The 119,449-nt window shown below is 26.9% G+C and overlaps 5 protein-coding genes across 7 annotated transcripts; 2 read left to right on the top strand and 3 right to left on the bottom strand.

The window, feature by feature from the left end:
* Positions 1-1,502: 1,502 nt before the first annotated feature.
* LOC112592820 (phosphatidylinositol 4,5-bisphosphate 3-kinase catalytic subunit delta isoform) lies at positions 1,503-7,572 on the top strand. Its single transcript, XM_025336966.1, has 16 exons — positions 1,503-1,740; positions 1,845-2,072; positions 2,140-2,368; positions 2,432-2,673; positions 2,738-2,984; positions 3,051-3,451; positions 3,516-3,715; positions 3,777-3,917; positions 3,982-4,260; positions 4,324-4,467; positions 4,533-4,802; positions 4,879-5,067; positions 6,459-6,601; positions 6,669-6,820; positions 6,895-7,065; positions 7,156-7,572. The coding sequence occupies exons 2-16, from the start codon at positions 1,923-1,925 to the stop codon at positions 7,402-7,404; spliced, it is 3,207 nt and encodes a 1,068-aa protein (XP_025192751.1). The 5' UTR covers positions 1,503-1,740; positions 1,845-1,922; the 3' UTR covers positions 7,405-7,572.
* A 1,293-nt stretch (positions 7,573-8,865) lies between these two features.
* On the top strand, positions 8,866-13,311 carry LOC112592755 (vacuolar protein-sorting-associated protein 25). Its single transcript, XM_025336908.1, has 5 exons — positions 8,866-9,016; positions 9,116-9,261; positions 11,778-11,865; positions 12,465-12,583; positions 12,942-13,311. The coding sequence occupies exons 1-5, from the start codon at positions 8,967-8,969 to the stop codon at positions 13,055-13,057; spliced, it is 519 nt and encodes a 172-aa protein (XP_025192693.1). The 5' UTR covers positions 8,866-8,966; the 3' UTR covers positions 13,058-13,311.
* A 1,162-nt stretch (positions 13,312-14,473) lies between these two features.
* Positions 14,474-92,334, bottom strand: LOC112592714 (very low-density lipoprotein receptor-like). Of its 3 annotated transcripts, XM_025336870.1 has the most exons (15): positions 91,834-92,334; positions 70,205-70,378; positions 32,149-32,277; positions 28,559-28,681; positions 27,949-28,175; positions 26,134-26,395; positions 25,024-25,287; positions 23,072-23,372; positions 22,635-22,853; positions 22,146-22,500; positions 20,301-20,499; positions 19,829-19,900; positions 15,365-15,483; positions 15,065-15,220; positions 14,474-14,618 (listed from the first exon to the last, which is right to left on the bottom strand). In XM_025336870.1, the coding sequence occupies exons 1-15, from the start codon at positions 91,901-91,903 to the stop codon at positions 14,574-14,576; spliced, it is 2,715 nt and encodes a 904-aa protein (XP_025192655.1). In that variant the 5' UTR covers positions 91,904-92,334; the 3' UTR covers positions 14,474-14,573. The 3 variants fall into 3 exon arrangements, with proteins under 3 accessions (XP_025192655.1, XP_025192663.1, XP_025192670.1); XM_025336878.1 differs by lacking the exon at positions 19,829-19,900; XM_025336885.1 differs by lacking the exon at positions 28,559-28,681.
* On the bottom strand, positions 37,483-37,952 carry LOC112592736 (mitochondrial import inner membrane translocase subunit Tim10). Its single transcript, XM_025336892.1, has one exon. The coding sequence runs from the start codon at positions 37,926-37,928 to the stop codon at positions 37,680-37,682; it is 249 nt and encodes an 82-aa protein (XP_025192677.1). The 5' UTR covers positions 37,929-37,952; the 3' UTR covers positions 37,483-37,679.
* On the bottom strand, positions 37,942-39,495 carry LOC112592746. The gene is made up of 2 exons (XM_025336900.1): positions 39,302-39,495; positions 37,942-38,105 (listed from the first exon to the last, which is right to left on the bottom strand). The coding sequence occupies exons 1-2, from the start codon at positions 39,337-39,339 to the stop codon at positions 37,961-37,963; spliced, it is 183 nt and encodes a 60-aa protein (XP_025192685.1). The 5' UTR covers positions 39,340-39,495; the 3' UTR covers positions 37,942-37,960.
* Positions 92,335-119,449: the final 27,115 nt, after the last annotated feature.

The raw sequence follows: 119,449 nt of genomic DNA, 5'->3' as shown, positions 1-119,449 counted from the left end.
AAGCATTTCGGTAAACTGTATTCCGCTGTAAAGCATTGGTCACGAACGTTTTATGGAAATTAAATTAATGAATGTAATCTCACGCTCGATTATGATTAAAAGAAATATTGATATAGATATAGTCGTTGATTAAATATAATACATTTAATTGATGGTTCAATATTAAATTCATGTCCTATTTTATGTTCAGCTTCCGCTTGGATTACTGACTGAGAAATGAGAAACTGAGAAGCACCGTCACGATTTAAGATAAACAGGCACATACTACATCGTGAATCGTGAGTAACTGAGTGGTGACTGGTGAGTATTGACTAGTATTGAGTAAGGCTTTAGAAAGTCTAGAACATAGTCAATATATATATAATATATAAATAATATAATATCAAATATGGTTGCAAGCTTGCGTGACGGCACATAATTGGCCAGCTGATGCCGTCAGCAGGGAACGTGTTGTGAAAAGGGTAGGGTACAGTTGTCCGAAAAATGATAAGGATAATATGATAAGCACAAAATGTATTGCCAACATACAATTTTCAAAGGTAACTAGGGGTCATTTTTGCTTCTCGCTCACTCAAACTTTCAAAACGAAAATATCCTTCGATTTGCTATGAAACTCCATCTAAATAAGGTAGGTCATATGGTTCAAAAAAAATTCCCATAATTTTGTCAACAACGGTTGATAATAGTTTTCGATTATCATATCTTGGGTCCTTATCATTTTTTGGCAAATGCTTATCACTTGGAAACAACAATATAAAATACGCTGGTACTTATCGAATTCGATAAAAACCCGCTCAATGCTAGCGCTATCAACGGAAGATGTAGTGTACTATAGTTGTAATCATGTCACACACATCGTCATTGATTATACATTTATAAAAACTTGAAAAACTGGAATTTTTCAAAAATAAGCGAACAGAAGGCTAGTATTTAGTAATCCGTACAGTAAATTTAACAAATAAAACTACAGAAAGTAAAATTATAAAAACAAAATAACTTAAAATTAACATTTTAGAATTGTTTTCATATCGAACATAAAATTACATAATGAATTTATATATAAGCAGAATTTAAATATCAATGAGTTGAAATATTGAAATAAATAAACAAAATTAATGATATTTAACCAAGCGTGGTAAAAACAATTATTATTATTTGACTTTTTTGTAGTTTTGAACTTTCCGCCATATAATTATTAAGGGCTATTTAGAGCAATTTTATTCGCAACTCACTTTTATAATTTTTGAAATTATCAATGGGAGTTATGCAATGAGAATCGTCGCACATAGATGGCACTTGAGGTTAAATCAGTGTGACCATATACACCGTCAACTGCCTTTTTGTTTCCTCCTCTAATACAGGCGCAGTAAGGCAGTATTATAGTAGTTTTTTTCGAAATTATGGGTAAGAAAAAAAACCAGAATGAACAATAAATAATAATCAAATAGCCAAAATATTTTAATACAATAATGCAGTGATAAATGATAATTCCGCGATGATAATAATGATACCTTTATTTTATTTTTAATGTTTTTGTAATTCAGAATTCTATTTAATAGTTATTATTTATTACTTAGTATTCACTATTCAGCACTTTGTGCTCCTCTGGCGATTCGAAAGAAATAGCCTGCCTATATTTAATCGCGTTGATTGACACCCTTTGAATTTGAATTCCTATCATATTAAGGAATAATAATGGACTAATTCATGCAAAAATGAATTATTATTTTAGTAACTAAGGTGAGTTACATACATCTCATACTGGTTAGTTATTGATTGTCAGCTATAATAAAAAATTATTATTGTTTGTTTTGTTTCTAATTTTATTTCATTACTTTATAAAGTCTTTTAGACTCATATTGAGAAGTATGGGATATTTAATAATTAGCATTATGGTGTGAACTGTCTTTACATAACGATTCATGATGGTGTGTGAAAATCCAGCTTTCCATTTTGATTTTTGGAACGACATCAACCATGATTCTGTCGTGGAAGTCACTTGTTTAATGCCCAATAGTATTTCAATACCCTTAACAGTTTCTACAAGCACATCATTGCACGAATTAAAAGAGGTGTGTAACTGTGTATACTTTGAAGTAATTTTGGTGTCACAATATACAATATAATGTTATTTAATAGGAATTATGGGAGGAGGCAGTCAAATATCCCTTGCATGGTATGTTGCACGACTCAAGCAGTTACAGCATATCTTATGTCAATGCAATGGCCCAACGTGAAATGCTTGTAGACGAGAATAAGAGATTATGTGATGTACGCCCATTTTTAGCAGTCCTGAATATTGTTGAACGTCAAGAAGATAAAGCAGATAATGTACTTAATGCCCAAATAAGTAATCTCATTGGTAAAGGTATGTATAACTATTATTGTATCATGATATAAAAAAATGTATTATATTGTATTATTTATTTAGGTTTAATGGAATTTGATTCATTGAAAAGTTCAGAAGTTAATCAGTTTCGTGGTAAAATGAAAGCATTAGCTGATCAAATGCAAGCTAATCGAAGACGACAAAGTTGGTTAGAACGACTTTTGTATCAATTTGCACCACGCTTAGCTGCATCTACTTTGTCATCAAATGTCTTGCCTACTACAGTAACCAGGAGGCTAAGAGATGATAATTTTTCAGTTGTAATAAAATTTGATAACACAGAGGTATATTTTAAAATTAAATGTGTTTTAATATCACATAAATCAAAATATTTATGTAATTTTTTAGACTACGTTTACATTTAATGTGGGTCTTACAACAACGCCTGATCAATTGATGTTACAAATACTAAATAAACGTGCAATGACATTAAAAACTAGAAATGAAAAGTGTTCAGATTTTACTCTAAAGGTTTGTGGCCGAGAAGAATTCATTGTTGGTCAACATCCATTAATAGATTTTGCATATATACAAGATAGTTTGTCTCAAGATCTCAACCCCATTTTGATTGCTGTTTCCAAGTTTAATGTTCCAGGTAATTTATTATTATTGTTGTTGCTTTTATTATTAATCAAAAATTCATAACAAATAAATGTTTTAGTTCCGGAAGAATTAAATAAAGATCAGATTGATTACATTGAGCAAAATAAAACTCGTACTACATTGACATTACGTAAAAAAACTAAACACAAATTGTCATTTGATATTGATGAACAATTTAAATTTAAAGTGAATTATATTAGTAAATTAAACTGTGATGAAACTAGAACTGTTGAAGTTGGAATTGAAGCGGCTTTGTTCCATGGGGGTAAAGCATTGTGTGAGTGTGTTAGGACATCTGAAAAAATAGTTAACAACGGTGACTGTACCTGGGATGAAGAACTAGCATTTGACATGAGTATAGCTGACATACCACGGATGGCTCGTTTATGTTTAGTTGTGTATGAAGTCTCCAAAACATCAAAAGGACTAAGAACTAGGCGTATAAAAGAATCTAAACAAGTATATTTAAATCATAATAAATACATTGTCTCCTAGAAATTTTAATTATAATTGTAATTTGTAGGAGATGTTTGTTACACCTATGGACTGGGTTAACACAACTGTGTATGACTTTAAAAATCAGTTGAAAAGTGGATCAATTACGCTTTATATGTGGACATATGCTGATGATTTGCAAAATGAAGATTTGTTACATCCACTTGGTACTGTTGTATCTAATCCAAATGTTGAACAAACAACAGCTTTAACTATAACATTTCATAGGTTTAAAATTTTATTTTATTTTTACTATTTCAAGAACTAATATAGGTTTAATTACTTATAGTTACCAACCAGCTGAGCACGTAATTGTATATCCAAGTTTGGATAAATTGCGAGAGTATGCTGATAAAAAAGGGAAAGAAGACTTAAAAGATCAAGCAGTTGGAGATTCACAATCATTAAAAACTTACTTAGATCAAATAAAGTATGATAGAACTTATAAATTTTATTAAAATAATAATTTTCATTATGGCGTTGGTAATTTATAGGACAATGGCTGAGCGCGGAGAACCTTTAGACGAAATGCATGAACAAGATCGAAAGAAATTGTGGCGTCATAGATATCATATACTGCAATCAGTACCTGGACTTTTAGCTAAGCTTTTAGACTGTGTGGAATGGGGTATACGGTGGGAAGTCGCAGAAGCCACCTCATTGGTCTCTAGATGGCCTCTATTAGGACCACAGCAAGCTTTGGAATTGTTAGACTATGCTTATGCTGATCAAGTAGTTCGAAGTTTTGCTGTTAAATGCTTACAAAAACTAAGGTAAGTAGATGTTCTCTAAACATTATTAGTTAATCAATAATAACTAAAACTGTGTTGTTTTAGTGATGAAGATCTTTCATTATTTCTCTTACAACTAGTCCAAGCTTTGAAACATGAATCTTATTTATGTTGTGACCTTGTTGAATTTTTACTTACAAGAGCATTACAAAATCAAAAAATTGGTCATTATTTATTTTGGCATCTCAGGTATTTTAAAATTGTGTTTATTTTTGTTGATAGTTTATCATCAGCATTATTGTCATGTTTATTAGATCAGAAATGCAAGTTGCGTCTGTATCTGTACGCTTTGGTTTGATGTTGGAAGCATATTGTCGAGGGTCTATTGAACACATGAAAACATTAATAAAACAAATGGATTTTTTGGAAAAACTGAAAAAGACCACTGATTTAGTTAGACAGCGTCGTGACAAAGAAAAAGCACGGTCTTTTTTACAAGAATATTTTCAAGAAGGACATTGCATTGAAGCTATGTCATCTGTGCATAGTCCTTTAGATCCAAGTTATAAGTGCAAAAGAATTAGGTATGTTGAATTTCTTCAGCCAATAGTTATAATATTATAGTATAAAATAATGTCCTTATCAAAATATATATTACAGGACTGAAAAATGTCGCGTGATGGATAGCAAAATGAAACCTTTATGGATAGTTTTTGAAAATGTTGATTCACATGGCGATGACATTTACGTTATATTTAAAAATGGTGATGATTTGAGGCAGGATATGCTTGCTTTACAGATGATACGTATTATGGACAAATTATGGAAAAATGAAGGTTTGGATTTGAGGTAAGTTCTAAGCCATTTAAATATTATTATAGGTTAAAATATTTAAAAAAGTTTTATGAAAGTTGAAAATAACTCTAATACCATTATTGTACTCTTTAGACAGATGTTTATTAATTTTGATTTGTCTATTTCATAAATATATATATGTTACGGTGAAAGACAAAAATTGGTGAATGATGACATTTACCTAAATGATTCGATTATGTAAGTAAATAATGTAAAAACTAAATTTTTAATTCAAATGTACATCTTTTATCAGCCATTGACGTAATTTACGATAGATGATGATAAAGCTCAAATAATTCACTAATTGTTTTATTTTAAGTTTTGGTACTATTTATAATAATGATTGTTTGCTGTTAAATGATTCATTATTTATTGTAGGTACACCTTAATTTATTTCAGGTAAACCTATATTTAACTTAAAATATATTGTCACCTCTCTTTTTATTGTTTATAATTTCATTGATTATTGTTTTAAATTTATTCTGGTTTTCCATACCTAATTAAATAAAACTATAATGCTATAATTTAGTTTAACTTTTATTATATTTAGTTTACAAGTAACACAAATCATTACAAATAATTATAAAACACACGCTCGTTGCATATACAACTTGCTAGAATATGCACATAGACTAAAAAACTAATAGACCATCTCATTATTATTTGGGTTATTGATGTTATTGCTAGTCGGAGTTTTTGTTAATATAATATCTACTTCTGACATGATATTTTTAACTAATGAAAATTATTTGCATACCTTCAAACTTATCACTGATCATTCACACAGACATAAATGTATTTATCATCATTCTCCAACTAAACTGGAGATTGACAGAAATAATTGGGGAATGTCTAAATTTACAAAATTTACCAATTTTTAGTTAAATTATGTCATTTACTGCAAAATGACGTAATTTACCATATTTACATCATTCACCGTAACATTTATAAATACTGCCAGTTATATTACAGCAATAAATTAATATGAAAAATGTGATTTTTCCATTTTATTTGTTATTTATATAAAAATAAAAAACTACAAATAATTATTAAATATATTTGTAAAACTAGTTTTAAATTTTAAATATACTTATTTCTTATAAATATTAGTCACATAGTTTCTAGTTTATATTGTATTACATAACAGTACACTTTTATTTAATACTTTGTGAACTTGATGAACTTAATTATATTAATAATTTACAACTTTAATATAATATTATGTAATATTATTATTTATTGTTATTAACTTATAAATTAATACCGATCTAAAAATTGTTAAAGGAAAAACATTTATATTAGTGTAGGTAATATTTATTCATAAATTTTTTGATCAATTCCAGACATTAATTTAGTTATTTACTTGTAATTTAATTGTATTCTAGGATGAATCCATACCAATGTATATCGACAGATAACCGTGTGGGTATGATTGAAGTAGTGTTAAATGCAGAAACCATAGCTAATATTCAAAAAGAAAAAGGAATGTTTTCAGCAACATCTGCTTTTAAAAAGGGATCATTATTAGGTAAGATTATATTGCAAAATGTAAATACTAAAAATATAAATAATTTTTTCAATGATAAAATTATTAGCATGGTTGAAAGACTACAATCAAACAGAACAGTCATTGCAAAAGGCAATCGAAGAATTTACTTTTTCATGTGCTGGCTATTGTGTGGCAACTTATGTACTGGGTGTTGCTGATCGCCATTCCGATAATATAATGGTCAAAAAAACAGGACAAGTGTGTATATTTAAATATCATAATTTAACAGTTATTTTTATTTTATTTTTTTTTTTAATTTTGTTTATTTCCAGCTGTTTCATATTGATTTTGGTCATATTCTTGGTCATTTTAAAGAGAAATTTGGTTTCCGCCGTGAACGTGTACCATTTGTTTTGACTCATGACTTTGTGCATGTTATTAATAAAGGTCAGACTAGAAAAGAGGCCCTCGAATTCCAAATGTTCCAGAATTACTGTGAAAAGGTATTTAAGTAGTTACTATTTTTCAAACAATATGAGTATTAAATAATGTTTTATTTGTTAAAAATTGTTATATAACTGTTTTTATTTCAGGCCTTTTTAATATTAAGGCGGCATGGCTCATTAATACTTTCTCTTTTTGCAATGATGATTTCAACTGGACTGCCTGAATTGGGTTCCGAAAAAGATCTTAACTATTTACGTGAGACACTTGTTATGGACCTATCAGAAAATGATGCTAAACTACATTTTAGATCCAAGTTTGAAGAAGCATTAGGCAATTCATGGAAGACTTCACTTAATTGGGCATCTCATAATTTAGCAAAAAATAACAAGCAATGACAAAAGTTTCTAATTGGCTTGGAGCTGGCCATACTGTCGTGATTTCAGTTTGAGCTTATTAATACTGTGTTTTCCTATATAATAGTAGACAAATTGTATTGAAATTTTTTAACAAATGTTTAATTTGTAAATGGGAGAGAAAGACGTAATTCATATTATTATGGTTACCTCGGTATGATTTTTTTTTCTAAGTATATAAGTGTATAAATTATTTTTAATACATTTAAAAACATGCAATATTAATATATTATATAAATTAATAATTTATATTTATTATTATCGACTATTATAGTAGAACTATACCAATAAAGTTAAACATGATTTATTTTATTTGTGTAAAATATTCAAGATTATGTAGGATATTTATGATGGAGTTGGAATAGTTTATTAAAATTAAATATAACTGCTATGATTGTTCATTGAACTGTTTTTCATAATAATATTACATATATGACCATTAGTTACAGGTTAGATAGATCTGTTAGTTTTCATGCATAATGCAACACAGATTTTCCTAACATAATTAAATAATACTATAAATGATAAATCTAAATATTTTAGTTGTTAAATAAAACTTTTATTTTCTATTTATATTTAACCTCTATGGAAGTTTAATTTTGTTTTTAGAGTGTAGGTTGAATTTTATCAGAATTTTAATTTTTTTTTTAAAACATTTTATTTTAATTGTATCAATAGATAGATAACTCCATCATATTTCCCTACTGATACAATAACCAGACCATTAGAATATTTCCTATTATCCTTTTCATTTATAACATAAACAGTTTTATTTTTAGGCTTATTTAAAATAAAGTTGTCAAATAAATGTCTTGATTTTTAATTTTATTTTTTAGAATATGGTTGTAGAACTAATATTCAGGAATTAGGAATAGTAAAAATGATAAGGTAGTAAAAAGCGTCTGACATTATTCTGTAAATGGGTAGCTAGTGAATGGAATAAATTATCAAGTGAAATTTGTTATGACAACCGATAACATACTATTTGAAAATCAAAAATCAAAATACACATTTTCGTTTGCATATCTGTAAAATTGTATAGGTACTTTATTGGAGTTATATTGTTTATTTCCTTTATAATAAAAAAATATTTTTTTTTTTTACTTAAAACTGTAAACTGTAAATATGCATAAATTAACAAAATAATATTTCTTATATCTATACGACATCATTATTTGTATCTTACTTTATTCTTACTTTCTGTATTTGCTAGAACTTCCAAGCCCTGTTCATAATATATGAGTCAAGAACTATAATATAACTATATCTATAACTATAATATATAAATACCGTATATGGCATTTAAATCATAGAATGTTCTATGGTTGCACTGTATTCTTATCAGAGTGATTTGTACTTACTTTGTTTGATAACGATAACAAATACAACGATATAGAAAATTTGAATTTTTATTATTTTGAATTTTGCAAATAAAAATCTAATTCTTAAAATTTTTCGTTTTTTGGCTTACTAATTTTTTTTTTCGTTTATAATTTAAAATTTCCAAATAACGAGAATTGCCTTTATGTTTATGTAACACCGACATGGGTGACATCCAGTGGCCGTGGCAATACAGTTTTCCACCGTTTTTTACGTAAGTTTGGAAGGTGTCTGAAATCGACGTTTTTAACATTATTATAACGTTGAGATGTATTTGTAATTACTATTACTATCGATTGATTACGATTAACAGGATACAGCCAAACGCGGAGACAAGACAGAAGCAATTAGACGCTTGGAGAACATTGGTGTTGGATTACTGTCGCACCCAGAAAGTGTCTGTTATCGATGTCCGCGAAGGAGACTTATTGCCGGTTTTCAACAATACTGCCATATCCAGTAAGTGTATAAGTTAATTCTATAGAATCTCATAAACAGAGTGGATAGGCTTTAATCACTATAGTATTTTCAAATACAGGCTCATAGGTACTAGAATTGATATCATCTTTTTTTTTTTTTACAGTTAGTATTTATTGTTATATTAATATACGGTTATAAATTTGTGTTTCATACTTTTAAAAAACTGATAAAAAAAAAAATTGAAAAATAAGTAATTTAAATGGTTTTTATTACCACAATTTTAAAGTTGTCTGATAAAATAATAGCAAATTATGTAAATTTTTAACCTTCTTGTTTGTTAGTTGTAACTTGCAAGTATTATTATAGTTTTAACAAATAATTTTGTTGTTGGTATATTTGATACCATACAACATCCAGGGTTAAAATGTTTTGATTAAACGTTTATAAAATGTGAAAATAGTCTATCAGTATCAGTGGCATAATGATAGATTGGATTCATTCATATTGTGCTGGTTGTGGGTGACTTAGTCAATAATTTTTAATTTCTCAATAATGTTACTTTGGTGAAATAATTCTAGTAAAAATAAAATTGTAGTAGTAGATTTGGTAATGATGCATTGGATGTTATTGAGTAGTTTTTTGATTATCTAGAATTTAGTACTAAAATAATATGTGCTTTAATAGGCGAATTGGTTGATAGTATAATAATAGTTATAATGATAGTATTTTTAACGAGTATTAATTTCCACAAATATAAAAATACATCGACAATTATATAATTCAACCAAGTTAAATGACAAAAATTTCAGGCATAGTAATTTCTAAAATATAATTGGTTTTAATTAAAACAATAGAACAAATTTGACTACATTTTATGCAATCGATTTCATCTAAAGTTTAAAAATAAACTTGATTTGTGTTTATGTTTACACATTAATTAATAACAAAACAATAAATTTTTTATGATTAAAAAACTTAGGTATTATATTTGTAAGGTAGAAAAGTTAACTGTATTTTTAAATAAATAATAATATGTTTATAAGTTATAATGTTGCAAGTCAAATACCAATTTTATGTTTATTGTAAATATATGAGTTTATGGGCTATAAATCTATAATATTAACATATTATTATAAACATCATAGCCCATAGGTATTATCATTGATTAATCAATGGTATCATGTAATATGTATATTTTATAATTTTAACTTTATTTTTTAATTGCCAACAATAATAGTTTAGCCAGTAAGTAATAAGTAAAATTTTAATATGAAACAAAACATTTATTTATTTTTTTTATGTTTAAAATTATTTACTTTAAAGCTGTTTGTAATAATACCAATGCCCTTTTTCAATGAAATTTATATGAAATGCGGAAATAGTTGGGATTGAAATGTTATTATATTATTACAAACAAGTTTTGAGCGTCGTATACTGGCGATGATCAACTAAAATAATTATATCTAGACATAAATTAGCTTGTTAAGAGCAAGTTGCTCTTATAATATGTAGGTATATAATACATTAAAATATAAATCACATTTATTTGTAGTGTATAATATTTTGTCATTAGTTTTACAACATTTTTAAATGTTTTAACTTTTAGCTAATTCTGTTTCAACAGTTCGCTTTTAACTGTAAACAGCAGTGTGTTCTAAAAGCATTGTACTAAAAAAAAAAAAAAATATTAAGTATTAATAATTAATTAATTAATTTATAATTAATATATGTTAATATGTCAGACACAGTTATTAAGAAATATAATTAAATTAAATACACATTATATTTTTTATCATTCTGGATACTTCTGAAAAACAGACTGAACAATACTGATAAACATGGAAAAAATTGAATATCTATTAAACAATTAAGTCCATCTTCCAACAAAAATCCAATAACATAATATACGTTTGTCATTTTCTAAAACAGATAACGTGTAATGACTAGAGAGAAATGTACAAATAGTTAAAATAAACTAGTTGAACAATTATACATTTATACATAAATACGTGTGTAGTTAGTTTTTGTTGTATTATAAATATTTATCTACTTTAAAAATTTCGAGGGGGGTTAAACCCCTAAATTCCCTCTTGTATACGGCCTGATACTCACATAACCTATCTAAGTTAAAGGCTTATGATGTAATATAATATAATATTATTATATAATTTCATATCTTTTTATATTTACGACAAAAAAGTAGAATTTATTGGAAATATTTTCGAATCGCCTCTTATTGTGTAGTATTTGTAACCACTACTTGTTCAAATGAGTTGTATTAAACACTAACAAACCTTGATCGTATACGATGCGTAGGTACCTCGTTAAAATGTGACAAAAGTAATATTATACGTCAGTAACGCCTATAATATTCTTCGAGATAAATTACAGGTCTTTTATTTTTTCTTCGCTGGTTATTATAATGCATTTCTCATTTGAAAAATGTTTTCTTTTTTATCTTTAATACTTAACAGTTATAACAGATTATAATGAGTAATGGCGTATGTACATGGTTAAATAAATAAATATTAATAAAAAGTATTTTTCATTTTCAGGAAAACTGTCATCCGAAGCGATCATGACTGTTTTAGAAGTTTTACAGAAGACGGGAAATGCCGAACCGCTCGATAAAACAAGAACAAGGTACACTGACACCAATTTTTATATTATACAGCGTGATGATACACTAGTATCTAAAAAACATTTAGAAATAGATTTTGGTTTTTTTCAACTACGAATTAGTATACGCGAACAACTTAATATTCATTCCGGGCCCGTATTAGCATATATTAATTCGCTGTTTTGCTTACTTTTTATTGCTATGCATACTCACATTTGGTAGAGAATTTCTGTAGATATTTTTTTATGATAGATACTTATACTACACGCTGTACGTCGAGAAAGTTCGATGAAAATAAAATACGAAATTATATTTTCGAGAATTCGAATGTCACACGTTAGAATGTTTTGACTGGTCTCTAGATATTGACTCGGGTAGTCGCATGAAATTCTTTTAAATTCCAAATTATCGTGACATGATAACACGTGTTGGAATTTTGCTCACACAGTAACATAAATACTTGCTGTTTAGACTTTTAGAGTTGAAAGTCATTACCGCGGACAAGTTTTGTTTTATATAAATAACGAGAAAATGTACTCATTTATTAAATTATACTTCTGATGTTCTGGAGTGTAAACAAGTAAATACGTCGTTTGTTTAAAATAAAATATGTCATATTTAGGTGGAATATTTATTGGCACACGTTAGACGAATGGGCGTCGATAGTGTACAAATGGGCTCAGGACAACGCTATGCTCAATACGGTGTGTACGTTTTACGAGATAGCCAGCGACAGTGGAGGTAATATAATTGAAAAATCTGTTTTATTTGAGTAAGGGTAGGGGTCAGGTTAAGTTTTAAATTTAAACATGTTATTTTATAAATAATATACGGGATATACTTTTAAGTTTAAAAATCCTGTACCTAAATTATTCAACATATTATGAAAATTTATATTATACAGTGGCAAAACGATCTTGAAATATTTCATAAGCAAACCTCATGTTTACTCACATAAATAATGACCTTAGAAATCACAGGAAGCAATCTATAACCTGATCATAATTATCCTTTTTTTTATGCCACTGAATGTAGTGTTGTATAACTTGTATTCCTGGTTATCAAAGTATTATTTATTTATTTTTTGTTTTGAGTATAGATTTGAATGGTATTGATGACGGTGTACTGACCAAAGCATTGCGGGTGTTGGAACGACGTCAACAGGCGGAAATACTTACGCTGGACGGAGGATCTGGTGTGAAATTTTTCTCGTAGACGCGGAACTCTTATACAAGCTACTCTTGTTTATAGCTCGTATATAATATCTAAAAATTTGATGTATCTGTGTATGCAACGATATTATTCGTATAACGCATGAGGTGAAACATTTTATGCTATATACATATAAATATATAATATAATATGTACGATATTAATAAGATATAAGACCATTGTGTATAATGATCGATCACATTTATTTATTTATTTTTTGTTTATCCATCGATTAAAAAAAAAAAAAATTTACAAACCACTTTTCACTATATGTTTGAGTTTACAAAATGGGACTCACTAATATTTATATTATATAATTGTATAATAATTAATAATTAATTAAATTTAAATATAATTAAAAACAAAAATAATCACAGTTAAATAATATAAACTATATATTTATCTAACGAAATGTTACACATACATTTATATGTTTTATCATATTTTTACAACCTCAATAACTAATAAATGGCAATGGGTCTTCCTTCACAACTTCGTTTTGTAAACCGAGACATGAGTGTGTGTTTGTGTACACGTTCGTTAAAAGAATGTGCGTTATATTTTAGCGAAAAACAATAAACCGTTTTCGAATGAAACAAATTCAAAACGCTTATCACTATCTGCTAAGCTTATAACTGGTTCCTTTATATGTACATTTATAATAAATTATTTTTATATAATATCCAATTAAAAACACGATTTGTTTGATATATAATATAAGACGTTAAGCTTAAAAAATATGTTCAATATATAACGGAACTATAATATAATATAATATATATAATTAAATATAATTAGCTGCTAAATTGACTACTCAACAGTAATGGCGCTAAAATACACATATATATATATAGATATACGAGTATATACATACATATATTGTAAATTCCTTGTAATTACAATAATTATTTCATATAACTTTTCCAAACAAACCAGAAGGGACCACAAATTTACCGATTAAAATAATTGAACAACGAGCAAACTGATGCAGATCAAAGGATTTCTACTTTTGAGCAACAAACAATAATAAATTAAAAAAAAAAAAACTCAATTCATAATTTTTGGCACTTAAACCTCAGTCGTTAAAGGCAAACCGCATAGCTTAAATAAAATATTCTTTTTTTCTTTTTTTTTTATACAAACATTAATAACATAATCTAAAAAAAAAAATATACAATAGGAACTGTTTCGTTTAAATATTGGCGTGAGGAATAATTATATTATTACATGTATACGAAAAACGCTGGGAAGACTTTGAACAAAGTTACACAACATGAAATTAATAATAATAGTAATAATATTAATATTAAAAGAAAAAATACGGAAAAGATAAAAGTCGTTTGGTAAGTTGAACACTATTTGAGCGCATTTGCGCGTGAAATTGGTAACTCGCCAGATATTTCGTTGTGGGCTGGTCACAAATTGCGCTCCGTTGTGAACAACGCGATTTGTAATTTGTTTATTTTTATTTTTTCATTGACTAGTGTTGTGTGCAGAGAAACTAAAAACGGTCTATACTTTAGACGTACTCGTTCGTGCCAGGACGAGTCAACGGCTCTTCGGCCTGAAAAAAAAAATTAAATCAAATAAACAACGTATATAAAAAAACACTATCCCACGCGTGTCGCTTATATTATGTAAATATAAAATTGCACGTGTGAAACGTATTACTACTACTACTACTACTACTACTACTACTACTACTACTACTACTACTACTACTACTATAATATGAATGAATATGACGTCGTGTACATTTATAACATCATATTTTAATATAATAATTATTGTTCGGTGAACTTACCGAAATGTCGTTAAAGAACTAACACGCAGCGTGTAAAAATGCAAAAAAATTAAGAGCAGAAAAAATCGAATATAGCTTAACGGTGTTGCATCGACGATAAGTAGGTATATATGACTGTGGTTTTTCGGGCGGGGAATGTGTCACGGGGGGGGGAGAGGTGGGAGACGGTGTTTTCAGGGTCTTTAAATGATAACGTTGAAGTTTACCTCCTCGCCGACAGACGTTGGGTACACCCTTGCCGGTTGATACTGACTCTTCTCCAGCGTGAACTGGTCTTCGGTTGTTTTCCTGTAAATCGGGTTGTCGAAATTCATGCTGGTCACGTTGCGGTGCAAGTAGTGTCGGTACAACAGGAAAGCGCCCTGCAATATACAAAATGATCGGATATTAGAGGCGCTCATCGCGTGATGACAGTGTAACGCGTATACCACGGTATCCGTACAGTCGGATTACCGCGATATACCTGACGGTCCGAGGGGGGTTGGGTGGGATGCGGGTTCACTCACCAAGGCTGCGAGAGTGATCAATAGCGAACCGGAGAATATTATTATGGCGGCTATGAGTCCACTGTCTTCTGATTCGGTGTGGTCGTTGACGTTTACTTCTGTCATCGTTCTGTTCGTATCTGCAACGAGAGCGAATGGGTGTTATAAAGTATGGCCAATGGTAATGTGGATAATCGCAAACAACATGATCATATTATAATATGTATATATGTATACAACTATATATAGAATAAAATCGGTCAATATATCGTACAATATAATATTATGATCAGCGCCGCCACCAAAAGAAAAACATATACAGTATTAGAAATATTATCATATAATATTAGATAGTGAACTGAAGCAGCCGACGACGACGGACACGCAGGTACGTAAAATTAACAGCAGACCTAAGTGGTAAAATAAAATATATTTGTATGTAATATAGCTCGCCGGCAGTCGTATATTATGAATGGTAGGAATTGTAAAACATTTATCCTATAGATAATTGGTGTATAAAAATACAATAACACAATTTTATTATAATAAGACGGTGTAACAATAATATACATATAACATGATGATACGTATAGAATAGGTACAACGAACGAATTGACAAGCGAGAATCTCATCTAGTCACCATAGAAGTCAGAAGATATCTTGTGTTAACTGGTTGCGCGTTTTTTAGACTAGATAGAAAAAAAAAATGTGCAAAAAACGTCTTTCCAGAGAACACGCGGGCCAAGCGTCTCTTATTATAGGTATAATACACAATAATATGCTTATACATATTACAATATACGACGTACGTACAGCCGACGATGACGAAAAGCCGTCCATAGAGGATTTCGAGACTCGTTGCGTATCATACAAAGCACTTACCTTTTTTTTTCTGGCCGCAAACAACGGAAACAAACAGTACAACTTTAATATAAAACTATATTTCTATACTACACCTAATACACACTACCACAGTAGAATATATTTAATAGAAGTTATAAATTATTATTAATATTGTTGTTGCAGTCGTAAACGACGTGTATCACTCAAGAACCAAAAAAAAAAAAAAAATAAATAAATATGTAGATGTCCCGACAGATGTATAATATTATACAGTTACGATAACTTTGTTATATGCACACACCGCGACTCGGACGGAAAGAATACACAGACTGCGGGCGAGGCGCGCGTATATAATATGATGCGTAGGTATATGCACAATAATATTAATAATATCATAATATTATACTGTACACGAGAGCGCAACGTCGGTTCCGTCAAGGACTCCTGTGCGAGCGATTCGATTTTATTATTTTACTTCCCGATGCGGATTCCAAGGGCATCTCATACAGTACGCGATAATATATAATATCATAATATTATGTAGTCTCTCTCACTGGTCTCCGTTGTAGGTCTTTTCGAATAGGTAACCTATATACCTATTATACCTATACCTATGCGAACAAATTATACAGTCGCGATCGTTACGCGCACAAATATACAATAAATATTAAGTACCTACATAGTTGTTATAACATTTTATACGACTGTGGTAATGCTATACGTACCTACGAAATTTTTTATCACATAATATATTATACGCGTATATTATTATTGTTATTAGCTCTGTAATGATGAACCGCCACCTGCACAAGATATACGCGTATATTATATAACACAATGATATATCTACAGAGAGCGCACATCGATTTAGCACATCGATGGAGATTATAAAAGCCATAATAATATTATAATTATGTCACATAAACTACAGATATATTGGTGCCTATAAAGTGTCTCTTGGATCGTTTCGGGAGCGGCGGAGTGCGCAACGTGCGGAGAAACGACGTAGCGCCCGATCCATTGGGTTTCTATTTCGGTACAATGTGTGCGGTGTGTATATATATATTATTTATAATTATATAGGTACTGTGTGTGCTCGTGCATTTTCAGAGTGCGTGCTAGTCTATGATGTATATAACTATGTTATTGTTATTTTTAAAAGTGTAAATGATTTTTATGTATAATATACAGGACGGATGCCAAACGCCGCCAGATTCGATACCTACTCAAGATTTTCACTGAATATATAATTACTATAATATAGGTAAAATCTTATTTGAACCGTAACAAATTTACTGTAATGGTAAGGTATATAATTTATGTGTTTACATAGTGGATTGAGTTACTTGCAATGTCTGTTATTAACTCATTATTAAGTAGGTATTATTAAAGTTTGACTGTATACCGCACTGTCAATAGTACTGTATACTGTATAGTATATCGCGTGTTCGATTCTAATGGTTATTATACAATAATATAATATTTTAATTATTGTGTGACTTAAGAATTACAACGTGTGCACGGTAAATACATATAATCAAATACACGTATTAAAATAGCGTGTAAGCCGTGAGTTTATTAATTTCGTTCTTGCTGTTGCTGGTTTAATAGTATGCATTACACGCCACAGAGTTTATAAATTAGTATAATATAATATCATATTAAAATATGTGCGTGGAACTGAGTGATATTTTGTGATCCATGCATATTAAACTGTTGTACGTATTATAGTGCATACAATCCGCGAAATTTTTTTCTCAACAGAATTTCATTAATAACTAGTGTCTTAAACACTATTTCCCAACAACCATATAACCATATATGACACTCGATCCTAAATGGTTTTTGTTTTTACCGATCACCGAGTTGACGAAACCTGTACGGTACGATCTAATTTGAAGTTTGAGTCATGAAAAAATATTGCAAACGAGTTCTTTATGACTTATAGTCGATATTTTATCTTATCCCATATATATATTTAAATGAATACAAATACATTTATATTTGGGCATCATTGAGTTCTTGATTTAAAAGTTGAAATACATTATTTCTGAATAGTGGCAAGTCATATTATCATAATAGTATAGGTACGTGATTTCTAGTTTAAAAACTAGTCAGTCACAAAGAAAAAAATTTCTATGCTAATAATATGTAAATTATTGAACTATAAATCATTCCGATGAAATTCACTTATTTGACGTCCTAAATTATAATATATTACTGCATAATAAGTATACTTTTTAAATATTTCAAAGTTATTTTTTCTAAAGCTCAAAGTTTTAAGTGAATTCTTTAAATATAAAAAGAATATAGTGTCTCTTTTATTTTAAAGGGAAAATAAAATGACCCTCGAAGTGATGAAAATAAATAAAATTTAACGGTGAGAGAGATCACGAGATCTTAACACGCATTTATTACTTTCTCGTGACCCCGGGAAGTTTTCTGATTGTTCGGGATGGTGTGAACTGAATGAGAGCTAAATAGGTATATATATATATATATATATATATCTTTTGAAACTCATAAAACAAAATCCACAGTGATATTGCCGCATATTGATCAGTATAATAATATAATATAGTAGTCTGCAGTTATTACTGTCACGTACTTGGTTTGAAGGAAAATATAAAGTTTTTTTTTAAAATTGCATTGGTGTGGCAAACTTTTAAGCAGCTGCAAAAAAGCGTACACAAAACATTGTCGGCTGTTCGATTTTCGACTTAAAATATGCTGAAACAATCCAAACCCATCGACACGGTATGTCAGTATAATTATAATGTATACATTATACACGAATTTAATTCGATTCATGGTCTTCCTCAATGCCATCGATTTAGTTTTAACCAGATAGTAAACACATTATAGGTAATAAAAATGTAATATTTTTAATTGGTTAACGAGAAAAACGACATTATAACCGCATATTAAAATATATAGAGACAGGCGAAGAGAACACAAAAATGTACAAGGTATGACCAACCACCGCAAGCGTGTGTATAATAATTATAACGTATAACGTGAATATATAAATTATTTAGGAATGGGCGATTAAAGTATTTTGAAGTATATATTGCATTTTGTACTTAATATGCATATTTAATATACTTGAAATATTTAAGATATATTTTTGAAACTAAAAACGTAAATTTTTCATTTTTTTAAAAATAGTTTACATTGCACGATATGAGCTATTATGAACTGAGCTATATTATTATTTATTTTTAAGTCTATCACGGTATAGCATTTAAATAAATACAATTTTTTTTTAATTAATTTTTTAATTACGTATGTTAATAAGTGATATATTTCATGTGCGACTGCAACAATGAAATTTAATTTTTTTTATATTATCATTTAAATACAAGTACCTACTTAATGAAAACCTATATGATTTTTTATGATATTCAGAGATTCAAGATATTTTTTAAATATATGGTATAATTAGTACTTCAGACAAATAGAACGTATTTATTTTGTATTTTGGGTATGAGTAGTAAAATACTTTGCCCATTCCTTTAGAATAATATATATATACACACATATTACATTATAATATGTAGAAGTTTTGCACAGAAGAAAGAAGAAGATATACATTAATATGTACACAGGTTTTCGTCCACGGATATTGATATATGTACTCACTTAACAGCGTAATATTGACTTTTTTAAAATGTCTGTGTTTGATGTGTTTTGATATAACCGTTTTGTTCTTAACTGTAAAATTATTCAACCAAAAAACAAAAGACGATGAAAAACAAAAACAAAAAAAAAAAAAAAAATTAAAAAAACTAACAAAAACAAAAAAAAAGTTATTATAACTAATAGTAAATAATTATCATCACAACAATGTCCACTCGGAAGAAAAATCAATCAATCAATCAAATACTAAAATATTAGTGTAACAAAAAGTTATGTAAAAAAAAAAAATATATATATATATATTATGTATGGTTGAAAAAACAATATTACCGTTAGCGCGCTCTTGGCGGGCGCATAACTGCGTGTACCGAGCGACGAATAATACGAGTGTCGCGACAGTAGTACAAATTTTAATACCTATTATATTATATGTGTATATTGAAGAAAATTACGTAACGGAAGTTACGGCTCTTACCTTCTTCGGCGCACATCAGACCGTCGGACATCAGCATCAAACCGTTGGGACAAGCGCACGAGATTTTCGGCGACTTGCTGTTGATTTGCGGTGCTGGCAGGCACAGATGGGAACAGTGACCGTTGACCGCGGCGCAGTGGTTTACGCCGTCCGGTTGCCTATACGGGTGGTAAACGTGCACCACCATTGGGTTCTGAGTCTGAAACACGGCAAAGTGACGTCGTTATAATATGTGTGTGTGTGTGTGTGTGTGTGTGCACAAATATTGACATCGTTTTTGACAAAAGTCGTCGCGATCGTATGAGATGCAAAGAATTTGAGGTCGGCATTTGCAGGAGAGGAGTACCCCAAGGCTTTTGAGCGGTCGTCGTGACACATATTATAAAATATATAACCGATACGAAAAAGGAATTGAGTTCATGAACTCAAAAAGTCAAAACTGTTTTGAGCTCATCACGTCACCGAGTAAAAGCTCAGATTTTGTGGAGACTCAAAAAGTTGCACATGATTTACTGTAATAAATACGTAGTCGGCTGCTGTGTAGATCGAAGAAAACAATAATAATTAACACAGACTCTATTATTCAATTGTGTCGTATATCGGTTTTAATTGTTTTCGTTGTTGTTTTTAATAATAATTTTAAAACGAATGTATATATAATATTAGCGTCTCTGAGTAGTTTGTTGCTCGTCAAAATGCATCCATATTAAATTTGGTTGTCTAATGCTGACATTTAACGTGACGAACGAATGTGTATAAAAAATATTTTTAATTTTCTTATTTAGTGTATAGATGATATTTCCGACATATAAACTTTATATAGTTTTCTCGTTTGTCGTTTTCCGTGCAATTTTTTTCGATGACTTTAAAGTAGCAATTTAAATAAAATATTTTTCGCTTATACAACCAGTATCAGATTAAATACTTTTTTATTTTTCAAAGTTTTTATCGGTTTTCTGATATTTTTTTGTAAACTATATAATTCGTTTTAATGATCAGGGGTATATATGTATAAATATTTTCTGAGCTTATACAGGAGCAAGTATCATAGCAGTTATCCTCGTGAACTTCGTTACCAATTAAAATTACACCTTTTATGTAGTTTAAACTTTGTTCAATTCGTTATTTACAGACGATATAGCGTTCCTTCTGTACCTTTATGTGCATATTTACAGATTATTTTAAAAATTAATAACTTGGTAGTTAATTAACTTACAGAATCGGAAATAAAATTAAAGGTTTCTCCACCCGAACAAACGCTACATCGTTGTATCTCGATTTAATTGTACGTACCGGTTCACTGACAAAATATTCATTTTATTGTTTTAATACATGTCTATAATCATTATTTAAGTTGATACAATATTAATAATTCTCTCAGCTGTATTAAACTCGACTTAGCCAAGGAAAAGTTTTACCATTTTTTGTATTTAATTAAAATTTTTATTTTCCTGGTAAGATGGAGTTACTAATATATTCATATTTTAACGCTCAATATTTCGTGGACGTAGGAGTTGGATCATAAAACTATGCTTAAAACCTGTTTCATAGTATGATATTTCATTTAAATAAAATCGCACAATGAGTGGTTCCCGAGATCATTGGAATTTAAGGTTCATGGATGTATTATTATTTAAGACATATATGTATACCAACATTTCCTCGAACCCAATTTCCTCACACCACCTACCAGATTCAATTGTGAATCTAAGCCATTCAAGGACTCACTCAAACATACATAAACAATTTCATTAAAATCGGTTCAGCTGTTTAGGAGAAGTTCAGTGACACATACTGTATACACGTACAGGAGAATAATTATATATAATACAAATATATACATACCATGTGCAGGGCGGTAACCGCGGTTATGTTGGAACCGTTGAACTTGTTAGCCTTGATTATCGCCTTTTGGTTCCAGTCGGACCAATACAGCGAGTCCTCGAACGTGGATATGCTGAACGGATGAGGTAGCCAGGTAGTGCTGAACAGGACCAGGCGCCTTTGACTGCCGTCGAAGTTGCACGACGATATGGTATGCAGTTTAGCGTCCACCCAGTACAACCGACCGGACACCAAGTCTAGGGTGATGCCGTTAGGCCATTTCACGTCAAACGAAGCGATCACCTCACGGTGCGTGCCATCCATGCCGGCCCGTTCAATCTTTGCGTTGCTGCCCCAATCGCTCCAGTAAAGCCACCTGCAAACAAATGTATTTTTTGTGTATTAATAATAATATATTAATAGCTGTTATGGTATGACAGGAAAACGGGAGCGGCGTTAGCGTTTAATTTTTGTGTAGATGGGGTAGATGGTGTTGCTGATGTGAATTACCCGTTGAGAGGATCCACGGCTATAGATCTGGGTTCCTTCAGCTCCGATCTAATAAGTGTCTTTTGCATGTTGCCCTCGAAATTTGCCAATTCGATCGAGTCTCTGTCCGCGTTCGTCCAGTAAATGTGCCCGTAAATCCAGTCCACGGCCAGACCGTCGGCCGACGACAAGCCGCTTTCAACTACGATCGATCGTTCTCGACCTTCATCAATCGGTGCTCTGGGAAAAACAGTAAAAATTAAATCCACCCGCAGACAACCGAAACAGAACAATAACTTATCATACTATACACTGTCGATTTTGAAGTGATACCCACCGGCTAATCGAAACACCAAAAACGGTAGACTATTTTATTTATACCGGTGTTTATAATTATTGACATTTTGAAAATAGGCGAAAGAATATTGAGATTCGTATGCCTATATTTTATCACTTACTTGTAAATTTTCTTTTCGGATACATCTCCCCAGAATATCATTCCGGTGCGGAATACAAAATCGATGGCAGTGGCTGATTTCGTGCTGTTGATGATGGCCGACATTTCGTGATGGTCCAATGATATTTTGCGTATGTTGTGTTGCATGGAGAATAAGAGGGACGCGTGTCCTTCCATAGCCTTACATCTAGTGTGATCTTGTGGGTCCCGTAAGTATCCTGGCTCACATTCACATTTGTACGTGCCTTTTTCGTTGATACATATTTGTGAACAGCTGCCTTCGATTTCGCATTCATTCACGTCTAAAAATTTTAATATTGCACGATTAATAATTATAATTATGTCGGTGACACTCCAGTAAGTAGATTTATTGGGTCGATATAAAAATATTTAGTGTTACATACACTACAGTTTAAAAATATGTTCATGTAAACTAATAAATTATGGTATAGGTTCAACTTAACCGTCCTGGTATTATAAATATTTTATCGGATCTATAAACCCAGGTAAAATCATAATATTGCAGGTGGTTATTATTTTTGCTTTAATATTATGAAATCGTGAGATAAAAATTAAATTTATTATAATGAATTCCGATTTTTCAATTTTTTTTTTGTGTATTCGAGACAAGAATTAATGATTAATAATATGAATATAAATTATTTGATGTCACGCAAATGGATTTGCAAAAATAGAGATAACCCAGTTTCCCTTGATGTTTAAATAAATATCTCGGACATGTAAAAAAAAGTAGAATCGTTTAAAATCCAACTAGCATTTAACGAGTTGTCATTTTTATCATTGTTAACACATAACGTGTTTGGACGAAATCAGAAATTATGTATATATTAGATAGGCACTTATAGTGTTTTGTTATGTTATTCCTTACCTTATCAATTGGTAATAATTATTTTATTGACACGAATCTATTATATATGGAGGTCCTATACAGCATTATCGACTCTCAGTGCCGCCATAAAATAATATTAAGGTCTCAGCGTATAAATACTTTAATATTATAAATTATATTTATCTGTTTAAATTTATATACAATTTTATTTTTATCAGACTACTTTTTTCGTACGAATGTACAATACGTAAATTCAATATAGATTCATAATATTAAATAGATAATCATGTAACAGGAATTATTGTGAACTATTTAGTTTTAAAATATAGAATTTTTTAAAGCGTCTTAGTTTTAAAATGTTATACTTGAAAAAAAGTATATGATAAATCATCATCCACTTAATCAAACCACGGCAAAAATAAATGTAATCGTGACCTATTTATTTGATAAATATTAAATATGTAAGTGCACGATTATATTATTATCATAGTATTTACATTGATAATCATTCTGATTGCTATTTTGTTTTCATTGGGCATAATTGTACTAAAATTATAAAATGTATATTGTTAATAATGAGTTTTCATTGTTTGTTTTCGACGTGAGATTATATTTTAGAACACCATACGTGAGAGAGAAACGGCTTGCAGGTTCCCGGAATCTTGAAATATATTTTAAAAGAATGTAACAGTTTAAAATCGAAATCAATTTAAACAGCATCACTTTTGTACGATAAACTTTGACACATTTAATGTCGCTAGTAAAGGCCAGCAGCTATAGTCAACAGTACATGGCTATTATTGCGTATATAGTAGGTTTCTGATCGTAAGAAATTGACGTTTAATACCGAATAATCACGTATTTAGAGGTGGTCACTTGTCGATTAGTTAGCTTTATATTCCTGGTCGAGAGGGGTAAATAAATAGGTAGGGAAGTACTGGGGAAAATATCAGATGAACATTTATAATTTAATTATACCCCACTTGAGGTATACATAAGCCGACGATTAGACCCGAGGGTTGAATTTCTTGTACATTATACTATAGGACGACGTCGCGACAATGATGATATTAATAATAATTTGAAGAAATTACGATACAGACCGTCACATGTGTTGTTGTTGATGAGCTTGTAGCCGGGCTTGCAGGCGCAGCGGAATGTGTGCGGCAAATCGACACAGATCTGCGAACAGCCTCCATTATTAATCAAACATTCGTTCACGTTACACGCTTCCTGTTGCTCGTCCTCGAAACCGGGGCAGTCCATGTTCTTGTCGCAAACTTTCTCCAAGGGTATGCATATTCCGCCTGTCTCGTCGTTGCCACAGTCGAACTCAGTGAACGGGTCGCATTTGTGCACTGGTTCTTCTGATAACAAAGACAATTTTGTAAACTAAGTTTTTCGCGACGAATAATTATACATCGCGATTTACTGTTTTAAGTTTTTCAAGCGTATTACGCATGTTAAAAATCATAATAATTATGATACCGCACAAGGCTTGAAATCAGTGTGATTCAAAGTGATTGAACTGATGTTTGAATAATTTAATTTTAATCAAGAATTGTTTCCAAAACTATTTTGTATGAAGAAATAATATTTCAAATTAGTTTTGTGAATCAATTTCAGGAAAAGTGATTACAAAGAAATTAATTTCCACGTATATAAATTTCAAAAAATACTTTTATTGGAAAACTGAGTTTTCAAATTATTTTTAAAATTGAATATGTTAAATCAGTTTTTAAAATTAGTTTGTTTAAAGTATTCTCTAAAATAGGTTTCAATTAATTGTTTAAACTAATTTTAACACTTGTTATGAATAAGTTTTTTCGTCCAACTCGAGGGTGTTTACATTAACATATTTGTATGGAATAGGATATCATTTTTAAAGCGAACGTAACGTTTCATTTATCTAATGCGTACCCACCAAATCTCGAGATCTATAAATGATATGGTATAATAAATAATAATACGCATACCTACGCAGTGGTTTTTTAAATATTTTATTGTTGTTGATATTCACTTATTTCGTTTTTTTCGGTCAGAAATACAACTAATAAATGAATAATGCTCATCATATCGTCATGCGAGTATTACCGTACAAGTTCAGCGAAAAAATGCTTTTACCGACAGTCGTCAGCGCGCTAAACACCGGTCAAACTAAGAGCAGCGATCCGATTTAAATGTAAACGTTATAAAGCGCGGCGGATACTCACTGCAGTTTTCTTCGTCGCTTCCGTCGGCGCAATCAGGCGTACCGGAACAGTGGAGAAATCCGGGAATGCAGGTGTTGTCTCGGCAACGGAACTGGTCGGACCGACACGTGGTGTTGTGGCATCGGTGCGGCGCTTCGTCGGATCCGTCGGCGCAGTCAACGCTGCCGTCGCACACCCACGACTGTATGACGCAATGACTGTGGTCGTCGCACTCAAACTCGGAAGAACGGCACTGCGAAACTCTGGTAGTTTCGGCGCAACCCTATAAGTGTTATACAATAAATGAATCAGAACTGATCGTGTAAAAGACGTACATCGTGAACAACTACGGTATATACCGTCAGTACGCACGCGATGCACTAGTCGATTTAACTCGACGAGGGTGTGTGTGTTGGAAGAAGAGGATGAGACAGTTCACGAGTAAAACAAATTCGGGTCAATCTCGAGAGGGCACGTGAAACAAAAAATTTGGTCTGAAAACATTTCGAAGTGGTTGTATACGTAGAATCCGGATCGGGTCGGCAAACATAATAATGTATGTTGTTTACTGTTTAAACATTACTCCCAGAGATTACAGAAATCAACCCCAACGCTGAAGCTTACGTTTAATAAATATTTTTCGGTTTGGTGGTTGTTAACTTATAAGTACTGAATAAAATAGCGATTAATTTGTTCAAAACTTTTAACTTACCGACATTCCTAAATAAAAAATTGAAAATCACAATTAATTAAAAGTTGTTATAATTTGTATACAAATGTACGATACATTTAAGTTATTATAAAAATTATTTATACATAAATACGTGCATTTCTGAAGTTTCACATTATTTATTTTAGAGATGAAGATAAAAAAACAGGAAAATCCTGGGAAACTCATATCATGTTTTTTCAAACCATTAAAATTTGTGAGATATCGCGAATTTTATAAATAAAAATAATATAATTTATGATAAATATATAACATTACGATAATATTCTGTAGTTAAAATAATCTAGTTTCATTTCTTGTAGTCTGTATCTATACGGTGGTCAAGAGAAAAAACTTATCGATACCTGTTTAATAATTTATTATGAGATTTTAGTATCATTATTATTATTATATTTATTATTTATTGTAGGATACCGAATGACGTTCTCATAGCATTGATGTAGTGAATTAGCCTACCCGGAACACCGTTTTATCCTAATGTAACATATTTTTGAAATGCATATACATTCACGTTATTTCAACATTATTTCATATTATTATATCATCAAACGTTTTGTAAACCGGAATTGTTGTTTTTGCAATTGGTGTAAATTATTTTGTAGTGTAACAATGAAGAGATACACAAATACTTGGCATTCTGTTTATCAGGTATAAAATTCAACATTTCTTTATTAATAGGAATGATTTTCGAAATTATTGTAAAATTTTTGAAATTTGATCTTTCGAATTTACGCTCATTAAAACTTATATACACATCAAAAGAAAAGCATCAACTTCAAAACATAATGGTTAAAAATATGATGAAGTTGAGCGCTAAATTCTTTGAACTTGTAATCGGAAATCATTGTAAAGAAAATTTAAAAATCCTAAATGTATACGTAGAATTTTCATGATATTAATAAACACTCAAATACCCACAAAAATTTGTGTTCACTCTTGCTAATATAGTATATATATACATGGCTGATCGTAAAACTTTACAAAATTATTTTTAGGTTTTAAAATTACAATGAATACAGATTATTAATTTCGTTTTATCATAATAATTGTTGTTTTTAGGCAATTATTTTATAAATGTAACTCTACAATCATCAGTCATCACTTACAATTTCATCAGTCTGGTCGGTACAATCGAAGTCACCATCGCAACGCCAGTTCAACGTTATGCAAGTATTGTCTTTGACGCACGCGAATTCGGACTCGGAGCATGTGATGTTAGGACAGTTGAGTTCATCCGTGCCATCTTGACAATCATCATCTCTGTCACACACCCATATCTTTTGAATACACTTTCCGTTACCACAAGTAAACTCGTCGTCTCTACATGTTTCATCTGCAATGGACGGAAGTATAATGAAAAAAAAAAAAAAACAAGTAATTAGCTACGGAAATTATAATATACACTTGAAATATATTCTAGTATACACATTTAAAGGCGTATAAATAATTCATTATTAGATTAATAGGTAGCGGATATAAAAGTTAAAGATATTAAGAAGAACGTTTTATTCAACCGACACCGAGAAAAACTGATAATGATGAAACTACTGGATATTATCAAATATACTTAAGAATAATAATAAAATAAAATATAAATATAATGATAATATATATTAAATAGGCAATGATGGATGTGATGGTATGTATAAACCAATCATCATATAGGAAAGGAGAAGAACGGTAAAAAAATCAAAAAGTTATCGTGTCGTCGCTTACTACACTCCTTCTCATCTGAGCCGTCCGAACAGTCGGGATTACCGTCACACATCCATGTCAGTGGAATGCACTCGCCTTTGGCTTTACGACAAGTGAATTCATCCGTATTGCATACACGTTTTTCTGAAATCATAACATAACAAGACTTTTGTACGAATTCATGCAAATAATGATGTTAAATGATGGACTCGAATAATGATTCGATGACTACTATATTATGTGATATTATTTTCAAATGATATATACACCTATAATGCATTAATACATGTGTCATGCTTGTGTGTGTTATTGTGTTATTTTGCTTTAGTATATATATATATATATATATTATTGTGTATAAGTGTTTATATACCTATGAATTACATTACATATCATATTATTAATTGGTAAATACATGTGATGACATAATTCATTCATATTGGCTATATTTATTTAGTATAATGTTCAAAACCTATGTAATCTCATTTTATAAAATGATCAAACAATTATATATTTATAAATATAATAATAAAATGTAAACATTATACGATTGTGTATATTAACAATTTCTACATAAGCTACTGTATACACAGCAGCCGACCTATCTAATTGGCTCGTCTTAAATCCCAGTTTTGAAACCTAGGACTTTTTTACCATGTATATACTTTGTTTGTTATGTACTTGATGGTTTTCAGTATTTGTTTGACGTTATTACGTTGTAAAATTGTTTCCCCAGCAACCCACGTCAAAAATAAAAAATCGAGATTGTAATTTGTTTTATGTTATTATTTAGAACGCTATTTATTTTAATTTGGTTCATAGTTTGTAGAATTTATTTGACTTATGGAAGTAGGGCATAGCCATTAGACCAAATCGAAGTGTTTTAGTTATGATTATATCACCATAATATTATAAGTTGGGTATTTTCGAGAATTTTTTTATGTAATATATGTTCATGCATTAAACTTTTTTTTTATTGAAAAAATTAGTTAAAACATAATTTATATTATATTTCGACATTTCAACCAAAATATTTTTTGAGATAAATAAACTGTACATAATTTATCATCTGATTATAGCGTTTAAAGAATCACCCGTACCTATATTGTATCTACAAAGCAAGAACAAAGATTAAAAAAAGTTAATCGTCAACATAATTATTCCTACATTTTATGCTTAAAAGATATAATAATAACATTTTTAAATATTAAATTAATGAATTTAAGGCATAATAATATAATAGTGCTTTTTTTAAACTTAAGCTTTGTTAGATAATAAAATCTAACAGGAATGATATATACGAAAAATAATATGAGACTTATCTGTGGATTTGTATGAACGGGAAACATCGTAAAAAATTTAATTTGAAAAAGAAAAAAATGACGAGAAAGTCGTGTAATAAATTATACGTTTTTTGAGAAAAGGAGAATGGTTTATTGTCGTGTTGATCAGTACATGGATGTATTTTTTACATAATTTCAAAGTTAGTGAATATATTTATATTCCATTTGCTGTGATATTATGGTTACTTCGTGCATACAACTGCGGTAGAGGAATAGAGAGGTAGGTTGTTGCGCCAGGGACGCCGACATTCTACCGGCAAATAGAATAGAGGTACGAAAAATAAAATAGTAATATTTTAGCATTATTTAGTTCCTGCTAACAAATATTATACGTAAATAAGTAATACATTTTTTTCCGAATATATAAATTTCATAAAATATTATTTTTATGTTGTTATTAAGTTTAATAGTATTTTTATTATTATACTGTTTCTAAAATTATTAGATGATAATTTTTTTAGATGAAATATAGGTGTCTACGCATAATAATTAATAAGCTACTGCGACCAGCTTTATGAAAATATTTGAAATAGTTACTCATACAAGGGAAAAATACATTTGTTATAAATTTAAATAATTAATAAAACTCATTTAACTAAGTATATTTTGATATTTATCTCGTATGGTTTAGTAAAATATAACTTGATACTTAAGTGGTAGAATGAAATTGAATAATAATAAAATTTTCTGTAATCAATATAAAAATTTCACGCTAGGTGAAAAATTGAGTAAAAATAAATATTATTCATAACTTATCCGTCAAAAGAAAATGTTTTATTTTTTTAAAGGCTTTTGATTTGAAATAATTACATTGTTGTCATTATTGTTGAGAACAACAATTGGAAATTGTCGTATTAAGTTTCAGTTAGAAAATAAAGCAACTTATAAGCACAATAAAAAAAAGTAACTTAATATTTTCAAGTAGTTAAGCCCTCTTCAAAACATTCGATTCTTTCTAATATAGTTGTTATACGGTCACGAACACAGTGAAGGATGCTTCGAAAATAACATATAAAAATAACAGTAAATAAAACCTGTCATTATTTCATCAACAACCGTGATGAAAATCAAAACGTGCTTGGATTGACAATCTATAATAGTTTTAAGTCATAAAAATGTTTTTGAGAAAATATGAAAATACTTCTTGTTTTTCTAAATTTTCGAACATTTATAAACGGTTAGAGAAAAATATAGTTAAAATAAACAATTAAGACAAATATAATATAATATTATAATGTTTTAAATATAAATATAAAAGGAACAACAATATATTACATTTTTACTGATGGTATGAAAATTTTATAGCCCATGTAAATATCGTATTTTTCAATTTTATGTAAGATGCTAAAAGTGTATAAGAGTAAAATTTATACTTTTTTTACCAAAACTGTTATTACTTTTTTTTACCAATATTATGGCAATTATAAATTTACGAGTAGACTGACATTTCAATTAAATGCGTTGTATATATTATATTAGATATTTGTTTGGGTTCTATATGGCGTTGAAATAGAATATATTATTTATAAATAGATTTATTTGCATTTAAAATAATTTATTTACCTAATTTTATTTATTTATAAATACATCATTTCATTTGAAATGCAAACTTTACATTTTCACAATTATATAATTTACTATATTATACAAGATTCATGTCGTTTTGAGATTTCTTAATTTATTATTCGTTGAATAATTTATTTCAAAAATACTTTTTAGGGCATCACAAATTTAAGTACAGAAATTTAAGATTTAAATGTTAATTGACAAGAAAATAACTCTGATTCAAATATAAAAATGAGATTTAGATAAAAAATGCCAGAATACACAATCATTGTTTGTGCTGGGGTGAACGAACTTAAGAAAAGAGTGCAACCCAGCATAGAAATAGTTGTCTATACATTTAAAAGTTTAATTGGTTTTATGTATATTTGGACGATATATTTAATAATTTAATTTATATACAGAAGCGTTGATTATAAAATAAATTGTTATATGATCAATGATGATACTATAGAAAATTAAACGATAGAACTGCCTAGATAATTGTCAGAAAAAAAATTTACATTTTTATAGAATATAATAATTGGAATGAGTTTTTTTTTTTTTGTTCGCAAAGATAGTATTTTAGTATTTTTATTGTCTAAACATTAAATTCATAGTACTTATAGTCATCGATAAATTATCGTCATTTGTTTTGTATAATATTATTTAAATAAACTCAATACAATATATTATTTAATTATTGGCTATTTAGTGGGCACTTACGGCATATTTTTGGATCTTCGTCGCTACCGTCTTTGCAATCTTCTTCGTTATCACATTGCCAGTGAAGCGCTATACAGTGTCCATTTCTACATTGAAATTCGTTTTCGGCACATGTGACATTTGCTATTCCTGCGAAAAATATAAACCATTAATATCTACACTATGTAATAACGCAAACGGCAATAAATTTGAACCGACATTTGACCGGGTGCGCTCCTGGGGAAACATAAAGCGCGTGCGATTTGATCTATCATAACTATATAATGTTATGTCGTTCTATAATACACGTTTTGACAGGCCGTACACATACAGTTTTCTAAATCGATTCAATTTATAAAACAGTAAATAATATACACAAAATCACGAACACTGTTGTTTGGTTTTATCATCATATAGAATGTATCTCATAGACTTATAAATAAAATATCTTAATATATCTACGCTGCGTATACCTTCTCGAGATGAAATTCGTTTAAGATCAATCATTATAGTATGCATATAATAAAGGTATTATAGTACATACATGCTGATTCACTAAGCATGCTCATCTCCATTTTTTTTCTTCTAATAATGAATTGATTGAAATTGCGATTTTTTGCATTTTTCAGTAGGTATATTTCATATTTTTTAATACATACGTATAGATTTTTATACTATTAAAGGAAGATGCTGTGATTTTTTTCAAATGAAAATCATATTTTTTTTTTTGTGAATTATTATTAAACAGATGACTGTTTCGAATATTTTGATATATCTAAATCTAAATTTATTTTTTAATTAAGTATTTAACTTTCTATATATATAAACTTTTAATAATTAGAATTTTCTTTGTGTAATAATCACTTAATTAAATATTTCACATTTTTTATATATTTTTCGTAAAATTTCTTTTTTTTAAATTATTATCTTAAATATATACATTTTAATAACTTGGAAACTATTCGTCATTTTATTTTTTTAAGATACATTGAAATTTAATAAAAACTTATCTGCATAAAACTTTATTTAAAAAAAGAAGTTTGTATCACCACATAAAGATACTTCTTAAATGGTATATATATATAAAAAAAAAGTATTTGAAAACATGGCCTTAAGAATACTAAAAATTAAAAAAATCAAAGTTTGAATAAAGTTATTTTCAGTTTGTGAATGTTTGGTGAATGACTAGGTATACCTAATGATCGTTTAAATGTCATTAGGTTCGATTTATTTTTTTGGCCGGGGTTCGCACAAGAAATAAATTTACATATATAGGTAATCGTCAAAGATTTTATCACACATTACATTTCGAAAGACTTCGTAGACAGACATTACGTGAAATCGAGTTATTGGCACGAGGTGTTTTTTACGACGTAACTATGATATCATTACAAGTAAGTATACGCGTGTTGTGCTTCTCCTACAGTACCTATGATAATCGTAAACCGATTTGCCTGAATGAGTAAAAAGGAAAATATTATATCGTATAGAGAAACAATTAAACCGTGTCGGCAGCCGTAACAGTATATAGCATACATACCTACTATTATCGTACATGCGCATACGAATGTGTGGTACAATATGTAGGTACCATTTACCCGAATGGAATTCTGGAAAACTCTGCACACGCATACATACACACACACACACATACAATTTTCGCCCGTCTCCTATCCCGCGATCCGTAATCTCATTTACCTCATTTCGCGGCACCTGATTTCCCCGGGGAACGGCAGGCGCAGTCAATTGAGCACACACACTTGCACATCACACATTCGCGCACGTGAATAAAAATAAAATAACCTCCGTGGACTTTGTTCGACCGTGGCGACGAGAGGGTTAAGTTTGTGCTTAAGTGCGGGGCGAGTGCAATACTTACGACTGTAGGTTAGGTACCCATGACGGTGAATTATGGAAAAAAAAGGAAAAACACCTCGGCGACTAAATTCCCATGGCATATTCACAGGTATGCCTGTCCTATGCGCATGACTATATGGATGATAATGTGGTATAGTAGTACAGTACCTATACATGATTTAAATCCTGAATGCACAGACGCACATAGACTGTAAACATTTTTACACGGGTCATACAATGCATATTATAAAGATCTTAAAACTATATCTATGTATGGTGTATTGTTTCTGTTGTATATTTTTATTTTATCCAAGTTTGGGATTTTAACCAATTCATTCAATTGGTACGGTAGAAATTATTCTTTCGAATAATACCTCCGCGTCGATGACACAAATTTTAAATTTTAAAAATGACAGATGGGAATATGCGCACGCCGTGTCACATACTCGCGCGTGAATCACATTTTTTATAACCAAAATACTTATCTAATATATACAGGTAGTGGGGAACATATACGTACATAATATGACATTGATATATCAAATAATTTTTCAATTCCGACATTCTCGAAATAATCCCGTCAATATTATAAAAACAATAAATACTTATCGACTTAAACTTATGCTATACCAATATATACTGACTGCGACGTATCACACACCCTACATTACATTTTGGGCGATAGCGAAGAATCCTCGGGGAAAAGGATGTTTATGCGTTCGCGATACGGTTTGATATTGTAATATATAATATTATAAGGTATTGGGATTCGATAGTCGACTGCACACGCACACATTCACATACATATTAAATTACACTTCCGGGGTTTATTTTTTCCGTGTGCAAAACTATCGGCACACGCACACGCCGCTATATGACGGCGGCGGAAATCAAATCGAATTTCGATTACTTCCGCTGTGATTTTCCATGCATTTATATAGAATTATAGATGTGATAGTCATGTGCCGCAGTCGCCTTTGTTGTTATGTTGATCCCATCTAAACTGTAGTAATAATTTTATTGTTCTGTTGCGTATACACACACACACACATATATATGTATATATATATAGTATTACCTATATGGTATTCGTATACGCGGGCACGATAACCGATGACGATAGGTTAGAGAAATAATTTTGGCGGTAACCGTACAAAATAGGAAGATCCACCGTATACAAAAACTCAGAAACTCCGTCTATTATATAATACTATATATCTATATAAAGCCGACTATTAGATATAGTAATGACGTGGTCCGAAATTCAAGCGGTTTTTTTTACAATAAGTATCATATTATTTGGTAGGTAAGTATTAAGTCGTATTATAAAACTTTCAAAATTAGCGGATAATTGACATAGACTTAGAGAATATAAGAATATTATAAATTGCAATTTATCGAGTTAAACGGCTAAACGCTCTTTACGCGACAGTTATAGTTTTAATCATTCCACTGAAAATAGATACATGACATAGCTATACATATATACATATACACAACATGTATGAACAATACCGATTATCATGGTATAATTAAAAAAGTGCAGTTTACCCGTGAGGCTATAGATGCAGCTTCTTCGTAACGTAAAACTATCATTTATATATAGGTAACAATATTTAATCACTTACATCTATGCAGTAATAAGGAATATTTAATAAATTATAATACTAATAATATAGATCATTGGATGAAATTAGTTTAAGTTTTTTCATACACTTACACAACAGTTAACAATGATATAGGTAGATGCTTTACATCAAATCTTTGTTTGAAGTAGTTTTTTCAAAAAATAGTAATATAAAAAGAACGTGTCGGCAAATGCAGGTAGAGGTAAATTTACGTATACTTCTATTAAACACTTCATAGGTAGGCGGTAGCTACTATATATATATATAATATATATGTATAAATATAAATATACCTATTTATTTTGCTCCTACTGAATTTAATTATTTCGATCCATTCATTAGCATCTTAATGGACATTATACTATGCAAAGACCGAGTGAACTTTCTTATTCTTCTCTCATTTTATTTTTTTTTCTTCTGTAGTGTAATGCGTACTTTTTAAATAAGAAATTAATGTGTAAGGTCATTAGGGAATAATGTCTGTTACGCCAAGTAATTGTATTTAAACGCAACGACTTTTATTTAGTATACGTTAGAATATTATACGCATGGAACTACTAATAACGATTCCAATTTGGACCATAATTTTAATTAAATATAATGGGGAAAAAAGCAGCAGATTATACAGCCGTAATAATTATAAACGGCCGGTCGGTTTTGGTTATTCTTTTAAGAACAATGTAAAAGATAGACACGTTGAAATTTACGCAGCATCAATTAGGTAATTTTTTTTTTTTTAGAGGCGAACTTTGTAACATTTAATGTAATTCAAAATTGTTCGCTATCAGTTAAAGAAAAAAAATCACCGAACAACAATTCAACCGTGAAAAAGAAAAATTGGTATTGTTTGGGTAAATCGAACAAAATGGAAACATGTAACTGGTGGACGGGATGGACCAATATTTTGAAGGAACGCTTAAAAAAAGAAAAACGGCGACATCGATGTCTAAAAGTGACTGGAACGACGAGGGGACTAAACTTTTCACGTTTCTCCAGGGATTGCGTTTGACTAGTGTTTATACCGTCTATAAAAGTTTTTTAAGCTCGGTTATACGTTTTGAATAATAATAAACTACAAAATACTTTCGTCGTTTATTGCTGTAGTATTAGAATTCCAAAATTATGATTTTATTCTGTAAAATATATATAATATATATATTATATTCTATAAGTGTTCAAATTAAACGCGTTATTATAAATATAATACCATAAATATAGACATATTATTTTTTAAATTACTATATAAATATAATTATTACCTTAAAATTTTTTAAATGACAGAATATAATTGATTATTCTTAAATGTAAAGTTTACTATTGACATATGTAAGTATGTCTAAGTACTTTAATATTATCCTCATAACACCAAGACTAGAAACATTATTTGTTTTCAAAAGTATTGTTAAGTATTTATTTATTCATTATTTATAAGTTATACTGAAATACAAGTAGTTTAGACTAAAGACGGTAATATGTGTTTACTTTACTAGTTATCATATCATAAGTTGAATAATGCATATGTTAATGTGATAAAATTGTATTTCCATTTTGTCAAAGTACCATTATTAAACATAACAATGAATATTTGATTCTGCCAGTATACATGTAATTTTAATCTGTCATTAGTAGACCTTCTAAAACTACAAACACTATTGTAAGCGAAAGTTTGTCACAATACAATTTGTGTATTGTAACTTTAATAGAAACAAACAAAAGAATACATTTTAGGAAATTCATTTATACATAAAACACATTTACCAATAACATTACTTATCGTTAAATTTTTTTAAGTAATTAAAATAGCGGAAATAATAATTTTAAAACAATTTAATTAAATAGTAATTGTTTTACCATAAAATAAACAACGATATATTATAAAGTTTGTCCCTTTATTATAACTCTTAGATAATTTGAAGACTAGTATAATATCTAAGACTATATAATCTACTTGTATAATGTTGATAAGTTTAGTACAATATAAAATAAAAAATTTTATCTAGCTCAACTATTCAATCACATTTACAACCAATTAGATCTTATACTTAAGAAATTTGGATACATTTTTTCTTATTTGGCATTGGCATTAAAATCAAGTCTTAAATTTTTGCCGACATTCTCGTGCATTTGGAAATATTTGACAATGCATCGATCCAAACATACACTTTCTCCTTTATTCAGCTCACCTGCCTTATGTTCTGGCTTGACACATTTCTTTCTACATGTTTCGGTCATGCGACCATACATATCAGCCATCATGTCTAATTCAACTTGTTGCAAGTTAGTGAGGTTTTGTGGTATTTGTACGGTTCCAGCCATAGTTATTTATATATTTTTGTACAAAGATGAAATTAAAATTTCCTTGAACTCTGATCGTATTCTCCTGTATTCGATAATCGCATACGTTCTCTAGCTTTCATACTATCATAACGCTTGGAATCGACATATCGCTTTGATAGGACAAATGAATAAAGACCACCAGTAATAACAATTGACCTAAAAAATAAAATTATAATTTTTAAGAAATTAATGATTCAATATTATTCAATTAAATTTCTTACAATATTATGTACAATTTAAATTTGGGTTAAATCATAATGATGAAACTTATTAAATACATATAGCAATTAAATTTAATTTTTTGCAACTAATTTATCTTAAAATTATATATTTGATATATTTAATTGCTTAAAATATTTTTTAAGGTTTTAGTATAATTACCTACTTGTTATCAATAACATAAACCAAATAAGTTTTTCATCAATTCAATTAGATATATTACTTAATAATAAAAATAAAAATAAATAACCTATTTTATATTATTATTTTAATTAATTTATAACTGCATAAATAGATAGATTAAATGATTAATTATACAAAATAAAGAGTTTGGTAGTTAATAAAATTTGAAAAATAAATTAACTATTTTACATATAATTATTGATAAATTATATAAATACCTATTTTATAATTTCATAGTTTGAATTAAAAGCAACCATACCAAATTTTTACATTAATCACAAGACAACTAACCAACAATATAAGTATTAAAATAATGGTGAGTATTGATTGTATTAGAAATATATTAAAAAAAAAAATTCCCTGAAGTAAGTAGCTCAATTGGGAGCCCTCCTACATCGCGCCTCTTTCACGATATATAAACCACCTAAATCATTAATACTTGTTGTGCAACATTTTGTATAGTTGTATATTTCTTTTAACTATAAAAAAAAAAAAAAAAAAAAGAAAAAGAAAAATAAATATATTAAGTAGTAAGTCATTAAAATATACACATCCAATTAATAAGATATTTTGATTTTAAGTCATATGAGGTGTAAACAAATCAAAAAAATAATATTTTTCTAACCTTTTTATTATATCCAATTAGAACATTCGTTGGATGGTTGCTTTTAGTAGAACGTCATTCAATTAGTTAATAAATAATTAAATAAGAAATAAATCGACTTTTTAACTAGATATCACCATATTATGTTATCACTAAATCAGTACCTAAATGTTAAAATTGATAACAATCGTGCTATTTAAAATTGATTCAAAATATGAGCGAAAGGTATCATTTAATTTATATTATGATACATAAAAACGTAATAATACATGATATGATTATAAACTACCATAATATTAATTCATAATTATTAATTATCTAATTAATGTTAATATAAACGACTTACCATCCAATGAAGACTTTCTGGAAGTGATTCAATTTCATGCTTTCCAAATCAACACATTTTAACAGACCGCTTTAATGATAGAACTGTTTTTAAAATTTAATATATTATTAAACTTATTCAAAAGAATAAGAAAAAATTTAAGACTTAAAACACGTGTTTGAGGACCGCACAGAAGAGAACGATAATGTTATCTGTATTCTGTGCTACTAGCAGCATAGTAGCCACTAGCCGTAACCATTCTGACGAGCGGCGCGCCCGGTTACGGCTATCGATTTCTTTTACAGTATGACCACACAACATAATATTTACCGTACAACACGATATAACAGTGACAGTTGCATTTTCATTCTAACGTAATAATAATACTACTGTATCAGGTACCTATAGAATATTAGTTATTACGGTAGTGTTGAATTCAGGAGATGAAGATTAGGTATTTATATATTTTATTAAAATGAAAATGAAGAGTAAGTTTTTTATGTACCAACATATTATAGAATATAAATAAAAAAAAATAATGAACACGTTATTATCAGTTATAGTTTTACTTTCACAAGTTCTCCTAAAGCTGGTAAACGCACTACGTGACAGACACGGATCCGTTTTTATTATTAGACATAAATTGTATATTTATACTTGCATGAACGATCAAAATAAGTTGTTTACGTAAAATATGTACAAAACAACCCGACGAAATATAGTGTAGGCTTCCAAAATATATGTATACTATTATACATACTACAGAGTACATACGTGTGGTATATATGTATTATAATGGTTTATAAAATCTAGAAAAATTGTAAAAAGTTTTATTTATCATATATAAAACATAAATGTACAATATTTAAATAACTGAAGACTACGTAGTAAAGGGAAAAGGGACATTTGTGTTTACTTTTACTTTTCATTGCAGCGCGAGGGCGCATTATTATTATATCTATATTTAGAATTTTAGCATCCAATGGCAAAATTTATATTTTTACAATTTTCTTATTATTTATCTGTGTATCTATACAGATAAACGTGATATTCTGAGAACTTTCGACGGCTATATATATATTATATGCATAACAACAATTTAAGTTTGTGTTCAAAATTAAAATATTGTTTGTTTTGTATTGGAAGCTTTTCCTTTTTAAGCTATTAAAGTCAACATGAATATAAATGGAAAAAAATAAATAAATGAAGAACTTGTTCATTCAGAAAATTATTTTACGAGAATCGATTCGAATTACAAAAAAATTGAAAATTAATATAATAATATAAAGTATAAACATAATTTATTAAATATCTATATAGTAATTATTTTTACATGAAAATAAAAACACTAAAATATAATCAATAAATTAATATATTATAAACATAGTACATCAATACATAACATATATAGTCATACGGCGTGGAGTTCTTTTAAACCTTTTTTTTTACCATTTTTAAAAAAAATTCTTTATTTGGTTTTAATCAGAGTATATTTATATGTAAATACAAAGTAGGTTAGTCATGAGTATATTACTATGACACGAGCTATAATTCAAAATGCAGTCATCAATATTTAATACGACTTTGGTGACTTGCAATTAATAATAAATATTCATATGTATAAGTCATAAGATAAACTAAATTTAAATCTATACCTAAAAAGTGATGTACCATGTACTCATATATACTATATTGAATCTTTTTTATAAATTAACTAAAAAAAGAGAAATGTTTATCTTTGGAATAGTATATAGAAGGTTTTAAGATTCAAAAAGGGAGGGATTATACTATTTAGATTTTATCCCTTACCTATCCCATCCTCTTATCCGTGCTTAAAATTTTTTCAACCAGGTCATCGACAACTGCAATTTCAATCCTCTCGTATAATATTATAATAGGTAATAGTTAATGAATACGTAATATTAAATTAATCCGATTGGCCTACCATGTATTTGCCACCCTTTGTATTTATGTATAGCCATAGCCATTGTATAATATATTTATAAATGACATAATTTATTACACGAGCCGGTCGCACGATATATAATAATATAAACATACATATAATGTATTAGTGTATTACAGCTTCAAAAATTCAATATCGAAAATACGCGTATGTCATAATATATGTTCTAAATACAATACAGATATTGCGTACATACCACACGATGGACGTCGTAGCATTAGCCGTTAATTGTGCGTCATCTTTATTCTTTCTCTTTATTTCTATAATATAATGTGTATACTGTTATACACACTTTCGCAGTCGCGCACATATACATAAATACACATACACTTATATTATATATATATAAAAATATAAACACACACACTTACAGTGTGATTTACCAAGCATGTTTGCCCCATCTTTTTATTTAATAATGAATTTATACACACTCTGGTTTTTGGAATTTTAAAATATACTTTGAGTGTATGTAATGGAATTCTTGAGGTTTTTGTAAGTACTACTAAAAAAGCGCACTGAGGCGGTACAAACTTCTGTTTTCAAATAAAACTGCCCTACCTTCCTTCTTTTTTGCTGTAAATTATTTAGTGGCTCATTTTTTGAAAATCTTAAAGTATATAATACAAAATTAAAACAGGTAGATTTTTAAGTTATTATAATATTTATATTAAGGATAATAGCCCTTAAAAATGATTTTACAATAATATAAATATTGTCAGATCAATAAAATTTGCAAAAATTTTCAAATTACTAAAACTCCCATATTTTCCTAGTTCATTATAATGAACCTCATATCTTTAAAATACAAATTTAAATAACTCATATACTACTCATTCAAATTTTAATTTTAATACGTCGTTATGATTAAAAAAAAATAAATAACCTCTAAATAATTTACAGTAGAAACGGGGGTTATAAATTGAAAAAACAGAAGCTAGACTCAAGATTTTTAGAATTTCATAATCTTTAAGTATAATATTTAAAAATTGAGTTGAAGGAAAATGGAGAGAGCATGCTTTGCGAATCATCCTGTACATGTTGGCAGCAGTATCAGGTCCTAATATTTATATACATATTATATTCACATAGATATCGATTTTCTTGTTATATATTATATACGAGGCGTGTATTTCAATAATTGTGTTATCAAAATGTTATCAAACTTTAGACACGACCGTGCCGCACCTAAAGCCGGGAGTCGCTCACCACGGTCTCTAATTTACGATGAGGGACGCTACCGCGGTTGCCACGATTTATTATTATTGCCAATTTATAGATAAACTCGACCACTGCCGTCACTTGTTCAAAAAGCAAACAACCGCAGCCAGATCATCCATTACTCTTTCGCAAGCCACCCTTCAGTACGCCGCACTATCATTTTTCCATTATTCGAGGTTGAGAGTGTTTTTATTATTAAAAAAAAAATTATATATATATGTATATAAACCTATATATTATATATACGGTATAAAAAGGGTAACCGCGTTATACTGCAGGCACACAAAAACTGGATAAAAAAAAATATACGCAGAACGGGGTTGATGGATGTGGTCACGCGTGCGCCTGCAGACCGAACACCGCGTACACCAAGGCCCTGTAGAGAGATAGAAAACAAAACGAATGCGCCGCGAGCGTAACATACACCCACGCACCGTCCATACCGTCCCACGGTCATGTTTCGGGTCCGATAGCCAAGGAGAATAACAGCGGTGTATTCGGAAAATGCGAGAGAACATAACGATTCACGAGCTATGAGGCAGAGGTGCCTTTGTAAAACATTGTACATCTATGTACTATATAGAGTGTATCTACAAAATAACGCGAGAAAACGCATTGATTAGAATTGTTATCGGAATATTTTTAATAGATTATTAATTATTATTATGAAATGTATCGTTTTGCAAAACGACATTACATGAAGTATATCTAATCACGTACTTACATAAATTTATTTATAGTAATTAATTATTCATTTAAATTTTTAAATGTCTTAATATACCTATGTATAGATTTATAAGTATGAGATCCTAGAACTGATGCTGGTTGCTAGTTGCCTCATATAATTTCACATAGGATTTTAAAATGGCATTAGATAATTTATACACTGTTAAATAAAATACAATATTATATAAATTTGTATTTGCACATATAGTTAGTATGATTAGGAATTTTACATATTTATAAAGTATAATAATATAATAAGTTTATTCCAGTCTAAAATATAAGAAGTAGAAAATTATAAAACGAAAACGTTATTATTAAAGATACCATTTTCTGAATTAAAATAAAAAATTTCAAAGTACAAAACTATAATGTCTGTATTCGTGTGGATAGATAAAAGAATATAATATAAAAATCTAATTAAATTTCGCGTTTGGAAGGATGCTAAAACTCCCTTAACGGCGTGCTAGCATTTAGTTAATGGCCCTTAGTTGCACCTATGATAAAATTGGTTATATTTTAGTACTCTTTATAGAATTCATGTATTAAATTAGAAGCTATAATAATTACTAGAAGCAGATTTACACCTCCTAGTAACTATGGTTGGTTTAAGAAGAAATTTATGGTAACAATTCCGTGATTGAACGTCTACTATCGCGTACTTGCCGACCTACAATCATTCAACTGTAGTGGAAATCAGTAAAATATATATGATCATAGAGAAATTTAAAACTATAATTTATTCAATATACATTATACATATATTCATATATTACATAAGTTTATACATTTCCGGTCAAGTTATTAGCTACATAACCTTTCGATGCTCTATAAATAAATACTATTTATTTATAGTCTCTTTGATCTGAGACGTTTCTCTACTGTCAATCATCAGTGTAGAGCCAGTGCGGTAATATAATGGTTATATTGCTATATGTATTATGTATACTAAATACATATAAAGTATAATATATATTACTATATAGTTAATAAGTACCTACGATGACAAACGTTTGTAGAACAAGAAGGTAGGGGTGGGTCAGCGACCATGAATTTCTTATTATAACCTCTCAATGATTATAATAAAATCCAAATACTTTTATTATATCTAAAACTCGTGAATGTTCAATATATGATATGTTTTCATTTTCGTACTCTGTATACGAAATAAATAATGCAAATAATTGTTTATTTTGTTTCTTTAGAGCGTTTGTTACATAAAAAACTAAAACGTGTCTGTGATCAGTTATTAGTGTTATTACTTATATATTTATGAAAATACCATTAAATTATGCAATATAAATATACGATATTTCCAACGTTTTTGTATCTATATAAAATATATTTTTATGATTAACTTTTATACAGAACATGTTTTTTTTTTTATTTAGGAGTGGTGACAATCAATTTAATTTTAATCGTATTCGTTTTTATTGATGTTATAAATAATAATATAATATGAACTACGTTCTTATTAAAACATTAAATTAAAAATAATGAAATAATAATTTAGGTATATTAATATTATCAAATTCTAAGTATTCTAAAGACCTTTACGGATAACATGTGTAGATTTAATACTATAAACTTTCTGGTATAGACATAAACTTTTTAGTAAGCGTAGTTTTAAACAACAAAGACACAAAATATATTCATTAAACTAAATTGATATACGCTGCTTAATGCCTTAAAGTTTATACTCTTCAAATAATTTCCAAGCAAAGTAAATCATTTTTTCTTGGGTCTTTATTTTTTATACTAGGTAGTTTAACGTGTATTGTAATTTTTATTTATTTAAATGGTTTTTAATATTTTAAGAATAAACAAGATTAATTGAAAAAAAAAATCAGACTACAAACTGTAAGTCATATGCAAGTCACTAAACATTTTTTCTTCTCAATAACGTGCTTTAGATTTATTTTTTGATAGATCTTTTAAAAATCATAAAAAAATAAATATTTTATAATGTAGGTTCTCTTTAAGAAATCACTCATGTTGGATTGTGTATATTAAAATGTCATTGAACATTTTTTGTACTTTTCTATTGAGCAAAAAAAAAAAAAAAAATTGAGAGAAAAATAAAAATGTTAATTTGTGATATTTTAATAATAGTTAATATTTTTGTAATATTTTTGATTATAATAGCGAGTTTTGAAATTACTAGGATTTCAAATTATTGTACACTCGTATCTCGTTTAAATTTAATATATTGAACACATGTATAATAGCTATGATATTATCAAATAATACTAACCGAAAAGTTATTCATAATTTCAAGATAAATCGATTTTGGAAATTAATATTTATTATTATTTGGTTTTTTTTATAGCCACACAATACATTTTTTATACGTAATATTACTGTTATAATAGAATGACGCATTATTTTTTTCTTCACGTACAGTTAATGATTATTTCTCTACGCATACATTATGCACACGTCACGGATGTGTTTTTGGTTGTGGTGAGCGTGCCTGTGTATGTTGTTTATTGTGTGGTTGTGTAAGCCACTGCCGTCACCACCACCTACACCTATCTATCAACCAGCCAACCTACCTACCTATACATCTACCATTTTTGGGGAAAAGTGTATGGGGATGAATGCAGCGGATGTGTCGACGAAGAATTAATTATACGAACGGCCGAGACATCACCGCACAAAGGTCCTAAACATAATAACGCATTATAGCGTGTTGGATAAGTCTAAAGCGGATGTTTGTGAGCGGCGTCTATATTATATATTATATTATAATAGTGGCTTTTGTATTAATATATTATACGTACAAGACGAGTTGGTTTGATAAACACAATAGGATTACAAGGAGATAAAAAAAAACCATCATTTCAATATTTTTTTACGACACTTAACATAATATTATTATATTTTAGATGCACGTGATGGCTCAATCAACAATCAATGTAGAGCGAAATGAAATTACGTGTCACGTTTTGCAAAAATTAGACGTATATTTTACCTTGGGTATTTTCTAAATTCTTATCCGGATATTATTGTAGGTAAACATATTGTGTTATTGTTTTATGTATAAGCCTACGAATATCAAGTCGTATAGAACACTGGAACAGGTCATTTTTTAGATATTTTGACTTCTGATAAAATATTATCACTAGTAAGTAGGTACTCAATTAAAAATTATTACAAATTTATAATTATAATGTGCGGTTGACGAAAATGACAAAATATTACTAAGGTTTTGAACTTGTCAATTTAGATATATTTACCATTTATCGAGATGCCTAAACATATTAAATATAATATATTAGTTAATAAGTTCCTACTAGATACTAGATAATTGAATACAGTGACAGACTATAGCGATCACAATGACGATGGAATGCCGACACATAGCACTTCTGCATAATTGTCAAGAACTACTCGACGTGACAAGCTGACAACGTACCTAGTTGTCGTTAAAACATTATTAGTAAAAAAAGAGTGGTTACAACAAATCTAAATGATCCTACTGAAACAGTTAAACCAATTGTTTTCAATCTTTTTAATAATGTGACACACTTCATCACTTACAAAATTTTCGTAATATACCAATTCATATAATATACGAAGCATATTTTATATATACATAAGTACACTATTTAGAGTTTAATTTATTAGAGGATTAATTATTCTTAAGTAAATTAATAAATGATGAAAAGATATGGTAGCTGAAATATTTATTTTTTATATATTATTATTGTGCAATAAAATAAAAATGCATCGATCAATGAGATACATATGCTCGACGTGTAGTGTATAAGTGTTTAATCCAAGAATGAACTGTCGACAAGCTGGCTATACGGGCACTTTGAGTAAAACTTCACAAGACTTTTGATCCTAAGGCTAGGTAGTTTAAATAATCTTTAATTTATTTTTCGTACTGCTCGTATACATAAATATATGAGGTAAGCCAATAGACTGGAAATTATTGTTTAGTGTACACATGGATTGTACCATACTATATTTGAATTTTTACCTTTGAGTTATGAATTTCCATTCTTCCCATCGTTCGAAAAATTCAAAAACATTATAAAAAATTCAATATAATAAATTATAATACAGTAGTTGCCGCTTATTGGATTCACGGTTAATTGACTTATTCGCATATTAGACTTAAAATGGCTGGTCCCGATTTGCATATATACTAACACACAGTCAAAAATTCGTCTATTCGACTCACACACCGGTTAATAGGGTCATTTAATAATTATACTACGTTACTTTAAGTAGAAGGATTTAGTAAAGAGGCAATTTTGACGTACCTATTTAAGCAACATAAATTCTACGAAGATATGATTATGAAGTTGACCGAAGAAGGGAAAATCCAATCAACCTTAGATGGATTTTTTATCAAAAAATTGATTAGATTTTACATACCTACAGATCATTTAATTTTATTTTTAATAACGTAGCTAGATTTTTATTTTTATATATATTTTAAATTTCAATAAATATATTTTAAATAAATAAGTTTTTAATTTTAAGCATTTTATACATTTTTTTGAGTCATTCGCTTTATTGACTCATTCGGTTAATGGACTCAAATAGTCAGGTCCCAAAGTGAGTCTAATAAGGGGCGATCACTGTAGTACACAAAATATACTCGTATGTATATCGTGTTGAACATAGGTATCTAAACTTTTGGAAATAAAAAATATTTTTATCATATTTTAAGGATAATTTTATTTTATTTCATTTTTATGAATTGTGAAACCTTCTAGAAAAAGATCCATTCGCCGGAAAACGCCAACGTCAGTATTTTTTTAGAAACAAAAGGTTTTTCGAAGGGATAGCCACTAAAGAAATGTTATCAATTTAAAAATGTCAATATTATGGAAGAATATAACTTTTTTTGGTGTCGTAAAATATTAAAATTACACCACACAGACAATTTACACTGCAAAACGTGTTTTAACAATCAATATTATTACATCTTTAAAAACACTTCGCCCTAATAGAAAGTACTAATAAAATTACATAACTCGTAAAAAGTATAAAATATTTAAGTAATAGCACCAAGTCGTTTTTGATGAAAAAGTAAAAATATTATAAATCATTTTAGCATAATTCTATTATATCTTTTATTTTTGAATCCTCAGTTCGAAATATTCCCACGAGTACATGGTAATATATTTATACGCAGTAGTCGAAAGTGCAGGGATAAAAAATATTTTAGGTTAACGATATCTGTCAAATATCTCATGTTATCTTTCCAATAATACAGGTTCATGTCATCTTAGTCCTGTCAATTGTCACATAACTAACACGCACTTCACTAAATTATAAACACTCCACAAATATGATAAATATATATTATAAAAGCGTATATGCGTATATCTCGATTCAAATTTGTTGAGGTGCTTTAATTGAAGCTGCGTAGATATATAATAGTTTTATGCGCAGCAATGAGAACGATGGGAAGACGCACGGTAAAATCCTTACAAGATAGACGATTATTTTCCCCAGGGTAAGGCAGCGGCGTATAATATTTACTATATTATATATTGCAGTGTGGTTAGAAAGTGACGAAGGATAATGATGCGAGCCCATATACATATGTACTTATATACATATATGTGTGTGAATATTATACGGCTCCCGCGTACATATGAGAACCTAATGGCTATAATATATAAAATTGACAGCTGTAACCACCGTATTTCGGGTCAAATACTTGTCAAAATATAAACGAACATTATTTTATTATTTCACGATAAACAATATTATAAAGCACATTGGCGATGTAATTTATTATAATATAATAATTGCTGCGGCGGGATAAGTAAACTATTATATAATTATGAACGTTAGCGAACTGCGATGAGTCTTGACGCGTCGTCAAGTACAATACATACTGAGTAGTCAGGACGAGACTTTAGCGGCGGTACATTATATGCGTGAGTTATTGTATATATACACAAGAGTTTTCAATTCGTCAAGAGGATTATGAGTTTCCAAATATCTAAAACTCATACTACGCGATCTTTTATAGTTCTATATACGATAAACATGTATGTGTGTGCGTATTGCATACGCAATATATACACTCTCGTCGTCGTCAACCTCTTATACATATAAAGCGTACGAGTTTCTCATAAATTATAAGCTTATTCGCCGATAGGAACTCCGATGAATATATATATATATATGTATACGTGTAGGAACGAGCTGGGACATGTGCATTGCAGCGTGTATGAATCAGCAGCGAAGGGCAGGACCATACGGGACCACCGCGGAAACTGCGAGAAATGCAGGATGGAGAGAAAAATAGAAAGAGAGAGATAAATAGAGAGGAGACAGTAAAAAAGAGTGAGAGAGATTTAGAGGGAGAAAGGGTGGAAGTGAGAGAGAAAATGAGAGAAATGAGAGAGAGAGTGAGTGAGAGAGACTGTACGCTGTTGCCATGGCAACCAATGGTCGTGTGGCTGGTTGCTTTGGTCCGCGAAGAGCGGGCACACACAAAATATTGCGCGCGCTCGATGCGGGAAAAATAAAAATAAGGCGAATATATTTTGTCTGTCCGTTATTGATTTCACGACAATGATTTTTTACTTTCTTTATTTTTGAATACCGCAACATGTGATCTTTATCAAGCTGTACTTAATATAATTAAGCGATCTATCCTCGCCATCGTCTATCCCTGTACCCGAACGCAATGTTTGTTAATAGGAAAGAAATTGGGCGCAGAAAATTATTTGAAAGTGGTTTATATCTACCTAGCTACCTACGCTTAAGGTACTATTATTTATTAATGAATGTTCGTACTCAGGCGTTTGTTGTAAATTGTCCGTAGGGCATTTTCGGGCGGCAGGACGATGTATATTCGACGCTACTTAATTATCTATTTATATAGTTGTTCCGATTTGAAATGGACCGAAATGATTCTTACATTAAATATGATAGTCAGAGTATTATATTATAATATAGTTGATGACATCGTTGAATAAATTCAAACAAACAGCGAAAAAAATATAAAAACCGAAAGGAAGTGAATGAACGAAATTCGTGACATTATAATATATTACAAAAGTTCATTAAATACAACAGTTATTATTAACTTGTTTTAATTTGATTATTTATTTAAAAATAACATAATAATTTAATTATATTAAGTTTTTATTTTTAAACCATAAATATAATTGTATAAGTCCAATAGACCATACAAGTTAGAAAGTTTTTTTTCAAACTTAAATATTTCAATGAAACATTCAAATGAACACAATTTTAAATCCAAATACTCAAGTAAATATAAACGTTTCATTAAATGTTATTTATAAAAATCGTTAAATAAAACACAGCAATGTTTTTGATTTTTATGTTTAAACTTTGATAATTTTATTATATTGATTTTGTTTGACAGGTAGTTAAGATTAGTAGAATATTTTATATTGATGTGAGTGAATTCTATAAAATACTATACACATAAAACATCTGATGAACGAAGATAATATTATTATTCAAACAGACCAATCAAAATCGATGTAAATATAAAATAATATTCAAATGAACAATAAAATTAATATCAATGTGATACTGAGATAAGTATATAGATTAGATATTATAGCTTAATAAAGGACTAAGTGTATTATAAAAGTAAGTACCTACCTTAGACTTATTATTTTTATGATTATTACAATATTGTAATATCCTTATTATTATCAATAGATTTTTATTTTATTGTTTATGGAAAGTCTTTAAGAACAACGGTTATTGTTTATTAAATATTAGGCTTTTACAAGTTTGTGTATAGTTTCATACTCTTACGAGAAACAGCCAACAAATAATATAAATGTAAAATTAATTATTATTATTATATTTATTGCACTGTTCAAGAATTGTGTCTTAATTTTTTATTATAAAAACAATGATAAGGGTCATAATATTATAAGTTCGTATATACTTATCTACATTATTTGTGTAACTTACTATTTGAAACTGTATTTATTACAAAATATAAAGTATTATTTAATAAATAATAATATTTCATGTAACATGTATCTGTAATAATTATAATTATATTATATATGTACAAGATATATGTATAATAAAAAATTATGTACGAATTATTATATTGTATACACATAGGACATAGATATATAACATAATACAATAATTGGATATTAGTAGTTGATGGTAAATAAATATAAATTTTCTTAAATGTGTAGAGATATTATTATTAATATTATTTTATTTATCAATAAAATTATTTATGAACTATTTCCTCGTATATACACTGATTATATGTTTAAGACAAATGGACCATCGCACTGAATAATGCGCAGAATTTTTAAAATAGTTTTAAGGGTACAAAATAAAGAATAATGAACCGAAAAATCACGAATGAAAGAGAAAATAATGGGTTGCGTTACAATTCAATCAGAATTTCACCTTCATTTATACATACATACATTAAATCGGTTAGGTTTTTTTATTGTACGATTTACCGCTGGGGAATTATACGAATAGTAGGTATTTTATGTTTATTATAAATAAAAAATATAAAATTGGGTTGAAATATCAGTTGATTTGGTTATTAAATTAAGTCTATAATGTGCAATATAATATGATAGTTATGCGTGTTGTATCATAATTTCATATTGTCTATGTCTAATAATTGGTCAACCGATTAACATTATAATCCTTGTATACGAAGTTTGTGCAAATTTATAGATTAATCGGGTAAACGGTTTACTATCGTTTATTATTGATGTTAACTTCAAAAACAAAACATTGCTCTCATATAAAATATTCAGACGATTTTCTTTTCAATTAATGTGAATTATTTACGGCGTACATCTATAGATTTTAAAATGGCACATAATGTAGGCTCAATCAAAAGCTAACTTGTGTATCACACATTGAAAGCTTACTTATATAGTTCATTTAGAGCTGGGTAAAAATGTTTAATATTAGATTCTTATTATAGTTTACAGACAACAGTTTTATTACAACGCAGAAAGACGTGTTTTATTATAAATATGATGTACATATTTATTATAAATATATTTGATTTTTTATGGATTACCTTGAGAGGTAGACTACCTGTAAACGACAATAATAGAACATAATAGAAAAATAAAATTATTCTTTGGAATACTAAATTATGATATCTATCATAAACACGTACACAAAATAAATAAAAAAATGAAAAAGTGCAAACATAACGTTTTAAAGTTTTAATAAATTTAAAGCACGTGGTGATTAGGTTAGGTAAGTACTTACAAATTAATGTTTTAAATACATTTTAATATAATATAATATGATGAATTGGGATGAGCTATTTATCGCTTGAAAAATTAAATCCTAAAGGTACAATGTTTTATTTTCATCATAATAATTTTAAGTATAAATAAATAAATACGCCTATATAAATACCTGTATAGGTATTTAAAAAATTATATACATTTGAAATGGAATAAAAATTTCTTTAGACTACAACGTTAAATGAAATAAAACGTACATTATTATGGAATTGAAAATAATTATAATCTACAAAACAAATGTACGGTTCGAGAATAATATTAATAACGAGCTATCATAATTTGAGTGTCTAACTAGTAACTAATGAGTTTCGCGAGGCTGAAGGATAACAATATTTTATCCAACTGTAAATTATCATTTATTTTATTTATTCATTTGTCTCATTCATAAGTCCATACCCCAAAGTTTCGAAAGTACCACAGGTGATTCGCTAATAATAGACTGCAGAACTATACATAATCTATAATATATGATACCTAATTTTTGTAAGTAAAATCCATTGTCAAACCAGCGTACTTTTATAATAATTCATACAACAAAAATAGGTACGTAAAAATATTATTATTATCTATATTTCAATTAATATGTAAATATACAAAGTAGTATAATATATATATCGTCGATTCATATGCAAAAAAATATATGGAATTCATATTGATATGAAAAAATAATATATTATTTGTTTAGAAAAAAATAGAGGGAAAATTGTTAAAAAAGTAAAATTTTCCATAAAAATTAGATATTGTATTATACACGCATTGATTTAGCTTACAGTTGTAGATTATTTGCAGTTTCAATGAAATTACTTTTGATCTAATTACGCTTACTAAATATTTTTGTAATGTTGGTGTGTAACTTCAGAAAAAGCTTTTTCTAAAAGAGTATTTAAACAATTTAAAATTTAAGTTTTTCAATGGTGAGTGAACCCTTTTCACTTTTTAGTTGCTTTTTAGTAATTGTGATTCAACGCCATATAGTATATACACATGCCTTGTATACTAGGTTTGGTTAAAATAATTTTATATAGTTAGTAAATATTAAATACGTTTTTCAAATAAAAGCTACAAATTTGTTACATGTTAATAATATTTATTTAGGACATCGATTTCAAACTTATGTATGAAACGGTATACCATTTTTCCTGGAAATCTAGAAAAAATGTTCTGTAAAGGAAAAATGGCCACACAAATATACTTTCAGTCGAACAATTTACACGTAAATATTGTTATACTATGTATAAGACATATTATAACAATATTTACTATCATATTTCAGGTAATGTAATATGCTGTTTTATTATATAATGTTCTATATATGATTAAAAAAAAATATATTATATTTATATGAGTGTATTATTGAACTACATATAATAAAAAATAAATAGTACCAACATTATTATTTCAAAATATTTACTAGTAATTAATAAAAAAACAAACTGAAAAATCCCAACAATATAAATTTTGAACAACTATTATTGTAATGTCGTAATCTATAATTAAGTATTACAAACATTATAACGCTTCATAAGTCATAAGGGAAAAAATAATTTTCATAGCAACGTGTTAATAAAGACAGTGATCTATCTTTTAATATTCATAATCAATGAAAGTTTTCGTAGGTTTCAAGTGTACTTTGTCATTGTTTAATGAATGTATTCAATTTTAATTTATACTTGAATAAACAGAGATTTTGTAATTTAATTAACTATACAGTAGATTAAACTTATTTTTACTGAAAATATTACGTATTTTATGAAACAATTATTATTATTAACTAAACAATACTAATGTAGGTAGTTTAGAACGTTTTACATAAGTTTGTGATATATATAAAAATAGCTCAAAATTAGTGTAAATGAAAATTGCGTCGACTATAGAAAACTATAATTTAATATTGAAATGTTGAAACTTTAAAGCGTTTAAAATTTGTATTTTTTGAATTATAGTAAGACATACGTAAACAAAATTCTTAGTAACAAAAAAACTTAATTCAAAAATACTATAATAACAATAAAATTATATTATTGTTATTTTTATTTAATTTATGGTGTAGAACTTTTAAAACGTATAATTGCTATATTTTATTAAATGTTTTATTATTTTATATCAATTGATGAGAGGACGATCATTTTCAGATCGTTGCACGATGACCGCCGAATACGTAAAAATAATATTATATGGCATACGCGTATAATATACTCGAATTACAAAATATATGGACTATGAAATCATAATAATATAATATGATGATTGACATTAATTTTAGAATTCTTTTAATCGTATTAAAATATGTCTGCCGCAGTAGCGCCGCTCACCAAAGGCTCTCTCGGCGTTAGTTTAAAAATAATAAATCTTAATCAAAGAACACTGCTGCAGCTAGTCACTGCTGTAGATTGTAGTAATTAGTAAAGCTGTGCCCGGCGACACCATCGGGACTTTATAATAACGTGTTTGACGGACGGACAACTTAATGACGACAAAAACCCTTTTCGCCACCGCACCCCGCCACAGTCACAACCACTGACACACTACTGCGACTGACGCGCGTGATGTCAAATATGAGCAACGCTCGCTGTTTCGTTAGCAGCCGCACAATGAACTTTCTTAATGGCCGATCCCACGGTGGCATAAAGTTATTATAATAATATTATTAATTCGACCGCGCAATACATACTTCTTGCAAGAAATGTCGAGTTGGATATAAGCCCAAAGTGGCGTTCGTGACAACCACGGTATCACGCGTATAGTATTTATTATTGTATATAATATACATGACACGCATCCCCGCGCGGCTGCAAAGTAAGCCCTTCGCGCACCGAGTTTAATGTAACATTGTTTATCAGTTGTCACCGACGTCGGATTTCATTTTTTAAGATGAATTCATAAACATACTTTTATATATATTTTTTTAGATCATTTGGAATAATAATAATAATGAAAAAAAAAACATCTTCCTGAAGTAGTGAAGCCATTATTTCGTATTATTATAGACATACACGCGCCCGTACATATGAGTTTTTATACAAAAGCGGTATTTGTTTTATAAAACTAATCAGTAATGAAAACTTAAAACCCATTAAAAAAAGGTCAACGTCTTCAATACATTTATTTAATATTATTATTATCGTATTATTATAATATATATATATATATATCAATAAGAAACTAATAAATAAAATAATGGCATGATTATAGCAGCAAAAATAATACATGCTGTCTATATCTTTTTCGACATTAAAAATAAATTAGGATATTATACAATAATTATGTATAATATAATACTGCGACTCATAATAAAATTCATAGTGAGATAATGTCTCAATACATTTAAGTATAAAAATATTATATAGTTTACCTATTTACAAGATTACAAGATGGCAATTAAACATATTTGCCTGTTTAATAATTATCTATATGAATATGTACTTACTTATTATCAATACATACTTATATCTTAATATGAAATTATATATAAGTCTTATGAAAAAGTCATGAAATTAATTTATCGCAATATCAATCGTATTATATATATTTAAATATTATTAAAACTATAATTATGTTATATCGTTTAATTATAGAATATATTATTATGTACTTAATAATTTATAATTCTTATCAAATTAAATCATCTTTTTAAGATTTATACTTGGTCATATTTTAGATTATTACCATTTTCCGACGTAATCACAATATAATAAATAAACACTTAAAGACGTGTATACAGAAATTTTAAAACGCAATAATAATTTTATATATTATAACTCTGCGCATTTATACTTGTATAACGAAACCACAAAATATTCGTTACTTTTAATAATATCATTCAAAATTATTTTAAAAGAAGCAATTTTATCAAGTTTAAAATAAAATTAAGAAACACTTATTCCTTTAGTAAATTACGTCGGTGATGTCCCCTTTTACGACTTTGGAACCACTTGGTTGATGGCTCCTTATTTATTTTGTAGAGCTTCTACTTTTTTACCCTTGGAAAAATGTTGATGAATCACTTGAACTTATTCATGCAGTATTACTATGTATACTACTCCCAAGACCGATCTGTTCTAAGTTTTTACAAACTTTACATCGTTTACATAAACAAAGACCCGTAGTAAAGTAAAGAAAAAATCGACAATAAAGAATAAGCAGATTTTTTATTTTGAAAACAGTAAATCTGTAATCGATAAAAACAATAAATTGAAGATGGTAAATATGCATGGGTATGATAAAACATGACAAAATAAGTTCTATATATTTTTTGTGTAAAATTTGGGAATTAAAATTAAAATTTAGGTATTTAATGTAGTATTGGGAGGCAGCGGCTTTCGTCAACACAACATTTAGGTATTTTGTATGTTATTTTATAATATGATACTGTGTTTACTATACTCGTCGAAATTACAATTTTAATAAATATAATAATTAACTTAAATATATACTGCAAACTAAGGCAAAGTATTTCTAAACATTAGTATGATATAATATTTTATCAAACATTCATAGTTTTTTAATATATTTAATATAAATGAATGGTACATTGCAAATATTCTGAGTATCTACAATCTACATGTGTTTTAAAATTTATTATATACATATGTATACATATATAAATCATATGTAAATAAAATACAATTTATATATATAACACCATTGGCTATCAGCCGATGCCGGAAGGTCATTGTGTGTAAAAACTTTTGCAATGCAAATGAACAGTATCGTTTTATATAAAAAAAAAATATATATATATTTTTACGTCGGTATAGGTATGTGATAAAAGCTCAAAAACTACTGAATGTAAGCACATACAAAAGATAAATGAAAAGTTATGAGCAACAATGAAGAGTTTGAAACCTTTCTTATCTTTTTTTTTCTCATTCCCTAGGAATTTTACCAACCACCGCTCCGCTTCGTACACTGTGTATAAAAGCTAAATACATTTATCCCCAAATTGTGGTAATATAGGTGGACCGACGGTTGAAATGACAAAGGTTTGTGATCGAGATTCCCCTATATACTGGAAAATGAATATCAACTATAAAAGATAAACTCTCTACGTGTTTTTATAAATCTATAGTACATTTTTTTCTGTAGATATACTACGAGTATAAGTACAATAATGATAATAATAATAATAATAATAATAATAATAATAGTAATAATAATATAGTATATATTGTGTGTGTAAAAAATAAAATTAATACATGTACTAAAACTGGAGGGTTTCGTTTTTAAAATTTAACGATGTTTACTATAAAATAATACGCTTCTTCAACAATTCTAAATTGATATAAAAATATATATTTAAATTTACTAGGGTTATATAATATATATTATGTATACACACACCTGACCTTTATATTATTATGTTTAGATGATATACGTTGACTAAATAAAACTACAAAACCGATATAGCAATGTAAATGTTATAGGATATTTATTTTCTAATATACATTATCATGGTAGACATTTAATATTAATTGAATCTCAAACAGCTTAATGCTCACTATAATTATTGATCTTTCGAAACTCGTTACGAAAACAAAATAAAAATAAACATTGGACTCGATGTTCATATTATTGAAAATTGCAAATTTTAGATAGTGAAATACAAAGATAAAGTTCCATTTATATTATTTGTTTTTTTACTTGTTAATTTAATTGTTTCCTCAATACAATTTAAATTAAATTAAATTTTACGATACGAAATTTTTTATATACTAATTTATGCTTTTATACATTTTAAATGGGATATAGTATGTTTTTTGTTGATTTAATGTGAACTATTACTATTTTATTTACAAAACTGTAGTCAATATATACACAGAAGTGAAGTTTTATTTTTAATTACAATTGTACTCGAGTACAATATATTATATTATGTTAGAGAAAATAAATTACTTTTTTTACTTTCATAGATGAATTGACGTCACATATTTTTAAATTTAATTTTGAATTTAATTTCATGTGTATTTTATACATAATATTTATATTCCTATGTATTATGTAAAAAAAATCTAATCACACTAATGGGTAAATTTTAAATGTTATACACTCTCCATTATTTATTTATTTTTTTTTTTTAGAATACATTATTAGTATTTACATTTGTATTTCATTCAATAAAAAGCTAAATAGTTATGTATGTATGAGTATGACGTATACAATACTATATATTTATAATAATTATACAGCTATAGGTACATAGTTCAAAAGAAATAGTATTATTTGATAAATTATTTAATATACATATTTTAATACGCAATCTATAAAATATGTTTAATGTTTATAACAGCAACAAAAATAATATGATAAAGTTTTGTTAATTGATCATAAATGTTTTATAATAATATCACATAATATTTACAATAGTAATAACTATAAGTTTCGTTTCGTCATCGTATTATCAATATAGAGTCTATATTATAGACACATCATAACTTTACATCAATAAGTCGATTACGAGATATTTTAAACTAAACCAATAAAAAACGTATCTTCAGGCGTGTTATTTATTATATTTTCTGAAATGAAACTATTGCCAAAGACAAACATTATCCTGTATTAAGAAGATGTATACGAGTTATTTTAACAGAAAATTACACTATTGTATAATACAATAATTTGTGCACAAATATTTTTTTAAGTCTATAAATTGATAGATAGAATTTCTGATTCAAACAATCTACAAAATATATTATTTTAGGACAATATTTTCACACTCATAAGTACCTACTTTAAATTACGAATAATTATTGTTCGAGTGACTCATGAATAAAAAACAAAAAATTATCATAAAATAATGGACGTCGAGCGTGTCATCCACCGATGATTGACTACGTGTACTACACCACACATGCATCACAATGTTATTAGGTGTTCCTACATAACGCACGTGCTTACGAGGAACGAGTAGTTCAAAGAATACAGCTGAAACGCTGTCCGCACGCACATGTAATAATATATAAGACGCGTCGTGGCGGAACGGTGAAAACCTTGTAGCCTTTTCATAATACCGTACCGTACATTATTTTATTATTATTCGTATACAGCATTACACAGGGTTGTTCACCAAGCTCGCTCAACCCAAGTCTTTCATTTAAACAGAACATTTGAAATTTATTGACGGAAGATTATGTTCTACATCCGCAAGATACACCTCAAGTATTACACATAACTCAAGAATTTGGAAAATGTGATCTTTATTAAGTATAATTATTAACAATTCATAAAATTATATTTTAAACAAATGTATCATTGAAGAAATAAAAGGGGATAGCACGCTAGGTGAATCATCTTATATTATAGCTGGTATACTATACGCGGTGGTGCCGTATGTTAGGTATGTTATTGCGATATTTTGTAGACCTAATAAACTGTGTACAAAATAATAAAATATTATATTATCGCGGTCCCTGTTACTTATAATTACCGCCGTGTGCACGTGGCTACGGCAGGCCTCGGGAAATTGAAAGTACACACAATAGTCTAATCAAATGAAAATGTTTGCCGTAATTTAATTATACGTTGCGCGTGATCATATTACGTTATATAATTATATAGGTAGGTACCTAACCTATGCGCGTTTTTCACCTTTTCGGTTTTTATCCCGAAAAATACGCTCGTCTTGTCCGAAACGCCATTACCTGCCTGCTGTGTATAATACACCCTCCCGTGCTCTCACCGTTTTTCATTTAGGTTTTAATTGTAATAATATTATACATCAAGCGCGCGATTCCCGTTTTACAGCAGTCGCGCGCACGTGTTGTGAATTAAAATGCCGTTCAAAAATCGTTAAAAACTCATGAGAAGAGTTCGTCAAAAATTGTTAAATTCTCGAGCGAGAAAAAAATGAAGATCTTTGTGAAAGTGTGTGCTTTTTTTATTTTTTTTTTTTAGTTACATAGTATTGTTATTATACGTATGCGATTATTGTAGTCGTACGCATTAATTATTCAACGCGCATTTAGTATAGGCGATCACTCATGCACACCTGTATATGAGATGTTGCAGTGTCTGCGCCCAACTACGTAATTCAATATTCCATGCATGTGAAATACGCGTATTATAATAACATAATATTTTATTTTATAAGCATTAAATTTTCAATTCAATTCCGGAGCAAAACGTTTCACAGTCATTCGCAATATGAAAAATAATTAATAATCCTGCGGACACTTTCTTAGTACAGGTATCAACATTTGTTACGATCGAATATCATTTTATTGTATACGAAAATAATAGATTTTGAAAAAAGTAATTATAGAAATTGTATGAATTATCGTCTTAATAGTAAATATTTTTTTGGTACATGATTTTTATTTTTATTAAATACTAGTTTTTTGACAACAGAGGCCATCAGGCTACATAATATTATTTTTACATAATTTAATTCTTAACTCGATAAAATATAAAATGGAGACTTATGGCTACTAAACTATTGTAATTGTTTGTGTTAAATGTATTTTTATATTCCTGATATTTGATTTATTTCCTATTAAGCTCAAGTGTACCTTGGGTACTCATCATATCACGAATTTAACGTATTTTTAATAAAATCAACTTAAACATAAATAATTTTGGTACATTAATGACGTACTAAAACTGCAAGTACTTACATATATATTATATACGTTATGCATTAATTCCCAGATATTCATTTGAATAGAATATTTGATCCCACTTAATCTACAACTGTATAATTATTTAAATGTATGTTTATCTCATAGGTGTATATAAATTTAATTTTTCGAGTAGTTTTCTGGCGTAAAATGTTATTAAGTTCAATTAGGATATTATGTATATAATATGTAAGTAAAGTAAATATTTTACGTTTAGAGTATTTCTTTTTTTTCTTTCATAAAATAATATATATTAATATAAAAAACAACGACATAAGTTAAGTCCAAAAGTAAACACTGATATAATAATAACTTGAGTCTTTATGAAAACCAAAAATGTTTTAAATTATAGTATATACATTTATAAACGAGCATTCATTATTTTTTTTTATTAATAGTTTAATGGGTATTTGTATCGAAGATGTATGTCTTCATGATATTACGATCTCCAAGGGCAAATGTATTAATGAAAAATATTCAGCGAGCCCAATTACATTGATATACACATAATAATATTGTTATTTGTTTTATTACATATTGTGTACGATTGATTGCCACAAGTAGAGGGGCACTATGCAAGTTAAAAAAACAAAATATTCCTAATTGGTCATTGTTATAATAGATGGAAAACAACACATCGTTGTATAATAATAGACTCGATCGATAATAATAACCGTAACAGAGATAACTAAGTAATAGTAATTAAATGAATAAACATCACGCATTGAGAATTGTATACGGTAAAATTGGGTTAAAGTGTATCGGAAAAAATAACCAAACTGATTTCGACGTTTATCATGAAAGTTAATGATGCTGTGTAGGAGTTAATTAGGAGAACACAGATATGTGAATTTATATAAACTGTAGCAGTAAATAACATTAAAACAATGGATATTCGATGTTTAATAATATAAATAAAATTAATGAAATAAGGACAAGCCACTCTGATAGGTGTTAACAAAGTTCAACTCGGTTTATATTTTTATTAATCTATATTATGTACCTATATCACATATGCTATAAAAATATGTTAATGATTTTGTATAAAAGTAAAGCTGGGAATCCGATGGATTCAGAGTCATATTGTTGCGTATTTACCATTAAGTCTTTTTTATAATAAATTTTTACCAAAAAATAAATTTAGTTCTAAGCATAAATATTTTATTAAATATTTCAAAGGTTAGAAAGTTTTCAGTGTATTTCATACCGTTTGACATTAAGTGAGCTACATATAGATACGTATGATCTTGTGAGCAGTGTACGACAGTCACTGTGTCCATATTGCAGTGTTCGCACGAAAACCCGTTAAGATTTGATTCAACGAAAAATAAAGTTTACACAGATAGTCGAGATTTCGAACCAAGTGTTAGGGAATTTTAGGGTTTATTGGCCGTTACTAGGTAGTAGTTTAACACCTCCATAATGCGTTATGCATTTACTGGTAACTGCTGCAGGGTTCTACAAGGTGGCTTCGTAGGTTATAAACCATTACGAGACCCAAACAGCACCGTATATTAGTAAGTGTATGCTTCTCAATATACTCCTCGACAACCATAATGAACACGTAACCCTGGAAACTCTGGGAATAATTTATTTAGTTGTATAAACAGCCTAAAATTAGCCATGTATGCTATGATACATATATCTACGTCTTATAACTTACACTATATCTAAATAAGTAATATAATAATATTTTTTATGTTTATTGCTAAATTATATTTCTAAAATGTTAATATTATGCTAATTTTTATACCATGACATACAGTCATCAATATATTTATAATACTTATCATTTTACAATATTCCTCGTACTTCTACATCGTTTATGGAAAACAAAAATACACTCTTTATTGTTTTATAAATAGTATCAATGAATTGAATGGAATGGTTTTTTTTTTTATTTTATTAAAAACTAACAACATAATGTATTTCAAACATGTTTAATAATCAAGGACTAATTTTTTATTGAAACACTAACGGTTAAAAATATTGTAGAATATATTTTTTTTATTTTATATATAAAGTACTTTATCAATTTTAGTTCATAAAAATATATTCACCTACATGTAAATAGTATTACATACTTAAATTTGCATTCTCATTGCTTTTATTACTTTTTCAATTATATTTTTCACTTTATAGATAAAAATGAAGGTACATATTTTTTTAGATACATCCCAAGTATACATCCATTTATTATACAACGGTCTAATAGGCCATTCAAGAATCCAATGATAGGGTATTATATATTGGTACAATATAATATATTATAGTTGCTGCAGAATGAATAAGTTAAATTAAAACAGATAGCATGATAGCAACCAGATATACGCATATTGGTAAGCAACTATATATAATAGATTTTCTGAATGGATTGTGTAACAATTTACTATAACTTAGAAAATAGAATGTGTTTTTTAGTAACATAACGTAATAAATTATAATATTATACCTTTTTTACTTGTTATAGCTAAGATGTTATACAATCATTTGAGTGAGTGATAAGTATAATATCTAAATAACTTAATACATTTTAAATGTATATAATACGATTTTTCTTTATCCAAAAAGTAAAGGCCTAATAAATCTATAAGTCTTTCTGATGTTAAAATATTGTTGTCTTTCACTTCGCTCAAAATCCAATTTATAATTTAACATATTTTTTTGAGGTAACAAAATAAACTAAAAATATAGTATTAAGTACTTATACCAAGATATTTACATCAAACGCGTCATGTTAGAATAAAATACAAAATATAACTTATTTATTTTTAATAATTTTATGTTATCTCTGAGAAAATTGAGAAAAATGCATAAGATAAGCAGTATTATGCCTATTTGTAGATAGGTTATAAGTTATAACTTATAAGTAACATTTTTGGATAAACAAGCTATATTGCCTGTGTTTTGCTCAGTCGGTTTTATTTTTTGTTTAATCTTGTTTATAACGAAGTTATTGTTGTTTGTTGTCTTTGATCTATTGAGAAGATAATAATAACTTCTATTCGTATAATTTTTTAATTTTATATATTATTGACCATCGTCACTTAGATATATATGTACTTACTTGAATTACAGGATGATATATATATATAGATTATAAGCGGAAAAAACGGTTTAATATTTTACATTTATGGTTTTTTTTTTTCTTTCGAATATCTCCATTTTAAATAATAAACAAAAACAATTTTAGGATAATGCTTAAAATTATACATATATTAAAATATCACGCCAATTTTAATTGCAATTTATTTATACATAATGTATAAATATTATTGTAAATCTAAAACTATTTTTTCAACAAATATTTTTTTTTCTGAAAATAGTTGAAACTTATTTTATCACATCTAAAAAAAAATCACATTGAAATCATGGTATATGTGTATTATGTTTTATTGTACTAACCAAATAGGTAGAAATATCCGCCAATAGAGGTTACATTAAGAGATTTAACTTTATATAATATATTATATTATATATTTAGATAAACATTGTAAACGTCAATTACGCCAAAACCATAATAACCCGATACTGCTGAATCAATAAAAAAATTTAAGTATTGTTAATGATTAAGCAAATAATTACTTACGTCACACATTTAATTATTTAGTTGTCTATAATTGTACTTTTATAATAGTTAATGTTTAGTGATTTACAATATACAATCGACCAAATATACCTATCTATATAGTTATACCTATATTAATTAAATTATTAAAACAATATTGTAGTATATACATATTATTTATAAAAGCATAAATATACAATATTTATTATCTAACATAAAATGGTTTGAAAATGTTCTTCTAGCTCAGCTTAAGATTATAATAAGCACACACGCAAGACATCAATTATTTAACAAGATATTAATTATATATTTTTCTCGATTTTATGTATCCACCTACCTATATAGGCGCTAAAAGAAAGGCGTAAAATTACCATAAAATCCGTGAATACTTCGTTTAAAAATCACCTTGTTTATTTGTACTTATCGAGATTGCGTCAGTGAAATATATAGCAAAGCCTCGACAAAACAGATAAAAACTGTCTGCATATTATGGTAAAAAGAATGAATACGTTTATCGGCTGCCCAATGTGGAATTAGACATGAAATATATGTGGTTAAATAAACATTTCTTTATTCCTTTTTATTTATTTTTTAACCTCCCTGAAGATATAAATTGGTCTTTTTTTGTATAGGTACTAAAAAACGACATATATAACCCTAACAATAAGTACCGAAAAGTCATAAATTGTGGTTTAATTGTTCTAAGAACCAAGGCTGGTGAGAAACAAAACAAAACAAACCAAAAAAGTAAATTATAGTTATTTTTTTTTTTAAACTAGCAGAAATAAAGTATACCTACATTTGTAATACATATAATTTTTATTTACCGTAAAGTGTTGTCAATATGACTAGATTATATATGATTACAAACGATTATATCATTGTGAATCGAGAGGTACTTCTTTCCACGAGTTACTTCAAGGGGCCTTTACGACTACAAGGTATAATATAATATAACCCAATGGCCCTTTTGAACGGACGCCAATATCAAAGATCAATGGGGATTCGGAATATTTTTAAAACGTAGCCATTTGAGTGCCACACTGGGTAAACGTTTGTGCCCAGCGAACACAAAAATATTAAAATATCCAATAAGATACAATATACATACATATATATATATATATATCTATGTGAGATCCTTATGTTATAGAAGGTATAAAAACAAAATGTTTTAAGATAATACATAGAATATATAAAGTATATTCATGTAAATATATCGATGAAATTTTCTAAACTTTTATCATAAAGATGTTCAAAAAAAGTCTTGCACATGCAACTAACAAAATAAATACATTTATAGCTCTTGACTTTTATTTTGAATAAAACCAAAAAAAATCAAAAAGATGCAAATCTTGCAATTTTTTTTTTTTTTTTTGAAATTACAATTATATGTCAACAATCAATGTTATAAATGTCAAAACCATAAAAGGAAGAATAAATATGCTAATAAACGGCAAAAATATTATATAGTTGTTCATTTAAAGTAAAATAAAATAAAAAGAAAAAATTTCATGTATTGTATAGTCTTTATTAGATATTCAAATTCAAAACTTAAAAGATTTCGAATGTCTATTTTCAATTTTAGCACTTTGTATTCCTATATTAAGTCAAACAAGAAAAGTATACATAATAAACAACATTTTATCATAGTATGATAGATATTAAACATTCGGAGTTTCATCAAATTGTCTAATTTGATTTATGATTATATTATAAGACAAAATAACTAATGATAATTAAAGAACAAACTAATAAATAAATTAGTAGTTATTTAAGAATAAAATAATGAAAAAATATGAAGTAAAATTTAAGTGCAATAAAGTTGCTGGGATTTAATTAGGTTTTTCAAAAAAGTAAATGTTAGAAAAATTTAAAATTAAAGAATTTAAAGCTGTATAAATTAAATTTTGGTGAACTTGATATTCCATTGTTATGACTATTTGAATACAAGAAATACGCTTTACTAATATATACCTACTTCATTTTAAGCATAATTTAGTCATCTGTGGATTAAAGTGTTAGGAATTACGGAACAATATACATTTCAAAACAAATCTTTATGACTCTATTGTATATTTAATAAGATAACAACATTTTTGAAATATTAATAATATTATGTTACTTTGGCCTATATAATACGGTATTATTGTTATCAATGTGTATGTATTAAACACACGTGAACGCTCGCATACGTGTCCAGTTAAATTAAGTAAAAACGATTAGTGATACGTATTTAAAATTTTAATTAAAGTTTATAACATCAAAATGTATTTTTAGTTTGCAGAAAACTTCGATTTTATATACTATTATGATATAACTATATCGCATAATCATTTTCAAAATGTCAAAATGAGACAGATGCCTATGGCATAAATACAAAGTGAAGGGTGGTGTTAAGCAATTAGACACACGGATTAACACGTCGTTAATAGCCAAACAATTTCACACGTACATGGGTCCGTACTACAGAGGATTTAATTATTCATCAGCGGAAAACTAGAAGCGTTAGATCTTCTTGTTATAAGAGAAATGCCTCATTAAACCAACACTTTTCACATTATTTGATTTCTTGAAGATAATGCAAACATAAAATGATAGAATAGTGAATTATGAAATTACGAGTTTTTATTTCTATTCTCGAGAGTTCTTTTTATCATGTTAGTCATTATTAATATTATTATTAATTATATATTATAATAATATATAATCAATATACATATAAATACTACGTACCAAATACTTTGGTCAATAATGTCATTACAAGAATAAGAAAAGTATTTGAAAAATACAATACATGATATTTTTAAGAACGATATCTAAAAGATTTATGTCTTGCATATTATTGTACATTTGTTTAAGTGGATAACCTTGGTAGATGTACTTACCAATGATAATAATATTGATAATCGCATAATATTATTATATCAATATCAATCGAGTGGTCACAGTATAAACTATAATAGGTAATTGATAACACAATAACATGTAATTTTGATTTGATGTAGGAAGTAATCGTGGACAGGTGAGAAGGGGTGTGAGTTAGCATGATAAATATTCAGATTAATGTTATATTTTTAAAAATGCAACTTTTTTTTGTTGTTGACATTGATTATATAATAATTTTACTATAATTACATTTTAAATTTCTAATGTGATAAACTGATAACTATAAAACATTATATTTCATTAATGTGTATGTAATTTTTGTAAATAATATTGGATCGTCAAGATCCAAACTGCGTAATTTATCAAATAATTTATACATTTATAATATGCATAATAAAATTAAAAGTAATTGAAAAACACAACCATAAATGATGAAAATATAATAAGTTGATTTAAATATCAAATATTATTGATTAAAATTTTTAAAACAATTTTATAACTTGTTATTTATTACCTACCATGGTTAATTAAAAAAAAAAAAACATGTTATAGGGGAAAAAATCGACTTGACTTTGCTTTGAATCCGAGGTCGTTTACTATAACTTTTAGACTGTTAAATTTAAAATCAAATTGATTATATTTATAACTACTAGGTATTTTTATAGTTGTACATTACATTGTAGTATACATAATATTTTACCGGATGGTTAGTATATATTTCTCACTAGAATTTCGTAAGACAACCAGATTTATTAAAAAACATGTACCTATAGATAAAGCTGGTATAATAATATTATTAAAATGTAATATACTATAGTTGTAAGGTTGTCAGGCAATACCGGTCAACCTTATCTGCATTCTGCAGTATAAAATAAATAAAAACAAAGATAAAATCAATTGATTAATTACTAATACCATAAATAATAATAATGTGATTTACGAGAAATTGAAGGTGTACCTTGTTTTATTATTAAACACGGACGTCCGTCTTGGGTATGTACGTTTATAGGTACTATATATGTACTAAATTTTATAATAAGTAAAGTGGAGGAAAAATAATCACAGTGATATAATATAAACATTTTATTATTGATTAGATTGTTTTAAAGGTGTCGGTGGTGATGGTCGAAACGTTTCCGATGGGAGTGTTGGAACGATGATGATGACGCGAATTTAATTAGATAAGTACCTCCAACTATATTATAATATAGAATTTAGTACTCACGGCGGTTAGAGCTCAGCTGTGTCGAAATTGATAAATAAACATACGATAATAATGCATGCAAAAATAATATTATTATTGTATTATAAACCACGCAAACTGGTGTGCATACTAAGTGATTTACAAAAGCCTATCCATTTTTTTTTTCTATTATTAGTGGAATAATCTTCTAAAATATGAACACCTAACATTTGTGAAGCAGAATGAATAGGCAGTGGAGACGATTTAAAATTTCGTCAAGAAACAATTATAGTAATATTCAATATTGTAATAAAACGATTACTTCGCGCGCAACACTCTGTACAGCATATTATGTTTGTGCGTTATACTTTTTTATTTTTGTATGATAGAAAATATATATTGTAATTTAAATAATTGTTAAACAGAGTTGGTTCGTATAAATGTCTCCTCGTAGCTGCAGCCGGTAACACGAGTTTTTTACACGTACGCACAAAACTACATCGTCGTTGCCCGTGTTGCCGTCGTCATGCTCGCACACTCACGCATACACGCGGTCGACTCAACATCACGCCATATCACATGACCCATTGCTGACCAATCAGCGATCACATGCATAGCGCCGTCATCACGTTGCCGGTTTTGGGTCGTCGTACGTTGACGCGACAGCCGCGCCACATTGTTGACGTACAATAATAATATAATAGCAGTATAATATGGGTAATAGGTAATAATTAATAATTAATAAACCACGATAATAAAATACACCTGTACTACGGTGGCGTTCGCGATTGATAATCGGTTTGATTCGTATCATCATCATCATAATTCACAGGTTTAACTGTAGGTATAAGGTATATAATATTATTATATTATTACGATTATCGTGCGTTGGTAACCGGAGTGTTGGGAAAAGTCGAGAAAATTATAAAATAAGTGCTTATTTGTTGCGAATGTCGAATATTTGTACAATAGGCATATTAACAACGCATTATCCAAGACTCATAAACCATCTATATAGGTAAGATCGGTTTAAAAATGATATCGATCAATACAAAACAGCTGCAGTATGCATTATAGTCTGTTTTACCGGTAATCGTACAACATACATACAACCAGGCTAGTTTCTGATGTCTGTTAAAAAGTAATTGGTATTGACAATTGTACGTACGAAATTAACGTGGAATGTGCATAATTATTACATTTAAGTGCAACTCTACAATATTCATACATTGGATACGAGAAAGATAAAGATAGTAATAAAACGTAAACAAAGTGTTGCAGCAGTAGGTAATAGGTATATAATCCGCGTGTCTGTAGTATTTATTTATTTTTTTTTATCACAAAGTTTGGCCTATGAACTTGAGCTTATATCATAATATTTTAGTATTGCATATGTTTAAAATAAACTCTCAGACTACCTCACAGAAGGTCAAATGTCTCTACGATTAACAATAATTTTACTTGATTTTCCATCTGTATTTACTACTTACCCGTTTTGCACATGTCGGACAGCTCGTCTGTGTTATCGCCACAATCATCGTCGCCGTCGCACATCCACGCTAGTGGTACGCATTTCCCATTGCCGCAAGTGTGCTGTCGTAGTGTACATTCGACATGAGGTATTGGTCGTCTGGTGGTAGTCGAAACCAGCTTATCTGAAGAAACTGTAATCAAAATTTTGAAATCACACTTAGATTAAAGATCAAAAAAATAAAATGAAAGCAAGTTGAAGTATACCTAATCATAAATAAGTATTTTTGATTCTATGATTCGTCACAAAGTTTCGACTTTGTATAATAGATTTAGATTCATTTATGACCTATATAGACGTACGGGCAGACAGTTAAAGTTTTTAAATATATTAGAATCCGTCATTACAAAAAAAATTACTCTAAATTCTACTCAAACCAAAACTCACTAATCTTTCGTACGTCATCAATCATCATCATTACTAGCATCCCACCGAGAAAACTTAAAATAAAATTTCCAAGAGACGCCCTTACATAAATAAATAATAAAAAAAAATAATGTTCCTCTGAACTCATTTTAATTAAGGGGTACTATTGCTGAACAGTTTTTTTCTTTAAGCCAACAAGCCAACTTTATATTATACTCAAACAAAAAATTTACTCAAGTCATATTTTATATAGATTGTAAATAAAGCTTTTTAATAAAAAAAAAAAAAAAAATTATAAATACATAGGTATTAGTGTTTGTACATTGATTTGTTTTATTAAATTAACATGAACGAAATTTTAATAAATAGATAGGTGCTTGTGAGTTTTATTCGTTTTTAAAATACATTAATAATTCATTTATAACTAGATGCACGATTAATTATTTATAATAAAACGATAAAAATAATTGAATATAATTTATACAATTTTAGACTTAAATAATAATACATGATTACTTTAGATTATATACATATAAACATTATATATTTTAAGTTTTGTATAGATTATATACTCATTTGATGATGTCGACAATTCAAATTTGGCGTGATTATTATAATTTTACACAGTTTATTAAAATCATTCTATAAATTTAGAATATCTAGATAAATCATATTATACATAGTGAAAAAGTCCTCTGTCGGTAAATTGGGTACTTAAATAAGTTTACTAGAATACTTAAAAAGGTGTTGTCATTTATAATTTTAAAGCAATGATGCGTCATCGTAATTAAAAGATGAATCAAAAAACCTTAAGTTACTTACAAATGAAATTAATATATAGATATATTAAAACACAGATTAGAAAAAATAATCTTTAAAAAACTGCAGTAGCTTTTTAGGTAGACCTATAATATAATGTATCTATATAAAATAAGAATTCAGTGTTTTCAATGCTATTATAAAACTGATATTAGAGCAAGAAAGAAAATGTATTATACTACGACCTATTTATTTATACGTGTAAACCATTTTGCAGTAGGATTGATAAACATGTTATCTAGTTGATGAAAATAATGTTTTTCGTTTAATTATAAAATCATAAATTAAATTTTTTATCATTAAATGATTTATTCGACTTTGGAATTCATATTTATGTATATATCTCGGACATACGTGCTTTTAATAAAGATTCAACTGAAATATTCACCATAGACTACGATTACCACGACATCTTCATTCAATCTAAAATCTTCACCTAAATCTTCTTAACGATAAATGGTATAATAAGAGATGCTAGCAATCAACGTGAGTATTAATTGCATTAGGTATATTTCGTATCCAATATAGGGTATTTATAGCAGTTTAATTGTAATAAATATTTCGAATAGAAAATTTAATGAAGGTAAGTTTCTTTGCAAATATTCATTAAAAACTAAGAAGTAAATTATTGTTCACTCTTAAAATAAAACAATAAGATAATCAAAAGCTCTTAATTAATATAGTTGCTTAATGAAAAATAGACAAATGTATGTAGAGAAATTCTTAATAAAATAAATTACATTTTAAAGGTACCTATAAATCTTAATAGTTATAGTTTGAATGTGAAAGATGTTAATGTAATGGGGTAATTATTAGATAAAAATCACAGGCAAAGATTTAAATGTGAGTAGAAATAATTAAATGATTTTAAATAAATAAATGCTATCAGTTAAAATGTATGTAATGCAATCATAATTTATGCTAAAATTATGTTAATAAAATAGACCAATGTAGTTAGGTAGGTACAGACTAAACAATAAGTGTTCGCATGCAAGCGATAAAGTTAAACTATCTGATATTTATGAAAGTATAAAATGGTGCTTTTAAAATAATGTAATTATAGAAATTTTAAAGTCATCAAAATATGTTTTTGAAAAGGTACCAATAACTTGTTAATTAGAGTTAATATTTTAGTAAATTCAAGATACATAATTAACTGTTAATTAATTTGAAATACATAATTATCATATAATTAATCAATGAAAATTATATGTAAGTACTGATATTATATTTGTATTAGTTAGTGAAAGTACATTTGCTATAAAAATACAATTTATAAATAAATGTTACTACAAATAAAATGATATAAATATCTGTTCTAAGTTTAGAAAAAAAAAATCAAAATATAAATAAGCATTTACGTATCATGAGTGTAAAAATGCGAAATCTGACAAATTTTAATTAAAATATTCTAAATACTTTTTTTTCTGGGTTCTTCACATGCACAACAATAATGATAATAATTTAATAATCCAAAACATAACTATAAAATTTAAATCCATATTATTAAGAAAATATAAATTTTAATGAACAATCACTATTAGTTGGTTAATTTTTTTTCGACTATCTTGTCTTGTATCTGTTGAAAATGTGCCAATAGAAAAATGTCGTCTACTTTTGTCAGTAAAATTGTAACTGCACCTTAACTAATTGAATGATTTGGCGACAAATGTAATTTTATTTTATTTAATGACTCATTTGGCTTATGCTAGATCGATTTTATTTTTACTACCATTCGTTATTAAAGGATGTAACACGCATTGAGCTTACTTTTTTTATTTATTTAAACATTTATATACATTTAGAATAAGTCTAATTTTAATTTACTTCAACATTCTATATTCACTTTTTTTTAAGTGTTATAGCTATTTATATAGATACAACTGCAGAATTTATATTTTATTTAGACTTTAGAACGTGAGTACCTATGTTACACCAAATTTCTGAATCGCGCTAAGCGAAAATACAACATTGTTAAAATTAACCGATAAATAATCGAAATAAAAAATAAATACTATGATGTTCTTGTATTTAAATTCAATGTCCTCGATTGAATAAATTATATTTTGTATAGGTTAATTACAAACGATAACATTCATTATACGACACAAAATAATTGTAAATACTCACAATAATAAAACGTACAGAAAAAAATATAAACAGGTAGATAAACCAGTTCAAACGATTACGCAAGGTCGATCAAACCGAGTTTATTGCCTTGAAGGACGCCTTACGTCACTACAACTGAAGTATCAAGTGAAGCATATATCAATCAATGAATTATCTCATAACTGTACAAAACCCATCACATTGTTTCAATTTTCAATTATTAATTAATAATACATATGCAATGTTGGTACGGGATATTTTACAGATAATGCACATCTGCAATATCAATTAAACAGAAAGATCACAAGTGTGGTTTAAAATAATAAATATTATATAGTATTAAAACTTTTTTGTTGTACTTACATGTTGTTACATGGAATTAAAAAAAAAAGTGATTGGGGATTTTATAAATTATAATCCATCAAAAATACAATTTTGACAAATTGGACATATTCTGATTAAACTTACTCTGAGCTTTACTACAGTAGGTACCTACTACCTAATATTCTTTTTGAAAATTAATTAATGTACGCAGGAAAGGATATTAATATTACTAATTTTGGACTACAATATGACTCAGTTTTTATACGATCATGTATTTATTATTTAATGGTGGCATAACTTCATAAGCTTTTAACGTTATGTTAAAACGAATTATTAGAAACCCGTTCATTAAAATATTATTTATAGTATCTATAAAGTTATCACATATTTAAATTTAAAAAAAAAAAACTGTTTTCATAACGTTTGAAACAATTTAGACTACATTCTTATCAAGAAAATTATCATATAAAGTATATATTATATTATTAATAAATACTAAAAAGTGATAGAATCCAAAATAAATATTATATTAAATACATGTAATAGAAAAGGATACTTATATATATAATTTATGAATATTTTATGAATTAAAATAGTTATAAATTTATCCTAGATATATTTAAAGAGTTATTGAGAGTTTTGAATACCGACCACAAAAAATTTTTGTCATCAAAGAAAGAGGGAGAGTGAAAAAAAATGAAAATCGTTCATGTTCAATTGTTTTACCCCTTTTTACACAGTTCTGTGAGCCGAGATTTGAGTATCACTTCAACGTAATTTGGCGACAGAAATTCCCAAGTGTCCTCCAATACTACAATACTAAACACTATACTATTGTGTTCTACTACTTCTGCCAATTATTTTAATCTTAAAATTATGCTAATCATCATTATAGGAATCATACTGTTTGTGGTCAAAATGTGTAATATTTCCTTTATGTTTTATTATTATTATTTATAGAGTTATCATGAACGAAAAACAAAAAATATCAATACATAATAAAAAGAAAAGAGAAAATAAAAATAATTTCATTTTTAACACTCTTTAAATACCGATTGTAAAAATTCATAATTTTCTTTAAAAGAACTTTTTAGAAGTCAGCTAAAGTTTGAATTTATAATACATATATACATGAGCATTAGGATTTAGAAATAATTGATGACGTGTATCTATAACAACGCAACAGCAGAAATACTTTAATTATATTTTGTAATTTATAGTTAGCTTAATTTTAAATAGACTAACTTCTATATTTTGAAATTGAAATTGAAATTTTAATATAAATGAATTTGATACAAGTATGCAAACCAATAGTTCTGAAACAATTATAATGGATAGCGATGATCAGGAAATAGCGGAATATGGAAACAGCATGTTTATAAAACTAAAAGATCGAGATATTAATGTCACTGCTAATATTACATTTGGTAAATAGTAAATACTATTCTAAATATAACTGAAATATAAAATATTTTTTATTTACTTTAAATTTGATTGTTTTTATGAGTTAGATTTTAATTTTGAATAATAAACTACAGTTTTATTTATAAAATATACTCATATTTATTCAAAGATAAAATTTTACTTGCGTGATTATATCAGAATACTAGTAGGTATAATCAATAACTTAAGTTCTAGTTTATTTGAACAATTTATTTTTGATCAACAGATTCGTCTACTGCTATCGACAAGTCTACTGTTCAAGAAAACGGTATCGCAAAACCAAGAAGTATAAACCTAAACTTTATTGATATTGTGGACGCTGTTTGTCTTCAAAATATATTGAAAGCATTAGAAATCAATGCACCAAAATATACATACATTCAAGTTATTAATTGTATTTCATAAACAAAATAAAAGTTTAAAACATTAAATTAATTTTTAGGATTTAAATCTAAGTAACAACAACATAAAAGGTGAAGATGTCAAACATATAATTTCTTTTTTAGAGACTAACAATAAGATAAAAAAATTAAATTTGTCTGGAAATTTTTTGAATAATGAAATTGGTGTGATAAATATTATGCAATAATATTAAACCTAATGATTATTAATCATGAAAAATGTTCGTTTTCTTAAAGCTTTGTCAGCTCTTACGAAAACTATAGGAAATTTAAACGAATTCTTACAAGTGTTAATATTGCAATGGAATAGCATATCTGGTGAAATTTGTACAAACATAATTAAAAACCTTATGGTTAGATCGAAAAGCTTAAAAATATTGGATCTTAGTTGGAATAAGTGAATATTGAAATGCATAACATAGTTATAATGATGATTTTAATTAATGATGAATTAAAAATTAAATAAAAAGTTGCAATTAATATTTTTGTACCTATAGTTTCAGTAATGTTGGAAAAATATTAGGTCAAGGAATAAATCAAATAACCAGGTTACAGCACTTGAATCTAAGCAACAATCCGTTTACAGATGAAGATATTGTTGATATATTGAATGGTTTAGTGAATACTACTTCATTAAGAAGTTTGGAGATAAAACATGTATTTGTGAATGAACAAATTGAAAAAGTAATAGTATAAGTAAGTCAAAATAAATTCGTGTGATTTTTAAATACTTTTAAAAATTATTCACCAAATGTAGGCAATATCAAAAGCTCAATTACGTGTATCAGACTGTAGTATTAAAGTGGCTGTTTATACGGGTATAAAAATTGATCCTGAAGTCGATATGAAAGCATTGTATTTAGAAAGAATACACTTTTTGGGAGTTATTAAGCCAAAAAAAAAAGACCAAAAAATAGATATTGGGTAAGTTGTTTATAATATTTACTAAAAATATTAAAACTTATAATCAAATCTTCGATTATTTTATAAAGGTTTTTAGCATAATAATTATTGAATTTAATTGATTTCCATATATCATAAATTATTAATTAAAACTTGCAATACATTTAAAAATACATCAAAATTAACGTGATAGTTGATGTAGTCTCAATTATAATAATCTTTATCTTATAATATTCCCAAGTACAGTTTAATATAGTTGTACCTTAGTATTTATAACTTATCTAAGAATTTGACAAAGTTAGTAATAACTAAAATATTAAATTGATTAGTCGAATTACTTTAATTAATTAATTTTCATAACAGTCACGTGTTGTTAAAAATGAAAATTGAGGAAAATTTAGAACCAATGAAATTAAGTTTATTTATGTCAACGTTTGGAAATTTAAAAAACAAGGCAATTATTGAACTACTAGGAGATTTGGCTTATCATTTTAGGAATGCAGATACAAATATTAATATAGCTTTTATGTTGGACAAGTACTTGGAACTATATCCAGACACTACATTGGAGTGATTAATTATCATTATTTAACACGAATCATTTAAAGACAAAAATGATCAAAAAAAAAATAAAGAATAACTAATTATTATATATTGTATTCAAAAATATGGAAGCATTTAGTTTTTTTATGTTTTTGATGTACCTATAGTACATTTTTTTTTTTAAATTAAATTCGCTTTTTGGAATTTTAGCTTATATTAAATAAAACTAAACATATTATGAATTTTTAAATTTAACTAGATTTATACTTTTAACCTAAAGGCATTTATTTCATTAATATATAGGTATACAAAAATGTATGAAATGTTCAGAATTTATGAATTTTTGTTTGAAAAATGACAAATTCAATTTTTTACATTTAGCAGCTTAATCATAAATAATTTGAAAATATTACTGTGAATAAATAATATTAAATGTATTTTCTCAAATACCATAAACAAAAACACAAATATCAAATGTGTTTAACTATTCTTATTAAATAATTTTAAAAAAATATTCAAAACACATATGCATTTAATCATTAAACTATTTATGTATTAATATTATTATTATCCCAATAGATACGTCTTTACTAATTTACTCGTAATTACCATTAATTATTGCAATACTATGTTTTTATTAAGAAGAGTCTGGCAGCGACCATAAAAATGTTTAGGTTATCACAAGATATGATAAAATAATTAACGTAATATTATTACAAGACATTTGTAATGAGACACATATGTAAAAATATGGATGCATTATTATATGTATTCTTTTTTGAGAGTAAAGTGTATATTATATGGTTATGTATACATACATCATGTAATTATATTAATTGTACAGGCTTATGCGTTGTGGAGTGAATTAGTTTGAATACCTAATACAACATTATCTAAAAATAAAACTATAACACAATATAAAAAAAAAATAAAATATTAATACATTTTGAGAATGTTGAAATATTAATAATAATAGAAATATATGTATGATAAATCTAATTCTAAATGTTAAGACTGAAGCCAAAATGTTGTGTCACCTTCTTGATCAATGTTCATACGTTTTGAATAACTATATTATCATTAGAATATTTGTAAATATAAAACATAAACAATATATTAAATGAGAGAAAATACATTTGATTACTAAAAGTCAATTCAAATTGAAAGAGATTGTATAAAACATTTTACGAGTTGTAATCTAATATAATGATGATAACGGTGGAACGTTTAACACTTTGAAATTGGTTAAGCTACATAGTAGCTAGTATAACTTTTGACAGAATGTAGAAAAATCATCGCCTACAAAGAAAGAACTAGACAGTATAATTTAATTAAAACCATCTCTTCCGACCATTAATCGTTCACAAGCTGTAGCGATAGAGGTGGCTTCTTCGAGAATAAAAATATTTTTGGCGGGATAAAAATTGGACAAACTAAATGGAGGAACGATGAATCATTTCTCGGAGAAACTTGCTGCGAAAAACGGCAGAGACGACGAATAACTGTTCGAAATGTCAGAACGAATTAATCATCCCTTGAGACGCAATTTCATCCTCAAGGCCGACCGTATTTTATAAACGTAAGTCCTATGATAACATATATAACGACAATAAATAGAGGAAAAATATTATGAGGGGGGCGTAAAGTATAATTTTCGTCTTTTGCACATTTTAAAGGAACGTATAGATTAGTCATAGAGTATTGCGTTATTAAAATTACATCAAATTTGATTTAGTTCTTTATCATAAAGTTACAGTCTCTGATATATCATAATGTACTTTATTATTTAGTAAAACAAAAAATCAAACTCAATCAGCATCGCCTATTTAAAAATTTACTATATATTTCAAAAATAACGAAAAAACAATTCGTTTTTTATCGGTGTGTTAATGTGTGTATGTAGTTTTACAAGTGTAATACTCTTTTGGTCGGTGGATGGTTCATGTTGAGTAAGTTTTTGTTTATTGTATATGAGGCGGAAACTAATATTTTTCTAATAAACTCGGATGAACAGTAATAAGTTAGTTATGTCCTATTTTGATATAATTGTAGTTATTCAACAGAATATAACGAGAAATTTTTAATTTTTAACATATTTTTTTAAATATTACCAAAAAGAAAATGCAGCAATAACGTGTCATATCACATATTTCATTTAAAAAAATAAATTTAAAAATAACCAAATATTCAAAGTTTATGTTTTTATGTTTATAATTTGCGTTTCAAATAATTAAGTACCGTATCAATAATAATTCTGGTTCTTGCTAAACAAATTATGTTGATACCAAAGTTATATGTTAACAATAAAATTTTAAAACAAAATAATTATAAAAATCATTATGTGGGTGAAAATTGGTAGATACTTAAAATAATAAACTACAAAAAATTTGTCTAGATAGGTACTAATATTTGTGTAAGGATTATTACATATATGTTATTTAAAAAAAATTAAATTTTACCTGTACTTATTACAAATATAATGATTTATTATTTATAATTTAAACTACAATATTATATTAAAGGATAATAGCTTCAGAGATATTAGTGAATCTGAAGTTTAAGTTTCTTTAATTTTGTATTCAGGCAAAAAAACCTTAAGAAATTTTTTGACATTCTTATAATTCTAAACATTTATTTGTTCACAAAAATTATACTAGGTGAATGAGTACAATTTGTTTGCCACATTATGATACATTTTATACAGCATATGCATAATGCATTTATTAAAAAAATTGTTTATAATTGCATAATATAATATTAGTCTTGTGTAAAAATTATTGGAAATTATAAGAATTGTATTAAGGTAATTAATTTTTAATTTAATTTGAATACAAATAAGTTCATACAAGATATATATTAAATTAGATATGTATGACCAATAAAAATGATTTGTTCGTTTAAGTAAGTTTTTATAATAGATACTATGAATGATTCTTAGCTATAGTTTGTATACCTTTATTAAACTTATGCTTGCGATTGATTTAAGTATATACACATTAATGGGAAATTACCAACAGACATAGTTTGACACCGTTATATAGCTTTAAAACAATCGTGTAGGACACTTCCTATAGAAAACAGAAACATAAATCACAATACTAAACACAAAGTCTTCAAAGTAGTTTTTAAAATATTATTCTTTTAAATAAAAATTACAAATTATATTATTATTATTATTGAACTGTTGAAAAAAACATTAAAAATAAAAACAAACAATTTAATATAGAATTTGGCAATGAACATTTAAAATATTAATTATGACCATGAATTATAAAAGGTAATTATAATATTATAATAATGTAAGCCATGATTATATTTTTTGACTAGATTACAATATATTAGAGATAGCATAAAATAATATTAGAATTTTTAATGATACCCAACACTCATTCATGTTATGCTAGGAACAATCAACATAAATTTCTATTTTAATATTTTAAGTTTTCTATTGTGACACGTTTGACAAATATTTTAGTAACTTGCGTTTTTTTGGCACTCAAAAGAGATGCGTAATTTCTTATCATATTTAGTGATAATGTGGTTACAAACAACACAAAAATAGACAAATAAACAATATGGAGCGTAAATAATAGAATATTTCAAAAAAATTCAAACCAATTTTTATAAATTTATGACGTCGATTTTTTAACATTCACAAAAATACAAATCTATTTTAAAATGATTTTATTCAGAACGATCTGTCACTTAAATGATTATAATTATGTGGATTTATAAGTAAATTAAATTCAAATTTAGGTAAAAGCATAAAAAATTAAAAGTTATGTCAAAAATCAATTATATTTAAACTTAAATCTTCGATAAATAGTAACATATTTTAAATTCCATTGTCATTTTTATCTTTACGTCATTTTACCGTATATTACTAATTAATCAGAGAAATTTAAAAATTAAAATATTGATTTAAACTCAAATTCACTGCAGTGTACTAAAACTAGTTTAGATATTGTATTAATAAATAATTGTAAAAATGTATAAAGTATTTTTCAAATAAATTAATTTATTAATATTATACTTGAAATGTATACTTTTACAGAGTATTAAAGATTACTATGTACGCAGATTTATAAAATGTATAAAATTAACTTAGTATATTAATATATTATGATAGAAATAGAAAAATGTCATCTTAAAAGATAAACTTAACTATTAATATATAAAATAAAAAATATTGATTTTTTAATGTTCATGTTTATCAATTTCATTGATACCATCAAGTTGGAATGTTATTATATAGACAAGATATTTTTTTGTACAAGTCGTTTGTGAACGGGACGACGGCTATTAATTATTTTCAACACTAGTCTATTACCCCCCATTGTACAGGCAATATGTGATTTTTACGAAAACAAAACACTAACGTCAATAGATTTCATTCGACTCATTTTAAACACATGTCCTTTTAAAATTATTTTAAAAAATTTAAAAGAAAAGCAGGAGACTTAAAATAAAATCCACCAAATAAGTAATCGGATTTTCCATTCGTGAACAAGGAAAAGTTCAACGTACACTGCGAAAGTTTTAACCGCATTAAATGTAATTCACCAAAAGCTGTACGTAGTCAACAGTGGTGGCAATCTTTTACCCGTGGGCAGAAAGCAAACGACATTCGACGACACCTTCACCGATTTAACCAAAGGTTTTTCCTACGGAATTCGATTTTATCTCGATTGATTGTTTGGAAAAAATAGCCATACCAAAAAAAAATTTCCAAAAGTCATTAAAGATTTTACTTTATATTTAAATATATCAGGCGCGTAGCCAGGATTTTCTCATGGGGAGGGGGGGGGGGGTTGCCAAAATTTGCTGGTAAACTTACCTACCTATATTTATATAAATCCCTAAAAGGTTAGCAGTACTCCATGTAGCAAACATTTTTTTACACGAATGTATAAAATATAAATAACTTAAGCATTGACATTATGGGTACTATATTTACTAATATAAGGATTTATAATTTATACTATACCTTTTAACTAATTAAAGTATAAAGTATGTTAGGTTAGTATGTAAATGATAGCTGGAAAAATAATTTACAAAATACAGACTTAGTTACTAAAGCATATTTTTATTGAGTATATTAAGTAGGTACTAGTTTATAATATAAAATTAATTGAAAATTAAATAACAAAGTCTAATTTATTTTTTGTCTTGGTTATTTGATTTAGAACTTCTTCTGGAGTTACTGTTATTTCTCGGTGAATATTTAACAATGCCAATCCATTTAATCTATTTTGACTCATTGTATTTCTTAAATAAGTCTTCAACCTACGAAGAGTTGAAAAGGACCGTTCAGCTGTACATGTTGTCACTGGCAAAGTTACTAATATTTTAATTAATTTATAAACATTTGGAAATATTAAACTATCACAGACGTCTAAATATTCTAAAATGTTATTAGGTTTATTTATAGTTTTTAAAAAAAAGTTCCACATTTTAACTTCTTCATAAACTTGTTTTATGTCTTCCAAATCTTCTTTATAAAACTCAGTGAGTTTTTCAACATCATTTATATTTATTTCATTTTCAAAATTTATAATACATTGAAATCCAGTAAAAATATGTTTATGGTTTACAAACCGGTCTTCAATGCTTTGAAGAAATGTATCTAGGAATGGAATAAAAATTGCAATTTTATAATAAGTTTCAGTATCGTTACAAGGAATATTATTTCTATGAACCTGTTTTTTAGACAATCTAGGAGTTTTAATTGTAATATTATATTTTTCTGATAAATTTAAAATCTGATTAAAAATTATCTTGAACTCATTATCTGCATTATCTCTAATTTTTTTAAGCTCTGATGATAAATGTGTTGCATAAGTTAAAGCTTCGCCTAGGTCAATTTGGGTTTTTTGTAAAACTTTACAAAAAAAAATACTTATTCCAAAAACTTTGTTTATAATATGCAGACTGGTTAAAATTTGAAAATCTTGTATAGAAATAAGTAAATTTGAGGCTTTTGAAGAAGTTTCTCTGTCACTATCATCAGATAAAATTTCTAATGAACTTATAATAGCAGGGTACAATTCTAAAAATGTTAAAACTGAATCATGTCTTTGTATCCATCTTGTGTGGCATAATTGTTGAAGTTTTACTTTTTTTGTATCAGTAATTATAGAAAAAATTTCATTTTTTAAAATATGTAATCGTTTATGTGTGTTCAAATAGCAATAAACACTTTCAATTGTACCCATAGCATTTCTAATAGGGGGCATGGCACAAGATGTTGATACTACTAAATTAAAACTATGGGCACTACAATGTACATATAAAGCTTGGGGATAATGGTTTTTAATTAACTGTTGAACACCATTAAATTTCCCCGACATACAAGCAGCTCCATCATATCCCTGGCCTTTTAAGTATTTTAAATCTATTCCAATTGATTTTAGGGTATCAATTATAACTAAAGACAAATTTATTCCAGTAGTACTAGATACAGGTACAAATAATAAAAATGATTCAACTATAATATTTTCTTTAATAAATCTAGCTGACAGAGAAAATTGTTCTATACCACTAACATCTGCCGTCTCATCTGCTAAAATTGAAAAACATTGTGATTTATTAATATCTGATACGATTTTGTTTAATATTACAAGTTGGCAGCTGTTAATAATTTCATTTTGAGTTGTTGGACTTAGGTAATGTGCATTTTTATTAGCTTTAGACCGAATTTCGAATAATTCTTTATTATGATTTAAAGTATTTCTTAAAATACTTCTAAAATTGCCATCATTTTCTATTGGAAAGTTTAATGCTAAAGGACCACTGTCATTATGACCTCTCATAGCTAATCCCTGTCGTCCACATAATATAATTGTTTCAATAACAGGTATTATAAGTTTTCTATTGAATGAAATTTGGTCTTTTAATGATTGATCTAACAAAAAATTTATCGAAGTATTACTTGAAACATTGTGTCTCAAAGTTTGAACTGTTATAATACAATTCTTGTGGTATTCTTTCATTTCATGTAAACTAAATTTCTCAATTGCATTTTTCCATGAATTAAATTGTACAGTACAGAGGACACCAAGAGCTTGATCCCCAATACCACCTTTTTTTCTAGAAAAAAGCACACAAAACTTACACAATGCACCGTTTAACAAAGATGAATAAGCCAACCAATGCCATTTTTGCAACCACTGATATTGAAATTTTAAATTTCGGTTTCCTATTTTCGGAAATATATAATTACTTTATGGTACCCAAATGTTGTTCAAAATTTCCAATTTATCCTCATTACTCTTAAATTCATATGATTTGTCAATAAAATTACCAATATCAAATTTATTTACATTATTTAAATCAATATTTACCGACATAATATGTTCTGGTTATGTTGTTTTTGGTTTAAGACCGGGGTTATCTTTTGTTTCTTCAGTTTTGTCGGTTTTGTCAATTGTGGTAATTTTATTCTGTACTTTAAAATAATCCGAAACAAGTTTACGTTTTTTTTCATTAGTATTAAGTTTCTTCATTTTAAATTTTTAAGCAACATTTGCAACAATAATTTAACAAATTATTCAAAAATTATTAACACGTTGTTCCACCATAGGACAAAAATACCACCGCATAACTAACAACGTCCGCCCGTTAAATGTTAATCGCACTAAATGCACTAGTCAATATTATACAGTCTACGGTCTACGATAACAAATACTTTTATTAACAGCTAGACCGTATGAATAATCGTCGTTGTACACTGTGATGTCTCGGGCTCATAGGGAAAATTTTAATTTCGCTAGAAATAGACGAAAACACAATCTAAATATAGATATTAGGTACTGATAATCGTGACTAAGGAGAATAACAGAAATATTGCCTGAAAACCAATATAATTATTAATTTCTATACGATTAAAGCTTAATATTTTATCAACGTATATAATTATACAAATAACAAATACATATTATTATATAGAATACAATCAAAATTTTTATTAACGAAATATTTGATGGAAAGTATAATTGGTTCGATTTTTTTTTTTATCAAAAAATAAAAAAAATGTCAGTATCAAGTTTAAAGTTTTTTAATCTCGAAAAATATTTCTGCCATTTTTTTTATGGGTTTTCAAAAACTCATGGGGGGGGGGGGGTGACCTGATAACCCCCCTTGGCTACGCCCCTGAAATATATAAGGCATTAGAAATATTTATTTTCAATCATTTATATAATAAAGATAGGTCGTAGGTACGATATTTCTCAAATACTGTGTTTGGACCAAAATATTATGAATATAGTTATTAGGTACATGATAATATAATATTCACTAAATAACAATTATAAACTTAAATAAACTAAGATACAGATTATATCTATGTAAATAAATATAAAACAACCTACACATATACACATATATAATTATATAATACCTGTCCATGACATAAAATTATATAACCAACATGATAAATTAATTAAAAGTATTTAATACTTAATAAATCATTCTTGTTTTGTATGTTAACATTTATGTTGATATCATATTTATACTAGTTTTTCACAAAATTGTGAAAATTTTATTATAGTTAACCCAAACGATCATGATAAATATAAATATAAATTATTTATAAAATCATAAGATAAGTGAATAAAGGAAAATTAATGCTTGCTTATTTACATATTGCAATGTTATTTTGTTTTTAATAGTAATATTAGTATTTTTGTGTTCATAATAAAGACATATTTTAATTTTTAATCGATCGTTTTTTATTTTAAATATAAGTTTATTCAACTACATAATATTATTACAGATTTCGACGAAGGTTAGTTATGAACTTCGTTAGTGAACAATATTAATATTTATAGATAATACATTTTACATGTATAACACTTTTTGATATTTTTTAACCAAAATCAGATTGTCTAACACTTATTGATGGAATTTTACTTTAATATTTTTTCTTCGATTATCTAGAATGTGTTTAAACTTAAATTAAGTATATATAATTTATTAAAGCAGAGGTTTCCAAACTACGGCCCGCGGACCGGATGTGGCTCCTGAATACGTTTTCATCGGCCCGCCAAATAACAGCAAATATTTAAAAAAAAATGTATAGTTTTCATAGTCGTTATCGCACACACGAGCAATTATCAGCTTTATTGGCTGTAATTTATAGATTATATATAAAAAAATAAATGTGTTCATACATTTTGGTTCCTAAGAGCTTTTTTTATTTTATGTGGCCCTTGGATAAAAAAGTTTGTAGACCCCTGTATTAAAGTAATTAAACATTAATTTTACCACTAAGAATAATTAATTTAAAATTATTTCTTAGGGATTCTTGAGGCGGTTTATATATTACCAATGTTATATTTGGTACGTGTATTTTAGAAATGTAACTTCATCACAGTAATTTCCTATAATATTACATATTTTTTTTCAACTGTATGTATAAACTACTTGAAACTAAGTGGTTTTTCAACCATATATGCTCGGTGTTAATAAAGCCAAATTGTGGATTATCAAGTTTGTGAATTTTTTTTTGCTAAATGATAACAATAAATTTTATAAATTTAATAAATCCAAGGTTTTAATTCAATAAGTAGATCCAATGTCAAACTTGTTCCAAGGACGTCATGTCAAAACCACGAAAACTGTTTCTCATTATACAAATAATATAACAAAATATTTATTATAAATATGTAATAAAACTTGAATTCATAGAATTCGCTATAATTTATTTTTTGATTTTTTCAGTTGTAAATTTTAAAACTACTTTAATCCTTTCGTGTTATTGTAATTTATTTTAGTAATTTCACATTTCCTTAATTTTTTAATAACCATAACACATATTTATCTTTTTTATGATAAGTTTTTTCTTAATTTATGTTAATATTATAAATATACATTAATGTAGTATTGAATCGCTGATCGATCAAAAATATTATTAATAAAGTTATAATAACATAAAATATTGATCGATTTCCCTCAAAATAAAAAAATAAAAATATTTGTATTTTTAGTTAGACGCATGATTAAAATAGTATCGGTAACTTCATAAGTATTATAGACAGTAATAAATTAACAACTTTTATTTTATAATACTATACTATTGTCAATCTTGAGATTTCGTATGATAGACATAATGGATTTATTCACAGGTGCATTTAAATGTAAATATTATTCGTACTCTCTTCGGAGGCACACGTCCAAATATTATTAACGTCAAAACAGTTAGGTAACGTATTAGATTTCGTTGATACATGTCAAAATAAAATATTTAGTTTAATAAAATATGTCATTAATATCAAACTGTAGTACTAAAAAAGTGTGTTAAGAGTATAGGTATCATATGTTCACATACACACTCACACACACACACAACACACACACATACACACACATACATGCACACACATACACACACACATACACATTCACATATAATATTCATTTTACACAGAGCAATCGCTTTTATTATTCATCGGAATTCGAAAAATTTAACAATGATCAATCAGAAATAAACTGTTTAATCGAATTTCAAAGATTATAATTTTTTTTTTTTATAATAAAATCAAAAACAACTCTAAATGTAAAATAATCGTGTTAAAAAATAATATGAAATTACCTATATAAATGTATATTATTTTTTTAATTAGGTAAGCTAGCTTCAACAACTCAGGCCATTAGTTAAGGGATTTGTATGTTTGTTACTAAAGGTTATGATACTGTAAGTTTTTAGAACGAGTGTTTCCGTACATAGGAAATGACTTCGTCGCTTAGAATCCGGGTAGTTACTTATCTAAGAGCAAGCAATGCCGGACAGTGCTTGACTGCAGCACTATTTAGTAAATACGGATAAATATTTTGTAAATTTTAAAGCATTAAATAACATCGGAATACTTGAAAATTATTATAATTCAGGAACATTTTAGGGATAGGAGCTATTATATAGTATACAAAAAATTATTTTTAATCCTTGTTGATATTCTTAGTTTTTAATAAAATTTATATTTATTATGTAATAAAATACATGTAATATGCATATTGAATAATTAAAAAAAAAAATTATTTGAAACTCCATACCAGGGGGTTATCAATTAATATTTTTGAAGGGTCACATTAGAAATCTGAAAATTTTTCACGGGCCATCAAAATTCTAAGTACATATTTTTAACATAAAATAGGTATTATTTTAAAATTGGATAAAATGAGAACATTATTAATCACAAAAATAGCACATAGGTATAGGTACTTAATGTTGTCGTAATATAGGTGTGTTATTTATTCTTTACTTGCGAATTAAATAAAATTTGTTCACGAGCCGCCATTCGGTAACCCCTGTTCTGTACTATATCACATTTTTATTGACTTGTGTACCTTTTCGATACCCATATTTTTGGTTTATATGTTTTTGGATATAATAACAGACTTACAACATAAAAAAGGAAAATTGAAAATTGGATAAATGAAATTTTTATATAAACGATATAATGCGTACTGGAATATAGGCGGAGTGTGTTTTAAATAGGATGTCAGAAGTATGCACCAAGTTTAATTCGTTGTATTACTCTCCCTTCACACAAAAAACTAAAGCTTTTGAAATAAAAATGTTGACTGGATGAACAAGAGACGGGAAGGCTGAAGAAAGAAATTGTACATTAATTATTGATGTATTTCCCAAGTGGTTTTTTCCTCACCACGTCGATATTACAGGCTGAGGTATATGATATTGAGGAAACTGTCGAGTTAAGACGGTGATTGATGAAGTACTTACCGATGATCTGTGCCCGTACAGGGTGCGTAGTGTATCTTATATAGGTATATTTTACAATAGAGAAAGAAAACAAAATAAATAGGTATTCGTATATACCTGGGTTACAGTTAATGGTAAATGTGTCAAAACTCCCTGATACCTTGGTATGTCATCCTCTTTAGCCGACTACGTGACTAAAAAATTTCGACTATTTTGATTACAATATAAGACAGATAGGTGTATTTTATTTATACACCAAACGATATGAGACTCAATATAGGTAAACTTTTCAAACAATATCCTATTAAAAAATGTCGACCACATATAGAGAAGAATATCCTATAGGTAGATACTATATTTAATAAATCGAGGTATAATGTTAAGTAAGGTATATAATATCACAGAATTCAAATATATTTTAAATGAGTGGAGGACATGAATACCCTATTCATTACTAAACGTATACTGTAAATTTGTCATCGGTAGTTAGGGCTCGGTGAATAATTAACTCAGTACGTATAAATATATCCTATGAAAATCATAATATATCAAATCATTTTGAACCAACAAATAAAATATTCAACATTTTTGCTAAGTATACATAGGTATTACACATATATGACTTAAGTTATCGACCAATACACTAACTATTTTTTTTCAAATTAAAGCTATTCGGAAGTATACTACACCTACCCTAATAATGAAATCTTTTAAATAACTCGATGTTACAATAATTGATAACCAACTAATAGACGGGATTAAACTTAGATTAAACTATATACCTACAGTATATTCATACATTTATCAAAATATGATTTCATTAACAGTATATCGGCTTGTCCTTCAATAGTAGGTAATACACTTAAACACTATACTACTATAGGGTCCTAAATTTAACTTCAATAAATAGTAAGTATCTATATAAATACACATATTATACATTTAATAAGTTTACTTTTAAGAACATGTTGATCAAATTATTTATTTTAACTTACTGTAGTTAGTTCTACTAAAGATGTTTTAATGTTTTAATTAAGTAATCAATAGTTTATAAGACAAAAATGTTTTACAATTTTACTATTTTTTTTAATCATTATCTATCAAATTAACTTTTTATAAATATGTATGTATAATGATTAGATTAATGACTACTAAGTGGTAATGAATAATGACATATAAGATTATAATTAAAACTGAAATGATAAGAAAAACAACGTAACTTTCTAAACATTAAAAGTTCAATTATTGCAATTATTTATTTACAGAACAGTCTTTAAAAGGTGGCGTTTGATAATTCAAAAATTATATTGTTATACCTAAATATTTAAAAAAACTAACCAAATCAGAGGTTAATATATTATACAAAATTATATATAACATTTATATTTTAAAATGTCACTACCTAACAAGAAATATTTCAAAATATTTGGTATTATATTAGTCAATTACAATTACTTAGAAAAATTTTATTTAAGTGTGTGCTGGTAAACCGTATGTATTACGACTAGTACCCTATAGCTACAAAAACAAAAAACAATAAAAATTTAATCGGATAAGGAATTTATGAAAATTTTGTTTAAACAACGTGATATATTTCAGCAGAGATTTTTACTTCAACGCATTATTATTATTTTTTGATAAGACGTAACGAGTGCGGTGTAAGTAATTTTTTGACTCGTTTCGGCATGCCCGCGCCAATTCATCACCCGCTGATGTGACTATCTGAGACGGTAGCGGATAAAATTTGAATTCCGCGTCTATAGTCAAGAGGCGTTAATCTAACCTCTTCTCGTACATAATATCGTATACATATATAATACTTGTGGTATGTATGTACTTGAAGTGTACATAATATATTATAGGAACCATCAATTTCACCCACACTGCACACGCCAAATCCCGAGTTCCGCTGTTTTGTCCCATTAGACAGCCTTCGGTTATTTTACCTAACCCACCATCCCTGTAATCATATTGCAGTAGAATTTCACCATTTAATGTTCTTTGAGTTTTCTCGAAATTCATAGATGTATAAATTAATATTCACAGGTAAATAATATGCGTATTAATAGCTAAATAAAGAATAAACCTTAAACATGTATCCAAATTATACACCAATTAGATATAAAAATGACTATACCTACACAAGAAAACATGTTATTTTTTTTTTTACTTAGGCATTTAAAAGAAAATAATTTAATTAATAATAATCCACACTCAAAAACCGCGGGAAAACGACAAACGCACGTGTCGATAACTATATGGTATAAAATAAATATATAGTACCTATATACTTATATATTGGTAAACCCTAATATAGTTAAGTGTTTGATAATATGTTTGCTCGTATTTTTATTCCCACCAAAAATGTTTAAAAATATTACAACAGAATTATAATGTAGGTACTATTGTTGTAAGATGAAATAAAAATCATAATTGCACCAATACAATTTTTTTAATGATATTACGTGCAGGTACTTGTAATATATTTTAATATGGCTATTAGAAAAAAAAAATAATGTCTCATTGACTATACTTGATTAATAATAATGTTTCTGGTTTGGTAAAAAATATATATTTTACCATATTTATGATGGTCGTCGCATCTGTCAGAGAATTATACGTTGTGTGCCCTAGTATAAATCGATTTTAGAAAGTGTTATTAAAATATTATCATTTATAATTTTTCACACTTATACATAATAGACGGATACATTTTGAGATTTCGATGAAGGTGAATCTAGCAATTTTTTCACTCGAATTATTATTGTTCGACAAGAATGTTTCAAAAGGATATTTAAAATCCTAATGCCACCGTGCAGTGATGGAAATTGATTTTACCTAACCGAAATGCCTATAATACGCCGTTGGTAGTTAAACATGAATAAAAATAATTTGATATTATCAAAACTATTTTTATTGGCACACGTTTAAAGTATAATTATTATAATATTAGACGCTCACCTGTGGACTGGGCCAATGTGCCGCCAAAACACAGCAATAATATCGCGAACATGATAGTACGAGTCCTCATTGTTATATAAATATAATATTAATATTATTATTTACTGTCGCTGTTTTCTGAACGTACCGCATACGCAGCGCAAGTATTGTACTTTCGTATGCGTGATCGAAAAAAAACACTCGTTGTAATTGTTCAGTAAGATCGCGCGATCCGAACGGCGTATATGTTAAAGTATTTATATTTCTACGACAATTGATTTAACGATCTAAACGGACAAATTAAATAAAATTAAGTAATCTAACCGATTAGAAAAAAAACACCGAAAAAACTATTGAAAAACAAGAAATAAACTATCGTTGGTCGTAACTAAACGCGTGAAAAAGACGCGGAGAAAAATCGACGGTAAACGAATAAATAACACGCAACAAGGAAGCGCGAACGGACCGCCAAGCGACGTATCAGCGAGACGATCGACTGACGACTGGGTGGCTGGACCCCACTAGCTCGTGAACGGATTGCCGCCGCCGCGTTGGCCGGGAGAGGGGTCCGGACCCCCGCAGCCTACCTTACACGCGCGCCAATTATTCCGTACGCAGCTCGTGTACCTATATATAATACACTACGTACCTCTGACGTGTATCTACGAACAAATTTTATGTTTTCTTTCGCTGCGCCGTCTAGACATTATCAGGCCTACGACACAACTGATAATACCGATCGCCTTTGTGTCGGTGTGTCCGTCAATCGGTGAGCACACCGTTGGTTCGGTCAAGTTATTTGTTGTCTAAACTCGTACAGATCATAATATTATATACGACCGATAATTTATAGCAAGTGCGGTGTACACGTTATTATAATACCTATTGTAAATGTCACTGTCGAGTGACGCTCGAGCTCGAGTCATGCCTATCACATGAATACAAAAAATTCAAACATTTCTCTGCTCTTTCTTTTAAAAAGAATATAATATACATCAATAGATAGTGTTTTCATTTTGATTTCATACCACCATACCGCAAAAAGAAAAATACATATTAAACGGATTTTTTTTTTTTTGAATTAAACCTTGTATAATATTATGGAACAATTCATCGTATGTACGAGCTGTAATAATAATATGCATTTCTGTAATGCGCAATTGATTGGAGATAATAAGTTAACAACATATTTATATTGCATGAATTATAAATATATAATATTATAATTATAAAGGTATATTACATTATTATGTTGACGGATTTGATTAGATAACAAGGTTCCAATTAATATATTCGGGGACAACTTATCAAAATAATATGATTTTTATTAAATTGTTGATAAAACAGTTTTTATAATAAAAATAACTTTTAAATTTAAAAATATCATATTTTCTAAGGTGATCATCTTGCAGAATATAATTCCCATAATACTGGCCGAGGCTAACGAGCGAGACGAGTTAATAATTCCAGAAATTATTATCTCTTTATTTTATTGGTACTGTAGGTTTTTGACGTTTTCCTTCGACACAAATCTTCGTCTGGGTACGTTACTTATATTTTATTACCAATTTTAATGGTCAAAGCCAACAGAATAATATATTTTTTTACCACTTCGGTCCAGTGCCGTAACATCCATTCAGGCAGCTGGGGCAACGCCCCGGGAAAACGCCTCTTATACAATGTATGTGCCATGTGGCACCTAATTAATATTAGAAACTTATAACTTATATGTATATTTTCTCATGGATTGTCTAAGGTTTTAATAAAATATTATGTATTAAGATTTATAAGGTTGTAATACTAATAAAATTCGTAAGGTACTCTGTCTCTATAATAAAATAAATCTAAAAATGTTTGTATAAAAACAATGATACAACTGATTTGTATTATAATTAATATTAATGGGCATTTGTTGGATTTTGATGGGGAATCCAGTTATCCGCCGAATAGCGCTACCTCGACGGGCCATGTCTGACTATTAATTGTCCATTTAATTCTTTATATTGAAACATTTTACATTTATATAGTCAGGGACGGCCTGGGCGATAGACCAGGGCGGCAATTTTTGTCTAAATACTCATGGGCGGCATTTTAGCTAAAACTTTCGCAATTTTATAATTGTATTAATATTATTAGTATATTTATATCTATGTGTTATGTAAAGGCTATTTATACTTTAATTTTATGTTTATGACGAAAATATTATGACTATGGAAATAAATGTTTTTAGATAAACCAATATTATTGCATAATTTGTATCATATGATTATATAATTTTTTTATTTATTTAGTTTTAATAGGGCGGCAAAATAGCTCGCGCTGGCTCTGTATATAGTATAATATAACATGATAATATTATGACAATAATTATTAATAGAAAACGTTGGTAATATTGATATGTATACTATATTTACGTAAATTGTACAATATTGCAGTAATTCAGTTTAACTTAAGTTCTCATTTATTATTTTACGCGTAATATATTTCTATAACATTGACATTTATTTTTTATCAAAACTATTAGACCAGTGATTAGTAATTTATTATTTATTTTATAAATTAATAAAAATGCTATCTGCTCATTAACTATTGAAAAAAATGAGGTTATCAGGTGACACAAGAAGAATATTGAAAATAAAAAATAAAATTCTATTAAAGGAAATAGAAGTATATGGTCATTTATTCAACCGCTAGTTTCTGAAACTGATATATTAAACTCAAAATAAATAGAACTAGACAAAAAAAATTAATCTAAATTTTAATGCGGCAATACAAGGTAACACTGTCATTTAATAATTTAAAATAAATACCCAGACAATAATTGATTAAGGAATAAATAAGTATTTATTTTTCTAGTTCTAGCTATTTCACATTTTATTTACTTAAACCTTGTTTTCATCTTTATGTAATATATTTTTAATAACTGTTGGTTTAAAATTCAATTATACTTAAAAAGTTAAATTTTCTAATTTTTTAATATATTTCAAACTTAAAAAAGTACTGTAATAGTATTATAAATTAAATTAATATGTATTATTTATAATAAGAAAAATTAGACAATAAATGATCAAATAATTAGTTGTTTGATATTGAATTTATTTTATAGCTGAAAAATCCATAGAAGGAAATAAAAGCATTTTGTCATTAATTCAACCATTAGCTTGTGAAAATGTTGCTTCAAATTCAAATTTATCATAACTAGACGAAGAAAAAGATATTTCATTAAAAATAAATCTACTCAAAGTATTTATGAGTGTCTTATAAAAGAAATTTAATATGAAAAATTCAAAATAAATAAAATTAAATTATTGGAAAATATATAATACTTTTTATTGGGCTAATATATTTTTTTACATAAAATTATTAAAAGATTAATTTTGTCACGTATTTTTAGGATTCAATTTTTCAAGTGAATATCCTATTAATCACGGAAATTTCAAAGACATTTTAAGCAATGAATAGTGATTTAATACATTATAATGATTTATGGGCCATGTAGACCTATAATTGGCTATTCTTATTTATCAGATGGCAGTGGAGTTTTAAGGAAATTTTTAGTTTGTTATTACAATATGGTAACAAAATTAGGACAACACATTATCTGTTAATAGCTTTGTTATTCTATTTTATTAGACTGTGTGTACTGTGAAATGTGTTGGTTATTTGCAAACAGAAAACAGAAAGGCTTTAAAAATAATTGGATTTTAGGGATAAACTACTGACGTCACATTAATGATAAAATTAATGATCATGAAAAATCTCAAACACATATTAATGTCAGTAGCGTTCGAGTTCATTGGTTAAAGAATGAAACAATTAATAAACATATGAAAGAACAAATTTCAAAAAAAGCAAATTTTCGGAAAATCTACATGCTTGAATAATTAAAAAAAATGTTGTTTCTGACAAAAGCAATACTTTACTGATGGGAAATGAAGGTAGTGGAGAAAAAAATTTAGTAATGAAGGTAATTTTATGAGAACTGTTAAAATGATATCTGACTTTGATCCAATTATAAATAAATTATTAAATTATGAAAGTAACTAAATGTTTGAATTGGAAAATACAAATTAAGATTAAAGATTTATTGGCTAATGAACTTTGTAATTTATTATATAAAAAAATAAAAGCTTCAAAATTGTTTTCAATTACAATGGACTCTATTCTGGATATTACAAAAAAAGATCAATTAAATGTTGTATTGTGTTATTTAATGATTGATTACCATAAGAAGGACTATGTTGGCTTTTAGTGAAGCTTTTGCTAGTAAAATGCAAAAGAAAGCATTGAAAAAAATATGCCCAACTTGATAGGAAGCTAGGATTTAATTTAGTGTCCGTTCTTATACAACGATATATTTATGTATTGAAGTCTTTGGTAAGCATTAGTTTAATCAATAATTAGTTAAATGAGCGAATTAAGGCTTAGTCACTACAGAAAAAATGGAATCATTTCAATTAATGTTAATGTTATGTGTTTGAGAACACATTTTATGATCATTTTACTGTGTTTCAAAAAAGCTACAATAAAAGTGTATGGATCTACAAAATGCACGGGATAGATTAAAAGATATTTATTATTGAATAAATTAATTGAGGAACAACTATAATAATATAGTAAATAACGCCAAGTCATTGTGTTTGTAATGGGGCTTACCTATTAAATATATACTAATTTTCGTCATATTTATGCAAAAAAACATTTTTATGAAGTTGATAGAGTTAAAAGATTAATTATAATGACAGACAATTTTAAATTTAAAGTATTTTTTCTGTTGTAGATACTGTTTTAATGTAACTTAATATTTGTTCTAAAACAATGGAAAGTGTATGTACAACATTTGATTTTCTTAATGCGAACAATCTGATAAAATTAGAAGATGATATTGTTAAGAATTTATATGATTTTGTTGATAACATCAATTTAGAATTTACTAGTAAAAATTTATCATTTAAAGAATTAATAAAAAATAAAAATTTAAATAGTCAATATGAAATGGCTACTTTTAAACTAAACAATGATATTGCAATAATAGTTACTCCGAAATTTTATAGTAGCTTATATATTATTTTAATATTGCCAGTAATTATCGTAATTACATAAAGGGCCTTTTTAAAACTAAAATCATGAACATTATTTAAGAAATTCTTAAATTTATGTGGCCATAATTAACTTTAAAACATTGCTATACTCATTACTCAATATAGAAAAATATAGGACTTCAGAATTGAAAACAGGCAAATTATTTAAATGTTTTTTAAATCAAAAAGCCAAAAAAAAAAAAAATGAAATTTTTTAAATATAATTTTACCATGTCTATATTGTTCTTGTAAAATACTTTGTTGACTAATTTAAAAATGCGGAATTTTAACAATATGATTAATATTATAAACTTTTTTTTGATTAGACCCCTAAATAATCCTTTGCCTCGGGTCTAAGAAATTCTAGTTGTAGTGCTGTTTAAGTCTCGAGTAAAGATGTAAAGACAATATGCGCAATCCTAGTAAAGTTAATGTATACATGAATTCATATTTTACATCAGTAAAAAAACTTTACTTGCTCTGTTTTTTAAATAATTCTTGGACATAAAATGTATTTAAATTTCTGCGTACCTTGATAACATTATTTAAGAATACTTACTATTAACTCTTGTAGTGGTAATTTTTTTATGAACTAACTACCTATATTAAATCAAAAATATTTGTTACCAGTTAAAAATGTTTTGATTAACATCTGACACGTTCTTGTTAGTTAATTGATACCATATACAATCTATTAGTTGAAAAATAATAAACTTTTGAAAGTGTTTTTATATTATTTATTTGATTTGTTGATTAAAAATTAAAAAGTTTATGTGTAAAAGTTGGAAAATCTAAATAAATGTATTAATTATTATAAGATACCTAATACAAGTTATCATGAATTATGACCTAAGAATGAATAAATATTAGTATATGTAAGATGTTTAAATATTATGAAATATACTGGTAGGTACCTACATACTAATACTAAATATTATATTAAAAATTAAAAATATAGAATATATTTATACAAACAGTAGATTGTCATAAATAATAAGTATTAACTTTATAATCCCAGAAGTTTGATAAAAATTGAGTAAAAATATAACATTCATATATTTTTATGTATTATACAGATTAAGCAATGAACGGGTTTGCGAGCGCAATGCGCTCCAAAACTACACAACCGATTTTGATTTTGATTTTGCTCATGTGTGTGATTTGTTTCAGCTTAAAATAAAGAATGGTTTTTGGTTAAACAAAAATAAAGAGGAAGTGAACGAAAGAGAGAAAAAGAAGAAAAGAATAACCGATATGATTTTGGGATAGTGCGTATGATGTTGTGTTATAATTCTAAAAATAACTAAAACAGTTATAAATTAAAGTTTATAAAGTAGAATAAATAAATAATTTTGATTTTGCAACAACAACTGATAACGAGTGATGGGCAGAACATAATATGAGTGACATTATATATTTTTATAATTTAAAATACATAAAAATAATTATTAAAAATAGCTGGGACCTCTTCACTGAGAGTGATAACCCAAACATGTTTTTTTATTTGTATATATTTACTAAATATTTATTCATTATTTTTGATGTTAATATTTAATATTTATGTACACCTCTTAAATTTATTGTTAAAGATCATTGATCGACATAATAAAAAAGCCTTAGGGTGGTTTAAAAATAAAAATAAAAAAATAGTTAAAAATTAAAATTATCTACTTTGTTGTTAAAATTAAAATTTTCATGTTACAAATTAAGAACTTTATAAATAGTTTAGTATAACATTAATTTAAAGGATTATAACAGCTTCAAAAACGCGTAACTGGATCAGCTGATATATATGTATAAATTATTTTTATTATTATTAAATTATCACTATACATATTATGACAATATTTAAAGGTATTATAATATAATTGTAATTATGTTTATTTTGATGTTCATGGTTGATAAATTTTGTGATAATATTTATATTTTGCATTTTTCTTTATTTTATATGTACAATATAATTTAATTTTACTGTAATTTCAACTTAGTTGGTGTAAATAATAATAATACTATTACCTACAAAAGAAAGTATAGATTTATATAATGTTTGAAGTATCATTTACATTTACTAAAATAAGTAACTTTAAGAAGTTTAAATAAAAAGTTATTCGCAGGGTCTAAATTATTGTCATTGATCCTAATACGTCTGTTGGGTTAATTTTTAAGGTATTTGGTGGTGGAAAGATGAACATAAAAAGAGCTACAAAGCAAAAAAAAACATTGAGGTACGTACTTTAAAATATATAAAAGAGAGTAATTCAAGTGAGTTAATATTACCTATAGTAACAACCCATCTAAGAACTTCATGCCCGTAATACGTCTTTGCTTTACCAAGGAAACTAAACCAAGTTGTAACGTAACAGGTTTGTAGTTGTGAGGTTTACAAAGGATATTCAATTTAAAGCATTCATTCCTTAAGAATTTATGTTGAACCTTTTTCTGCTTCCAATCATTATAGATACACTGTTAATTGTTAAATCAAACTTGACTTGAATATAGGTACCTACTATAAAATTGTTAAGTAAATAAATTAAATAATTCTAACTCAATAATATCTACATAGAATTGAATTATTTTCATAAAATCGAAATTAATTACATTCTATTGAATGCATTTCATCAGGAACAAGTTCCGTTAAATTTATTAAAATTATATTAATTTAGTTTTTAAGTAGGTACTTGGAGTCTTCATATTTTAACAAGCTTATTAAAATAACATAATTTAATGGATTTACAAACTAATTGAGATTTAAATTGTTTAAGGTGAAACAGAAATCTTTGTAAAGGTTTTTACTATAACATTATATACCTATATATCTTCTATGCAATTTTATATTATTTTATGAATACATTTATGAGTAACAAATATATTATTATCTTCTGGTTAATAAATTGCTCTATTCTATTGATTATTATAATGTCTAGAGCGCGAATTTCCATACAATCGCATATTGTTATTTTTTTTTTTCACTTTTTGGATTTTTGTCACGAATCATAATAATTTGAATCTAATGGTGAAATTTTTTTTGCAAATTTCTGCATATTTAATAGTTATTGCATATTTTTGCATATTTTACAAAATTCAAAATGTATTGAATTCTAAAGCAAACAATTTTCATTAAGTATTTAAGTAATTAATTATTATGTTATTTAATTTGTGATCTTTAAATAAATAATAAAAAAAAAAAATGTTTTGCATATTTGTTGCATAATTTCATGATTTTAATTGCATATTTCGATACTTTTTAGAGCATGAAAGTCTGTGCTCAAGTTATAACCTAAAACTATTAATATTCAGTCAATTTAGTTGAAATTTTTTTATAATTGTTTAAAATTAAATATATATATGAATATATTTTATAATGGTGTTTTGAGTTATTAATCTCTTTTCATTATTAAATTGATCTAATTTTCAAAATTAAACTCATTTATATATAAATATATATATTTGATTTTTTTACTATTTAATTATCTACTAAGATGATTATAGACAATTTCAATGTATAGACTACATTTGAAATCTTTGTAGAAGTTTTAAAATAGCTGATTCCCACTCACATTACTGATACTTAGTATTAAATTATTGCAATTAATTAATTTCTAAGAAAATAATGAACACAATTAACATGAATAATTAATATAATATGTATGAATGTATTTACAAATTATTACTAAAAAGAGATAAAAGCTAGTAGAAAGCTCATCATATTATTAGATAAATTAAAAAAAAAAATTCATCTAACATGAATGATTTCTAAAATCTCGAATATTTAACAGTAAAAATAAATCATGAGCTTAAAGTTAATATGTTTGAACTAATAATTGAAGTATTTACGAGTTTTGACAGACCAATTTAGTATAGTGTAGTCTTTTCATTTAATTATAGTTTGTTAATTGTCTAATTAGCTTAATAAATTAGTAAGATTCATTAACACTCTAATAAATTAAGATTTTTTTATTAATTTGAAAAATAATTATTTAGAATAAAGTTCTTTAATAATTTAATAGATACCAAATACATAATTGTCTTAACTACCGAAATATTTAATAAGAAGAAATAGTTTACTTAGTGTATTTCTTTACATAATAGTTAGTTTGACATTTAAATAATTTTAATGTAGCACAATCATGCTAAAGCACAAATTTAAAATTAAAAAGTTATTCGATTTTTCTTTAACTAAGATAGGTTAATATTTTTATCCATATAAACTTACACTTTAAGAGTTAAATATGAAAAAAAAAATTCAAGATAACTGTTTTTTATTTTAAATTAAATATAATTATATAGAAAAATTATATGAAATTTGTATAGAAAGGTTTTAAGTTTTAATTAAACCTATTTAAAAATATCTACAGTAAAAAAGTGTTTTATTTTATGTCAAGTTTATGTAATATAACCATATTTAAAAAAATCATTAGAATGATTAACAATAACTTATACTGATAAGAAATGCAACATTCAACCAAGGTTTGAAAACGACTAATAAAAATTGTTATCTTTAAAAGTCTATTCGGTATTATTTCTAGATAAATCCAATATCATTCAAAATCATCAATTAAGATTTAGGTCTCGATCAATTTACGAACCACCGATCAGTGTATATCAAATCTCTTACACTATCAATTTTAAGTATAAGAACAAAGCAATACTGTCTGCTGTGTAGTAACAGTCTTCGATGTGGCTCAGACCTTTGATAGATGATTGCACAAAAGACCCCTTTTTAAAATTTCAAAAAATTATCTTTATTCCCTATTACATTCTGGTTAAACCTGATCTATGGTTAAAAACCATACATTTTTAGACGTTCAGTATAGTTTCAAACAATAGTTATAAGTGTTCCCCAAAAATACGAAATACTAGCTTCTTTTATATGATATATTTTGCGTTTTTTCATAACTTACCGAGATTTATTTAATAAAACCAAAAAGTAACCGTCAGGCAGTATTTCTATAATCACCTTAACATAATTTAATCACGGTGCAAGACATGGTATAGACCAGCGTTTCTCAACCTTTTTACTCTGGCGACCCCCTTTTTGAATTTCAATTTTTTAGCGACCCATACTCGCATAGATTATTATTAATTACTATGATAATAGGTAGTGTACACGATAAAGTGTTTTATATTTATTGATTTTATGTTTTCATTACTTTATTTTATTGTTTGAACTTTAAAATTTTTGTATTTAAATTTTAAATCATACGTTAGCGACTCTAATTAATAAGTTGGCGACCTCTAAGGGGGTCGCGACCCCCCAGATTGAGAAACACTGGTCTAGACTATTTAAATAAATAACCGTGATGAAATATAAATTTATTAATGTAATTAAGGGTAATATTTAATAAATGTATTATTAATATTATTATTATTAAGCGCATAAATATGCATTCATATAAATAGTCAAGGATAAAATGTATATTGTGTATAAAGCTTCAAATTCTTAGAAATCCCACGAATTTATTTGTTTTGATGTGATATATTAATTTTAATAGGTACTTTTTATTTAGAACAATTATTTGAGTGTTAAAAAAATTTTATTTGACACCTTTAAAGATTGGTTGTAATTTAGGCTGCGTTATAGTAGGTTCTTTTAAGATTTAATTTAATGACTGTTTTTTCAAAAGTCCAAAATAAAGAACTATACAAAAAACCATCAACATTTTTTGAGTTAATTATATCGTCTGTAACATAGTTTTTTTTTTGTCAAATATGAAATTTTTTTTATGTGTGAAAATATTTGAACTTAACAGAGAATATTTAAGAATAAACCAATTATTAGGTAATAAATAATATGTGTTTCTATATTTTACGTTGGATATCCTACTATATAATATGCAATATTTTGTACACAAAATCTACTTAATTTTTTATTGTAATTTGAAGTATTTAAATGTGTTAAACTTCAAAGTTATATGCTTTTTAATATGAATCTCACCATAAAAATGTATTTATATATTATATGAAACAATATATTTTCAGAAAAAGTATTGTTTTATTACCGAATTTTTAACTGTACTCTACGAGTTTATGAAATGTTTCTCAATTCAGTGATGCTACATTGGTACACGTTGCGTAATTTATCAAGATGTATCAATTACGTTTATTATATTGAATATGAGAATAATCTGCTAAATCAATTGTTGCCCAATTAGCTTGAAATAAAATGCATTATCATGGATGCTGCGAATGCATAATCAGTCATAGTAATGAAATACATTAATGCATATACTTGCAATTCAATATTTCACCAATTTCATGTTATCATCAAAAAAATACTTACGTAAAATCACACATTTCATATTGTTAAAATATAAAACTAAAAAAAATTGTAAAATTTAAAAAAATTAATTTTATAGATATAACAGTGCATGGTAATTACAAATATTTTTAACAATAAGCGATATATTTGTTAATCATAATGAATTTATAAATATTGCACGTAACTTATATAGCCATATTATATAAAGACAATTACTTGCAATATAAAATCATTTGTAATTTTTTTATTAAATTAAATAATAACAATATTTTTCAATGATTTAATATTGTAAGTAAAATTATTGAATTATTTATCTTGTAATAAAAAAAAATACAATTAAAGTTTTAATAAATTCAAATTATTCATTTATTTGTCATGAATTAGATTTAAAAAAATATTTTATTCTAATTTTATTAAAAATAAAAAATAAAAACCAGAATAATCTTACAATACATGACAATATGTATAAATATAAAATAGGTAACATTTCGTCAAGTTCAATCGATTACGCACCTAAAATATATTTTGTACGCTTATACATTTTGAACGAATGCCAAAGAATTGTTTATAAATGATTTGTTATTTTCTATTATATTTATTTGATCATGAATATTCATGATATATTTGTTAATTTTTATTTAGAGATTACTGCATAATCATATTGTGAAGTAAATTCACCTTGTTAAATAGATTAATCAAATTTAGAAAATTTGCTACATAAATCCTGTAACCCACTAAAGAAGTACTTTATACTTAATATAAGTGTATTATATGATATACATATTATAAACTGAGTAAACTGACAAGAGATTCATAGGAATTTTATTATTCTATTATATACTTTAAAATTTATTAAATTATTCTATATAAATAATATATTCTTAAAAAATAATATATAGGCAATACATTTTTAGATTTTAAATTGAACTTTTATTTTTGAATGTATGTATCATATTTTTACTGTGAAATTTGTACGCATGGTTTAAAATGTACACACTATGCGGTTATTGTCCTGATAAATAGGTCTCTAATATAATAATAAATTACCTATAGGTACTTATTGTAGTTATTATTACAGTATTTAATTAAATAATTAAATAAAGCAGCCTAAATAAAATAGCAATTTAAACTGTGTTAATTTAGATAACCATCGTATTATTATGCGATGCTGAAATTTTGATAAAAAAAAATCAAATATGTATACATAAACGTTCCTTTTATTGAAAATTTCGAATTAAATAACAAAACATTGATTCATGATAGATATTTTAATTATACAATACGCCAACGATATAATTTTAGATATTTTTTATATAATATACCATGTAGATTATATTATTGTTATTAACACATTGGAAGTTATTTTTATCATTTATGTAAGGTGATCAAAAACTTTTTACATTATGTGTAATATATCTATGTTACGTATTCTATGGATACACAAAAACTGCATAATATGTTACTATAACTGCATGTTATGTCATATAGTTTTGACTACCAACGGACTTTGTCAATTTGTCATCATATAATCGAACGGCGAGAGGAAGCTTTAGAACAGCACTAATTGTATAATAATCAGATTGCAGATTTCCCTTTTCGAGTTTCCACATCATCGCTCTGTGTGGGCTCGATATCTGACATTTTATTATTGTGTTATTATATAGTTGCAAATATAATATGTTATAACAATAAGATTCACGGGAGACTTTTTTGATTACCATTATTACAATTTAATTTTTATTTAAAAAAAAAAAAAAAAACTATAGGTATTTATTAAATCATATGATAATTTCGAATGAATAACAATTATGTACGTATAAGATATAAATTTAAATCACTTTAATACAACTTACTCATTTAAATTAATTTAGTATTACTTAACTAATCTAATCGAGTCTTGATTTTTTTTTCTGTAATTGGTCATTTGAATACATCCTGATTGTTCTAGGCAATTTTGAAGGTCATAAGTGAATAAATCACATATCTGTAATTCTTATACCTAAGTCACGTCCACTGTACTAAAAAATATCAATCTGCTTGCTATGAAAATCCACCTGCATATTACATTCAATGTTAACGCGGCCAAGATAATTATTCTAGAAGATATATCTTCTTAGGATTATTCATTTTACTAGAAAAATTGGTATATCCTTGTAGTATATTATAGTATCAGTTTTTTAATTTTAATGAGCGTTGAAGTGTTATAACTTATAACCATTTAGAAGACTTTGAATGAATCCACATTGAACATGATCAATCAACTAACTACATAACCAAGAATTTAGGTCAACGTTACTAAATAAACAAAGATATTTAATGAGACATTGGGTTTTATAAATGTATTTAATTAAAATTAATTGTTAGTTTTATAAGCTGCTAATAATAAATAGTTTATTCTAACCTACTATTTTGTTCTTGGTTTTTTGTTACGTTTTATACTAAATTTAATGGTTGTTGACGTTTAATCATTTTAATTTTTATAAATATTACCATAAAACATAATAGCTAACACAATAATATTTATAAGTTAGTATTTGTTATATATATATATATATTGTATCCAAGCTTTAATATTCACTGAAAATTTAAAACAGCTAAAATTAAAATTTCAATATTTATTGATACATTATTTTATGTAGTACACTATTTTGATGTACATCATACATTGTATTTAGAATTAGAACTCTCGGAAATCACAATTATGTTACTTTCACGAAATAATTTCTGGGAATACAAACAAGTATAATGATATGCATTGTTTATCATTTTTTTCTAATAACAGGTAATTTGTAAATTAAAAATTAAAATTATTTAATTATTATAATGATTTAATAATAATATACTTAATTATATATCTTTTATTAATATTATAATACTTAAATTATTAAAGTTCAACTTATTAATTCATAGATGCATCTACAAATTAGAACATATATCACCAATACGAATATATAACCAAAATATATAATACGAACCAATATGACAATTATATGAAGTTTCCATTTCATATTTTTATTCTATACCAGATCTATTTATTTCCAAACATCAATAATGAATTTGTTAATTTTTAAGAATGTCTTGTGAAATATTAGCAAAATAATTGTCTTGATAATTACATGTAGACGAGCCAAGTTTGTGTACATTATTTATAGCAATATATTATATATAATAGGTAAAAATTAACGATTTATGATATTGATAATAATGATAACTAAACATATACTTACTTTATTATATTATATACTCTTATATTCAAAAGTTTTTTTGAGAATAATAATTTTAAGTCCTTATTTAAATTTATTTTGGATAATCGTAACTCTTTGAGTACTTTTTAATTATTCTTAAATAAATCGCATGAAGACCTACAGTCCTTTCATTTACGATCCAAGTATCCAATGTATGCGTCTGTTTTATTGAAAATAATAATATAATATAAATAGTCGATATGAAGTGCGGAAACGCAGATATTACTGTCTGAATCATCATCATCATCACCATAATCTTATAGATCCTATTTTAATTTTTACTCCATCGATTTTTTTCTAACACAATAAACGACATTCAATAATAGAGAAATAAAATCATAGATATCTGAGTGTATGATAATGCGCCGGGGTAAATACAAAGGTATGTCGTGTATTTTTATGTGAACTACTTAGTTATTTTCACTTTTATGTTATTGCTTCCTGGTTTCCTTAACTTTTGAAATTTTAAATATTGATTAAGATGAAACAATTTGGGATAATATTAAAAAAAACTAGTATTAAATGTGTTTGTTTATATTACATTACAAAAAATTTTAAACTATTTAATCCACTTTGAACATAAATCTAAGTGACATTTTTTAAGATCATTACCAATGTGTATTTGTGCATTAAAAAATTTTCAGAATTTTAAGACTATTATAGCATAAAACGTAGTTTCAAAACAAAAACGACTAGATTGAGAAGAGTTTTAGTTACGGCCAAATCATTTCTCGAGGATACTTCCATTTGTAAACTGCTTGTTAGTAGTTGATATCATTTGATTAATTACTGGTTTATATTTTGAATTTTTTTCTAAGACCCGGTAATTCATTAAGTTTAAAAGTGTAATAAAGTCATTAAATTTTGCTGGAGTAAGATTAAAAAAAAAAAATCTATTTTGCGACTATTTTGCATACTTTCAAACCGAAAAGTAGACGTGTGTATTAATAGAAACAGACTTGAAATGGAAACTGAGAAAAATCAGTAATTTTCTTAAATTTAGTAAATAATGTATTATTAAAATAATAATAAAAAAAAACACAAATTAATTACTCATTAAGTCTAAAAAACTAACAATATTATAATGTATTAGGTACACAAATTTTTTTTCTTAAATTATCCAATATTTGACAAAATATTTAAAATGCATAATTTTTAACATCTTTATTTAATGTTTTTTTTCTAATCAATAAAAATTAATATATAGATTGATTAGTGTAAAAAATAATGTAATATATTATATTTCATTATAAGTGGATGACTAATTGAGAAATATTTAAATTTTGAGTAAATGATGCAGTTTATCAATAAAAAGTATGTATAGAACTTTTATATATTTACTTATAGCATTGATATTATTTATGTATTTATTCAATGCTAATAGTAATTATGAAAGCTTTAAAACAAAATACTGAAGTAGATACATTATTAATGTTTACTTTTAAAATCAATGTATTAAATTATGTTATTTTTATGATATTGATCTAAATACAATTTTAAGTGTTTATACATTTATAAATCATTTTTTAAACTCTATTTGATGTATAAAAAAATATAAAAAAACTGAAAAGAACTTAAAATATGATATGAGTCATAAATTCAAGCTCAGTGAGTATAATGCATTACATAGTATATTCGTATATTAACACATTCGTCAGATCAATAAAATTAAACGTATGCCGACTAGTATAAAAATTTGATTAAATTTTGGCTTAGAGGAAAATTTTATAGCACTTATTGCTTATATTATTCGATTGTTTGTTAAAAATTTAAAAAACAATTATAATATAGCAATTGTTTAAAATATTATTTGGGACATTGAGTGTTCATATCTACTCAAATACTTTATACAATATATGAGTCATATTGTTGTAAATGTATATAAGTATACATTTATTGATTGATATTTTATTATTTTTCAATTAAAAATAATTGTAAGTAACAAACATCCAGTGTAAAATGGTAGCTTGTAATATGTTTGTTTTGTTTGTATACATCCAGTCCTTAAGTATTAACAATTAAAAAATCGATAATCGTATAATATTCAATTGATCAAAAATACTGATAATAATAATATTATTATGGTTTTATAGAAAACAACGGTCAAATATACTTCTGTTAGCCAAGAGACCGGTCCACTTCGCGCATCCGACTGACGGTAATACGCACTCTCTGTCAAAAATCATCTCTCCGCTGACTAAAACTATATACAGAGTGAGCAGGGGTGGATTTAAAGCACTGTGAACTATGCGGCCTTATAAGGTTGCAAATTTTTGAAGGGTGGCACATTTTTTATAAGTAGAAAAATTGTATTTAATATTAATTTTATTCTTGTATAGAAAAATATTTAAACGTTTTTATTAAACTTAAGTTAAATGAAAAAAAATTGTCATTGTACATAGAAAATGTTATTATATAAGAACCAAGGAAATTTTATTGTATCTACAAAAGAGATTTTTTTAGAATAAGGGCAGTAAATATTAAATTCATATTTCCGCTCCTGAGAGTGAGGTCAAATAAACTTCTACATTATGCCGAATGTGGTTGAACCATTTACAAGGTCTATGGGTTAAACACGACATAATATTATCACTTATCAGTTATCACGGATCACAATCACTACAATATAACGCGACAGTGCATAACTTTCCATTACTTTAAAGTAATAGGTGATAAGTAGGCGGACCATAGCCGTCAAGTGTTGTAGTAAGGAGAAACGGACGAGTTTTTATTCGTCGCACAGGTCCGGTCTCTCGCCAAATTTATTAAAGAATATTGTTGGAAGGTATTCGAAATACAGGTTATTTAAGCCGTCTATACTTAAAAGTAAAATAGTGTTAGCGGGCAACTTTTTTCATTATAGTTTATCAATATTACAATAGTATACCTATATAAAATACGTATAATAACAAATATATTTTATATTATGTGTATGTGTCTTTGTTTGTAGATACATTGTTATAGATCGATTTTCAATCAGAATCTAATAATTAAAAAAAAAAAAATGAATGCTACACTCATGTCATCAGGATAACATAATATTATATTTCTCGGATGGGTAAAGGACGGTATCGTAATATGGTCTAATTACAGTAATGGGTACGAATCACAAAATACGTGTTCATAATATAGTGAAATTTTTAGTATATATAGACGTTCATGGATCATAAAAAATATTCGTTATAGACAGGTATCCATTGTAAATTATTTTTAGAATATTTTCAGTCAAACTCACATAGATATTACATATTTTTTTTATAGTATTTCAGCCATACTAGTATACACATAATTGAAAAATATTATACTTCATACATTTTTATAAATAATGTTATCGTTATCGCTTATCGGTAATAAAGGAGTGCCTTCACACTAGGTTGTAATCCGTGCCTTGATGTATAATCGCGTGCCTCATTGTCATGACTCATGACCAACGTCGTTGTGACGTGATACATATTATATACGTATATATGCAATTATATTTGAATTAAAAAAAACTGTCGTCCGTTATCAAAGTATTAAGAATAAATATTACGGCGTCCGTGTCCGAAATATAAAGGGTCCGTTATAGACGGGTCAAAAAAAAAAACTGAAATATATTTTTGACGGAAATTTTACATATTGACCTTTGAGATAGGTGTCCGTTTAGTTAGATTTCGTCGTGCAAACACACAGTGTATCTAAGTATCTGAATAGCTTGCACTGAAATCAAATTTAAATATTATGTAATATTTTCTAGATTCACCATGTGTACAATCACACGCCGGGATTCGCGACAGACCTCGACAAAGACAAGAGATAACAAATGAGTGTTATTTTATTTCTCTGATACATAAATCGTATCGGGAAAAAAGAATAATATGCAAAGTATAAGTCAGACGTATTTACATAATATATATTATAATATTACAACGAATGTGCAGTATTTTGCACGTGCGGCAACACATCTAGGGTATGAGTGTGTGTGTATGTTTGTGTATATATTGAAGACGAGTAGCAAACATATGTGCTGAACCCGTAGAAGAAATAACTTTTTTCACCAAACTTAACAGTAGCATGTAAAATGTAGGTATGTATTGTTTATTGTGCACAGCGCACAAGATGCAACGTACATAATATATATATATTATGGCGTATGAGAGTGTAAAATATCAGGTATATCACAAATATCAACCATAGTTAATTAAAGTAATACTGTTTGGTATCATCGAGTGATGCACTCGGTATACTGCAGATATATAAACTTATAAACTTCATATTTCGCTTATAAACTCACCCGACTGGCTAATGGTTATGACATACTCGTATATGTAATATGTACTCGTTATCTTATGATTATTCTCATTTCTCTTGTTAATATTACGTTATTTTTATGTTGTTTTTTATTGCATTTCGTAAAAGTATACAACGGTTGCTGCCACCGGATACATCTAATGCACTAATTTCAGAGTGCGTCATATAAATTCGTAGAAGAACCAAAAAGTTTTTGTTGTAAATTTTTTAATATGTTAGTATTATGTACGCACAGTGTACAAAAAATACACATTTTACTCGTTAGTCGCGTAAAATTTTTTTCTGTACAAATAAATTACAACAAATCATTAATCCCAACAAAATTCATATTTTTGATAATATTATAATTAATAATATATTAATTCTGTTTAGTTTCATTATCTAAGTACAGTAGAGCGTCGATTATCTGCATTAATTGTGACCGGGGGGGGGGGGGGCTACGAATAATCGATTTGTGCGGATAATCAAATGACCATTGAACATTTTAAAATAAAGTTAAAAATTAATTTACTAGATATAATACTAAATATAATATAAAAATAATTGTTTAATATATTTATTTGAAAAAATAATCAATTTTTTTGTACTTCTAATAAACTCTTTTTTTCTAGCTGCCAAATCGTTTATTATTTTTAATAATAAAAGTTCGGTTGTATTACACTCTGGTTGTTGTTCATACCACTGCATTGTTGATTTTAATGTTGTAAAGGCTTCACCAGGCGTAGGACTAGTATAGCGTCTTCATATTGGTTTTGAATTTGATCTGGCAGTTCTGATTCTTTTACTGATTTAAAATTTTCATCAACGTTCAACATCTCAAATCCTAAATCGTTTGTATCATTTTCTAGCCAGTTTTTCACATAAAATTCGTTGTTTCCTTCAAGTTCAGAATTGATTTTAGTAAATTTGTTTTTTTGGTTATCTTTTGTATCTCTTGATCTTCCTGAATCACTTCTGCAATTGGTTATAATTTATTCCAAGATTTTTTTCTATTTTGTGTTGTAAGTAATTGCAAAGATTTAGCTAACATTATAACATGCATTTTTTTAATTTGAATTTCGATAAAAACTTATGACATTTTCTTCACAATCCGTCAACAGCAAACGTCGTAATATTTGTTTTCTATAAATCCGTTTAAGCTTTTCAATTATCCCTTGATCCATAGGTTGAATTACTACAGTAGTATTTACAAGAAAAAACATAACATTTAAATCTGGGTCTACCATATTCAATTTTTCAGTAGAAGAATGAGATGATGCATTATCTAACAAAAGCATAACTTTTCCTTTTCTTTCTTTACATTCTCGTACTCGTTTGGCTTTAAGTATAAATTCATTAAAGTACCATTCATAAAATAATTCGGAGTTCATCCATGCATTTTTTTGTGCCTTATATTATGTCACTGAAAGTTGATTAATATTTTTAAAACAATGTGGTTTAATATATTTTTCAAATAATGATAAAGCGTGATCTCCACTAGCGTTTGCGCAAACCATCGCAGTTATCCTATCTTTACTAATTTTAAAACCAGGTTCTAATAATTCAAGTCGTGATCCTAATGATCTTCGGGGTAATGTCTTCCAATTTATACCTGTTTCATCAGCGTTGTAAATGTCATTTCTTGTGTACCTATTCTTTTCGCTCAAACATATTAAAAAATATTTGCTTTAATTTTTCTGTAGGTTTAGAATTACATGATAATATTTCTTCCTTAATATTAAGTTCTCTTAAACCATATCACGATTTAAAAATTTTTAACCAGCTTTAACTAGCTTAAAAATCCATCAAAATGTACCATCCATTTTGCTATTAAAAATTAATGCTTATTCACACAATATAGACCCTGATACGGGGTTACCTAATTTTTTTTTTGTATAAACCACATAAAAAGAGCTTCGTCTAACTAAAAACCTGTCGTAATTTTCATTACTTTCCAATTTTTTGCCTTCGATTGAGTTCATCTTTTATGTATATGATAAAATATTTTCTTTTTTACGTTTTATATCACCAATAGTAGACTTACCTACATTATACAATTGAGCTAAAGAAGATCTATTTTCTCATTTTTCAAGTTTTTCTATTATTTTGATTTTTGTTTCAATATTTAACACATGATGTTTTCTTTTGGAACTAATTTTAATTCATACTTGCAAACTGTACACTCGATCATGTTTACGATCCAACTAAATTCAAGATTATATTTATGTACAAACATATTACACACATATCTACATTAAAGTGAGCCGTAGTAAATAATAAAATAATCTCATATTTCATAATATATACACGATAAATGTAACATAACGGTTGATAAAACTAAATTAAATTAAACTAAAAATTAATTTGTACACAAAAATGTTGTAGTGCGGATAATTGACGGGCCGGATAATTGACGTGAGGATAATCGACGCTCCACTGTACCAATAATGATAAAATTAATTGTTTGTAATAATAAAATTGTAGCTTCGGATTAAATAAATTGTATGCTTTAATAATATAATGTATCGAATAATATGCATAATAAATAATGTGATTATTACGTATAAATATCTAAAAAAAAAGTTAAATAAACGTTATTGAGTTCCTATTGTAATACTATCTGGTGAATAAAATACTTCTTTAATAATAATAGGAGCTTGATGGATGAAGGTTAATAGATCTCAATGAAAAATTATATTTTGTGTGTGTGATGTTGAGACGTATCCCACACGCATAGATCTGTTTAACTTATATAAGTACAATTTGAGTTTTCTTTAAAATTAACCACAATAAATGTATAATATAAATAATTGTTTGTTTAACCTCCAGGAATGAATAACTGTTGTCAAATTTTCAAATAATAATCGTTCATCACTTATTTTTCTCACTGACACATGTAGCCTCAACTTCTAAGAAAATTTTAAATATATTTTTGAATTGTAAAATATTAAAATTATTATTTATTGTAAAAATAATAATAAATTTTTATATTATAAATAAATATTATATATATATATATTATATTATATACAATTCTAATAATAATAACTAAAAAGTCGTGTATATATAAGTAATATTATATTATTGTATATGATTATATAATTAATTTTGTACTTAAAATATATAAAATAAGATCATATTATGTTCATTTACTTCATCGAATTTACATATATTTTATTATATACTGCTAATCCAGTATGGAGTTGCCTGTAATAAATTAAATAATGCGTTTGAATTTTCCTTTTAGTAAACTTCGTTATATTACTCCAATGTTACACTCAACTACATACATTCGTATTACATTAATTTAGGTGGTTTGATAAAGTATGAAATACAGGTCTAAATTTATACATAGTTGCAATAACTATTTTATTTTCTGTAACCATATAGCAACTTTTAAATATAAATTAAAAAATATTTGTTTTTTGTGAGGCGTCAAATTCTTATATAAGTTTCTATTGAAAATGCAAAATTAAAAAAGTTAATTTTGAGACAATCATCTATGGGTATTGGGTATACGAATATATAGGCAATAAACATGCCTATACCTTGCTCTTCTAGACACATAAATACTTTTATCAATGTTATAGATTCAAGCAAATTTTTAATTTATATTTTTTGTTAATTTGGTCATTCGTTGAACATGTTCGAATGTGTTATTTTTTAGAACAAACATCTGTAATTATTATTATTCAGTAACTACTTCTATTGCTTATAATTCTAGCAATTGCACATAGTTTTATTTATATTTTTAAATGTTTAGTTTTATCTACTTACAATGTAGATACCTTAAATACAAAATATTAAATTTTCTTTTATAGTTGAGGTTAGGTTATAATATAATAATGTATCATGATATCTGAATTGTAAGCACATATTATTACTACTATTATTATAAAGTATGTTCTTACTTTTTTTTCTATATAGATATTTGTAATGCGATTAAAAACATACTGCGAAAATGTTTATTATTTCGGCGACTTTTTATGAATAAGAAGAACGTCAAAAAATAAATTTCTTTCATACAATCGAGGAAGGTATTACAAATAATAAGTGCCAAGTGCTTTTTAAACACGTGTTACCTACGACACCAAAGAATTGAATCTAATTTATTATTTTTTTGCTACTTATATTACGTTAATATAATAAATTATGATAGTTTGTAATTTTATTGTTTGATATTTAAAAATACAAAAGAAACTGTGAATTTATATAATTTTTGTTCTAAAACTATTTTTTAATTAGTTATTCAACATTTTTTTGGTATTAAACTTTAACATGAGTGAAACATGTAAGTTTTATGATTTATACATACGAAATAGTAATTCATAATAATTTTAATATTTTAACAACTTTTTTTTGATATGTGCATGTCATATAAATGAATATAATTGAAATTTTACTGAGTAAAGTATAACTTAACTTCATAATTAAAAATAATTAACAATGAAATGTAGGTATGTATATATTTCAGATCTCATTGTATTTGAATTATTTTTTTTAAATACTACAACAACTTGGTATTCAAAAATAAATGTAATGATAATACGATTTTCATTGATATTATTTCATCAATGTAGGTTTCGTAAGATTAAATTATATTCAGTATTCACTAAATATCATTATATTTTGAATGCAATGAGTAAAAGCTAAATGTAAAGTGTATAATATTTTAGGTTAGAGATACTTAAAATAATGATTGAGTTGCTTAAAAAAATTACGCAATTTACAAAGTTAATACATTGTGAGTTCTTTACCCTTTACTATTTTTTTGTTGAGTGTTATTTATTTTCTTTATTAAAAAAATAAAAATTTAAATTTAATTTGTAATGGTATAAATCTTGTTCAGATACAATAATTTTCTGTATAGATTATATACACTTTGATGATAAGTTTGTGATTTTAAAATTAAAACATTATTTGAAATATGAATGCATTGATAATAAATGGGTAGGTAAGTGAATGCTTTGCTGTTGAAAAGGAATCCAGTATATCTCATCATTGAATGACGAACAGTAAGTTGACTGTTATAGTCAATAAGTATTGTGTTAAACTTGAATTCAATAACAAATTATTATATACGAAAAACTATTCTAAGCGAAAACGGTCCATCAGTCTATATTGCTGTTAAATATATTTTATCATGATATATTTCTATTTCTATTACAGTAATTTATTTTATTATTATAATTCTATGAAATAAATAAACAAAAGTTTAAAGTCAATCTAAATATTTTAAAAATGTCATTAAATATAGCAAAATATAATAATATACAAAATAATTTCAAGTTCCAAGAAATATTTTTGAATCACAACGAAACAACTAAGATTTTTATAAATTAAATACTCATTATAAAATTTGTATTTATACTAGTACTTATAGTAATAAGAATTTGATTTTTGGTGAATTTTCAAAGCGGGAAAGTGTAATGGTGAAAATGTTCTCAATACCCCCCTCCTCGTTCGGAACATATCATATTTTCGTAAAACAAAATTACTTGTAATAAGAATGATAATAGATGACAGTTCGTCCCATATGAAGATATTTGTTCTACCATACCGACTAGTAAGCACCTACGTTGGACATTTCGACATCGTGCCGTATGTGCCGGTTGTGCAATCGTGGTTGCTCGGGGCTTCGGTGTGTCCGGGTTGGAATTTGTCAGACGATACTATGATGTGTCGCGTAAATCGATCACTGATGCTCGTTGAGTGTAGCGTGTCCAAACTGAAACACTATTAATGATTCTGAATTGTCTTCAGTCTTCGGTTTTGATATTTGATATTTAGAGAATGATTCGACGGAAACTGAGGACATTGCATTTATTTGTTTTTTTGAGCCGACCTGGGTCTATTATTCTTTACCAGGCACAGTATTTTAACTAAAAGTAGGACGTTTTTTATTTTTACTATAGGTTTGTTTTAATATGTCCATGACGGTAGTTTAGATGCTTATGATTAAAATTAGTCTATTTTGTTACGGCCTAATGATTGGATGTGTTAGTAGATGGATTCCTAATTTGGGTGATATATAGAGTTTAAAATTTGTCTAAAAGTGATTGGATTGGCTATGCCAAGGTGGAAATCAACAAATGCGGAGATTGAATTTACAATTATTTTGAAAATTTTTGTATTAATTTAGGGGACCAACCTTATGTACGTACGTATAAATGGTATTAACTAAGGCTCGGATGTTATAGGAGTTAAAAAGGGCAAAATATGCATGGAAATATGTACGAAATAACTATAAAATATACTTGAAAAAATGTTTAATATGCAAAAAAATTTTAAAAAAATTAAAAATTATTTAGCTAATTTACAAAGTGATAGGTACACTGAATAAACTTTGTAGAATGTGTTCATCGAAATATTACACAATAAGGAGGTAATAATAAATACTATTTATATTCTTGTAAACAATATTTTCTTGATTTTTAAACGAATGATAAGTTACAACACTGCACGAAAACCGGGAAATACCACTGCGGTGTAAGAACTGCTAGACTTTTTACGGTCACACGGAATAGTTAAACTTCGAAAGATGCGTTTGAGGTGTGTTGAGCGTTACTCGACTACAAGCTTCGGTGAGTGATAAAATTACAATAATCTGATAAACCACGACTGACTGGAACCAGAGACTACGAATTATTGTAAAATTCAAAATTTATTGAAATTTACAGTGATACTTGATAGTCCGAATAGATTAAGACCAAATGTCATCTGGATTATCGGAGGATTTTTGAATGTCCTCAAATAATATAATGTTAACCCGATATTGCCAGTCATCGAACAAAAATGATTTTTAGGTATTGTCTATTACTATAGACACACCACAAAAGTGCAAAAATGGTATTCATGAACTTAGATAATGAAATCTTTGCAGATAAATTTGTTTGACTGAATATTACTTTCCGAATAACATTTTATATACTTAATAGTATATCTTGAGTCTTAACTACTATCTAGTATATTTGCCGGCTATCGAAGTCTTACTATAATGTAATATAACGATTTACAGCATAGACGGATTTGCAGAAAACCTAAAATTAACGATTTGATATAGATAAGTACTTAGCTATTCTTTATATTGTATAATATTATTCGTAGTATTTACGAATCATGTTTAATAGTTATTTTAAATTATAATATTGGCATGCAAATTATTCATACTTTTTAATTTTAAAATAACAAGATACAACGTTTAATATACTATACGTAATAAAACCTAATGCTAACATCTGTACAATAATTGTCATATAAAATAATTGTAAAAATCAACCATAACTCATAACTTATTAAATGAAAGAATAATTTAATAAAAAATTTAATGTTGTTTTCAGTTTTTATCTTTTATTTTATTTGAGTGCGCATGACTAGCACTTTCACAAAAGACAATGGTACAAAAAATATTATTTTTATTGAACTTTATAAGCTAAACTATTATTTAAAGTTTAATACAGGATATTTTTCATTGAGCTTAAAATTCATAAAATGATCATTAGATTAAATCCATTTTTCTTTATTTTAAACAAATCCATCAAAAGAGTGTTTATATAATAATATTAGACCGATTAGTTGATTTTTAATTGTAGAAAATTATTATTTTTTATTATAACATAAAATATATTATATAAAATTATAAAATATAGTGAAAAATTATTTATTTTTTTAACTTAAAATTAGATTTATATATTAATTTAAAAAAATAGATGTTTAAATTTGAAAAGTTCAGCTGGAAAGATTTTTTGTATTTAAATTAACTAAAGTTTAATATTCAGACACAAATTATCTTAAACAAAATGTGGACTGTGTCATCCGGAAAACATACTTTTCATCAACAAAATTTTGAGCAAATAAATAAAATAACTATCGCGATATTTATAAGTATTAAAAATGTCATAAAAAATAAAACGCCATATATATTTTTAATTAAGATGATTTATATTTGTTTGTAGAGATTTGAGATCCAAGCATGTAAATTCGTAAATAGTTTTAAAACAAGATTATTCCTTTTTCCGTGGTACGCAGTAAAGGTTTTTAGTAATTTATTACGATCAATACAATAATTAAATCATATAAATTACGCGATAGAGTTAATGTTTTAAAATAAAATACTTGGTTCTAGTAAAAAAAAAAAATTGAGTTCATCCCAATAAATCATATTTTTTGATTTTATATTATAGTTTAATTTATTTCTGAAGTGATACAAAATATTTTTACCTTATGGGGATCTTGTATTAGATTTTATAAAACAAACAATCAATAATAATATGTTTGGAAATAAATTTTATAACTAATAAAGGATTTTTATGCGTAAAATATTTTAAATGTCGAATCACAATAATATTGTGATATCTAAATCACAAATAATTATAATATGGTCACACATGATATTAAAAATAATAATATTTAGTATATACCGTTCTATAATGCATCTTTGAAGTACTACACACTAAAATTAATGCATTGATACATTTATATGTCATAATATTACGTATTAATATTATACGAGTATTATGATACCTACGCATAAACTACACGGAAAATGTTATCTATGAGAACATAATATACAAACGTTTTATTTGTTTTGATTCTAGAATGGTTTTAGATTTAATTGTTAAACTAAACTAATGATAGGTATTAATATAAATATATTGTTTTATTACTGTTATGCAAGATGATATTATAATACATCTAAAAACTTTAATTTTAGTGCTTTTGGAACTTTGATTAAAATGTGTGTATCTACTTACCTAAACCTCCTTTATGAATATAGTATGATT

This window comes from Melanaphis sacchari, unplaced genomic scaffold (genome assembly GCF_002803265.2).
Source record: "Melanaphis sacchari strain LSU unplaced genomic scaffold, SCAv2.0 Contig0_pilon_pilon, whole genome shotgun sequence".
Lineage (NCBI taxonomy): Eukaryota > Metazoa > Arthropoda > Insecta > Hemiptera > Aphididae > Melanaphis > Melanaphis sacchari.
Note: the sequence above shows the minus strand (reverse complement) of the source record. Positions and strands in the feature narration are given on the sequence as shown.

Bases quoted from the DNA above. Each gene is read 5' to 3' on its own strand.
- LOC112592820 (XM_025336966.1), top strand. From the start codon at position 1,923: ATGATGGTGTGTGAAAATCCAGCTTTCCATTTTGATTTTTGGAACGAC. The intron at 4,468-4,532 runs GTATTTTAAAAT...CATGTTTATTAG, and splicing joins TATTTATTTTGGCATCTCAG to ATCAGAAATGCAAGTTGCGT. The intron at 4,803-4,878 runs GTATGTTGAATT...TATATATTACAG, and splicing joins TATAAGTGCAAAAGAATTAG to GACTGAAAAATGTCGCGTGA.
- LOC112592755 (XM_025336908.1), top strand. From the start codon at position 8,967: ATGGGTGACATCCAGTGGCCGTGGCAATACAGTTTTCCACCGTTTTTT. The intron at 11,866-12,464 runs GTACACTGACAC...TGTCATATTTAG, and splicing joins CTCGATAAAACAAGAACAAG to GTGGAATATTTATTGGCACA. The intron at 12,584-12,941 runs GTAATATAATTG...TTTTGAGTATAG, and splicing joins GATAGCCAGCGACAGTGGAG to ATTTGAATGGTATTGATGAC.
- LOC112592736 (XM_025336892.1), bottom strand. From the start codon at position 37,928: ATGGCTGGAACCGTACAAATACCACAAAACCTCACTAACTTGCAACAA.
- LOC112592746 (XM_025336900.1), bottom strand. From the start codon at position 39,339: ATGAAATTGAATCACTTCCAGAAAGTCTTCATTGGATG. The intron at 38,106-39,301 runs GTAAGTCGTTTA...TTTATTTTTTAG, and splicing joins CAGAAAGTCTTCATTGGATG to GTCAATTGTTATTACTGGTG.
- LOC112592714 (XM_025336870.1), bottom strand. From the start codon at position 91,903: ATGAGGACTCGTACTATCATGTTCGCGATATTATTGCTGTGTTTTGGC. The intron at 26,396-27,948 runs GTAAGTGATGAC...TAACACTTATAG, and splicing joins CCGACCAGACTGATGAAATT to GGTTGCGCCGAAACTACCAG. The intron at 22,501-22,634 runs GTAATTCACATC...ATTTGTTTGCAG, and splicing joins GCCGTGGATCCTCTCAACGG to GTGGCTTTACTGGAGCGATT.